We start from the raw sequence: 139537 nt of genomic DNA on the forward strand, positions 1-139537 counted from the left end.
CTTTTTTTGGTGTCTGTCATGCATCCGAGGAACAACTTGCTTTTTTCCCTGTTAATGAGCTGATCAGCCGCTAGTTGGTAATCATTCAAGCAATTTCTCAAGTGTTTGAGGCCTTTTAAACTTCCATTTGCAAATAGGATGATGTCATCCACAAAAAGAAGGTGTGATGGAGAGTATGTATTCCCAACAAATGCCATGGGGATGGTTTGGCCTGAAGTTTGTAGCCTCATTATGCTTATGCTGAGAGCATCCTCCACAATAGCAAAAAGAAAAGGAGATAGGGGGTCCTCTTGTTGAAGTCCTCTGCCAGTGCCAAAGAACCCACAAGGTCCACCATTTATCATAATAGAAATCTTTGCGCTGCTGAGAATGTTCTTGATCATGTCACGGAAATTTGGGCTGAATCCAAATCTCTCCAGTACCATAAAAAGGAAGTCCCAGCTGAGAGAATCAAATGCCTGAGAGATGTCCAATTTGATGATTGCATTTCCACCCCATCATTTTATGTGCATATCATTGATGAGTTCTGAGGCCATAGCAATTGTCGTGCTTCCTGTTCTCCCCTTCAAAAAACCATGTTGCTCACAACAAATGATGTTCATGGCAATAGATGTTAGCCGGTTAGCTAAAATTTTAGTAACAATCTTGAAAATGAAATTACTTAAACAAAGTGGCCTGTACTGACCAATTTCCTGAGCATTCTTGCATTTGGGAATCAGCACCATAAAATTTGAATTCATTCCTTGCGGGATGATGTGATCAGTGAAGAAAGAACTAATGGCTCGACAAACATCAGCACTCACTATGCTCCAAAATTTCTAGAAGAACATGCCCTGAAAGCCATCAGGTCCTGGGGAGCTTTGTGGATCCATTCCCATGACCGTGTCTGTTATTTCTCTCCAGCTAGGTATAGCTATGAGCATATGTCATTTTGCTGTTTAGAAACCGCATGTGGGATGAGGTTCAGTAGCTCCTGGTTCCGCAGTACAGGGATGGCTTCAAACTTGGCTTTGTAGGCTTGTACCATGTACTCCTTGATGAGACATTGATCATGCAGTATAGTTCCTTCATCTGTCTTGATCTCCTCAATAAAATATTTGGACTGCCAAATTCTTGCTTTAGCCTGGAAATAAGCAAAGTTTCTATCCCCTTCAAGCTCCTCTTTGATGCATGGTCTTTGTTTCCACATAGTTGCTTCAGTGTGCATGAGATTAGAGATGAGTTTTTCCGTTTCCAGTTCTTGTAAATGAAACTGGACATCAAAAGACTCCTGCTCTTGCTGTTTTTGGATGTCTTTGAGGGATTTATTTGCCTGAGCAATTTTATCTCTAATGCCCCAGTAGGTATTTTTGTGCCAGGCTTTTAGAGTACTTTTGAGTCTTTTGAGCTTACACATTACTAGACGAATGGGTCCATCACATATTAGCTCACTCCAGCTTAACTTTACCATGTTCATGAACTGATTGTGCTCTAGCCATATCTTCCTAAACCTGAACGGAACATTGTCAGGCCTAGTGTTTTTGTTACACGATCCCATAACTGGTGAGTGATCAGAGAACTTGCGTTGTAATATCTTGCATCTCCAGTTAGGATTCGTCAGCAGCCAGCTGTTATTAACGAGTGCTCTGTCTATCTTCGCCAAAATCCGCTTCTTCCCTATTTGCCTATTACACCAAGAGAAGCTATGCCCTAGAGTGGCCGTGTCCAAAAGAGAATTATTATTTATGAAATCCACGAACTCATTCATTGCTCTTTGGTTCGGGTACCTTCCACCTTTTTTCTCAGTTCTTGTGGTAATGGAGTTGAAGTCTCCAATTGCAATCCAGGAAGTGTTTAGTGCACCAAAAACCACAAGTTCTTCCTATAAGGCTCTTCTTTGTATGTAGAAACATTTGGCATGGACAAAAGAAATGAAGTGCTGATTCATATTCACAGTGATATGCTGGTCATTAATGGCAGCCACATTCACCGCCAAGCCGTTTTTCCAAAAACCCAGATATTGCCTGTTTTGCTAACCGAGTGGTTATGAGCAAAAATATTGTTGTAGCCCTTGCTAATCAGCCATGAAGGAGTAACAGTGGAGCTATAAGAGGCTCCGCCAAACTAATTAAGTCTGTCTTGTACTTATGTATGATTTCTTCTAAGTATAACTTAGGAGATGTTCTTCTCATTCCACGAACGTTCCAGAATAGGACATTTGTCATTGATTATGCTGAGTTATTTTTCCTCGCCCTTGTAGATAGAGGAGAGTACTCCTGCAACATCCATTGCGGCTTATGCTTTTTCTTTGCTACCATCTGCCATGGTTTTTCCCCGACCTCTTCATTTTCATCATCCACAAAATCAGCCCAGTTGACCGATCTCAGCAGAGAATTAGCCTCATTTATTAATTTGGCCCTGTTTCCATCTCCTGAGGAAGGAACATGTCCTGTCGATGTTGATGAATAGGAGTCTAATCCTCGACTATTCGAACCCTTGACTGCAATGGTCTTATCAGGAGGAGATGTAAAGTTAGCAGCTCTTTGATCCAAATTATCTCCCCATTTGACAACCTAGTCCTCTATAAAAAAAAGTTGCCTCAACAGTCTCTTCATGGATGAAGTTAGACACTATGTTGGGGGAAGGCCCATGTGCCAGAGGGGAAGCGAAACTCTCACCCACAGGAGGGGTATTCAATACTTGTAAACCGACAGCCTCTTCAAGGTTTGATCGAAAGTTGGGCACTATGTTAGTTGGGAGTAGCAAAGCCGGAATCCCCACAACTTTAGAAAAATCGGTGCTGCTGCCGCAGTAACCTTAGCCCCATTTTCTGCCAGAGATGCAATCCCTCTTGCCACAAAGAGCTCTTCTAGAGAGGCCTCGGTCTCAAACAATGTCGTATCAGCCACCTCGCCTACTTCTTGGGGGTTTAGCTCATGTTCCTCAACTGAATTCTCAATTCTACCAACCACCTGATCATTCGCTACCTTTGTATTCGCAACTTTTGAATACGTAGCCACACCCTCTGTAGGAGTATTCTCCTTCACGCCAGCTAAAGAGAGTTTCTCATAATCACCCTCTGGAGAACAATTCACTGTTGTGATATGCTCTGGAGAACAATTCACACCCTTTGCAGTAAATATCGCTGTTGTGATATGCTCTGTCACACCCTCAGACGCACCTGCTAAAGAAAAATTCTCTGCAGTGGAGAACGCCACTACTTTCCTCGTGGCAATCTTCGGAGATATCTCCGCTGGAATGTGTCCTGGACTTCATGAGCAGCCACATGTTGGTCATTATCTACAACAGTATGTATCTCGTCCACTTCAATCCCCTCAAACCTATTATGAGTCTGAACTTCTTTGGGCTTGTCAAAGTTTTTTGCCCTCCACAAGAACTCTCCTTGCTTACTGGTCTCTCCTGTGTTCTTTTTCTTTTTGTGTCTTCTGTCTTTTTTCTCCCATCGGTTCCAAGGGGGGAGTGGCATCCACTACAACTTCCTTATCCTTGTTTCCCTTATTTTTGTTATGCTGCATATAATTTCTAAGCCTCCTACATTCCGTTACCAGATGCCCTACAATTTTGCAATGTGTGCACATTTTTGGTAGTTTGCCCACCTCGACTGTTTACCAAAAGTTGGTATACTTCGTCCTGACATAGATTTGATCCGGAAGCAATTCGGAGAGGTCCACATCAACCAAAATGTTGGCATAGTATCCATACTCTCTGTTGAGGGTTTTCTCATCAATTTGTATAGGGTACCCCCGAGCAATGGACATCAGTGCCTCCGGCTCCCAATATTCCTGACCGAGGCCAGGCAATCTAATCTAAACCAAGCCATGAGATTGCTTTTGGCTGTCGGGATTGAAGTTTGTAGTCCATTGGCTTATTCTCATAGGCATTTTATCAAAGTCCCATGATCCTTTTGCCTAGACTCTCTTTAGATCTTCTGCATTCGAAAATTGGAGAAAAAGAAATCCTTTTCCAATGGGAGTAATAAGCGACACTTTTTGCAAATCAATTCTTCCCATCAAACAGTGTTTACAAAACAACAAACCCTTTTCGTAAGCTTTCTCAGGGATAGTGATTGTTGGGTATTCTCCCATCTTTTCGGGGGTTGGGAGTTCCTGGAATTCCACCGGTTGCCGGGGTTGGTGTTTTGCTGCATCCGCGTATGAAACTCTCCGAGTTTTAGCTTGAGCTGCGTCAGCTCCATTCTCGGTGTGGGTTGAAAGATTTTGTTGTGGCAGTGTATCTGTCAGCGTCTGAATGAGCTTCTCGAATTCGTAAAGGTCCATGGATGTAAACCTTTTTAGAACACGCACTGTGTATCAGTGTGGGATTTTACCTGAGAAGCTTTGGAACTGGGAAAATAGGGAGTGGAGAAGCAATTCCAAATCCAAGCTTTTAGAACTCACACTGTTACAATGAAGGATTTGACCCAAAAGCATTGGAGGAACATGATCTTTACGCTTCTCCGTTCTAAATATACGAATATCTTGAATAACTCGTTTCGGTGTAGATTTCAAATCCTTACTCACACAATTCGTGCATATAGTTTAAATAAGGGTTTCGAACCAATCTAAGTTCAAGGACAACATACAAATTTCTAATGCTCTAAGTTAGGAAACATAGTGAGTAAGATACGTAGTGTTTTGCTAGCTAAGTTGCTTTGTTAAATCTTAAATGACGCTAAACATGCGAAATACAAAATTATGGTAAAACTAAGATTTTTCCTAAGATATTCAAAGAGAAGAAGAAATGGAGGATCATGCTGCTCATGCAAGATCATATTATCCTATCTTAGTATCGGATTACCACCATCTCTAAGCTGTTTTGAGTTCATTATCAAACCCGAACCGGCTTGAGCATCGATCCCTAGCGAAATGAACTCATCTCTAAGTCCATTTCCCTAGCATAAGAAGTTGAACTGGAATTTTATCTCTGAAACTCCCTTTCAACTCCCGGAAACATAAAACACAATCCTACCATTTTGGGGTAATGTGTGTTCCATGTATCCTTAAGTCCAGGTAATGAATCCTACTCCTAAGAATTTTATATGAATCCTCACATGAGCTTCATTAACCCTCCACTTTTGAGGGTTTTAGCTCATGATCCTAGGATTGAATTAAACTACAAGAAGATATGTAAAATGAAAGAGAAAGAGAAAGAAACAAGAAGCTACAACCTGTTTACCTAAATGAAGAAGAGTTTATTAAAAACTAAAGAGAGTTCCCCATTAAAATGTTACAAGCTTTTCTCTCAAAACAACAAAAACTAAAAACCAAAAGTGAAGACAAGGAATGTAAAAGAAAATCCAAGTCAAGGAAGTAAATGCTAGCCTTTACATAAGAGAGCTTTTTCTTCTCTTCCCCCCACGTGAAACACTACCCCCTCATTTACTTTTCTCTTATCCAAGACTAACCCCCATTTGACACCTTTCATTTTCTAGATAATCATCACCTAAACCAACCAACTTCATTAAATTCATGCAAGGTGTCAAATTTGCACCAATTATTTTGTCTTGCATGATGACTCATCAAATCTTGCAGGCCCGTATGATGGGTCCATGTCCTGTGTCTAGTGGCAGTCCGGTCTTTTAGTATTTTTGCAACTTTCTGCCAATGCGTAGAGTTCGTCTCACTGATCGTCTGACTAGCTTACTTGTCGCATTCGGAGTCCTGGTTTGAGAGATATGAGCTTCGACAGTTTGATGCTTTTGTGCACGTAATCTCGTTTCTGGCTGGATTCTGTACTGTTTAAGTCTTTGGGCTTTAGTCTGGATTTGTTGGGCTTCACATGGGCTTGATCGGAAGGCTTATTTTTACTCCCTATTCTGTGCTTAAATGCTGGCTTTATCAGCATTTTTACATTAATTGCTCCAACCTGCAAAAAGCACGAAGATTCGATTATTTCATGATTATTAAACACAAAATTGACCAAAATGTTACGTCTTTAGGGGGTTTTATAATACAGTTTTGGGTGCTTATCACACCACTCCCAAACATCACTTTGCTTGTCCTCAAGCAAAGAAGAGACATTAAAACAGATAAGTGGCCAAAACTGTGCATTCTAAGCTAAGTCTCATTTCACAGAGTGTGATTGCATTGACCATATGCAACAAGGCCTTAAACCACTAGGAATTCCCTAGTGAACGAGTTATAGCCTCATGAGAGTTTTCCAGAGAAGATACTCACAAACTTTATTTATACTACAACGACTCAGTAACACAAACTTGTTTCCTAAATTAATCTCAGATATCTATACATCTCCTTAGCGGTGAACGAGGATTAATTCCTTTGAAACTCAAGTTAATAAGCATACAATAATTAAAACATCTACATATGAACAAGCATGCAGTGATTTTTATATTGAAATGCACAAGCAGGGCCGTTTCTGGATTCTTTGGAGAGCGTACCTAAATGGGTTCTCACATGTATGTGTCGAAACACAAATTCGCTCATAATTTTTCCACTCAGGTTTCGTTAACTCCAGTGTGTAGTGGGCACACGTTTCCTCACATACTCGATGACAGTCAGAGGAGCCGAGGTCGATCAATCACATCTACTACTTATTATCACACCATCCTACTCCTAATTGAGCTAGAAGTCTTTATTAGGTATTATGGGGCTTAGGTGATAGTGTAGAAGGAAATGAAAGTGGAAGATAAAAATGATAAGTATGAGAGAATAAGGTCTTCAAGATATTTACACTCGAGCAATCCTTATTTTCTTTTCCTGCTCCTACCTTGCTCTTAAGCCTATGTACTTATTTCATTTTTTTTTCAAGGCTTAAGAAACATGATTCTATTTATTTATTTTTTTCTAAAGCAGGTAACTAACTTTTATTTGGAACAAGTCTTCTCTTATTTTTCTACATTTCATCTTATTTCTCATACTCATCACTTAGGTAGGTTCTTTTATTTGGGGTTAATAGATGGGTAAGGAATTTTTGGTGAAAGTGAAAGGTTTGATGAAAGGTTCAGTGGAGTGACTAGCGGTAAAATTTGTAACAGGTAAGAATTTTTAGCTATGTCGATCCAAAGAAGGCCTAAATCCTCGCCTAGGGTTCGAATGGTGATCAAGTAAGTTGACGCGTGATTTTCTCTATTCGGAAAAACTACTCCTCTGTGTCATTACTCACAAATCACTCATATCGAGGCTTTTGGTTAGATTCTCATAGGATTGATAGTTTAAGTAGACTAACCGTGGTTTCCAGAAACTTATTGCTATGTACAATCAATGATACTCAGTGCATGAATACTTATGAAAAGATGTAAAAACTATTGCGTACGTATTATCTTAAGTTTCCTAAAAATGAATCCTAATTCGAATGCTAACGTGAGACTTCTAGACAATTTTCATCATTGAAAAGGAAACAAGACTTTGTCACTAATTACATTTACTAACAAGAAAATAGAAATTATATACAACTTACAGGTTGCCTAATTTTTGCCACAGGATTACATCACTCCCAAACAGAGTGATGCTTAGTATTCGAAATAAAAATAGATGAAGAAAGGAATTACCTGAGTCCATGAGCAAAATTAGGGTTGGATTGCTGGAACGGAAAGTTGTGGTAACATCATATATTACACAGAAATAAACAACGAAAAACAATAGCACACTATATACAACTATATACAATTAGATATATGTACAATTTCCTACTCAAGTTTACCATCCTGGATGTGGTGATGGTCTGGCGTCTTCTTTAGTGAAATGCATTTCCTTAGAATCGCGCTAAAAGATAATGTATTCCCCAATGGTGGCCCATTCTTGTTCACCGGATTCGTTCAAATGTTTCAACATCTTATCGTCGTTTGGATAACAACGAACATGTCTCAAGTATCGTGCATGACATTTCCATTGCCTAAACCTTAATGAATGAATTTTCTTGTTTGTTGGGCACATAGAATCTACCTTGACCCAGTCATGAAAAGTAGCTGAAAACTGTGGGAAGTGTCTTCATAATTCGGCACGCGGTTACAGGTAAAAGTATATACTGATCCGGAACAGTGCGAGCTCGTTTCATATTGGAGATAACACAGTTTAAGATATCAAAGAATGTATGACCTTGAGCTAGCGCATTGAAGACTACATAAGCAGTATCATTGGCGGTAGAAAAATGCCAATCTCCCATGATGTTCAAAAGGACAAACAACATCTTTAATTTAAGAGAATGGTGATGTCTGGCCATCTGCCAAGTTTAGTTCCTTCATCTTTAATTTCAAGACCGTCACCGTATGCTGCACGAAAAGTAGGCCATGAAAATGAACAAGTAGAGTTGTGATAAATGTATGGCCATGTTGCTGCCGGCTCGTGATATGGAAGATCCAAAGTCAGGGCCAGTGTTGGCTCCGAAAAGACATGGTTTGTGCTACCAACTTGGATTGTGAATCCGTCTAAGAAAAAGCCATGAGCAGCGTTGAATGCTGGTGTATCTTCCATATTAGCATAAAAGTATGCCGCCAAACTTGAAAAATAAGTTTGGTCAGGGGGAATAACAAGGGAAGACCACCTGATGTTAGTAATGCAATCACGGAAATGAAGTCCATAAGCATTGGGATCCATCATAGCCTGAAAGGATTGCTCAGGAATGAGTTTCGGAGGTGTCATGCTTGATGAAGATGCTACGTGTGATGAAGAAGCCATGTGTGATGGAGTAGTGCAATGGGTAAAGATGTGGCTGAAAAAATTGTCCAATAAAGTTTGACAAGATGGATGACAGAGTATGGAAGAAGATGAACTCCTCCTGTAATCAAATTCAAAATACATGTTAAAATTTGATTATTGGATATAACAACGTGAATTATGACAATTCTAGTAGGAGGACAGAAAGATAACAATAATATTAATTAAAGGAGCACACGACGAAAAACTTAATTAATAATAATAATTTTATTTCAAACCCCCCCCCCCCCTTTTTTTAGAATTAAAATATCATGGATCAAGATGATGATGAGGCTGTTGATAGGAATGAAGATTATGGACAACACTGGATGATGATGAGGCTGTTGATAGGAATGAAGATCATGGACAACACTGTTCAGTTCATCAATTTGTTGGCTAAGCTGGAGGTGAAGGGTCCCCCTGGTTGCCAGAGAGTGTAGTTTGATTTTCTATTAGGAGAGTGTGATTTTCCAAGGACTGAGAATGAGTTTCTAAGATTGTCGCCTGTTCAACATCGTGCATTGATTGTCGTTCTTGGAAATCTATAAGACTTTTGATGATGATTTCCTAACGTGCGTGTAATTTCCGCATGCCTTCATGAAGAAATTGAATACCTTCCATGGGATTAAAAATGTTCTACATGACATTTTCATCAAAGAAATGTGCAGAGTTTGAGTTTTGGCCATCCATTTCATCTGGCAAAGTATCTGGCGTCCAAGAACCATCGGCACAGTCTTTGTGAAGTATAGTAACAGCCGCTCTTTGAAGAGGTATTTCTGGAGAAACAACTGGATAACCCCAACGCATCATAATTTTTGTGACTAAAGTAGGCAAAGGTGCTAACCTTTTTGTTTTCCTGGTGATCACATTCCAGAGGTGTTGGATTATGCAAAAATCATCTCTTTGATTCTGCATAATCCAAAGTAGGTGGAGTTGAGGCTTGGTGACTTCAGATTGGTGTGACGTACCCACCACATTGTGTCCCAACCAGTGGAGCACAACTCGTTGATTTTGTTTCAAAGAGTGTTGAAGAACAACGTGATTTTTATTTCCGACTTCGCCATGAGATACGGTGGCCCGTAGTAACTTTTTAACATAATTAAATGTGGACTCTGAAAGATGGAACTCTGAGTTATTCATTGGAATTTGAAGTATGTCGGAGATAATTTCCCTAGTCAATTCAAATCGTTGTCCATAGGCATTGAAATAGAATTTTCCATTTTCAGGTTCGCTAAATTGGTAGAACATCAAGACCAAATCTCTGGAATAAGCTGCTTCTGCATGATATAGAAGAGGCATCCATCCTCGACGTACAATTTCTGTGTCATAAAAAAGAGAAAATCGGCCATCATAAAAAAAAATAAGGTAATTCTTCTCGGGCACTATCTTTCTTGGTTGATCCATTTGAAAATGTAATTGATGGAAGGATAGTGTAGAAACCATGAAATGAAAGTGGCTGAACGAAGAGATTTATAGCAAATATAGGATCTGGTACGAATTGAATCAGGATGCCTAGTGCATCTAGATCTAGACTTAATATGTGAAAACACAAGTGAAACATGTGATGTTGGTACCCCTAATTATGTACAACAACTATGGTTATCCATAGTATGTCATTTCATGTCAGATGTCCAAAAACAATTAATGGGGTATTAAAATGATAGAAAAATACGGAGGAAAGTTTCACAGGGCAGTTAGACCTACACGTAATTTCATAATTTCTGATCATACCTCAGTAATAGAATATGGATAGAATAATCGAGCTACGTGCGTGACAAGTGTTAGGTGTACCGTGTAGCATGCGCGATCTTCTCTGAAAACAATAAGTTGAGATTGATTTATTTTGGTGCGTTATTGATTTTGCTTATTTGTTATGGTTTTGATAATTATTTTATGTTTATGATAAGGTAAAAATACAACTAATATACACAATTTATTAAATATGAGGCTCCTCCATTTAATACTTAACCCATACAAATATTTAACACACCATAGTAATATACAAAGCAACAAAGGGAAAGAGATATGCAGGTTACATAGATCTAGATATTTTGGATGAAGTTATGCATGATCGACAGTAGAACAATGATAAATATTGTTATCACTAATACTGTGACAGCCCATTCGCGTTGCTCCTTTTCCAATCGCTCGATCAGATCCATTGTTTTGAATGAAAAGATAATATGTGAAGATTAAGCTTTGGAGAGTGAGAGAATGAGGTGAGTGAAGGGTGATGAGGAGTGTTGAAATTTATAGGCGAAAATCTGACTGTTTGTGGATATCTGACCGTTTGTGCCTTGTAATAATTACGATGGAGATAATATTTGGGTTTTGTGACCAGACACGTGATTTGGGTCAGGTTCTAAATTTTGGCCCAAGCCCAAATGAATTTCGAAAATTCCTCTTATGTCCCAAAATGTCCCAAAATTTCGAACGCGGAATTTCGATTCGTTTGAACTCCAAATTGAACGAATGAGGTGTCAAAACGATCGGCATTAAAAATGTCATCCAATGGAATATGAAGAAGGCGCCTTCAACCCTATATATATATATATAAAATAATAATAATAATAATAATAATAATAATATATATATATATATATATATATATATATATATATATATATATATATATTATTATTATTTTTTACATACAAATGTACAAGGGAAGATGTATGTGTCAATATACAAAAGAACGTGATAGCAACACCGGACTACAAGAAGAAAACCATTACAGTAAAATTGGGCAATTGTCATGTCGGCTCTAGGGCGAACCCAATCCAGCCAGACTGTGGCTTAACCTTTATGTTTTGGGGGCCTAGGGTTCAGGACGGTACCATCCCTGACCAATGTGCAATGGTTTAATAATAATATTACCCTTGGTACATATGGTATAGCCTCAAACCTCCCCGAACTGTCATCAAATAGAAAACTATTCGGGGTTGGCCTGGTGAAATCCATTGCCTGTGCGAACGTGGGACTATCCGATGTTGTTCATCACGACTCTCTTTGTGCACAACACTTAGTGCAAAGGTGAAAATAAAAGACACGAGTATATACATGTTGAGTCTTTTAACGTCAGATCCTCAAGACGAATCCCAACCTGTGGGAGCAACGGGGTGACGACGAAGTTTATCCTGTTGAGCTGGTGTCAGACAATAATATACCTTATACCGGCTCATATCGGATAGTAATTCAAGACCTGGACAGAAAGGTGTTTGACAATTCATACACCACTGTACCCCATCCTTCGCGCACGTCGCTTTCGAGCCAAAGAACTACGACCATTACCTATTCGAGTTGGGTGAGATTTACACCGAATGATGAGCTGGAGTTCACGAGGAAGAGAATAGAAAATGGAAGAGAAGGAAGGCTGGGAAATTTTTGGTACCCATTGTTTACCAGAAGGCACGTTTGCTCGATAATCAGAAAACATTTATACTCAGTTCTGAAATAGAGTTTTTATGGACTAAGGTTCCGGCGCTTGCAACCACACACTCTAGGAGATTTAAGAGAAGAAAATAGAAGAGGGCCTGGCTACCCTAATGGTGTACTTTCCCTGTTTTAAACACCTGGAAAGAAGTACACCAGTGAATCTTTAATCATTGTAGACTGGATCTTTAAGAAGAGTCTTTTCGACATCTGGAGAATACAACTCATGATAATGTTTAAGGCGTTGGCCATTTACTTGAAATTCACTGTCATCATTTAAATTTTTCAAAAAGATAACCCCATAAGGGGTTACAGCAAAGACAGTGGAAGGACCAGACCATCGAGTTTTTAATTTTCCTGGAAAAATGTGTAATCTTGAGTTGTACAACAAAACTTTTTGACCAATTTTGAATTCTTTTCTTAATATGTGCTTGTCATGCACTCTTTTCATGTTGACTTTATAGGATTTCGAGAGATCATAGGCATCACTCTGAATCTCCTCAAGCTCATTTAACTGTAATTTTCGCTTCTCGCCTGCCACATTGGTATTAAATTGATGCTTTTGATGGCCCATAGAGCACGATGCTGAAGTTCAACTGGAAGATGACAAGGTTTATCAAAAACGAGGCGGTAAGAGGACATGCCTATAGGTGTCTTAAAAGCTGTTCTATATACCCACAAGGCTTCAGATAATCTTAGAGACCAGTCTTTTCTAGATGGATTAACTGTCTTTTCTAAAATTAGAGACTTCTACTTGGCCACTGGTTTGAAGATGATACGGAGTTGCCACTTTGTATGTGATTCCATAATTTTTACTAATGATTCAAAAATTTTATTGCAGAAATGTTTTCCCCAATCACTAATTATAGCTTTGGGAACACCAAATCGAGAGAAAATATTTTATTGCCAATGCCTCAATCCATTTTAACACGTAGTCAACAGCTACCAGTATGTATAGGAAGCCATGACTATTTGGAAAGGGACCCATAAAGTCGATGCCCCATACATAAAAAAAATTCACAATTAAAATTGATAGGGTTATATACTAAAAGCATTACTTTTGTATTAACTCTAATTCTTTATATTTTGAATGAGAATCATATAGGCAAATGTTATGCATATTATATAAGTTATTAGTTATATGCATGTGTCTAATACTTTATGTTGTAGATGATATGGTGTGAACACACAGAAGATCATATCATTAGTACCTTATAAAGTATAAGTAATCGTTCACAACCTAAATGGATTTGGACAAACTATTGGTACGGTTGTAGTATAATCTGGTATTAGTTTATCTTGACTATAGGATTATACTAGTACACTTTGTGTGTATTGAACAGGACCAAGTGAAGGTTGTTTCTCTTTATACTGATTATATAAGAGAACAAACACCTCTGTTATTATGAATGCTTGTCCTCTTAATCCGGATATAATAACGGGCACTTATGTGCATTGTATATTACTTTAAATCATCAATGAGTGAGATTCATTTGTGAATCAACAAACTCGATGAATTGGGTAATGACATTGTATGTAAGGTGTGCTGTTGATTATAGAAGGAATCCGTGACCCGTAGGAAGTCGGGTTAATGATGTCCCCTTGAGGAGCTCAAAAAGATTGTCATGTAAACCCTGCAGGTGGATTTATTCCGACATGACAATGAGGTTGAGTGGTACTACTCAAGGACATAAGAAGTTGATCAATGTAATTGTCAGTAACTTGATTTAATCAACGGACATTCGATATCTTAAACACGGGGAGATCAACGAGCATATAATATGGAGCCCATAAACGCTGACACGTAATTTGGGATTAGGGCGGTAGTGCAACAATGGCCTTTAGTAGAATAAGCCATTTGTTGATGAACTTGGGTCGTGTGTTCTGGGCGAACATGGGAAGCCCAAGCCCGCCAGGAGGCCCAACCCTAATTTCTCCTCATGGTCCCTGTTGTAGCCAATAAATAGAATACTCTATCTCTCTGGCTGAAATTCACTATTCATTGGACTGGAAAATGAGGCAAGGAAAGATATATCCAAAATTGGATCTAGCTTTGTGAGAAAGAAAGGGATTGGAATATCGTTGTCCATACAACGTCCAATCTATTCTAAAGGAATACAACAGAAGATCAAGGGGTTGATTATTGATTCGGATTCATAGCTTGGATTCTCAGAGATTACATCAAAATCGATTCTCAAAGGTATGTTTCCAATCACAAATCGTGGACACCCATTAATTCCGCTGCGCGTGGTGTTTGCGGTTTGTAGAAATATTCATTCTGAAATAACGGTTCCTACAAAAATTGGGTTTTAGGGCATCATATTACGTTGAGTAATGCGTCCTAGTTGTTGGCAGCGGTTGCATACTTTGCAATACTCATGTGCATCTTTAAACAGCGTTGGCCAATAAAATCCACATTGTAGGGCCTTGGTTGCAGTTTTCTTACCACTGAAATGATCACCACAAGATTGTTCATGACAAAAGGATAACACATCATTATGTGCCCAGTCGGGAATGCATCGGCGTATCAGTTGGTCGGAACAATACTTGAAGAGATAAGGATCATCCCAGAAATAAAATTTCATAGTGGATAAGAACTTTTTCCGGTCCGATCGAGTCCAAGATGAAGGGACCTCCTCGGTAACTAGGTAGTTTACAATATCAGCATACCAAGGAGATGAAAAAACAGAGTATAAGTGTTCATCCAGAAATGAATCGCAGATTGGTTCGGCATCATTATCAACATCATTGACGATTCGTGATAAATGGTCTGCTACCACGTTCTCGCAACCTTTTTTATCTCTAATTTCTAAAGTAAACTCTTGCAAAAGAAAGATCTAGCGGATCAACCTCTGTTTGGCATCTTTCTTTGTTAATAGATAACGCAGCGCCGCATGGTTAGTGTAGACTATTGTGGAAGAACCAACTAGGTAAGGATGAAACTTATCCAGGGCATATACAACTGCGAGAAATTCTTTTTCAGTGGTGGTATAGTTACGTTGAGCGTCATTATGAGTTTTACTAGCATAGTAAATGACAATTGGCTTGTTATCTCGGCGTTGGCCTAGGACAGCTCCAATAGTATAGTCACTCGCGTCGCACATTAATTCAAAAGTTTTAGACCAGTCAGGTGGTTGAATTATCAGAGCCATAGTCAGGGCGGACTTTAAGGTCTCAAAAGCTTGTTTGCAATCGAAAGTGAAGTCAAATACGACATCTTTAAGTAGGAGATTTGTTAAAGGTTGTGCAACCTTTGAGAAATCTTGAATAAATCTCCTATAAAACCTTGCGTGTCCTAGAAATGCACGTATGTCGCGAACTGAATTTGGTATAGGAAGGGAAGTAATTTTTTCAATCTTTGCTTTATCGACTTCGATTCCATCCTTTGAAATAATATGACCTAGAACTATTCCTTTTGTAACCATAAAATGACATTTTTCCTAATTAAGAACGAGATTTTTCTCTTCATAACGTACTAACACCTTTTCAAGATTTGATAAACAGTTATCAAAAGAATTACCATATATTGAGAAATCGTCCATAAAGACTTCCATAAAATGTTCAACCATATCACTGAAAATGTGAAGCATACAGCGTTGGAATGTACCGGGTGCATTGCAAAGGCCAAACGACATTCCTTTATATGCAAATGTACCAAAAGGACAGGTGAACGTTGTTTTTTCTTGGTCAGCAGGATCTACGATGATTTGAAAATATCCTGAATAGCCATCAAGAAAACAGTAATATGCATGACCCGCTAACCGTTCAAGCATCTGGTCAATGAAGGGAAGTGGAAAATAATCCTTACGAGTGACTGCATTAAGTTTTCGATAGTCAATGCATATTCGCCACTTCACTGAAATGCGAGCGGAGATGCATTCATCTTTTCATTTCGCACAACCGTAATGCCGGACTTCTTGAAACAACGGTACGCGAGACTTACCCAAACACTATCTGAGATGAGGTAAATAATACCTGCATCAAGTAACCTTAAAATTTCTTCCCGTACCACATCCTTCATGGTGGGATTTAGACGACATTGCGGTTCACGTGATGTCTTGGCATTTTCTTCAAGATGTATGCGATGGGTGCACACATTAGGGTCAATGCCTTTAATATCATCGAGAGACCATCCAATAGCAAAACGGTGTTCTTGAATGACCTTAATTAAATGTGATTCCTGATCGGCAGTCAATTGTGATGATATGATAATTGGGTGACTACCATCTGGATCTAAATGTATGTATTTTAAGTCTGAAGGAATTGGCTTTAAGTTAGGGGTGGGAGGAGTGGGTATTAATGATTCTTGAGGAAAGTCGTCTTCTAGAGAGAAAACAGATTGATGTTCGTCCAAGTCACTTGATAGGACGGTAGTAGGGTCAATTAGTGGTATTGACTCTAAAAACTCTTGTACATCCTGTGAATAATCATCAACATCAAATTCAGAACCACCAAAAGAATGGAATTGGTGTACTTCATCTTCAGGAAAAGAGTTTGTAGAATATTCTTGTACAAGGGTGTCAACCAGGTTAATCTCACCATCAATGTCATTCTCTGGAATTTGTTTCATCAACTTGAACACATTAACCTCGACTGAAAGATTTCTGAAGGACATGGTCATGGACCCATCCCTACAGTTTATGAGCGCATTAGCAGTTGCTAGGAACGGACATCCTAATATGATAGGAATGGAGTCACAGGCAACTTCTGTATCCAAAATGACAAAATCTACATGATAGAAGAAATCTTGAACTTTTACAAGGACGTTTTCCACGATGCCTTTTGGATACTTAATGTATCGATCAGCTAATTATAGAGTCATTATGGTAGGTTTAAGCTCATGTAGACCTAGTTGTTTAAATAAGTAATAAGGAAGTAAGTTCACACTAGCTCTTAGGTCTAGTAATGCAGTAGCTGTATATTTGTCACCTAATGTGCATGGAACTGTTGGTCTACTGGGGTCCTTGTATTTTACTATACCATTGTATTCAGTAATGGACGGAAACTGTTCAGTAAGGAAGGCCTGTTGCGGCACATTTGTTCTTTTTTTTATGGTGCACATGTCTTTCAAAAAATTTGCAAGTTTTGGTAATTGCTTTAGGGCATCGAGAAAGGGTAAGTTTATTGTCAAATTCTTAAAGGTTTCTCTAATTTCATCAAAGTTTTCATCAGGTTTATTCTTTGCCAACCGAGCAGGAAATGGTGCCTTAGGGTGGAATTTGGCATAAGGATCCACTTTCTCGTTTCCTAATTTTTTAGATGGTGACATATATTGTTGAACTTAGTGTTTCCATCGTAGGTTCATTCTCTGAAACAGATTCATTGGAACCTCCGATATCTTTTGTTTGATCATCGGGCATACGGATTTGATTGTCAACAGTTTTTCCAGAACGAAGAGTAGTGATTGCATTAACCTCACCTTGAGTTGGAACACTTGTACCAGGTGTATTGGTGAGTTCAAAGGCAGTGTTTGCTGGCTTAGGGTTCGGAACTGCTTGGCCAGGAAACACGCCTTTCTGGCTCTTTTCTTGCGCTAATTGTTGAAGTGATTATTGGATAGACGTTAGGATTTGTGATTGTTGGTTCATGTAAGCGAAGAAAGTCTCGCTTGTCCTATCAGTAGCAAGAGGCATAGGTTGTGCAACAGGTACTAGTTCACGATTATTGCAGAGAAGTTGTTGATTATAGTCAGAATTTGGATTGGCTGGAACAAGGCTGCGGTTATTTTGATAATTAGCATTTGAATTACTTTGAAATTGATTTTGACTTTGTTGGTATTGCTTATTATTTCCTTGGCAGTATGGAATAAAATTGTTGATTGGTCGAACAGGTGGATTGGCGAAACCTGGAGGAGCCATTTGTTGGTTATTCGGGCGCCAAGCGAAATTTGAATGTTGTCTCCATGGTGCATTAGGAATGTTGAATGCACATGCCTCCTCTGGTGTTTGGGTAGGAGGAGCATGTAACAAGGGACAATAAGCATCGGGATGGTCTAGACTAAGACATAGAACACATGGGGAAGTGTTAACGTTCATGGCCTGTTGTGGAAGTTGATCGTTTACTTGAACTGCAAGAGCATCTACTTTTTTAGTGAGGGATTCTATCAGTTTTTTCAACTCGGGATCGGGTTTTACCTCAAAAATAGACGTAGCTTTTGTAACAGTATCCTTAGATGACCTAGAAGAATCAGTGTTACCCCAATGTGTACCTTTTTTCGCTTGTTTTTCAAGAAAAGTATATGCTTCAGTAGCTCTTTTATCCATGAAGCAACCACCGCTCATTATATCAAAAGTTTCTTTTGATGATCGAAAGTCCATTAAAGAATGAACGAACAAGGACAAAATTTTGTCTAGTCGGGTGATGAGGACATTCTAAAAGAAGATCGAGAAAGTTTACTTCTATGCTTCCGTAAAAGGATTCATGAGGATTTTGATGAAAAGAATTGAATTTTCTCAAGCATTTCAAAGATTTTTTTTTGAGTGTAAAATTGAAGCATGAAAGCTTGAACAAGTTTATTCCATGTGTCTATGGATTGTGGCTGTTGTCCTGCTAGCCAAATTGACGCTTTATCCGCTAAAGTGAATGGAAACAGCCGAAGCAAGAGTTGTTCCTTAGAGACAGCTGGATGGTGAAATGTTGTGGCCACTTGCTAAATCCTACGAAGATGATTGTATGGTTTTTCATGATCCAAACCATGATACACAGGTAACAAACTAAAAAGATTCGGCGGAATTCAAAAATCACCGACATTGTCCTCGAGTTTGATGCTGGAAGAAGGTCCTTCCTGTAATGCTGTATAGAAGTCCGAAAGGGGCTTCTCAGCTGGTGGATTTTCGTCAGCCATAATGAATGACGGAAATGGTGACAAGGAATCTTGTTGATTTGGATTAATAGATGAAGAACTTTGTGGAGGTGAGAACTTACGCAAATGCTTATCGTATTTTCTCCTACGATAAGTATGTTCAAATTCTTCAACAGAACCAGACCTTAATCTCATGCAAGCATAAAATTAGATCTAATTGACAGAAGGAACTTATTACCACTTGAATTTTATGATTATCTTCAAGCATTAGAGTTGAACAATGTAGGCCTAAGCTGCTGCTAACGTAGCAGTGAAACTAGGAATACGTGTGCATAAACCAACAGCCAGGTCACAACAAAGATATGGGGAGGATTTCCATGCAAGCACAGTTCTAATTAAGTAACCTCAATCTTTCAAGTTTTCTAAACACTGTTGGAATATGATTAAGATTTATGGAATTAAAATTTATGCAAGGTCTTAATTAATTTATTATTATTTTTATTATTATTATTTTTTATTAAAATTTATGCAAGGTCCTTTTTTTTTTTTTTTTTTTTTTTTTCATTAAAATTTATGCAAGTGAGAAAATACAATCATGCAAATATGACCTACTCATACATTACTAGATACAGTAGCATATGAAGATACTCTACTCATACGTATAGCAATACGAATAGGCAAGATTGTATCATCAATAAATACTTCGATACGTACAGGCAAATACACATCAGTAATACGTATATGTAGGCAAATTTGTAAATAGATATTACGTAGACATATATCTACACTAACAGGCAAATGGTAATCACTCATACGTATATAGATACATTAGCATGCGAAGATACTATACGTATGCATCTACGACTATGCAAAAACGTAAACTAAACATGCCAAGTATTATACATAATCTAAAATACGACTCTTGTATTGCATAATAATTCGATTTCGTCAATACTCATTGAGATTGCGAGTATCATATAGAGAGCAGCTTCACCCCATAGGGTTTAGAAACAACTTACCCAACTCAGATTTTAACCCTCGTTGGAATGTTCTCCTCTTTCATGACAAAATCGGCTTATTAAATAAGACAATTTTCTAAAATGATGATTTTGGAGGAGAAAACAATGGATTTTGACCTCGAAAATGACCTCCACTGAGCATGGCTGTGGTGGCAGCGTGCGCACCGTCGAGATCTTTCCGAATTGAGCTCACACGCGTGATTCAGATAACCGTAGCCAAAGTTATGGCCAAAATACCAAAACACACCCTAATTACTATGTATAACTCAAAAGTTAAATATGCCAACATGCAATTATATTCCATCCATATTTATATATATATGCTAAACATGCAACTTATATATATATATATATATGGGCTGGCTACCTTGACAGTTTAAAATGACAGCTTATCTTAACAGCTCACCACATTCATTAGATTCCAGCCCATCCAATGCCCAGATCTTGTTCCATTTAACAAAAAGAATGCCGAGGGTAACTTGGTCATTTTACTTTTTTTGTCAAAATTAAATCCAAAAACCACCCGACTCCTCATTCCTCTCTTCATCTCTCCCAACAAATCAACACTAAAACACAATTCTTCTCTGTGAATCTCTCCTAACAAAGGAAGTTCACAAATAAGATGAAATGAAGCAACCAAAATTGAATCAGAAACCCATTTCTAATTTCGAAGAAGCTCTCGACAATGGAAATCGGGTTTATTATATTACTCTTTGTTACATGGAAAAGGTGGATTTGGCATAATTGTTAATTTGAATGTCTGTAGCTCTATGTTATTGTGTGTGCCAAACGACCTGCACTAAGAACTTGAGGTAGATTACTTGGATTATCTAAAAAGGAAAAAAAAAAACAATGAAGCAATTTCTTGAAGACCAGAACCAATTAAATGGAGGTAGAAGCAAAATTTATTCATGACAAAAACACTGTGTCTGTGAAGTTGAAACTGAAACAAAAAACTTAACATATGTAGACAAACTTCTTAGTCTGTAATGCTGAAATATACATAGAACTTATTCTAACAAACAATTTACAGACTTATACAAAGAACTCAATACTCTAAACAAGATATGCATTCCAAGGAAACAATTTATGGACATTCTAATAGCATTCATGTTTCATATAAGGCCTTAACTCAGAGTCCAAGATACCCAAAATTCCATGATAGTTGGATACCCAAAATCTCATTCCTAATAAGCTTTGTATTGGAAGACATAAATTGGGTTGAGAAATGAGTTTGAGCAAAGAACAAGGATACGAATTTTATTGTTTTGTTTCATTGCATCTTCTTCGAAGTTCAAGCCGTGTATTGATTCATCTTCTTGAAGTTTCATTTTTTTGACTAGCTTCATCCGTCTTCTCTCTTCAAAGTCGCCTTTCCCTTCAAGTTTAATTTTAAGCCTTTGCTTCGTTTTCTTTAAAGTTTAATTTTAATAAGAGAAAAAATGAAGGATTGAGAGGGAAAATTTTCAATTCACTTGAGATGGAGAGAGAGAGAGACGGAGGAAGAAAACATATTTCAATTGCTATTTCTTATTAAATTGTAAAATGACCAGTCTACCCTCGCTTCTATTCTTTTGTTAACGTAAACCGGGATCTCATTCCATTGATTTTGTAAGATCTGGATGGTTAAGATGATATGTCAAGATAAGCTGTCAAATGGAGCTGTCAAGGAAGCCAACCCCATATATATATATATATATATATATATATAAAATATATTATATATATATATATATAACATTTTTGTATGTATATATACATTAATATGCAATTCATAACCACTTAGCCGCATATATATATTCACAGGCGTATTGACATGATTCATACATATTATTAACCTAATACGCAAGAGATAGTCCATTAATTATGACATAATAACTATATATATGAATCATGCTAAAATACGATAAATTTTTGGAACCTACAACGTCCTGCAATTCCGCCAAGAAATGAAACAGATCTTCCGCAGTCAGCCCAAATTTTCATAGCAATCTTATATTAGTGTGTTGATTATTTTCCAGGTCCTAACTTTTTGTTCCTGTAAGTGCAACCAAAAATACAAACTCGGATCAGTAGCGAAACGCGGGAAAATTAAAAAAAAAAAACGATGAAAATGAAAGAAAAAAACGATGGATAGGAATAAGAGTGGGGGGTTTCCCCTTGCAGCAATTTCAGTTTGTAGCACAAGTCCTTGGTTCTTTAGAATGGCAACGGCGCCATTTGATCTTTACGCTTCTCCGGTCTAAAGATACGAATATCTCGAATAACTTGTTTCGGTGTAGATTTCAAATCCTTACTCACACAATTCGTGCATATAGTTTAAATAAGGGTTTCGAACCAATCTAAGTTCAAGGACAACATACAAATTTCTAATGCTCTAAGTTAGGAAGCATAGTGAGTAAGATACGTAGTGTTTACTAGCTAAGTTGCTTTGTTAAATCTTAAATGACGCTAAACATGCGAAATACAAAATTATGATAAAACTAAGATTTTTCCTAAGATATTCAAAGAGAAGAAGAAATGGAGGATCATGCTGCTCATGCAAGATCATATTATTCTATCTTAGTATCGGATTACCACCATCTCTAGGCTGTTTTGGGTTCATTATCAAACCCGAACCGGCTTGAGCGTCGATCCCTAGTGAAATGAACTCATCTCTAAGTCCATTTCCCTAGCATAAGAAGTTGAACTGGAATTTCATCTCTGAAACTCCCTTTCAACTCCCGGAAACATAAAACACAATCCTACCATTTTGGGGTAATGTGTGTTCCATGTATCCTTAAGTCCAGGTAATTAATCCTACTCCTAAGAATTTTATATGAATCCTCACATGAGCTTCATTAACCCTCCACTTCGGAGGGTTTTAGCTCATGATCCTAGGATTGAATTAAACTATAAGAAGATATGTAAAATGAAAGAGAAAGAGAATGAAACAAGAAGCTATAACATGTTTACCTAAATGAAGAAGAGTTTATTAAAAACTAAAGAGAGTTCCCCATTAAAATGTTACAAGCTTTTCTCTCAAAACAATAAAAACTAAAAACAAAAAGTAAAGACAAGGAAATGTAAAAGAAAATCCAAGTCAAGGAAGTAAATGCTAGCCTTTACATAAGAGAGCTTTTTCTTCTCTTCCCCCCACGTGAAACACTACCCCCTCATTTACTTTTCTCTTATCCAAGACTAACCCCCATTTGACACCTTTCATTTTCTAGATAATCATCACCTAAACCAACCAACTTCATTAAATTCATGCAAGGTGTCAAATTTGCACCAATTATTTTGTCTTGCATGATGACTCATCAAATCTTGCAGGCCCGCATGGTGGGTCCATGTATTGTGTCCAGTGGCGGTCCGGTCTTTTGGCATTTTTGTAACTTTCTGTCAATGCATAGAGTTTGTCACACTGATCGTCTGAGCAACTCACTTGTCGCATTCGGAGTCCTGGTTCGAGAGATATGAGCTTCGGCAGTTTGATGCTTCTGTGCACATAATCTCATTTCTGGCTGGATTCTTTACTGTTTACGTCTTTGGGCTTTAGTCTAGATTTGTTGGGCTTCACATGGGCTTGATCGGAAGGCTTATTTTTACTCCCTATTCCGTGCTTAAATGCTGGCTTTATCAGCATTTTTACATTAATTGCTCCAACTTGCAAAAAACACGAAGATGCGATTATTTCATGATTATTAAACACAAAATTGACCGAAATGTTACGTCTCTAAAAGGTTTTATAATACAGTTTTGGGTGCTTATCAGAACACCAGCCTTCTAGAACTCTCACTGTTAAGCAATGGAGGAATTTACCTGAAAAGGAAGGTATTATGAAGATGAAGAGGATAAGTTTGTTTGGCAAAACATGTTTTTAACTTAAAGCGGCAAAAAGGAGGAGTACTGAAACATTGGAATAGCTTAAGTTATCTCGCACCCAATCGCCCCACTAATGGTCCCCATTTTTATTTTTATTTTTATAACATCTCCATCAATTCGATCTATAGTAGTCTGTATCTGGTTTTAGTCAAAGACAATCCCATTCTATACCATCTTTTTGTGTTTAATAATGGGATTAGCCTAAGTTTATGCCATTCGTGATTATAGGCAATGTCATTCGCTAGGTATCCCTTGTGTTTAGTAATGGGATTGCTATTCTCTTCATAGATGTTAGACTTATTAGTGATTGCTTGCATGCATACAGTGATTTAAACCTCTAGGTACATTTATGGGATATTGTTCATAAGCAGTCTTGTGGACCCTATGAAGAGTTTACTCTAAAACAATTTTCAGTAACATTAGCCACTGTCAATCCACGTTGTTGCTTGTCTTGGGTTCTTTCTATTTCTAGCTAGAGGTTGAAGAAGATTGGTAGACCAAGCTTTCAATTGAAACTCCATTTTCTGAGATAAATTCCATTTGATTGCAGTGAATGGCCTTCTTTTGGGAATCATTGCTACATCTAGGACTTGATTGTATGAAGCGTCAACTATATGTACGCAAGTGCCCAAACAGGTCTAACAATGACTCACTGTCTCTGAATTTATTCAATATCCAATATCACCTATTCTAGATTGTTATACTGTGAACTACTCCTCCGTAATTTATTAACATGAGAGGGAGCATGCTGCAATGCGTATATTTGAAGTATATCTTATCGTTAGGCACCTAATACTGATTAGAAAATCTTTATATCTATTTCGAAGGACCTGATAAACTAGCTGAGACAACCTCTTATTTCGTTAGTGATTATTGTTGCTATTTTTTGTCTTACAACAGTAAGATCCCATGCACATTACCCTTGAAATTAACATATTAGGTTTTGTATCTTGTGTTGTATAGTGAATTAGCTTAGTGATGGTTGAAATTTGATTATATGTACACTGTCGTATAATTTGTATGACCTAGAAGGCATGAGAAATTAGTAGCACTTGCACCACACAAGGAATTGATTTTTCTTATGCGAGTACGCACTGGGATTGACTTAAAGCAAAACGACATTACGTTTTAGGGACGACATGTTTTTGAACCACAATGGTTAATTTGTTTTGTGAGGTTTTCATGTGAAAATTTAGGCTGTGCCAACTTTTCTTTTGTCTTTCAGAGTTGAACATGGTTGAGCAATAATCTGAGTGTAATTCAGATTTAAAGGATTCATGCCTCAGTGGCAATACAACTCTTTAAAAATCCTCTAGTCTCTTTAACGGTCGATTTGTTTATATAGGTCTTAAGCATTTCAAGATAGCTTTTCTGCAAGTAAGAAGGAGCAAGTGAACATCAATTGTTCGGTACAATGATGAAGCTGAATTTGGAATTATTGTTGTGGTGTCAAATTTGGAATCTAAAAACGTGGTGATGGACCTGCAAAGAGGCTTTGCACCAAGAAGTACACTGCTGCATAGACAACTTGGTGATGAACCTGCAAAGAGGCTTTGCACCTAGAAGTGCACTAGTGCATAGACTGTTTAGCTGCCTTTAATTGCATGCGATTGCATAGATCAATATCCCAGACCCAAAGCTTCAACTGAATAAGTTGCTCTTTCGCTCAGATTGTACAGTATTTGAGATGCACTCTAAAAGTGTTAGGGCCACATCCCCTTTCCCAGCATCCATATTCTTGTTATTCCTTTTTTTCTTTTTCTTTTTCTTTTTCTTTTTAAATTTCTTTCTTATGTTCATATTTTTTTAAATTGATGTACAGAGTACAGACTACAGAGAATGTGCTTCATTGAGAAGTTCAAATAGTTAGTTGATTAAGTTTTGTACTTGAGCACTGAGCCCAATTCTATGTCAGTGTCATTTTGTGATGCTGATTTGAGTGATTTCAATCATTTTTTTTTTAAAATTAGTTTTTTGATGTCTCCACTAACAGACTAACTGTTTCAGCGTATTGGCTATATAAACAAACCATCAAACCATCATATGGCGTGGTTACTTGCTTTCACTAGTTTAAGAAACTGATGCAATGAGCAAAAAATCAGGCTTTATATTAGATTTCTCATTAACATTATATGGAACCTAATTGAAAAGAAAATTGAATAAAATGTTGGCTGCAGCTACGCTCACGCCCACTTTGACTGGAACTGGGCAGGCTTATGGGCTTTGCAACAACTGGGCCTGAAGAAAGGCCTTTGACTTATTGGGCCTATATAAACCAAGTTGCCCACTGTTGTTCTCTGGCAATTTTAGGAGGGAGAAAAAAAAAGATGTCGTACCTGCTGCCACACTTGCACTCGGGATGGGCAGTGGATCAAGCCATACTAGCTGAGGAGGAACGTCTCGTTGTCATACGTTTCGGCCACGATTGGGATGAAACTTGTATGCAGGTACATCATTTTCTCTCTCATACTACTTTTCATAATTCACTAAATTTCCTCAAAACTATTATAGAATATGGAACTTTTATCATAATGGAACAGAATGATTTTATTTCAGTTAGTTAGACAGTCTTGTGAATTTGAAATAGTTTTTCGATCTTAGTTAGTTGACTTTAGTTTCTAATTGATGTATACTTTAACAGAATGTTTTGTCAAGTGTTAGGAGAATAATACAAATGATTACTACTAGACAGCGGGTTTCCCTGGAGATCACATTGTCTCAATTTGTTATGAGAACCACAAAATGCCACGAGAGATCTATTGATATGTTTTTCTGTTTATGTTGAGAGGTCAGTAAGTACTGGAGAGTTGAGGACAATGGACTGAGATTTGTTGCATTGAAGAATAATTCAAATGATTACTATTTCCACATACCGATTGAAAGAAAAAAAGAATCCGTATGTAACATATATAAGTAACAACACATCAGTATTTGAGCATTGTAAACAGTGGGTTCCTTAGTACCTATATATCCTGTGAGTTCTTTGCATGACAAAGCCTTTTTGTTTTGTTTATGTATCAGATAATGTTATGATGGTATTTAGTTCTTTATCTGCTTAAGTTCCTGTCCTAGAACATATATAAATGAAGTAGTGAATGCACCTGCATTAGTAATTGTGTAATAGCATGTACACGATGGCTTCACATTTGTTGAAGTGATTGGTACCTCTTCTCTATATACGTGTTTCTCACAATCTGTATTAAATAGACTGTGTATATTACCTAAGCACCTTTGTTTCCAATTGAAGGTGTTATTGAAAGTTTTGGCTGTTTTTTGAAGATTTGCAAAATTGTACAAGGATCTTCAGAATCTTAGTTGCAGAATTCATCTAAGATTTTCAGTATTTTGGATGTCTTTTCCTTCTTTGTGGCCAAACACAATGTTTACTGCGTTTGAGTCTGTTTTTCACATAAATGGCAAATTAATAATAGTTGCTCGGCATAAACTTGGCTGAAATTTTTCTAAAGATATTTAGGATGGCTGTGTTATAAAATTTTCTGAATGTAGTTATATTCTGGATGTGTGTGTTTTCCCACGTGCCTTGAGTGCTAATTTGAAACATTAAAGTTGAACTTTTTGCTTGAATATATGAAATTGAACCTATTGCTTGCTAAACTGAATTGGGGTTTTCTATTATTTTAGATGGACGAGGTGTTGGCTTCTGTTGCGGAGACAATAAAGAACTTTGCTGTTATCTACCTTGTTGACATCACCGAGGTTCCTGACTTCAACACCATGTATGAGCTGTATGACCCTTCCACTGTCATGTTCTTTTTCCGTAACAAGCACATTATGATTGATCTTGGCACTGGAAACAACAACAAGATCAACTGGGCTCTCAAAGATAAGCAGGAGTTCATTGACATTGTCGAGACTGTTTATCGTGGAGCCAGGAAAGGTCGTGGTTTGGTGATTGCTCCAAAAGACTACTCCACCAAGTATCGTTATTAGGCCTTTCATCCTACTGGTTGTAATTCACTCGCCTGCTGGTTTAACCAAGGCCACAGTAATGTAACTAGAAATTGCAAAATGGTTATTGTGACATTTCAGACATGCATTATACTTCTACGGTGCAACTATTAGCTTCAATTCTAGAATGGGATTGTCTTTGACTGAATAATATTCTTCAATTGGATTTTTTTTTTTTTTTTTTTTTTTAGTAATCTTTATGGTGTTCAACAGATAGGTGTGCATAATTGTTAACTGAAGAAATAGGTGGTCTGGGCCCTAGTTTCCTTTGGCATTTGTAGTTTTACTATATGATGATGATGATGATGATGATTTTTAGATTGAATACAACAATATGAGGGAGGAGCATTCACTTGCAGTCGTTGCATGTCACCTGAAAAGCGAGGCATGGGGCCTAATTGATAATTGATAATTGTCATATACATGTCCGTCTTTCTTTCGATGGATCCATCACGATCTTGAACCGTGGGACCTAATTGTTCACGTATCTTAACTGCCTAACACTTTTCTTGTAAAGGATATCAAGGTATATATGTCGAGCAATTAAAGTGCCGTTTCCTTTGTATTTACTTTATTAGCTTCTCATTGTTTACTCATTTGATGCCCTTGTTGGTGTTTGATGAATATGAACCAGGTGCAAGTGTGCAACTAATAAATGGGCCAAACTATGGTTTAACGTTGTATGGTTTTCACACACCCCCTCCTCTTGATGTTGAGACAACTTGGTTAAAAACTAATAATGCGTCATTATCGTCTCATTCCCACAAGGCATGTTTTCAAACTTTTGCTACTGTGTTGGTTTCGTAGTTTGTCTTGAAACTTGTGTTCTATCATTTCTATTTTTGTTTCAGGAGTGGGTATATTTTCTGAACAAAGGGTCTGAAATAGATATCACTTACAATGTGAAATCCCCACTGTCAGTTCCGATATCTCTCGTGATTGCGCAAGGTACATTCAACATCATAAGCTGAAAAACTCTAGTGGTTCTGTTTTTTCTCTTTATCATTTGTAGTTCGTATCATATATATGTGAGAAAAGAAGAATCATTTAGCCATTCTTCTTCGGTAGTATTTTTTATTCTAGTTTATTTGCTCAAGATTTAAAAGATACTGCCAATGAGAATTCCTCTAGTGAACATAATTTGCTTGTGTAGCATCTTTTTCTATTGCCCAAGTTGAGGTCTACCAAATCCCTAACCTTCATACAAGAAGATAAATCACAAATATAGCACTTTATAAGGTTAAGTTTGGGTGGTTTCGACATTAGATGATGGATTATCATTCAGCCAAACGGGCAAAGAATAATTAAGCCAAAATAGTGAGAATACCTAATTGTGACTAAAAACTCTTAAAGTAGGAAGCATGAAATGCAATGCTTGAAATGAACCCGGTGTTTGGCAAAGTACTACTACACTACTGCCCAATGGGTGAAAATATTTACACAATCTCAATTATGGGGCTCGGACTATAAGTATCAGTTTGAAAAGACACTACCCTAGGGGTGAATGTTTTGGAGCATTTAAATTTTTCAATATTTAATCTGTTTGATTGGATAGAAACAAGCAATTCTTAGAAGTGGAGTGTGCCCTTGGGTACAATATCATTCCCAATACTGATATTCTAACTCTTTCCGAACAAAATGGTAGGAGTTGAAATGTGCTTTGTCAAATGCCTTCTTTTTCCCCCTTGTTTTTTTGGTCAGAGAGCCTTATTTTGTTTGGTTTAGTGATAAAAGCAGAGTCTTTTGGTAGGTGCATATCCCTAGTGCTTAGGCTGGGTTGTGCACGACTACACATCATCGTTGATAGGTTACTTCAAACATCTTCTTCCTAAATATCCTTTCCCATTAAAATATTTAAAATAAGACGAGATCAGAGTTGCCAGATGAATAACAGGTTATGGTTGATGTCTAATTACATCCTGAATTTAATTTAATTTTCTGAACAGTTTGCTCAGATGCTATAACCTTTGTACATAGCCATAGACGGTCGTATGATTACTCTGTTTGTGTTCAGAACTTCCATTGAAATTTACTGTCAAACGCAAATATTTGCTTAAATGTCAGGCATAGTATATTTATCCTAAGCTATTACATTGGTTGAGGACTTATTTTCTGTTTGACTGTCTTGCTTTTTCATAAAAAGTAAAATTCTATTTTAAGTGGCGAATACTCACTCAATTATTCGTGTAACTTAAATAAATAGGGTTCCATACCCGATTCTAGTGATCAATATTGTCCCAAAAACAGACAAATTATATCCTGTTCTTCGACAAGATAATCGTTGAAACTCTAACTTATCATTACGAAACCGCAACTGTCAGAGAATAAGACATTCATGACTTGAAGATTCATATATCTAGAAGTGAGCTGAACTTCAGAAAAGCACCATTTAGATGCTTTAACCTTTACTTCTCGTGTAAAGAAGTGTCATTTTAGGCTTTGAAGCATACATTCCTAGCAAGCAGAGTCAGAATTTTGTTTGCTGTTATTACTGTATCACTTGCTTTCTTTGCCCTAATCCCCTTTTTAGGCTGTTTCTGATTGTAGTACTGTAGTGAGAAGTATTAATGATCTATTACTAGTTTGGACATTCTGTAACTTTATGCCTAAGTAGGGAAGTATAGAGTATTTCAATATAATTAGTCTCTTTGCTTTCTTAAATTTGAATTCATTATCTGCAGGCAAAGAAAGTATTATTGAATGGATTCAAGACCCATCATATCCTAATCTTACATTATCATGGAGTATCATTCATGGTAAGGAATTTGGAAGTTTTTTTTTTATTGAGGCGCATGCCAATGCTGTGATAAAGAGAGAATAATTTGGCAGGAAGTGGTACGATCCAACAGAAAATTTCCAAGTCTTCTGACTACTATATTGCTGTGGGTAACTTAAATACCGAAGAGGTGGAGGTAAGTGCAAATTCTTGATTGCCTGAATAGTCTATGTGTTCATAGTGTTAGTTTATAAACATGCTAATTGTGTTTCTTGTGTGATCGGCTTCCTCTTGATTTTTCATGCAAACATATTTGGTTGGATTACCTTGTGCGTGCACTGATGCTAGTGTCTAATTTTAACAGGTGCAGTTGAATCTCAGAATACGAGCACTGCTGTATAATACAAGTGAGGCATATTGCAAATGTTCCCTGGCACACGGTGTATGTGATTTCAAGCTTTTTTTTTCTAGAAGAAAGTACTGCTGTTTTAACCTCTCATGGTCCAGAAAAGGTGAATCTTTTATGTATGTCATGTATCATGTCTTATTCTAAATTTCTTCACGAATAGTTCTGAACAAATTCATTGATTATACAGATGATAATAAGGTTTTTAAATTATATATTCCGTTGCTTCCGTTTCTCAGTTGGTCGGAATGTTAAGCCCAATAAAAAGGTCACTTCTGTTTTTCCTGATTATCCGATTTGTCTGGCCAACAATTTTATAACGTTTGGTGGAGAGTTTTCAGTTAGCGCCCTAACTGTAGCCTGGCTCGGTGCAATCCCTCATTCTCATTTAGAATCCCCTTTTCTATGTCTGATTCCTGACTTATTCAATCAATCGGACTTTCACCGGTCGACCTTGCCATCAAGTTGGGTCACTCGATCCTTGAGTGTTTCCTTAGCAACAGCCTAAAAACCTACTGGCTGTCTTTTCGCAATCTGACTTGACGCGACACTTAGCCGCCTTCTGGAGAGTTTGAAGAAAGGTCGGGTGCTGTTGACCAATGGTACCACCTGGCAGGATAGAAAAAGGGGTAGAGGGGAGTGACAAACCCATGGGGAAAGAAAACAATGCAAAGGCGAGTGCCAAATCCGAAAAACCAAGAAGTGGCCCACAAGGGGGTGAAGGAATGAACGCAAACTTACACCCAGAAGGGGAGTGGGAAATAGGACTAGCAGCAAGGGGTGGCTCAAACTTAAGGCAAAAGGCCCGATGGAATTTCATCCAGCAAACTACTGCAGTAATAACCTATTTTTCTTATGCGGCCGCTAACGCTATGCTTGACTTGAGCTTGTCACCATCTCCATTCCTGGTGCCATTCACATTGGTCGGCTGTGTTTTTTCCTTCTCCGTCTGTTTCTAGTTTTACCACTTTGTTTTCTTTTTGGAGATTGCCATCCTCCGTCATCACTAACTGAAGTCAGTATGCCCAAAAACATTGCATGATTTACAGCATGTCGGCTTCCAATTGTATTCGAAAGTTACCTGTACTCTTGTCTTTGATCTAACACAACTGTGACATTTTCCAGATACGAGCATGTTGAATCTATCTCTATGCAAACTCGTGCATAATTTGGTGAAGTCGACTCACTACAGCTTCCAAAAGCCCCACATCTGTTATAAAACTCACAAACTCTTGTAGGCTAAGCCCAGAATTCTATCCACTCATTTCTCCCCTCGTCCCACCACAGCTGCTGTTCTGTTCCGTCCCATCTTATTCTAAACCGCAAGATTTCAGAGCTACTATGCACAGAGTAAGTGATGTACATTCTTCCTCCTACATCTGAAACCTGAAATCCATAAAGGCTTTGAGACATCATATTAGGAATACCTATAAATATCTGTCTATTCCATAACCCTTCTCCAACGCCTTCTTGAATTCTCAAATATCACTATTTGTGCTACTCCTTCAGGATCAACACCCAACGAAAAGTTTCCAGTAGAAGGATCATTTTCTGATTTCCAAGACGTAAATCTATGAGTCTCATTGTTTCTAGGATTCAAACCAACTCTCATTCCAGGTAAATAAGTGTCACTTGGAGCTTCAAATTTTTTCCGTAAGGCCTTGTCAGGATTACGGACATCGTCGGTAAATAGAAGATTTCCTGAATCCACAAGAACAGCAGAAGAGTTGTTCGACGCAACTGAAATGTTCGTTGACCATACTAAGTTTCCAGTACCATCTGAAACTACTAAGTTTCCATCAGTTCCAATAATTACAATTCCAGATGAATTCCTTATCGGGTTTTCTCTGTTTGCCACCCAAACTACTGTTCGTATAGAGATTATGTTATACCATATTCCTACATAGCGATTTGTCGAGTTTCCAGGACTGAAAAACCCAAAGCAAAGTTTTCTGATTGTGAAAGTATGGTTTGTCCATCTCTAATGATTTCGACGAGGAGACCAAATAGCACATTTAATGGCATATTGCAGTGCTAGTTGAGATTACATCATCAACAACTGGAGTAGATCCGACGGTTGGGGTGATCTCGTCGTTTTCCATTTTATTTTATAACAAAGTAGAGAAGGGAGGAAGAAGATCCTTCCTCTGTTTTTTTTCTTCTAAACAAAAAGGTAAGATTGCTTTCATACTTAATTAGATTTTCTCTGTTCATACATGCCTTTCGTTATTTGCTGGAAGATAATTAATTAAAGCTGGTAAAGAGAAATAATATCATCGGAAAGGGATGTGTATGCGTTTTATTCATTTTTATGAATATTCTCTACTTTTTTTGCTGGTCTAATGTTAAATCAAATGGGGGACTTAGGTGAGGGTATGTCAATGCACAGTTAAATACCCATGGATTTTTAGCTCCAGCTTGATGCTTTTAAGGCATGGACACGTATAGGATATCATGCTCTTTGTCTGCCATGCATGCATGTACACCTTCATTAATGCTTAGTACTGGTTTTATTGTTGTTGGTTTTAATTTTATGTCTTCACCTGCTGCTAGCTACTGAGTTAGAGAGTATTATTATGGATTGGCTTGGAAAAATGCTAAAACTTCCCAAGTCTTTCCTGTTTTCTGGTAATGGCTGGGGTGTGTTACAACTTACAAGGGGCTTACTTGTGAGGCCATTTTGTGCACGCTAACGGTAGTTAGAGATCGAATGCTTAACAAGATTATCTCCACTTGCAAAACCTGAAACATGAGGGGACATGGGGAGTTATTATACTTGGTTATTGTACTGACTTTTTTTGTTTGGGTAGGGTGGAGACATAGGGAGTAATGATGATCAGGGTGTACGAACTACTACGACTTCTCTTCCACAGGTACATATTTCTTTTTGCAAGGGATAACTTATGGCTTATTCAATGCTCATTTGTAATGTACTAGACAATATCAAAGGGTTGTTATGCATGTATCGTAGACAGTTTAAGAATATATACTTGTGCTACAGTCTGCTCAAGGTAGCTGCACTGGACTGACTTGGCGCTCGATTTTGTCGTAGTTAGAGTTGGATTTGAGTTTTAGTGACCTAGGCAGTAAAGTTAGTGCTATGTGTCTGCTTTCTAATGAACCCTGTTTCCTGGGCTATGAAATTGTTGAGTACTCACTACTCGCTGCTTAGCCGACCCGACTAACAATTTAATCCCCGATCACAATCGGGCTCAAAAACTCCCCGAGTACTCGGCCGATTAGGCCCGATTTGTTTATTAGCCGAGTAATTGTGTTCACTATTTCAACTATTTCAATGTTAAATATTGAACTCGACATTTCGCCGATTTGACTAACCCTCAATTATGTAAAGTTCTACACTTTAGTCATATTTATTTTAGTTGATTGAGTGTTTTAATTGTTTATTGATTGATTGGGTTCTTAATTGGCTTCATTATGTTGGTATTTCAAAGTTAAATATATTTAATATTTATTTGTAAAGAAATATAGTTTATGAAAAATCGTCCGATTAATCTCGATTAATCCCCGAATTTTTTACTACAAATGCTTCAAACGAGTAGCGATTTAACCGCACCCGCTTCATTGCATTTCGATATATGAGTTGTGAGTTATATGTTTTTGAAGTGGATCTTCTAACCGAACTTCCCAAGACTTCTTATGCTTAATGAAATGCGAAGTTTTAAATAGTGAATTACTATATGTTGACTGATTTCGAACAATTTTCTATTTGTCGATTGAAACAAATGCTCGAAGCTCAGGTGAGTAACCACACTAATAATTCATTGCCATGTTTCCTACTTGTAAGCTTATTATAATGTATACAACATTCGTGTTTAAGTATGCATATTGCAGCAACACTGGGTTGATTTGAGGTCCATTTTGACATAGTTAGAATTAGAATTAGGTCTAGACTTTAGTGTTCTATTTTTTTTGCCCTAATTAATCATGTTTTGATTATGTACTGGTTACCTAAATTCTTACTTGTGGCTTCCTTTTTTTTGGGTAGGGTCATAGCATAGGGAGTCATGGGCGACAATGCAAGTTGATGAATTAGATGGCTCCACATGATTTAATTGCTAAAGGACATTGGGAGACTAACGATCCTGTTAAACCGGTACATGTACCTTCTGGAGATAATGCCTCTAAAGTTTAGGTAGAGGAAGTTGTGAAGTCAAAACGACGTCTTTAGAGAGAAAATTCTGAATTGCAAACAATGGGAGATGCTAAAAGAACCGTAATTGCATGGCCCACAAAGCATGTCATATTTACCATCACCACAGGAAGTAGGACGGGATTAGGATGTTTATTTTGTCTTATTGAAATTGAAAGAAACTTAATTTTGTGAAAACTTGAATCGCGTTAAGTTTTTTGTTATTTTTGTCTTTGTACATACACAATGGAATCGTATATTTTGGATATTAATGAATGAGGTTATTGTTGATTCTCGTGCATATTTTATAGATATTGTTATATTATGGATTTTAAAGTATATGTATGTGCGGTAGGTGGTTTAGTGACAATAATTTAGTAATAGCACAGAAAATGGAATTGGCGGGCTTTAAAATGGATAGCGCTCAAGCTAAAACGCTATAGAATTGATAGCACTAAGGAGAATATGCTAGAGACAAACGCAATAGAATAGCATAGCGCTTACATAATAAATGCCATTGATTATTAACAGCGCTAACAAAAACTGCAATTATATTAATAGCGTTTACCAAGAAACACTTTAGAATCAATTGCGTTTGTATAGAAAACGCTATTGATAAAAGCATAGCATCGTCATTAATAGTGTTTTTCGCATGCTATCTTGAGTGCTAATTTGAAACATGAAAGTTGAACTCGTTTGCTTGAATATATGAAATTGAAGCTATTGCTTGCTAAACTGAATTTGGGGTTTTCTATTATTTTAGATGGACGAGGTGTTGGCTTCTATTGCGGAGACATGTTGAAATCACCGACCGAGGTTCCTGACTTGAACACCATGTATGAGCTGTATGACCCTTCCACTGTTCATGTTCTCTTTCCGTAACAAGCACATTATGATTGATCTTGGCACTGGAAACAACAACAAGATCAATTGGGCTCTCAAAGATAAGCAGGAGTTCATTGACATTGTCGAGACTGTTTATCCTGGAGCCAGGAAAAGTTGTGGTTTGGTGATTGCTCCAAAAGACTACTCCACCAAGTATCGTTATTAAGCCTTTCATCCTACTGGTTGTAATTCACTCGCCTGCTGGTTTAACCAAGGCCACAGTAATGTAACTAGAAATTGCAAAATGGTTATTGTGACATTTCAGACGTGCATTATACTTCTACGGTGCAACTATTAGCTTCAATTCTAGAATGGGATTGTCTTTGATTGAATAATATTCTTCAATTGGAATTTATTATGTTTTTTTTTTTTGCTTCTGGTAATCTTTATGGTGTTCAACAGATAGGTGTGCATAATTGTTAACTGAAGAAATAGGTGGTCTGTGCCCTAGTTTCCTTTGGCATTTGTAGTTTTACTATGTGATGATTTTTAGATTGAATACAACAATATGAGGGAGGAGCATCACAACGACCTACACATTTGAACTTAGTTGTTTCACTTGCAGTCGTTGCATGTCACCTGAAAAGCGAGCGTGTGGGGGTGGGTTTTTTTTGGGTGGGGGAATGGGGACGCTTTGTGGATTGAAAGAAGCTTGGTGAACATCAGATTTCCTAATGCTTTAACTATTAGTTCCTATGCTCGATGATAGAACTTGACCATCTAATATTTGCATAGATTTGTTCTATCATTGCCAATCCGCAGTGCGCATATTAGATTGATATACCTGACAAGTAGCAGTTAGAGAAGAACACAATGAATCCCATGAATGAAACATATACTATTTATTTGTTATCAAAAGAATAAAAATACTTAACTAATAGAACTAACATATGGACCTCACAAAGAACAGCCCTAGTTTTTCTAATATAACTAAAGCGACTCTCATTGAAATAAGAGAAGCTCTTTTGCAGGGGCATCTTCAGAAGCAGCATTTCCGTACTTCTCCAGTATGGCATTCTTGGTTTTGAATTTCAGCTTCTTCTTTATGTAGTTACTGTTCTTGAACAACATTTCAGCTTGAGATGGAGCTGCCTGCAGGTGAACATCTATTCCTTTCTCAGATGCTTCCCATACATGAGTATGTATTTCCTTGAATTCCAATGGTTGCCCAGTTGTTCTATACTGATTATCACCCCCATAGAATTTCTCATTTGGATTGTCATCTGGAAGAGGATCCTCACGCATAGATCGGGATTTAGGGTCATAGTGAGCAGAACTTCCGTCAAGATTTAAAAGGTATTTCGCTGTGTCTTCCCGAATCCGTAAGTTCCTAACCGGTCCTGTGCTCCCACCGCCTGAGGAACGAACACGCTTCTCAATCTTTGCGAAGTCCAATTGTTTGCTCTCATCCATCTTGGCTTCATCTACCTCGAGTAAATCTTCATTGGTGTCCTCATCAGTAACGCTGCCCTCAGTGAATTGGTTTCCATTCTCAAGATTTTTCAGCTGTTGCTCTTTAAGATACGTTTCTCTAGCATCCATCTCTGCTTCAAATCTCTTCATTATCTCTCGAGCATAAGAAGTTGATTCATATCCGTTCCACCTATCGTACTTACCGTCATAATCTTGCTGATCAATTGTCTTTATAACAATTTCATCACTTGCAATGTACTTGTTTGTCCATCTCGCTCCCTTCTTTGTAGGCCTTTCTGTGCACGACTTTATATCATGTGTAATTGCACCACAGTTTTCACAAGCACCCTTCTATCAGCTCGAAAGCTGCGGCTTTTCTCCCCTTTAACACATTGATCCTTTGAGTAATCTGCCTTTGATTTCCAATTCTTTTGATGGTTTAAAGTAGGTGTCTTGGTGTTGTGATACCAAGGTGTAGTTGACATGTAGGAAGGAATATGAGGGTTTATCTCTTTCCCATCTTCATCAACTTCGGGTGCTGCTTGCAATTCTAAGTGCTTCCTATAATCCACCCTGGATTTAAATCGCATTGAAGCTGTCGAGAATAAATTGATTTTGGAGGTGCACTAAAACTATAGTTATATCGAGAATAAATTCACTTTGATTTGGTTTAGAATTTATTAGATTCACACTACACCACCGTGGGTAAAAGTAAAACCAAATCAAACTTGGTTACCAGCCTAAGTGGGCCGTGCCCCATGGACCTGAAGCCCAATGGAAGGTCCTTATTAAAAAAAAGATTCCCGATTCCCGCTCTAAATTTCGAAATTTCCCTCGTTTATTTCCAAATGGTATAGAAAGATTGGAGCAAAAGCAAATGGGAGAATTTCGTTTTTGAAAAAGCAACTGTTCGAACTTGGAAGGTTGAGGTAATCTTCAAAGTTCAAACCCCACTTGTTTCTTCTTCTCTTCATTTTCGTCCTTAAGTTATAACACATTGGTATATGCTTATATAATCTTGTTTGATGAAATGCCCATGAGAATTAGCAATACAAATAATTAAATATTTATAAAAATAACACTTTCTGTGTCTAATGATGCAGCAAGTTGGATTGGAGCTCCAAGATGCTCAGTGAGAAAAGCTTGAAAAGTTCGTGAATTTTCATTTCAAATGGCATCCTATTACGACATTGATGACATTATCATGGAGGACGAGGTGAGCAGCCAATTCCCTTCAGATCTACAATGTTGGTTTTCTTAAGTCCCCATTCTAACAGGTTTTCATGCCTTGCTACAGCTCATCTCCACTGTTTTTCAAATTGGCGCAAACGGGGTTGGAATGCTAGATCCTGGTGCAGAAAGAAATTGTGTATGTCTTGAGCGTAACACAGACCGGAGGAGTGGGTGGTTTGCTTGTTGTTTTCTAATGGCTTCATATTTGTACATAGGTCGAGCAAGGTGCAAAAGTAGAACTTCCTTTCTGGCTGGCCCACGAGTTACACTTGAGACAAGCAGTAGCAGTTACTGTGCCCCCATGTTTCAATCAAAAGTAAACTTTCCTATTCCCTGGTTGGAGGAACTATTGTATTGAAGTAGCACATTTATACTTGCAGAAGCATTGCACATGGCATACATACTGAATGACAAACTTAGTAACAGGCCCATCCTAGGAATCTCTTAAGGGCGTTGACGCATTTTGGTCAGGTGATCCTAGCCTTTTTCTATGTGGTCTTCTCTTAGTCCATTGTAAGAGATCATACTCCCAGGTAACTCAACAGTTGATGAATTATGCTAGGGAGGTCCCTGGTTAGGATCTACACAAGTGTGCTATGTACAGAGCATAGGCTTGAATATACTAATTTCCACTGCTTGGAATTTCTTCATACATAAGATTCTTGGCAGTATTCTCAATTTTATTAAGTTATATGTGATTTTAATCTTCTGAAACTGCCAGGACAAGGAAGGAAATACAAGCAGATGCAGCCTGTGTGGATCTGAAGAGTCGCTGCTCCTACTTCTATGAGTTGGGTTGCAAGGTTGCACCTCTGTGAGTATCTCTCCTGCTGGACCTGCTTTTTGTGTATATAATTAGTTTGTTACATTATTAACCTTTCTTTAGCAAATAATATATCCAGGTCATAATTGTCAAATAATGGATTGTAAGATCCGAAACAAAATTTTCAGAATATCTGTAAATCCCGCCATTGATTAAATTAAAGGTGGGTGAGCATGAAACTCAACAAAGAAAAAGGATAACAAATTTTAACATATTAGACAGCTTGAAACTCAAAAAGTTTTCATGGGTCCACTCCGCTAAGATTAAAAAATATTCATTGTGATTTGGGAATTAGGTTTACAATGCCAATTAGGATAGCAAAAAGAAAACTACCTCTTCTTAGCCGAAGATGGGAAAGGGATGACCAAACAGATAGAAGATACCGCGTAGAACCATTGCAGACTCAAGACGAAAGGGCTGATTCCAGGATAAGATTAGATGCTATTGTGTATTTCTTATCTACGGCCATTGAGATATACCTTTGTAATAACTCAAAAAGCCGAAAAACCTGAACAAGTCAAATGTCCATTCCCTTTGATGCTTTAGAATTGAACTGATTGCTTCATATAATTTCAACCCTAGTAAGTAGCTTCGTAATGTGGACACTTGATCTTTGTCTTTGATTTCTGCCTGTTTCTTTCACAAACCACGCAATTATTTTTTATATTTATATTTCTTGTGGTAAAGAACTAATCAATAAAACATCTATGCATTAGAATAGGTTTGCCCTATTCATAAGAGATTTTATGTTAAGAGGTATCCCCCCATGCATAAGGAGAGGTTTTGGCTAAGAGGTTCGAAATGCAGATCCTCTCAGACATGGTTACAACAATCTTGACCTTTAGTTGTATATTGCTTCGTGATCCAGCTTTCTGTCTGTGATCTGCATGCCTCAAGGAAAGTATTCTCATGAGTCATGACTAAGTTACTTAACATTTGCTTAGGTTTGCTTTAATGGCCAAGTCTGAGTGTCCAGTGAAGAATTGGAAGGGACATGGTAAACAATGTCTGAGATTAATGAGAAACTTACATCAACTCTCACCTGAGCTTGTTTTCTTTTGGTAGGATTGGCGATAGAACGATTGGGTCCTTCCTCCTGTATGCGTTCACAGGTCGGTACAAGGAGGTTCTGAGCAAGGCACATAGCGCAGCGTTTATCATGGCTCCCAAGTTTTTGACACTTCTCACAAAAGAAGAAACTCGATGTAAGATTCCGTTGAAAATTTAGTGGCCTTCCTATCCTCTTGTCATCCATCTAAAATGATTTGCATAATAATTACGAAACATTTCTCTTTTCAAGTGTATGAAGCTGCTCGATCTTCAATGACTGCATTCAAGAAATGGCGGGTAGGTGGGCCAAGGTTTGAGAGGGCATCAATTCTCAGAAAGAGGAAACCAACTGATTAAGTGCAAGAAATGGTTCCATTCCTTTGGAGTCCACTGAAAATGTCGAAGAAACTAGGACTGATCAAGTTAGTGCTTTCTTAATAAAAATGTGTAGTTTCTCTTTCACCATGGGAACAGTATAGCTTTCTCTTTCAAAGTAGAACAGGAGGATTGTAATAATTCCTCCTCCTGACTAGTTGTTTTTATTTATATTTTAATAATTATGTGTGCACTGTGGTGTATTTCGGTGGGGATTGAGTCCCAAATTTTTCTAGTTCTTGATACAGTATGAGTATTTTATTAAGACTATCATGTTTCAACACCTAAACGCTTGGTTATTAAATGGACAACAATGCATGAAGCAGGAATTATTGCCACATGGGAGAGTTGCAGTCTGACGAAAGAAAGCTATTATATTAACTTCTGAAGCATCCTGCTAAGGCTGGTTATGGAGGGCGTCTTTCCTGCTTGACCTGAAGTTCTGACCATAATTTGCTCTGGTTTTATAAAACTTCACTTTGGTTTCAAAGATTGCAGGCATATATTGTGAATAGATTGTAGCTTGGTGAACTGCAAATGATGGCTTAAGAATGTTTGACAACACAGAATACAGCCACTATCTTTCAGAACAGTTGAATTAAACTGATTTCGTAGCTTGCAACAGCATAGCCTGCAACCTGTGTGTTAGAACCTAGAACCTTGCAGTCTTTTAGTCGAAAATAGGTGTATAGAGGACCTTTCTTGAACATCTGCTGAAAACAGAGATCCCCTACCTTACAGAAACAAAATATTGCCTTTGAATAATTTGTTGCTTTGATACCATACAGGAGTAGAGAATATACAAGAGATTACATTGCAGCAAGAACCTCTGATGAAGGCTAAACTATACTTAAACATAATCAAAAGGAAAGTATGTATGTGACTGTTATTCTTCAACTACATCTTGAAATTCTTCCGCATTTTGTACCATCCTTTTTTGCAAGCACCAACAACTACCCATCCATATTTCACGAAACCTTTAAGGTCCTTGGTTCTATCCTTTAGCTGCTTCTGAATCCCCTCCATCTAGAATATAAAAAACAAAAAATGCAATGAATTGAGTTGGAATAATATCCATCTAACTCTCTTCCCCTTAATTTTTTTTCTCTCTTTTTATCCTTGCGGTTGTCTTTCAATCCAGCCTATTATTGTTTCCCTTTTCTCTCAAGTCTCAACCAACAGTTTCACAATTTCCTAAAATATACTTTTAAAATCATTGAAGCAGCCTTATAAAATTATCTAATCCGATATATTCGGGAGCATCCCCTGTTTTTTTTCGATGGTACCAGATTCTATTCTAATCCGATATATTCGGGAGCATCCCCTTTTTTTTTCGATGGTACCAGATTCTATTCTAATCCTACTTTATTAGATTCTAAAATCTAAACAATCCGTAATTTTTTAACCGTTGGTAACTTACTTAAAATAACTCAACAGTAAAAAAAAAAAACGTCATCACCACAACGGACAACCACGAGCTCAGTTAATAAAAATTTCCATGACCTCATTTTGTTCTTCTCCAACTTTTTCTTCTCTTTTAACAAAATTAGGGTTTTCAAAAAACTTTAACAACTCTGATCAATTTCAAAAACCCCCCAATCCGATCTCTGACCGTTGACTATTATTATGGGACGTAGTCAAAAGAAGAAAAAAGGAAGACCCATTTCTTCTTCACAAAAAGCAAAAGTGAATCATGAGAAAAACGATAAGAAAGAAGAAGAAGAAGGGATTGAAAATTTGTTGTCATTGATGTCATTTAAGAATGTAACTGGCGACGTGGCGAGTTCTAGTTCGTCGTTTGAGTTTAGTTCAAATAATTCAAATAGTGATGATATTTGGACAACGAGTTCGAGTTCAAACTCGTCAGATATGTTTTGGGAGCCAGATGTTGTGATTCAGACACGTGGCAAGGGTTTTGGAGGTGGGAACAATAATAATAATAATAATAAGAATAAGCAGAAAAGAGTTGTGGCCTCTGCTGGGAGTGTGGCAAATGTTATTGACAAAGGGTATGTGAGAGATAGTCCTGTTAATTGGCATGGAAGTAAGAAGTTTGGGGGGTATGAGAAAATGAAAGGGGTGAATAAGGAGGAAGCGGAGCAGTTTTTGTGCTCTATGCTTGGGGATGATTGTGAGATTAGCATGGCTGTTGTCAGAGATGTTTTATGTAAGTTCTTTTGTTTTTTTTTATAACAAATAATGAAAAAGTTTCAAACGAAAGAATGCCATATCATTCGCGAGCTTTGTTAGTTGGCCACTGATGGCCATTATAGACAAGATTAACTATATAGGAGTTCAGTGGAGCAACCCTTCGTTTTATATCTTTTTTAAGTGGCCTTTTAAATATCTGCTGTGGCACTTTGTTTTTATGGGTTGCATGGGAGATGTATTAAGATTAAGAATATGATTATAAGAGAATGTATGGTTTCCAAAATATGTAGACATGGTTTATTGTTGAGGATGGATTTCAAGAGTAGATAATGAATGCCTACCCATGTCAGCCAGATCCTGGAATAAAGCATGGATGTAGAATGTTATAATGCTAGGGAGACCCACAAAAGACTCTGGACCTTTGTTTGATTAATTGAAGTTAGTTCTTCATTCACTCATATTTCTCACTAGTATTTTGATTAGGTCTACTTGTGGCATGAAGATCTTTGTAGTACTTCTTAGTTAATGAGAAATTATGCAGTGGTTTACGTTCTTGTCTTATTGATTTATATTTATAAAGACTCGTATGGTTAGTAACCTAAAGATCTGTTCTTGCAGGTCAGTGTGGATATGATGTTGAAAAGGTATAGCATTTTCATTAGTAATGGACTGATGTGTCTGCTTGCATTAATCTATGAAGTGGAAAAACGTAGCTACTATTTCAACTTTCAACAGTAATAGAACACACATGAAACAATGAATTAAATCAATGATAATGATTTAGGGTGTGTCATTGCAGAAGGGGATTTTACCTGGGAAACACATTTTTCAGTAGAGAGTTTCACGAGATAATGATCATACAAGGGAGTTTTCCCCAACCTTTATAAACTATTTAATGGGAAAATTACATAGTGATGGCATGGGAACATCTATTGAAAAGTTCTTCATGAAATCTCTTGGAAGGTGGTTTACAACTAGGAAGCACGGATATTGACACATGACATGGATACGACACGACACGGATACGTGGACACGACATTTTTCAAAAATATAGGACACGGATACGTCATGGACACGTTTGAATAATATATATATAAATATTATATAATTGAGCATTTTTCATCAAATTCAAATTAAAATGGCAATTCTACTTCATAAAATGACCAATTCAAACACATTAAGCAGCAACTTACATGTGTAAGTGTATAACACTGCAAGCAACTTACATGTATAAGGTTTTAAAAGGAAGTTCCCTTTTTTTGCAGATTAAAATTAGTTAGTCGGTATCACTTAATCACTTCATCTTTCTTCTCTTGCATCTCTTCTTATCTTGGATTTTATTTCACTTGTTTTTTTTTTTTGAAGTTCCAAAATTTTTTTGTGAGATTATTATTTTGGCGTGTCCCCCGCGTGTCGGAAATTAAAAAAATTAATTATAAAATTGGATACTCCAAATCGCGTATCTGACACGTATTGGACGCGTATCGGGCGTATCCATGTCGGACACGTATCGGACACCGATACTTCACCCTTACAGACGTATCAGTGCTTCATAGGTTTACAATTCCTTTGTATGATTTAATGTCGTGAAGATCTAAATGTGGGTTTCCCAGGGAAAATTCCTTTTGCAATCAAACCACCTTTAGCAATTGATCTATTTAATTTTCATCTGAAACCTGCTTACCTGAAACAACTGTTTTTGCCGCTGTTAATGATCGTTTTCTCATAAGGATCATATTCTTGAGATATTTTTGACCCATTTTTAATGAGTTTCACTTGTAGTGGACTCACCATGCATCATGTTTTTTTGGTACAAAAGCCCTTGGGATTGCAGTTAGTGATAGATATTTTACCTATTTGACTAGGCAACATTATATGTAGAAAGTAGAAACATATTCTTTTGATCTTAAAACCGTAGACATTGCCTATCAAACAGTGCTGTGGTAGCGAGTCACTGGGAAATAATGTGGAATTCATAAATTTGTGGTTTGTTTTGGCCAAGTTCATGTTGAAACTGTTACCTTTTTGCTCCTGCATTTGAGCATTTGCTCCTGCATTTGAGCATTGTCTACCCCCCTCTCGTTTTTTGTTCGTTAAAGTAGAAATTGTCAATACAAAACAGTAAATAGAAAAACAACACACCTAATTAGGCCAAATTCACCAAATCTCCATCATCTTGTGAAGTGGGATCAGCTTTGTCTTTCTAAAGATGAGGGAGGTTTGTGGTGCAAGCACATCTTACTCATGAATCAAGCATTGATGGCAAAATGGTTGTGGAGATTTGGAGAGGAAGAAGGGCATTTATGGCGAAGGGTGGTGGTAGACAAATATGGTGAGAGGGCTACCAAATGGATTGTGAAGGAACGTACAAATTCTTATGGAAATACTCTTTCAAGGGGCATTGTGGATGGATAGAACAAATTCGTCAAAAGTATCACCTGTACACCGGGCACCGAAGAATCTATTTTATTTTGGGATGACATTTGGATAGGTGAAATATCATTGAAGGAGAAATTTAGTGATATCTTCATGTTGGCTACTAATAAAAAAAATATTGGTGTCGGATTACATGGAACGAGGGGGGCAAAGAGTTGAGTGGAATGTGGCTTTAAGAAGAGATCTAAATGAACTTGAATCCTATGCATCATTTTTTGTTAGCATTTATAAAAAAGAGGAGAAGTTTGGCGAGGTGGATAGAAGAAATTGGTTGTGGGACAACAAAGAGGAGTTCTCGATACGGTCGTTCTATCATGTGTTGGCTAAAGAGTATGATTTGCACAACCTAGAAGACGAAGAGATAATTCATAACGTTTGGGCGGAATCGATTCCATTTAAAATGGCTTTCTTTTGTTGGCTTGCTTTCTTGGGGAGAATTAAAACCATTGATGTCTTGAATAGAATAGGGACCTCCACAATGTTTGCCCACTTTGCAAAGTGAGTGAGGAGAGTGGATCATCTCCTTCTTACTAGTGCCTTTTCGAAGAATGTTTGAGACTTTTTTCCCATCATTCCTTAAACCTTGGAGGGCAACTTCTAATATCAAAGAAGCACTAAGTAGTAAGCTCATACTACCACCACTTTCTAACAAAGCATCATGGATTGCTGAACACCTCTTTAGAGCTATCGTTTGAAACTTGTGGAAGGAGAGGAACACAAGAATATTTGAGCAACTAGAAAAAACATCCACAAGATAGTGGAAGGGATCAAAGAGGAGTTACACGATTAGGCATATGCTAACCCATGTTTCAAAGGGGTGACCTACCAAGACTTTATTTGTAATTGGGATACCCTTGTAGTATAAAAGGGTTTGTAACCGGGCATAAGGGATCTTCTTGGGCATTGATTAGCTCCCTGCTACTTAGCCTAGTATTTGCAACACTATATCTTTATGCTTTTAATGAATTGAATTTTACCGATCCAAAAAAAGAAAAAGAAAAGCAATTGATCCGTGACAAAATTTTGAACGCGTAATCTCTAAATTATCTGGTTGACTTCTTTTCTTGTGTTTTTTGTTTGTTTTCTCTTGTTCCCTGGAACGTACTTACTGCTTAGAGATCATTCCAAATATTGGCTTTTTATCGCAATGTTTAGGTCATTGAAGGGATTTGACAATGGCTAAGGCCTTATTGTTGGTGACTTGGTGTTACACCTCCTCCTTGGACACTTTACTTGTCGAATAATGGCTGTTGCTTTTGAGTTGCTACCAAAAAAATATAATTGTCCTTGGAGTTGTGTTTAGTGTTTACACTTGTGTAGATGTGTGTATCCAATTCTATCTATCCCATAAAGAATGATTGTTTGGAGGTATTACATATTGTTAAATACTTAAATTAAATTCTACCGTAATCCTACTGAACTTGCATTTAACATAATTATCTTGGTGGGTTATTTTAAAACCCCTGTACTTTAAAACATTCTCATTGGTCTGTGACCTTTCGAAAAAGTGAGCATTAACGGATTCATATGATAAGGTACCCCTAATAAAAAGATGGGCATTAATACAGTAAATACGTTCCTCCTGGGCAAATACATACTTTGGTTTAGTGAAGATCCTTAAGAAATATTTTCAGAAAATTTTATGGATGTTGTCTATTTAAATAAGCATAGATATATAATGAATAGATGACAAACTGGGATGGTACCTAAAGATATAGTTTATGTGATTAGCTTGCTATTTTTAGTTTGGTCTAGGTGAGTGATATTGCAAGATGAGAAAAATGCTTACGCGAGTGCCTTTTTGTTTCTATTTAAAGTGGTATTTTTCGTATTAATAGTATTTAGCTTTTCACTTTTCCAGGCTTCAGATGTGTTGCTTGACTTATCTGCATCATCCCCTAACCAGTTAAATGATGGACACTATGGTGATTATAGCCAAATTTCTGAGGATTCAAGAAACTTCAGTGAAAGTGATGACAGTGGAGAGGACAACTTAGCCAAATACCAAGTAATGTGTTGCACTTTTGAATCTGAACATAACATCCACCATACTATGTTGTTTGTTAGTTAGTTTTAAAACTTGGGAGAAGTGAACAATTGAAATGTTCTAGAATGAAGTAGACATAAACCTGTTTTCTCATGTATCCCATCTGTCTCATTTTGCCCTTTCGTTTTGAGTTGCCTGTGGAAAGCACAAACAATGCCCCACTTCTTGTATACTCCAAGCTTCCTTGTTATTATTTTATTTCCCGTTTTACCTAAGTGCTGTTAACTTGTCATTTTATTGCTTCATCTTGGAGATTATATCTGAGGTTTTAATTTTTTTTTCCCTGCAAACCCAAGTCCTAAAAAATAGAAATATAGGACAGGTAACAGGTACTCTTGATAGATTATTGCTTTTTAGTACAAACTACAAAGTAATGCAGTGATGGATTATAAGTAAACTTGTCTCACTTAATTAAGGTAAAGAAAAGTGTTAGCATGGGAACCAATTAAAGTTTGACTCAACATTAGTTAAATTCTGAGACCTACGACTTGGCAACTAGCAAAGAACAACACTCTCTTTGTTGTTACTCAATACACATTACACTAGTGGTCATGGGACATCTGGATTTTTCATATCAATCTGACTTCCTAGAGTTAGTGGAATGCAAATATATATCCAAATTCACAGAGTTGTTTTGAAGTATATTTTAAAATAATTGTTTGTTCCAATAACGAATGTCCGTTTGAAGTTATTGCGTAACTAGGATGTTTTGGTAGAAATTAGAACATTGTTTTACAGATTGATAACAATAAGTTTTGTAAACAGAGCAGATGGTATGTTTTTTGCACTTTTATTCCTGATATATGAATAAATATATTTCAGATGTCAGATTCAACTTTTAATCTTTCTGAAGAAGAAGTTCAGCAAATTCTACAGTCGTCAGGCTATGATCGAAGGTAGCTTAATATAAATATGCTTGTTTTTTGCTTGCTTTATAACGAGGTATGGAAGTATGAAAGTGTTATCATACATCTAGCACCAATCTTTTTTCTTTATAACCAATGTTTCTACCATTATTGAAATTTCACTTATTTTGTTTCGGTAATGCTTTTTGAGCCTCAAATAGTTGAGTCTGCCATATTGTCCAACTTATTGGATGTCATTCTGATAACTATGTCCTTATATTCTGAACGAATATCCTTGGCAGGCATGCTATATCCAAAGTCAAAAGAAAATGTAGGTCGTGTTTGGTGCCTCATACTAACTAAGTGGAGTACCATGTTTTTAGGAGTTATTATTTTTATTAAAGTAAGGGAAAGTTTATAATTCCAATCAACATGGAACTAGGTTGGGTGGCTGATTTGAATACATTAGAAAAGAACTTACAAATTGGATATCTATTGGCATGGAGTTGGCTGCGAGGCTGCTCCACGTGCCCTTACTATCATATGGACAGAGACCCTGGCCTCCCACTTGTTAAATATAATCTACTCTTTGTAGAAGAGTTATAATCATTGATGATTTAGCAAAAGAAACTGTTCAAATGTATTATATATGGTTCTTTTTTTAAAAAAATAACATTCTCAATATCCATTCACTATATCGTTTGGTGATAGTACCCACAATTTTCATAGTTCATGCTTGGCACACTCTTTTGAAATTATTGGCATGCAGTTAGTGTGTTATTTATCTCATATTTTACATCATAATTGCTGTTCGTATAGTTACTAGATATACAGATGACGTGTTAACTTAATTAATTAATTTATTATTTTTTTGGGTATTTGTAATTAGTTCTTTTGGGTGAAGCAGATCATGTGAGGAAGTAGAGTATAAAAACATTTTTGGTTTGTCACTTTCTCTTAGACTCTGATTTGTGGTTAACAAACAAAATTCTTATAGGCTCGATAATCTTACTCAGGTCTTTAAACTCTTCTGACAATGTTTGTTCTGAAATTGCTTGCTAGTGAACATCTTTCTTAAGTAGAATCTACCTTAAGGCGCCGTATGGCAACCATTCTAAGTACATTAATTATGTTTTCAAACTTAGTTTTAATATAATGAATATTGATATAAATCTTTTTGAAATAAATGATACCAAACAGTGAGATACTAGATGAGTTTTAAATTTTTTGATTATGATACAATTGCAAAGAGAAACTGCCAAAAACAAAAAAAGAAATAAAATAAGGTAGCTCCTTTCAAGAGGGAAGCTTCACAATTTCTGTTTCCCATTCTTTAAGCTAGTTTTTTTTTTAATGGATTATCTCATTTTGTGAATGAGATAATGGTTTCTAAATATTTTTACCAAACGAGTATTTTTGTATGCAAAATGAATTATGAAGATTATTAATCATGTAATGGATTCTTATAATGGTTGCCAAACGGCCCCTAGGTATCTATGTATTTTTTTTCTTACTATTACCGAAGCCAAAGAAGATTGTGATATTCTCGCAAATGGCATGGATGTTTCATATTACTCAATTTGCTATATGAAACTGCTAGTAGATTAAGTTTAGTTAATTACTTAATTAATGGAGGAAATCTTTTAGAAATAAACGTTGTATTGTCTAACTGGTTTTTGTTCGTTTAATGAAGTGGATGTGTTTCATGTGTATTTGCATAAGCAATATGTGTGTTGGTGCAGGTAAGGTGTCCAGCTAGTTTCTCTTCTTATGCTAGTAAATGCATGTATGTTTTCAAGGAGTTCAAAAGAAATGTGGTTAATTTATGTTATATATTTTTGGTTCAGGGGTTATTTAGAGGTTCTTGTTGGACCTAAAAAACACTGTAAGAGTCAGTCAACATCTACAGAAACAAGCCTCCCTCAAACAGTCTTGGAGTCTTTGTTTAGTATTCCCAAGCGTTCTGAGCATGAACCTGACGGTATGAACTGGAAGAATGTAGTAAAGAAAATGGAGTCTTTTGGTCCAAGGGCAAAACTTTGTGCTGAACCTCTGCAGAACACTGAATATGGTAAATTTCACATACTATGCATTTTGATCTGAGTCTCATATTCTTGTTTCTAGTTTGGTTCAAGGTAGGAATCCTACTTTGGACTTGATCCTTGATTTAACTTTTCATTTTGCTTGATGTTGACTATGATCATGCTTGGGCTTTGTAGTAACATTTTCGATAGAAATTAAAATGCTTATTAATGTTCTTGCTTACTAAACTTACGGTGACTCGGTTGTGAAGAACCTTTTGGTAATCTTTCACCTATTTTGGAGTACCACAAGTGCTTATCTTGGATTTCTTGGAAGATAAAATATAAGGCTCCACCTTATTAACCAGTATTAGGTATCTTGGCACATAATGACTTTTTGCTGTGCTGTTTTTAGTTAAGACTGCTGTGGTTAGTTGGACTTGATATTCGTGTCATTTTCTGCATGCATCTCTTCAAATAGTTGATGTAGATGTCATGTACTGCATGCATCTAAAAATCTGTTGAATAAAGTACCTTTTGGTATGAATTAGTTGGGATCGCATGCTGCAATTTTAAGTTTTCCGATTCATTAAAGCATGTGGATTACAGTTTTAAACTTATGAAACCTGGTCTTGCTGAATGTATATATCTATGTTAGTCCTCTTTGATATTGGATTCATACTCCAGGACAAGCTTATAGTTCTTTTGTTCTCTCTTTCTCCTTCTGATTTGTAGTTAAAGGAGAAGATTATCACGTTTTGAGAAAGGCTGCAACTCAGAACTATGATGCGATGAAATCCTATTATCAAAAGGCAAGCTGATTTGGCTTTAATGTAGTTCTTCAAGTTTAAGATAACTTCGACTGCTTACTAACCAGGAAATATAAAGTCTTTCAGGCTGCAACTGCATATTCAAATGGACAACGGAGCTATGCATCCTATCTTTCAGAACAGGTATTCCTTACAAAGCACAAATTGCTCAGAGCAGTGAAAAATTATTTTCATCAATATGTGTTGATAACAACCTACATAAAATAGAAATAGTGCTTGTGTTTTGAGCACTTCACCTATTATATTTGGTCCGGGCACCTTTATCCCTACTGGCTGTGTTTAGTATTTATTGGAGCCATTAATTTGGGGACCCGTTTGATGGTCTGGATGATCTTACTGTGAGGCTGAATTATATGCTTAGATACGTTATAATTGTCCATCGGTGTTTTTGTGCGCATTCCTAGTCCATTTAATTATTTAATGTAATTGGAGGTCTGTTATTACTTATTAGTATATATGTGTCAGTTTGTGTGTCAGCCTTCTGTGATAAGTGTCCACATAAGCCTTTCCTGGCTAATTAAGGAAGCTAATTTTTCTCTGACATGGGTGGGAGCATTCAATTTGTTGTTTTGACTATGTTATGTTTGGTTAGGGGAAAGTTCACAACAAAGTTGCCTGTGTAGCTGATGAAAAGGCTAGCCAGGAGATATTTGAAGTCAGGTTGGTCAGCTTAAAAGAAAGTAACTTAAAATGTTTTAATTCAACCTATTACAATGCAAGACATGATAAACTGAGCAGGCACTGGCATTTTGCAGAAACAAGGAAATCCAGAATACTGTGACAATTGATTTGCATGGGCAGCATGTAAAACAAGCGATTAGGCTTTTGAAAGTCCACCTCCTGTTGTTCACAACATATGTACCATGTAAGCATTTATTACACATTTGTGCTTCTTTTTGCTGTTAATCATGTGCATTATGAAGTAACATCTATTACCTCTTCTGACCCGTTTTCTCCCCCCCAGCTGTTCAAATTCTCAGGGTTATCACTGGATGCGGGACTCATGGAGTTGGAAAGGGCAAACTGAAACAATCGGTGTGATCTTCTTTAAACACCTTTGCATATATTATTGTTATTTTATTTTGCTTCAGAAGAATCAGGTAGTGAAATTTTTAGTATTCTATTGGTTGTGCATATCACATTTTTTATTGCTCATGTCGGTGAGTGATCTGAACAAATTTTGGGACAGTTACCATGTCTTCCATACTTGGTTCAATTAAGGCTGTTTATGATGTTGCAGGTCATCAGCCTTGTAGAGAAGGGTGGGATTAAATGGACTGAAGAGAATAAGGGAATAGTGTTGATCAATCTGGATGGACAGAAAAGTTTCATCTTTGAGGAGTCTGAGGATGAGTCTGAGTAAGTGCCATTTTTCAGGGGTCTGAAAAGCACTAAAGCTTGGATTGTTGTTGACCGCTCTGTAGTTTTATTTTAGGATCTGACTCGGGTTTTCTGCACTTTGTTTAACTCTTCAAATCTCCATTATCTAAAGCTGGAAAGATTCTGGAGTGTAGATATAGGAAACATAAGCTAGTCCTCTGTCCAAATCCCATCAAAGTTAGTCCTTGCTAAACATAGGCTTGTAATTTGTATTGTTCCAAAAAAGAATAGATGACAGCAATACAACATGTACCAGTAACATGTGTATTTATTTTTAATGTACGATGATTCCTGTTCGTTTTAGTCTGGTTACTTTGAGATCTTCAGCTTGTGTGTAAAGCATGATTACTGTTTGCAGAAGATATTTTGGTGGTATTGAAATCTGTATATTCGTGCCACTTTATATGTAATCTCATTTGTGACTAAAGCCGATTTTGATGATAAACTTTGATACAAAAAGGTAGGGTTATAGAGTCCATTTCTGAAGGCAGGAAAGTTTCAGCTGCCAGTGCGTAAGAAAATGCACATTAATGATACTGTGATATGTTTACTTACGGAGCACCATTATCAATCAATTTACTGGTTAGGGATGTGATCAAATATGTGAGATTGTTTCATGTAAGTTTGTTGACGAGGTTGGTAGAAATTCATTATTTTGTTACTATTACTATTTCGTAAAGTTATACAGGAAATCAGTTGGAGAACCAATTAAGCGCAGCCCCGAAGATGTTATTATGTAAAATGTTTGTCAGATTGAGAAGGGACAAAAGTACTGAACTGTTTGATGCAGGGCCAAGTTTTTGTATTCCATGTATGAGTCAAGAGCTTAGAGCTGCAGGAAGGACCTTGATACTCTTAGATCAGGTGTATTGCCATTTTGGTCTGTATCTCGCTGGTAGATCAGCTGCAGAAACAATTTCTCCAGACGTTCGATTTGGAAGCATATTGCGCCATCTCTCTCTACACTATATGATAGCAGGGTTTTGAGGAACCCACTCTCTACTATCGAGTTGGCAAATTGAAATCTCTCTATTTGCTCAATTTATAAACACCTCTCTCATAAAAATTAGAAACCCCTCTTTTTATTAATAATTTAGAAGAGCTCTCTTAAGATAACTTAAATTATATAATTATTCTCCATTTTTTTCTAGAACAAGCCCTCTTTTATTAATAATTTCAAAAAAAAACTCCCTAATGTCATTTAAATAACATAATTATTTTTTATATTAAATTAGATGTGCCTCCCCTATATAATTACAATTATAATTTATAAAAATCATGCTAATTATCAATCTCAAATGACGGGTTTCAAAACTTAAGGAAAAAAAAATCTTGATACCTAGCACAGTTTGCATACTTGTGTGATTAAGTAAGCAAACAAAATTGCGAATTAGAAAAGCAAGCAAAAGTGCAAAACTCGTAATAATAATAGAAGATGTTGTGACTTGTGACTAGGGGTGGGCAATAGGCCGAGTCGGGCTAGTCCGACCCTAAACATTTAAAGCCCTTCAGATATTAAGGTCGGGTCAGGCCCTAAAGTTCAAGCATAGAGTTGGATCGGGCCGAGTCACAAGTCTAAATCTCAAGCCCTGACCCTACCCTAAGCTCTTTTAAAGGCTTTAGGGTCGGGCCTATATATTTTATTCTTTTTACAAATGTTATTTTTTAGACAAAAGTTGTTTTTTGGTTTTTGTGTTACAAATGCTTGTTATGTATTTCGCTTTAATGGTGTGGAAGGAAACCTTTAGTTCTAGACTTGACTTGGATGTGAATAAAAATATAATTTATAAGAAGTAAGTGAGAAAAGAAATTGAGAATAATAAGTTCTAGACTTTGATTTAATGATCAAATGAATAAAGTCTTATTTTTTATTAGGCTAATGCTCATTGTTTTTTATGGCTGCTAGGTTGACAAATTTTTGTTATATAAAATAATTAGAAGTACCCTTGGGTGTAAGTGATAAATTACAAATGACAATATTATTTTAATTGAAAATATTTAACAAAGAGTTGGACAATTATGGTATGTGTATTTATAATAAAAGTGTGAAACTATAATTAGGGCTTAGTTAGGGGCGAGCCCATGTTTCAGAATCTTAGTTCTAGCCCTGCCCTAAACTCTGTGAAGGCTTAGGGTTGGGTCGGGTTAGGGTCGGTAGGCCAAATTCCCACCCCTTGTGACGTGGTGGCTTACTTTTTAAAGGTCGAAAATACCCCAAACACTTTAGAAAGATTGTGTTTGGCAAAATCTTTTCGTTGTTGTCCATTGGCCCAAAAATGTTTGAGAGTTTTGCGAAAGAATAAATTCCTAATAAGAAAAGAAAAGAAAAGAAAAGAAAGAAAAAATTTATATGACAACGGTGGATCTAGGGTTTTCTTTTTCTTCAAAGTTCAAACCAACCAACTTGGAATTTTTTCCTTTTTCTCTCCTCTCTTTTTAATGCTCTTTCTTAAACCATATCCAAAATCTCTTTTCTCAAATCTTCCAAAATAATCTAGTGGTCTTTCATGTGAGAGGTTTGACTACTTCTTTCTGATATTTTTTTCAAAAGAAAAACAAATAATAAAATCATGATAGATTCAAGAAAACCAACAAAAAAAAAATGATCTCTAGAGAGAATAAAGTGGTTTTTTTCCATATATTCTTCTGGTTTTTGTTTGGGTGATGATTATTTTTATATCAGTTGGAAGTAGAAAATAAAGAAGATAAATAAAGCCAAAAATATAGACAGTAGTAGTACATACTGACGAGTGTGAAGTATCAAAAAACAGCTTTACTTAAAATCTGCCTGCCTTGTTTGGTTTCTCTTTTAATCTAAAAGTAATGATAAGTCCAGTGACACCAGCGACACAAAACCCCCAAATGGTTCTCTGGTCAGTTGTCATTTTCTTTATCCTGTTTTTATATTTTTGGTGATTTTGATTGAGTTTTGTTTTGTTTTATTTTCGATAGCCCAAGGGCAGGAGAGAATTTTTATTGGAGCCATTAATTTGGGGACCCGTTTGATGGTCTGGATGATCTTACTGTGAGGCTGAATTATATGCTTAGATACGTTATAATTGTCCATCGGTGTTTTTGTGCGCATTCCTAGTCCATTTAATTATTTAATGTAATTGGAGGTCTGTTATTACTTATTAGTATATATGTGTCAGTTTGTGTGTCAGCCTTCTGTGATAAGTGTCCACATAAGCCTTTCCTGGCTAATTAAGGAAGCTAATTTTTCTCTGACATGGGTGGGAGCATTCAATTTGTTGTTTTGACTATGTTATGTTTGGTTAGGGGAAAGTTCACAACAAAGTTGCCTGTGTAGCTGATGAAAAGGCTAGCCAGGAGATATTTGAAGTCAGGTTGGTCAGCTTAAAAGAAAGTAACTTAAAATGTTTTAATTCAACCTATTACAGTGCAAGACATGATAAACTGAGCAGGCACTGGCATTTTGCAGAAACAAGGAAATCCAGAATACTGTGACAATTGATTTGCATGGGCAGCATGTAAAACAAGCGATTAGGCTTTTGAAAGTCCACCTCCTGTTGTTCACAACATATGTACCATGTAAGCATTTATTACATATTTGTGCTTCTTTTTGCTGTTAATCATGTGCATTATGAAGCAACATCTATTACCTCTTCTGACCCGTTTTCTCCCCCCCAGCTGTTCAAATTCTCAGGGTTATCACTGGATGCGGGACTCATGGAGTTGGAAAGGGCAAACTGAAACAATCGGTGTGATCTTCTTTAAACACCTTTGCATATATTATTGTTATTTTATTTTGCTTCAGAAGAATCAGGTAGTGAAATTTTTAGTATTCTATTGGTTGTGCATATCACATTTTTTATTGCTCATGTCGGTGAGTGATCTGAACAAATTTTGGGACAGTTACCATGTCTTCCATACTTGGTTCAATTAAGGCTGTTTATGATGTTGCAGGTCATCAGCCTTGTAGAGAAGGGTGGGATTAAATGGACTGAAGAGAATAAGGGAATAGTGTTGATCAATCTGGATGGACAGAAAAGTTTCATCTTTGAGGAGTCTGAGGATGAGTCTGAGTAAGTGCCATTTTTCAGGGGTCTGAAAAGCACTAAAGCTTGGATTGTTGTTGACCGCTCTGTAGTTTTATTTTAGGATCTGACTCGGGTTTTTCTGCACTTTGTTTAACTCTTCAAATCTCCATTATCTAAAGCTGGAAAGATTCTGGAGTGTAGATATAGGAAACATAAGCTAGTCCTCTGTCCAAATCCCATCAAAGTTAGTCCTTGCTAAACATAGGCTTGTAATTTGTATTGTTCCAAAAAAGAATAGATGACAGCAATACAACATGTACCAGTAACATGTGTATTTATTTTTAATGTACGATGATTCCTGTTCGTTTTAGTCTGGTTACTTTGAGATCTTCAGCTTGTGTGTAAAGCATGATTACTGTTTGCAGAAGATATTTTGGTGGTATTGAAATCTGTATATTCGTGCCACTTTATATGTAATCTCATTTGTGACTAAAGCCGATTTTGATGATAAACTTTGATACAAAAAGGTAGGGTTATAGAGTCCATTTCTGAAGGCAGGAAAGTTTCGGCTGCCAGTGCGTAAGAAAATGCACATTAATGATACTGTGATATGTTTACTTACGGAGCACCATTATCAATCAATTTACTGGTTAGGGATGTGATCAAATATGTGAGATTGTTTCATGTAAGTTTGTTGACGAGGTTGGTAGAAATTCATTATTTTGTTACTATTACTATTTCGTAAAGTTATACAGGAAATCAGTTGGAGAACCAATTAAGCGCAACCCCGAAGATGTTATTATGTAAAATGTTTGTCAGATTGAGAAGGGACAAAAGTACTGAACTGTTTGATGCAGGGCCGAGTTTTTGTATTCCATGTATGAGTCAAGAGCTTAGAGCTGCAGGAAGGACCTTGATACTCTTAGATCAGGTGTATTGCCTTTTTGGTCTGTATCTCGGTGGTAGATCAGCTGCAGAAACAATTTCTCCAGACGTTCGATTTGGAAGCATATTGCGCCATCTCTCTCTACACTATATGATAGCAGGGTTTTGAGGGCAACCCATTTGTTCACTTTTATAAACACCTTCCTCAAAAAATTAGAAATCCCTCCCTTTTATTTGCTTTAGCTCTCTTAAGATAACTTAAATTATATAATTATTCTCCATTTTTTTCTAGAACAAGCCCTCTTTTATTAATAATTTCAAAAAAAAACTCCCTAATGTCACTTAAATAACATTATTATTTTTTATGTTAAATTAGATGTGCCTCCCCTATATAATTACAATTATAATTTATAAAAATCATGCTAATTATCAATCTCAAATGACAGGTTTCAAGACTTAAGGAAAAAAAAAATCTTGATGCCTAGCGCAGTTTGCATACTTGTGTGATTAAGTAAGCAAACAAAATTGTGAATTAGAAAAGCAAGCAAAAGTGCAAAACTCGTAATAATAATAGAAGATGTTGTGACTTGTGACTAGGGGTGGGCAATAGGCGAAGCTAACTTAATTCCAAAACATTTAAAGCCTTTCAGATATTAAGGTCGGGTATGCCCGACCCTAAAAAGTCAGCATAGAGTTGGATTGGGCCGAGTCACAAGTCTAAATCTCAAGCCTTGACCCTATCCTAAGCTTTCTTTAAAGGCTTTAGGGTCGGGCCTATATATTTTATTCTTTTTACAAATGTTATTTTTTAGACAAAAGTTGTTTTTTGGTTTTTGTGTTACAAATGCTTGTTATGTATTTCGCTTTAATGGTATGGAAGGAAACCTTTAGTTCTAGACTTGACTTGGATGTGAATAAAAATATAATTTATAAGAAGTAAGTGAGAAAAGAAATTGAGAATAATAAGTTCTAGACTTTGATTTAATGATCAAATGAATAAAGTCTTATTTTTTATTAGGCTAATGCTCATTGTTTTTTATGGTGCTGTTAGGTTGACAAATTTTTGTTATATAAAATAATTAGAAGTCTGGCCAGGTGTAAGTGATAAATTACAAATGACAATATTATTTTAATTGAAAATATTTAACAAAGAGTTGGACAATTATGGTATGTGTATTTATAATAAAAGTGTGAAACTATAATTAGGGCTTAGTTAGGGGCGAGCCTATGTTTCAAAATCTTAGTTCTAGCCCTGTCCTAGAAGACATTAGGGCGGGACCCCCCGCCCTAAACTCTGTGAAGGCTTAGGGTTGGGTCGGGTTAGGGTCGGTAGGCCAAATTCCCACCCCTTGTGACGTGGTGGCTTACTTTTTAAAGGTCGAAAATACCCCAAACACTTTAGAAAGATTGTGTTTGGCAAAATCTTTTCGTTGTTGTCCATTGGCCCAAAAATGTTTGAGAGTTTTGCGAAAGAATAAACAACAGGAAAAGCACTTCCTAATAAGAAAAGAAAAGAAAAGAAAAAAAGAAAAATTTATATGACAACGGTGGAGTCATCATCGTCAAGTGGGTGCTGCATGGACACCGATTATTATTCAAACAAGAACAAAACCGAACGAGGTGACGTGGAATTATGGGAAACATTTAGCAAAAGTTTCAACCAAGTTCAATCAGTACTGGACCAAAATCGAGTCTTAATCCAACAAGTCAACGAGAATCACCAGTCTAAATTACCAGATAATTTGACCAAAAATGTCTCCTTAATTAGAGAAATTAACGGTAATATTTCTACCGTTGTTTCTCTTTATTCTAAACTTTCCGCTAATTTCACTCATGTTTTCCATCAACGTGCTGCTGCTCCTGCTGCTACTGGAATGAGGAAGAAGAATATAGAACAAAGCCCAGAAGCTTAATTGAGTTTTTTTTTTTAAGTTTTAAATTGTTATGAATTACTAGTGTTGGAATAAAATTGGGGATGCCTGGGACCACCACCTTCTGCGAGGTACTTATTATGTTATGAATTTTTCTTGTTTTTGTTAATAAATTTGTGTTTTGGAGAACAGTCGAATTAGAACTACTTTTAATGCTCAAGTATGTATCCTATTTTAGATTCACTACTATTTTAGAGTCTATGTGGTTGCCTTATATTTATATATGTTGATTGCAATCAAGATCATATTGGGAATCTGTTGTATCGCGTAGGTTGTAGGGTCTGAGTAGAAAAATGTTGATTCTCCTACAAGTATCTGTTTAAGATTAGAGCGTGTATTAGATGATTGCTTCCCGACAAAATCATCAGTTAAATTACCCAATAGTCTCACCATGAACGTTAGAAAAATTAAAGGAAATATTCTACAGTTTGTTCTTTTAATTTGAATCTCTGGGCAAATTTTACTGATGCCTTTTAGTAATTAATGTTGTGGTGGTGGAATGATCAAGAACAAGGATCAGTCCAAACAGCCACATAGATTGAACTTGTATCATAGTGGAAAGGAAAAAGCAAAATAAGAACAACAAAGAAGATGAGTTATGGGAGGAAGGAATCTTCCTGTGAATATAAAGTTAGAGTGGCTTAGCTTGCCCCCTTTTGGGGTTATAAGGCCTGATATTAGAGTGCGTGTCCATTTGCTCCCCCCCCTCTCTTCGAGTCGAAAACAAAGTGCAACATCGATTCTCCTGAATCAACAAACATACCCTCCTCCCCCAGAGTTTCTTAAACACGATGATATAAGGATTATAAGCATGAAAAACTTAAGGGGTTACTGTTTCAGTAGTTTTAATTCACAAGTGGTTAGGGGGATTGCTTCTTGTTGTGTTGGTTAAATTATGATCTAAGTTTTCTTATAGTTTCCACATGAGTCTAGAGTTGATCTTTGTGATGGTGAGGGTGAATGGGTGATGCTGCTTTGTTATGTTTGTGTTCCTAAGGAGATGATGGATGTGGGACTACAGTCTTCTTGTTGTACCCACAAATGGATCTAGGTATATATGATTAGGATTACTTGTTATTTGTCTTTCTGTTTCTTCGGTAAGAATCAAGAAATGCAAGTTTGGGAAAGGATGGTGACTATTCTTGTTGTGGAGCCTGATAAATGCTAAATCTGCATATAATGAGATGAGAATGTGTAGTTTTTGTGGAGTCAATGTAGTTGCAATTATATGAGTTGAAATTGATAAACCTGGTTGTACATTGGCACTGGATGTTGATTGCAATCCAAGAATGATATAACATGGCTGAAGAGAGGTTATGACTAATGATGGATCATGTTGGCGAGTTTTTGTATCACGCGTGTTGCAGTTTTTGAGTGGACAGATCTAAATTATTTTCCAAGTCCCTCCAATTTGGAAGACAGAGGAAACAGGAGAAAGAAGAAGAAGAAGAGGATGGGGCTAGTTAGATAGATTGGACTTTACACGTGAGAGTCACAGAGCTTTGTGAAAGTAATCAAATATCCAGCTCATAGCTCTCTTTGACAAGAAAGTTACTTAGGTGATGCTTTTTTGGATATCGCAAACTAAGACGATCCCAGGCACTTGCTAACCTCTTTTTAGTTTACCATGTCCATTGTCAAACTAGAGTCTTTATCTTGGAGACTTCATTTCGAGTCCGTACATTCTTCCTGGTCTTTCTTACCTTTGGAGGGAAAATCTAGATAGAGGTGCTGTTGTGAAGACTTTCGCTCTTCCAAACCTCTTTATTTTAACTTTCTATCATGACCTAGACAAGTTATGGGATTTTTTTCGGCATTGCAATGGGATTCCTGATGTTAAGTATCTTTTAAGCTGGTTTGATTGTTGAAACTTGTAAGTGGCATTTTCCCTCTATTTGATTTCGATCTCAATGGGCTTGCCACACATTGAACATTGAATGCTAAGTCATGTCTATTCAGGGTTCACACGTTTGACTTGCAAAAGTCAGGAGAGTTATTAAAGATCTCACTGTCTACGCTTGAATAAGACTGCAGATCATTATGCTTAATAGTGATTGTTGAATCTATTTCCTGTTGGTTCCACTTTGGAGTGTGATATAACCTGTTTTCTCTTGTTATTGAAGGCCGGTTGCCTTCAGCGGCCATTTCGGGTGTGATCTGCAGGGAGATGTGTTGAGTTCTGGACAAGAGTTCACGTGATCACCTTCAGATCAAGAATGACTTGGCCGTTTGATTCTTTTGGTCTTCAAACATTGAGAGAAATATGTTGCTTGTCGAATATTGATAATTAGTGATGTCATACCATCTGGAAAGGTTTCAGTATGCCATTCCTAGAATGTCTGGTGAAGCACTCAAAATGTTGCCTGGTCCGGCAACCACTATTCTGAGCACTGAAAGCCAATGGTTAAGTTTCTTAAGGTTAAGCCTGATCCTGACATGTAGGGGAAAGCTCATATGTAAACCTCCAAGAAATGTGTATTTGTTCAGAAATTGAGCATACTAGACTAAATCAATCAAGGTGCCTCAGCAGAAAATATTTAAGCCTAAAAACTCATCATCACATCAGATGTACAGCTTCAATTGCCTGGAATAAGGTCATATTTAAATTTTAGAGTTGTTCATCAGGACAGTAACTCCAGTTTAGTACCTGTGTTATTTGATTTTGTTAAGTAACTTTTTGAAAGTACGTCCCTTGTGTTCTCGACTTCCCGTTCTCTTTTTGTGAAAGCTAAATTAACTTTAATTTTGTTGTGATCTTTTTAAGTACGTATTTCAGAATTTCAGCTAGTTGAATTTCTTTTTAAATTACACTAGCGACAACCAATAATGCACTCAAAAGCTAATTTCGTTAGTACAGACAGAATCATACAAGCAACATATAGGTGGTATGGCTAGTTGGCTACCCAACAAGGGAACTTAGATAGAGCTCCATGTTGACAAAAAGAGACTTAAGACAACTGAAAGGGCGAAATTTTTAATCAGCTACAGCCTACAGGTTAAGCAAGGAACCAACCCCTCCTCACTACACTTACTACACCTTATCACTTTACCCCCGACTTTTTCCTCCAGTACCTTGCAGCTTCCAATACATTGAAGACAAGGCACAAACCCAGTGCCTCTACATTTTTCACAAACAAAGCCAACTCTTGTTGTGGGCAACTCTTCAAGTGGCTTTGTCAAACAACTCTCTATATGCACTTTCAACACCTCTTCTGCTGCTCCTATTTTCCTTCTTTTAACAGACACCCTTGGAGACATTGGATCATGGTGTTCATTCCTACTACCCAGGCTGGAACTATCACATCGAGCCTCACCCCCTTTGTCGTCCTCCTTCTCCTTCTCCGCCTCATCCACATCATCATCGCTGTCTTCATTGTCCTCAGCCTGTTTCATTACCAAATATGTAGCTAATAGAAGATTTAGTTGCACCAGAAAAAGGGAATGACGCTCTATCAAAGATGATTGAACAAAATGATGACGAACAAGATTTGAATATGGACTAGAACGGGTATAAGAAGGAGAGTAATCAGAATTAGAATCAGAATCAGAACCACAAAATTGTATAGGAAGAGGAGGGGGGTTAAGGTTATTGGATACCATGTGGAGCTTAGGAAATGGTTGAAATTGACTAGATATTTGGTGTGGGGAATATGTAACGCAGAATGGGTGGTTTAATACTTCAATAGAAAATTTGAAAGGGAAATGGAGGGTAAATTTGGAGGGAAACGTTTTGAGTGAAATTTTCAAAGGAAATTTTAGAAAGGTCACTTCGATGGTTTGACCACATTTTGAGGGAAATGTATGTGTGTGTGGTGGAGACCAATTTGGACGGAAATCAGTTCTGCATAGCACGCTGCTCTTGTTGGGAGCTGGGACAAACAGAGTCCAAATTACAACTTGATGGGCGCTACCGATGCATATGCCCATTGGCCAAAATCATGGTCATCCAAGAATGTTTTCTTTTTGAATGTTATGAGGTCGCCACTTCTCGCTAATTTGCTATTCCCTAAATTGTTTATGATGGCAAATGTTATGTGGAGTCTAGATAGATGATGTCACTTCTTGTAAGGGCATCTCTAATGGGAGTGTAAAATTACACTTCTATCTAGACTCCACATAAGTGTCATTAGGATTTTACACCTCTAATTGTATGTTATTGTATAACTTATAAATATCCACACTCTATACTTTTCAATAGAGAAGTGTAAAAAAAATTAGATTTTAAACTCGGACGTCACTTTAAGTGATGTCCCTCTTTAATTTAAATTGGGACGTCAAGTGACGTCGAGTTAAAAAATTATGTTAGAATTAGAAAGGGACGTTACTTAAAGTGACGTTCAATTTATTTTTTGTTCGGACGTTGGTTAAAGTGTCGCCCGAGCTATTTATCAACTGATAGTTAGATGGAAAATTTCCCACCTCCTCTATCAACTAATACTCTATTATCTACGGACTATGGTATATCTCTATTGGAAAGAGTTTTTTGATATTTGGAGTGTAAACTTTACACTCTATACAGTTTATACCCTCCATTGGAGATGCCCTAATGGTGTTCAGCCATAACCACCTATAGAAAAATTCAACATATGTTGCATTACTGATTACACACGGCCGGCATCAGATTTTACTTTGTTTGTTGTTCCTCTTATCACATACCTCTTGTATGCATATCCTGGCATAGTGGCATATAAGCACATTTTCTCGATGTGGTAATCTCCATCCCAGTTCAGCGTCATGAATGCATCAAGATTGGCAACTTGCCCCTAGAGAACTCGATCTATGAATGATAGCGACATGGATTACAGGCCTAGATTCTGTAAAGTTTCCAACTTTAAATTCCATTCAATTTGTAACATTAGCTGGTTCAGTCTGTCTAAAGATCTATTATGATAGATTATTGACAGTAACTCTCTGGAAGTGTTCCGGTATGACCAATTTCAAGCTAGTTCTCACTTTGTGCAGACTTAAATTACATTAGAATAGAACAATCAATATAATACTGAAAGACAAAATTAATTTCATTTCCGCAAAAAGAAATATATATACAACAAGCTAATCATATTGTTGTAGGAATATGAGGAAGAAGTGGAAGAAGAGTATGTAGGAAAAACGGCGTCGTATGCGGATGTTGGCATGTGGAAACAAGGACTGTTGAACTAAACTGATATTGGTGGGGGAAATGGTATATAGAGTGGGTGGTTTTGTAGAAGAGATGAAGGGAAATATTGGAGGGAAAAGGTTTGTGGGAAATTTTGAAAGTGCGACAATTGAAGTGTCGCGCGGTAATATACACTTCATACCCAAGACAAAATCTAGTGGAATTTTGAGGGTCAGCATTTCACCTGTCAAAGTTCTGCAACTTTGAGATCGAGGTGTGACTTGTGAGTGAAGAGTTACCATTGTAGGCGGAAGTCCTCGTATTGCACCCTCTTTGTTAGGCTGCTTACTCACAAGGAGCCCATTCTCCATGCCCCACGGATAAACTGCGCACACTATCCGCGAAGGGCTCACCCCCTCCGCGGTCTTTCACTACTTTTGGGTTCAATGCCCCATGTGTGATTTGTATCTCTCGTCCGTGAAGGGCTCACCCCCTCCGCGGCTCCGTAGCTCCCATAATCTATTTGGGACAACTCATCTTGCCACAGGCTCAACTCTAAGATTATATCAGCGAAGGGCTCATCCCCTCCGCTGTCCCTCTCTACACCTAGGTTCCATGCCCTAGGTGTGATTTGGGTCTCTCACCCGCGAAGGGCTCATCCCACTCCGCGGGCTTTACAGCCACCGAAAGCCCGTTAGAGCAACTCCCTTTGCCCCAGGCTCCCCTCTAGCAATGTATCAGTGAAAGGCTCATCCCCATCACCATCTCTCTCTCTGTTTGGGACTCCTGCTATTACTACTGATGGTCTCTTCTCAAAAGTGTCGTTGTATTATATATTTACATACAGCTACATATCCTTGCTCTGGATTTTCACTACATTCAAGAGTGGAATTTCTTGAGCATTCTAACATTCCATGGTTTCTCTATCACTTTTCCCTCCTTTGTTTGCAACTTGTAGGAGCCCGCTCCTCCCACATCTACCACGGTGTATGGTCCCTCCCAGTTTGGACCCAGCTTCTCGTCATTCTCCTTCTTTGTGCTAGGAGTCACTCAACGGAGTACCTGCTCACCCATTTGGAATTTCCGGCTTAACCCTCTTATTGTACTATCTTTGCAATCTCCTGTGGTACTCCTCCATCTTGATACGGGCGGTGTCCCTTCTTTCTTCTGCTAGATTCAGATCCGCTGCTAGTATTCTCCAATTTGAACCCTCCTCCACAGCCTTTGTCCATGTTGTCTCTTGGGTGGACGTCCGAGGAGTGGTTCGATAGTCCCAAAGTACATGTTTCAACTCGTCTACCCATGCCCCCTTCTTCAGGTTGTTCATAATCGTTTTGTTGGATAACTCCGCTTGTCCGTTGCCCTCAGGATTGTAGGGGGCCGAGAACCCCTGTTTCACCTTATAAGCTTGCAGGAAGCCGGTCACCTTCGCTCCGGTGAACTAGGTCCCATTGTCTGCTATGATGGCATATGGCAGTCCAAATCTGCATATAATATTCTCCCACAAGAACTTGATTACTTGTGTCTCCTTCACTTGCTGCAAGGGCACAGCCTCAATCCATTTTGTGAAATAATCAGTGGCTGCGAGCATGAACCTCCATTTGCCGCTGGCCATAGGTAGCGGCCCCACTATATCCATCGCCCACATAGCAAACGACCATGGGCTTGAAACATTGTGTAGGGGTTCTACGGGGGCAAAGATCAACTGGGCAAACCTCTGACATTTATCGCATCTCTTCGCAAACTCTATTGCATCCCTTTTCATATGGGGCTAGAAATACCCTTGTGTCAACAAATGATGTGTTGTAGTTCTTCCAATTGAATGGCTCCTACAATCTCCCTCGTGTAATTTGGCCAACACCTCATTCGATAACCGCGGACCCAGACATTTTAGAAGTGGTCCATTAAAGTTCTTCCGTATTCTCTCCTTCCAACAAGGCGTATCTCTTTTATCTCCAAAACCAAATCCAAGTCTGTTCCAACCTTCTTCTTTCCTTTTTGTCTGTCACTTCCTCTCTTGACAAAAAGCCTTTAATTGGTTCCATCCAACTCCCACTCTCTTCCGCGACCTGACAAACCTCTACCGCAGATCCTCGATTCCGCTTTCGGTCTCTAACCTTCCCACTAATATCGTCCTTGCTTCTGACCCAGGAATCGCTGCTGCTATGTACGCCAGGGCATCAACATGTCTATTCTCACCGCGGCCTAAGTGGACGAACCGAGCTTCGTGAACTTTGCAGCTCTTTGGTGTAGCACTTCTAAATATCTCGCCATTTGGGTGCATTTGGATCCGCGAATCCTCCATTCGCTTGACATACCACCAAATTTGAATCGGAGAATACTATCAGTTCCTTCACTCCCACATCCTCGACCATTCTCAACCCCGCTATCACAGCTTCATATTCTGCCTCATTACTGGACATCGTGAATCCTAACTTCATGGTTTGCTCTATTCTGTCGTTGTCGGGTGTAACCAATACGACCCCTATGTCGCTGCTTGCATCTGATAGCCGATCCATCTGCAAACACCCTCCACCCATTCCTTTTATCCCATGGGTCCAGGAAGTCAGGTTCCCCCTCCCTCTCTTGCTCCATAACCATCTCTTCTCCCCAAGTAGGGTCCTCTGCGGGAACTCCGCCAGAAACTCAGCTATTGCCTGTGCCTTCTCCACGGTCCTTACCTGATATTGTATCTCATAGGAACTTAGCATCACTACCCATTTTAACATTCTGCTCAATTTTTCTGCCCTCAATGCTTGCTTCAAAGGCAAATTCGTCACTACCACTATCACATGCGCCTCGAAGTAAGGTTTCAGCTTCAAGGTTGAAAAAAATCAATGCCAAGGCATATACCTCTCGATCCTGCTATACCACGTCTCTGCATCTAGCAATGTTTTGCTCTTAAAATATACCGGCCTCTCCACTTTGTCTACTATTCGGACTAATACGGAGCTAACTATATAATCCGTGGCCCGCCCCCAAATACAAATACAGTTTTTCCCCTTATTCAGGCCGAGACAACAGAGGCACTTTGCCCAAATACCTTTTCAATTCTTAAAACGCCTCCTCACATTTTGCGTCCACACGAAATTCGGTGTAATCCTTAACAACCTATACAATGGTCTACATTTATCGGATGATTTGGAGATGAACCTATTCAGCGCCGCAACCCTTCCTGCCAGCTGCTGTACTTCCTTAACATTCTGTGGAGACGACATCTCCACCAACACCCTTATCTGTTCAGGGTTCGCCTCTATTCCCCTATGAGTAACGATATAACCCAGAAACTTTCCCGTGGTCACTCCGAATGTGCACTTCTCAAGGTTCAACTTCAAGTTGTATTTTCGAAGTATCCCGAAGGTCTCCCTCAAACCCTCTATATGCTCCTCTTCCGACACACTCTTTTCTACCATGTCATCTATATAAATCTCGATCCCCTTCCTAATCTTGCTTTCAAACATTTTCACCCACCCAAATCTCCCAAATGTTTCCCCGGCAAAATTCATCCTCATATAGCCCATACATCGCGAATCTTCTTTGATTGGCCATACATCGACCTGATGCCCATCCATGAACGAAAATATCTTGAAACCCGCCGTCCTGTCCACCAACTCATCTACTCGCGGCATGGGATAACTGTCCTTTGGACACTCGAGGTTTATATCAATAAAATCAACGCACATCCGAACCTTGCATTCTTCTTTGGTACCGCGACTATGTTAGACAACCAGTCTGTGAACTCCACTTCTCGGATGATTCCCGCCCCCTTCAACCTCGCAATTTCTTTGCGGATTCCCTCGGCATATTTAGGTCTAATGTCACATATCCTTTGCCTCATAGGTTTATCATCTTCCCTCATATGCAAATGGTGACAAGCGAACTCAGGGTCTAACCCAGTAACATTCTTAATCGCCCAAGCGAAAACATCTTTATTCTCCGACAAGAACTGTACCAACTTATCCTTCCATTCTTCTGGCAAACTGGATCCTATCGACGTGAACTTCTCTTCTTCCCCCTTTCCAATATTTACCACTTCCACCTCATCGAGAGTCTTCGGCCCCGCCGAGGATTCCGACTTCTCCTCTACCGAGGAACACTGTAATTGCTATGCCTGCCTTTTTCTAGACTTGGCAGTCTCCCCTTCCGGTCCGCTGATCAACCTCTTCATTGTTCCCCAATGGCTATTCTTGATAGTTACCTAATCACCATATACCTCATACATACCAGTAGGTCTGGGAAATAGTATCACCTGGTAGTATGTCGATGGGACCGCTTTCATCTCATGAATCCACCGCCTCCATAAAATTGCGTTGTACTACAAATGAAGCTGAATCGACCACCATGAATCGAGTGAAAATCGTCACCGGACCCATTATCACGGGCAATAAGAGCTCCCCCATGGGCTCGGTCATATTTCCATTGAATCCATACAAATTGGTTCGTGACGGTCTCAGCTGTTTGGGGTCGACCCACATTTTTTCCAAAGCACCTATGAATAGCAAATCCACTGCACTACCACAATCAATCAATACCCTTTTCACCATATAATTTCCCATTGCTACGATAATGACCAGGGTATCCTCATGTGGCGAATCCACTGCACGGAGGTCTGCGCTACTAAATATGATTATGTCTTTTTTTGTCGCCGACACACATTTTTCCGCGGTGTACTTGTTCTCTCATTGATTTGCTGGATACTCGCGGTCCGCCTTATCTTGTCTTTGTGAGCGTTGTGGCTTAGAACATCCCCGCTGTAGATCACATTAATGGTTCCCAATATCCTTTCCTGAGGCGGTACGCACTCCTCATTTTGGGCGCCTCCCACAAACTCCCTTAACATCCTTTTCTCCACCATCCTCTGAATCAACCATTTCAATGCATAGCAGTCATTAGTATCATGATTCCATACCTGATGATACACGCAGAAATGTTTTTCTGGTAGCTCTATTGGTGTGCTTCATGGTCCCTCATACCCCGGAAGGTTATTAATTTGGGGCAAGATCTCGCTCACTGGTTTATTCAACGGTGTTTGTTTCGTCTCGCGGTATGGTTTCCTTTCCCTGTGTTTCCTTTGGGCGCCTTCCCAGCTCCCTTCTACCCGACCGCGATATCCCCTACTCTCTTTTTCAGATGTCTCAGTCCTTTGGTGTTCCCTTTCCCTCTCCAAAGACAACACTGCCTTCCCAGGTCTCCTAGACTCCTTGTGTATGGTATATTCATATCTTATGTATTTTTCCACCCGTGGATATAGCTCGTGTAAGTTCGCGATCTCATTATTTGCCACGGACTGGTGCACTCCTGTTCCCAGATGCAATTCCCTCTCGAATGCTATTACCGCCGTCCTCTCATCCAGATTTTCAACTTTCAGCATCTCCGCCTTGAACCGACACAGAAATTCCCTAATAAACTCCGCGGATCTCTGTCGCACATTGAATAAAGCCGCAATATCTACCACCCGCCTCTTCTGATGTATGAAATGATCTATGAATGCTTGCTCCAACTCTTGAAATTCTTTATGCTCCCCGCTGGCAATTTGTAATACCAGTCCGACGCTCTCCTTTCAGACTAGCCGAGAACATCATACATCGCAGGCCGTCATACCTTGCCTCCTGCCACAAAGACATATGTTTTCGGAAATGATGGATGTGGTCCGTTGGATCTTCCTTGCCATCGTATCTCTTGAACTTAGGCTGAGTGAACCGCTTTGGGACCTCCGAAGTCCAAATGTCATCTTCCAGTGGGTTGCAGTTCAACCCAACACCACCTGCTTGGCCGCTCCTCCGTAGCCCTTTGCTTACTGCCTGTTCGCCTCCCCGTTATTGTCTATCATTTCTTGGACTTGCTCCATTATCAAGCCTGCTACTGGGTTTTCAACAAGATTTGGCTGAGCCTCCTCGTCTTCAGATCCCTCATTCTCTTCTTCCCCAGTCTCTTCCTCCACCCTTTCGTTCTCTCTTCTCAGCTCGTTGTTCTCTTCTCTTAGTCTCTCAATCTCTTCCCGCATCAGTCGTGTTTCCTCTGCCTCTTGCTCCTCTCTTCGGTCTCCCTCTTCATCAATCACACCCTCCGGGGCCAGATCCAGCGCTGGATTCTGCACCGCCACCCTCCTAGGTCTGCATACTTTTCTCTTTGGTGCCATTATTTACTCGATTTTGTCTTCCCCACAGACGGCGCCAAATGTATGAACCTGATCTCGCTCAATTTCTTTAGCTTCCTCTTTTTCTTTTCTCTTTTCTCTTCCCTCTTAGACTTCTCACTCTCCTCCCTTTTCTCTCACAATGCGGCCTCCCATTTTTCATCTCTTTTCTTCTTCTTATATCTCTTTCCTCCCCATCTGGGTCCTCCACCTATCTCTTCATCTCGTGGTCACTCATCCCGCCGTACATATGCCACGTCGCAGTCTAGGGTTCCACGGTCAGGATCCCATGCGCCCCGAATTCCTTGGATATGTTGCTCCCCTTTCTGAGTCCAACTGTCTTGACCCACTTCTCTTTACCCGGTCACTACAATCGTTGTTATGGCACTATCTGCTGAAAAAGACAGTAGTACTACTATTTGATAGAAAAATGATAATGAATCATCATTTAAAGAACAAACGTCAATTTTAGAGGTGGCGTATGAAAACACTAATACACAGTCATCTTTACTAGCATCATAACCAAATCCATAAACAGAAATACCAAAAAGGAAAGCCTGAATTTTCACAAACTTGTGTTCTCTTGTAATTGGATTCAACAAACATACTTTAGAGCATCTCTAGATGGTAGTATTACTTTCAAATTTGTCTTCACAATTTAGAATTTCACGAAAAACCATGGTGGAGGCAAATCTAGAGTTATCACCTGTCTAGCCGCATCCGTGGATGCAAATTTGTGATTTTGGATGCGGATGCGACAATGGTAATGTTAATTTGGGGGGTTTTTTTTTAATTTGGGAATGTCGGTGGGGGTTTTTTGTTTTTGTTTGTTTGTTTTTTTTTTTTTTTTTTTTTTTTTTTTTTTTTTTTTAACTTGAGGCGATAGTGGTAATGTCGCATGGTAGACCCTACTCTAAATTTGCAACTTATATTTGCCTCCACTTAGAGTTAGTCAAAATTTGAGAATATTTTCTTCAAATATCGGACTCAAACATGCAGGTGGTACTACCACCACCTAAAGATGCTCTTATTTATGTTCTTGATACAAACTACTCCATTACAACAACACACTACTTCCCATACCAAATTTTGTTCATCACCAAATATGTTTTCGATGATAGCCATATTTTCAAATGAATCACCATCCACACAATTTATCATATTTTTTTGCCTTAATTCCATCGAATTCAATGTTATTAGCTAAGATTTTAAAATCTTCTTTCTCAATAGCTCTATTAAGGTGCATTTTGATAAAACTAGAATCCAAAGTGAGTTTCAACTTTCAACCATGTTTTGGAGACACACCTGAATCTTATGAGGGTTTTTGCAGAGTCTCGAGAGAATATCCATTATCACATCTTGGGTTAGAGAATATGTCATTATTGGTTTTCTTCTTGGGGTTTAAAGTTTTACAACTTTCCACAAATCCACAGTGTATATATATCGAGTATGCACCCCTACAGTCAAATAGGCATATTCACATGCTTCACCAGTTTACAAAACTATCGAAATGCTTTTCCCACGAGATCAAAAGCATACAAAGATGGGGTCGTCAATCCGTGAAGGTTATATTCTGTAGAGAAAAAGACATTTTTCTCTCTATGTTGTTAAGGGCGTGCCCGCGCTCTATGTATGCCTGGACAAGGCGCGCGGCGCGCTCATGCCTTTGGCAACTTCCAGTACTTTAGGCGCCCCCGCTCCACCGTTTTTCAGTACAAATTCAACTGTTTTCAGAAGTTTTCAGAAACAGTATAAATATAAGTTTTTTTCTGTAAAAACTTAACCTAAACCAAAACCAAGAAAGAGAGATATTAGAAAAGAGCAATTCTTAGTGAGTTGAGTGTTCATTCTTTGTGAGTGAATTGAGAGATCTTGTAATCTGTTAACTCTGAACATCAAGTAAAACTTGGAACTCGCAGTGTGGACATAGGCAAATTGCCGAACCATGATATATATATATATTTGTCTAATAGTTTGTTCTCCTTGACATTAATTAGTTTTTTAGCCCGTTCAACGAACGGGGATCGTTTTCAGGAACTATTATGTGCTAATTTTTTTTAACTATATAATATTGTAGTGTTTAAAATTTTGATGTCAACACTAATACTATAACCTAGTATTATTAAAAGAATTTTTTTTTTCAGGAACTACTATGTGCTAAAAAATTTAAACAAATATAATTAATTTGATTTATGACAAAAAATTATGGAAAAACAGATAGTTTTATTATGAAAATTATTAGTAACTATGTAGAGCTATGACATATGAATATTATATTTATCACTCATCTAAATTTTTTTGTTAAAATAAGCAAGTAAACTACCTTCACAGGTAAGGATTGTGTCACAGCCCGAATTTCTAAACAATTACAAAGTGAATATTTGAAATATAAATATCTCAAACATCGCTATGTTCAATTGTCTAAAAACCCAGGCTATGACGGGGTGGATAAAACACATGTCAAAACCGAAAACCCACATCATAAAAGAATCAACTTAACAACAATAATCTCCAAAATGTCTCAACCATCACCTTATTAAAAGACTATCTTCCATCCCAATAAAACATCAAACAAACTCTAAGAATAAAAGTCTTCAATATCGCATTCTCATGTCATATGAATATGAAACTACGTTATTACATACTTCCAATAAGAATCGGATCTAATAAAAAAAACTAACGGATTGCTCCGGGAAGAATCCAAATCACACGCCGTGGTTCCACTGCCTTCCACCTATGTTCCCAAGAACACACCCACGTTGCCAAAACAAAGCAAACATGGGTCAACAAAATGGAATTTGTTGGTATGAGTAGACTAACAACATAAATTCATTTCCAAACTTTAATTATCCAACCAACACTTTATATGTACCCGTATCTTAATCATTCTTAGCTTGGAAGACAGGTAGTTCCGTCATTTCAATTTGCATAGTTTCTTCCCAAGCAAGACTTCCATTATAATAACTCATTTTAATAACTAAGTAATTGAATTAAAACTTATCGATATCCACTTCTGTATAAGGGTAGGACCGCGTCCCTGCACAAAATATTATGAAGTCCTGCCCTCCTACAAATGGAAGTTAGAAGTTTCTAAATAAACATATGTAGATATCATATCAGTATTCAAATGTAAGTCCAAGCACACCCGTACAATCAAATAAATTTCTCTTATTAATTAATCGATTACTTTTCTTATACACCCACCCTTTAGTACCTACTCCACGATTTGCACTTTATACATTTGCCAAATCATACATTCATGTGTGCCTCTCTCCCACCGAATACCACAATATCATAGCCATCTCTGGGCTTTCATACACATATTTCACAACCTCTTTGGGAATAAAACTCAGGTCATTCATGGCACATTCAATGAATACCTTAGGTCATTCCCGCCACATTCAAAGAATACCTATCATATCACTAACGGGCTATTCATGGCACATTCAATGAATACCCTGGGTCATTCCCGCCACATTCAAGGAATACCTAACCTTACATTCCCATACACTCAAGGAATACAACTAACCCACAAGGCGAATACCTTAGTTCCTCTCTAGGGCAGTCCAAACAATCTGGTCATTCATGGCACATTCAATGAATACTCGGGTCATTCATGGCACATTCAATGAATACCCATTTATAACACTAACGGGCCATTTATGGAACATTCAATAAATGTCCACCTAGCATATGACATCATCAGTCACAAAAACTCATTTCCAAAACTTGAGGCGTGGAGAGTTCTAAAAGGGTGCGGTAAATTTGTTTACGCATTATTGAATTTTATTGCATATATTATTTCAGAGAACGGATGAGTATTTGGTTTCATGTATTATTGTTTACGCGTTATTAATTAGATTGATGTCTAAGTGTCATAGCGTTGTATCTCATAAAAGACTGAAATATCACATAGTAGTTAATACACGTACACACGTATATATATAAATGTCTTAGCCTAAAGCCAAACATACTAATAACCCTAAACCTATCCTAATATACCAAATCATAATCCGAGTTAAAAGTCAAACTTGGTCAACTAGTCAAAGTTAACCTGCCAAGGGTCAACCGCAGTCAACCAGTCCTAAAGTCAATCTAATCAAAACCCAAAGACTAAGGTCCAAAGTCTAAAACTTAAGCCCATAAGTGAAATCTGAAATTAAAACACTTAAGCCCACATATTGAGTTCGGCCCAAGCCTAACAAAGAGAAATGAACAGGATCACCTCTGTCCCTTCTTCTTCCTCTACTGTGCACCTCCACCACCGATCCACCACCACAAACCACCAACCTAACTCCACTATAAACCCCATGGTTTCACTCCTCACAAAAAACCCAATCTTTCTATACAATAAACTTTCAATTCCCTCGCCCTTCAAAATTGCGATATTGACACCATTAATGGCTGTTCAAAGCTTCACAACGCTCATACAACAATTCCACCACTACCAATCATTCCCCGACAACCCACAAAACCCATATAGATCATCTCATTACCCCAAAACACTTCCAACCACCAACCAAATCCTAAAGACCAGCAGTAACAATAAAACCAAACCCTAGTACTAGAAATTCTATGTGAGTCAAATTAAACAATGAATTGGGTATTTACTAATACACATACTCATCATCATCACAGCATAACAATCAGGAAAATAAGATTTTCGTCAGAATTTTATATAACTGCAGTACTTCAAAATTTCTATGAAAGCCGGCCACCATTAACAGAGTTACAATATATCAAATAAGGAAATCACTATAACAGACATGATTAGTAGTCAACAAAAATTTAAAAAGGACATGTTCAAACTACTCACTGTTTGTAAATCGAACAGCTAGATTTCCGAAAGCGAAAAAAAACCCCAAAAGAACGAAGTCGACTGTCGTGTGAAAATGACAATCTTCCTAGTTCGAAACCTTTTCTTTTTATTCTCAAACAACAACCACTCACTGATGCTACTCTCCCTTCCGTCTCTTATTTTTTTTGTGTATAACTCTCTCTGTTTCCCCAAAAACTCTACATGAGAATCTCCTTTTTATTTTTAAAAACCCCCACCAAAAAACAAGAATGAAAGTTATTTATTTACCTACGGGGCTTTTATTCTTAACTAATAGTTATCATATTTTGTTTTACCTATTATTATTATTATTATTATTATTATTATACTATGAAAAATAAAAGAAATAGACGGGGTGTTATAGATTGCCTGTGCTATGAGTTTCTCTTCCTCGATAATGATCTAAGATATGCAGAGATTTCTCTTACTCAATAGTGGCTAAGTCAAGAAAGTATGATCAATGATCTTTTACTAATCTTAGTGTCTTTTTCATCTCTAATCTCATCCGTAGTTCAAGAAAAAGTTTGACCTACCCGCTAATAATTAGTATAATTAGATAATTCTCTCCTTAATTTCACAAAGAATTGAGTGGTTTTTGTATCCACTTTTTAATAGATGCGTTTATATTATTATTATTTTATTATTTTAAATGTGGTTCTTATACAAATGTGTACTTAACTCATAAGCCCATTTGATAATATGTAATACGCACTAAATTGATGCATACAGTCCAATTTTATCGCTTTAGGCCCATAGTGCACTTCTTAGGGCTATAGTGCATCTTAGACATAGCCCATAATAAAGTCTGTTAACCAATTTAATTGTGGTTGGGTTATTTTTTTTAACGAAAATGTTTCCTTGATCAGAGTATTATTTATTAATTACTTTTTGTTGATGTATAAACTTGCACTTGTTATGACTTTTGACACATCAGTAGATTTAAATAGTAGGTTAAAATATTAAATAAGTGGACGATGTAACATTACTGGTTTGAAAATAAGACACATTGTAAACACTTTTTAGTTTTTATGAGCTTTCAAATGGGCTATGTTATTTTGGTTTGGCCTTTGGTTATTTTCATTTTTCGTTTATTCGGTTTATTTAGTTTTTTTTCATTTGTCATTGGAAGACCACGTGAACTGAGATTTAATTGTTCAAACACAAAAAAAGAGAAAGTTATGACTTCTGAAGTTTGTTTCGGTGAAAGTGTATAAGTTATTCCCTCATTGTTCCTTGCACATTCAGCCACAAACCCATTTCCCCTAAACTCATAGTCTCGCTCTCTGCTTTTGTTTCATATTCATTTTTTTTTTACTTATCTACTACCATAGACGCCATGGATGGGTAAGTTGTTTTAGTCAAATATTGTTTTAGTCCAATTGTTTAAGATACTTAAGAGATAAAATAGGGTGAGTTGTACATGTGCATGTGTTGGGGACTTGGGTGTTCTCTTTCTCCTAATTTATGTTTTGGTTGAATTGAATATTTTATATTTGATTTGACAGGTTATTTAGTTGTAAATAAACCTGCATTAAGAGTAATATTTCAGAGTATGGATTGGGAAGACAACTGTGTGGTTTTGCAAACATAGAAATGGATAGCAAAGTCCAATGCTTGCTGAAGCACATATGGTAGTTATGGATATTGTTAAGAAATACTAACTGCTGTTTTGTTAGTTTTAGAAAGTTGGTGTTAGTTTTTATGTTTTTGGAGGGCACTATATTATGTTTTGAAATGTAATATGTCTTGATACTTTGCAAATTTGAAAAAAGCTTATACCATGGCATATGCTTATATTATTGGATATAACTTGGCTACTGGTAAAGTATATGGAAAATGGTTTGCTCATGATCTTTGAAGACGAAACAGATAAAGGAACACTATTCTTGATCTTTAGGCATTCCATTAGGCCCACATATATTTCTAAATATGGGTTTTTTTAGTTATTGGGAGATGATGTTCGAAATCGTCAAGTACCCGCCGTTTGACCCACTTAACTACTCGTTATAAGAGTTCATTTTTCATTGCTTCCACCACTAAATTTGGGTTAATATCCATCTGTTTTTAGGTTCATTCGTTTCAGGCATGAACTTCAATGAAATCAGAAAACTTTTTTTGTAATGCTACAGTTCGAATAACACATTAACTATGAACTTCAATGAAATCAGAAACCTTTCCTTTTGCTTAACTATGGTTTATGGAAGTAATAATAGTCAGGATAGACTAATTTTGTGGGAGGAGTTAAAGACAATCAACATAGGAACTCATGGCCCATGGTGTGTAATGGGGGACTTCAACAATGTTTTGTTCAAGGCAGCATGAGAGAATAGGAGATGCAGAGTCGTTCATCCGAGAGAAACGCAGCCCTTTGCAACATGCCTAAATGTAGCTGGACTTTTTGATCATGCAAAGAATGGGATGCTTTTATACTGGAACGATGGGGCGACCACATGAGGAAATGGTCAAAAATCGACAGGTGTCTTGTAAACGCAGCTTGGTCCTCGTTAAGATTGGCGACAAAGGTGGAATGTTTACCTCAAGGAACATCCGATCACTGCCCTATGGTAATATCTTTCCTCAACTCTATCCGAAGCCACCCACCTTTTAGATTCTACAACTTCTGGATGCTCCATCAAGAGTTTGAGAGTTCGCTAAAAGTGTGCTGGGAAATAATAGACCATGGAAATCCTGATTACATGTTAACAAGAAAGCTAAAGAGCTTGAAGGCAGTTCTGAAAGGTGGGTAAAGAAGTAATCTGCAGTTGACACACATAGGACGGTGGAAGAGACAAGGAAGGCTGAAGGTAGTTCAAGAGAACTTACATAAAAATCCGGCTTGATTGTGCTCGAGTGCCCAAGAGTATGAAATAAGAGAAAAACTACGCTTTTGATCGGACTTGAGGAAGTATGTATGTTTCACAAAACCCACATTGAGTGGTTATGCTTTGGTGATAAATGTAGTGGATGCTTCTTCAATGCTCTAAAGGAGAGGATGACCAAAAACTTTTGGGATATTACTTACGATCTTGCAAGGGGTAAAAAGAGGAGGAAAAGAAACAGGTAAGCGGAGGCGTTTGTGGAATATTACTTTGAGCTTCTTGGGGTTACCTCCTGCTACATGTGATGTCGGATATCTTAACAAATCGAATATGGAAGAGGTCTCTCTTGATATGAGGCAGTTCTTGGCATCACCTATTACGATATTGAGATCAAAGAAGCCTTGTTTGATTTGGAGGATAACAAAGCACCGAGGGCGGATGGGTTTAATGCTTATTTCTTCAAGGAAAGGGCAAAAATTGTTGGAGAAGACTTCAAAAGAGCTATCAAACACATTTTTTCTCCATAAAAGGATGACAGGAGGTATAAAATCCACTTTCCTCTGTCTTATTACTAAAGTGAAAAATGCATCGAGTGTTGCCTCTTTTAGACCCATTGCATGTTGTAATACCATATACAAGTGTGTGTCTAAAGTGCTAACCAATAGAATGAAGACTTGTATCTCCTCATTGGTTTCTTGCTCCCAATCTGCATTTATTCCGGGAAGAACTATCCAAGATAATCTTCCTCGATAGCTCATGAGCTACTAAGGGGCTATCTTTTGAGAAAGCAAGGCCAAAAGAGGTGTGCTATCAAGCTGGACATAAAAAAAGCCTATGATTCTGTGGTCGCGGCATGCTCTTGAGGCCATCTTACAAAAGTTTCAGTTCCCCCCTGTTTTCATTGAATGGCTGCGTATGTGCTCTACGATCTCCTTGGTACTTGTTATGGTAAATGGGACGGGAAGGGTATTTTGAAGGTAAGAGAGATTTTGCGGCGGGGGACCCAATTTCGCCTTACCTCTTTGTGCTTGTCATGGAGGTCTTAAGTGCTTCTCTAAATCTAGGGCTCGGTCGAAAAGAATAAAAAGCCCATTCCAAGTGCAAGAAGTCGCCATTTCCCATCTCCGCTTTTCGCGGACGACGTTCTTCTTTTCTGCAAAAGGTAACATGGAGTCTGCCATGGCTATCAAAGATATCCCGAACACGTTCTCTCTCAAGCAAATGGGATTACATCTTAGCAATGAAAAGACTACAATTCTCACTGGAAGTATGTCCGTGGAAGAAGGACTAGAGCTAGCTGCAAACCACATCTCTAGTAACTCCACTGTTACTTACCTAGGGCTACCTCTTACGACCTCGAGACTAGGTATACGGGAATGCTTGCCCCTCATAGAGAAGATCACATTTCAGTTCAAACCGGAAGAACAAAGATCTTAACAGAAAGGGCAGAGTTCGGTTGGTTAAGTCCGTCCCTTTCATCTTTCCCCGTCGATTTGGGCCCCAAACTTTCGTCCTTCGAAGACATTACTTGATAGAGTGGCAAAGATGAGTAATAGATTTATTTAGGCGGGATCAAATATGGCCAAAAAGATGCATCATGCTAGTCACGGACGATCGGACTTGATAAAGATCAAGGAGGACTTTGAATATTGGACCCAATGATTTGGAATAAAGGCGCCTACGTGGTTTGGTTTTCAAAATTGCAAAAAGAAACATGAGTGTTTGTGGGTTAGATGGTCATGGGATAATCATATAAAACAGAAAAAAATTTTTGGACGATGAAGACCCTCGAGACTGCTCTTGGGTTTGGAGAGGTGTGATGGAGCATCGGAAATTGCTTGGAGGTTCGTGAAGGTAATCTTGATAGCAAAAGGAGAGGAGACTAGCTTCGGCACTCACCCATGGTGCTCGGGGCCTCTTATCAAAATGAACAGCGAGACACCTCCTTGGCCATGTAGTACCTGACGATGCAAAGGTCGCAGAAGTGATCACTGATAGGGGTTGGGCGAGAACTATAGCTGATCTTCCAGATTGCGAAGTTAAGAAATGGATAATGGAAACTGAGATAAATTCTCACACTGAAAAAGACCAGATTACATGGACTCCAACCAAGTCTGCAGGGGGCATTTACGATTTCCTCAGCATATGCAGCACTCAAAAATGTCCGAAACAAGGTAAAATGGTACAAGATTGTATGGGGGAAGTTTTCAGTACCAAAACACTCATTTACTATCTGGCTTCTGTTCTCGGGGGCTTTACCTACGCAGAATCGACTGATGAAAAAGAAGGTGATTGGAACGTCAAAGTGCTGTCTCTGTGACAGACATGAGGAAAGCTCGGGCCATCTCTTCTTTGATTGCGAGTATTCACAGCTGGTATGGAGAAACTTCAAAAGAGCTATGGGGCTGCCGGAAATGGTTAAATCTTCTCACAATGAATGGTACTACTTAATGCGGATTTGTCGTTACCTCCACGAGAACAAATGAGATCATACGGGCTATGATTTGCTTGCGGCCGATTCGAGGCAATCTGACGAGAGGAACCGGAGACTAAAGAAACAGAGGTTTAGATCGGTGATGATGTGAGTTTGAAGGTATTGAATAACATGAAAATCTATTTGGGAAAGTCGATGAAAACAAAAGGAAGAAGATGAGGCAACAAAGAGGATTTTGAGATCGCTAGGAATTGGAGTAAACTACACGCGAGAGGAGGAGACATGGGTAAAATGGAACGAGCGGAGGGGACGAGATACCAACACTGAATGCAGATGGATCGGTCTGAGGCGGGAAGTGCTAGCTATGGGGGCGGCCGGTCTTTGAGATTGTAATGGTGATGTCTTCGATGGCTTTTGGTGGTAGTTCGGCAAGATATCTGTGATTTATCGGGGAGCTTCTTGAGTCTTTGAAAGGGTTGGAAGGAACTCTGCGGACTTAAATATTCAAATGACTACAAGTGCAATCGGTTCTATGAGAACCATTCAGATTTTGAGCTCCAAAGAAGAGCCTCCTTGGTAATGCTAGAAACTTGTTTTTGCGCAGCTAAAAAAGTGGTCTCAAAGTTTGTACATGTCAATTTTAAGCATGTATTTAGGGAGGGAAATCAAGTTCGCCGACTATCTAGCAAAAAGTAAGTAGAAATTGTGTAAAAATGAAACTATGTACTTTATTCCTCCTATGGATCAAAAACTTGATGAACCGGATCAAGGGGGATAAAGAAGGGAAAATGTACTTGCGAGGTTGCCATTAAATAAAAGGTCGGGGTATCCTTAACCCCTAGTTAGTTCAAAAAAAAAAAAAAAAAAAAAAACTATGAATATGACATAAATGCAAGTCTATATCTATACATTCTTCTTTCAAAACTTCAGACTACATTATTCTTTCAAAACAACATTATTTTGCTACAAATAAATGAAATTAATGCATATATAAAGTTTAAAATAAGAGTTCAACAGGAAAAAAAAAAAAAAAAACTATTTGACCAACATAATAATTTTTTTGTATTCAAGTACTAATCCCCAAGCTTTTCTTTTATTTATTATGAAACTCTCCATGTCCTTCATTCTTTTAATTTTTTATTCGAGACAATTTATCTTATCTTTGTTGTGTTTATCATCAACCAAACAATCTAACATAATATTTCTGAAGATGTCGAGTTGATTTTGTTTCTCTTCAACCTCTTTTATTTTCACATAATCAGAATAGTGCTTCCATCAATTTCTTTAACTACGACGTCTTCATTATTGAATAATAAGTGTTTCGGTACCTTTAATGTTACAGTGCTTTTAAATCGTCCATTGTTTAATTATGTGTTGTAGACCGGATGTTGTTGAACGTTAAGTCTTGCTTCTATAATTTCCTTTAGCATTTTTTTTACATAAGTTGTAATTTTCATAAGCCATTATCTGCAATATACATAATAAAATTTATAATTTCTTGATCCAATACTCTTTAAAATAACAAAAAAAACAAAACTTAATCTAGTATTTTCAATATGAAATGAAGTGAAAAAATAATTGTAAATAATGGAGAAGATGAAGAAAATAAGCTACCTGGTTTTTCGGTTTTACTATGTGATTGGAAGTTCACTTTTCTCAGACTACATTCTTATTTCAAAACAACATTATTTTTCTACAAATGAAATAAATAAATGAAATTAATGCATATATATATAGTTTAAAATAAGCGTTTAACAAAAAAAAAAAAAAAAAAAAATACTATGTGACAAACATAATAAAATATTGGTATTCAAGTACTAATCCTCATGGTTTTCTTTTCTTTATTATAGAACTCTCCATGTCCTTCATTCCTTTAATTTTTTCTTCGAGATAATATATCTTATCTTTGTTGTGTTTATCATCAACCAAAGCACAATATTTTTGAGGATGTCGAGTTGATTCTGTTTCTCTTCAACTTCTTTTCTTTTCTTCATAAGTTCTTTGAAATTGAAGTCTTCAATTTCCATATCACATTCATCCTTTATAAAATGTATTGCGTGAAAAGCTGTTGAATCCTCTACTTTTGCAACATAATATGTGGTGCTTCCATCAATTTCTTTAACTACAACGTTTTCATTGTTAAAGAATAAGTCTTTTGGTACCTTTAATGTTATAGTGCTTTTGAATCGTCCGCTCTCTAATTTTGTTTGTAGACCGGATCTTGTTAAATGTTAAGTCCCGCTTCTAGAATTTCCTTTAACATTTTTTTTACATAAGCTATAATTTTCATACGCCATTATCTACAATATATATAATAAAATGAAGTCAGTAAATAATTGTAAATAATGAAGAAGAGGAAGAAAATAGGCTACCTGGTTTTTCGATATGTGTAGTGCAATTGTTTTTTTAGGTTAATAGATTATGTTTTACTAAGTGATTGGAAGTTCACTTTTCATAGGATTTTAGTTTTGTATATATCTTAAATTTGGATAATTTGGAACAGTGAGCTTCTCCTTGTTTACAACCTCCACTCTATTAGGAGCCACAATTATGACACGTGTTGGGTAATTTGAAATTTGGATTTAAAGTTTTATGGTGTGGGCACGTGCAAAATGTGTGAGGGGTAGTTGTGGCATTTTGAAAGGGCATGACACTAGACACACCACAACAGATAGTCAAACTTGATAAATGACGGTCAACTAACGATAGTAGTACCTAAAGCTAAGAAACGAAAAACTTTGGATCCAATGCAAATACCCATATTATTAGGAGGACCTAAAGCTAAATCACCCTATCTTAAATTAGATTTTTTTTTTCAATTAGGTAGAAGTTATTGGGTTTAGAAACCTCTACGTTTATTATTGGGTCTAGGCCCAAAAAATTTTATAACATATGTTTTAAGTGGGTATTGTATTTCAAATTCTATTCAAATTTGACTTGCTACCTCTTTTTCCCATGCAGCTTCATTTCACACTAAATTGCCCCAAAAACTTTCTCTCATCAGAAAATAGGATTGATTCATCCTAAGCTAAAACATGTTTTGGATTTGTATAAGCAACGTTTCTCTACTATCTCTCTCATCGAACTCTCTCACTATCAAAAACCCACTTCGTATTCTATTAAGCTTCAAATATGCCGACTGTTATGCAGAAAATCAAATATGAAGATAAGGTATGCCATTACTTTAAGTTTCGTATAAAACCCTTAACTCAATACAAAAACCTTAATTTGATTGGCACCTGTTTAAGGTTTTGGTTTAATTTATTGTTGTTTTGTCTAATAAAATTATATCTTAAACACACAAAATATGTAATCATGTAAAATTTATAAAAATATCTCAAAGTATTACACTCTTCCTTTAGTCTTAAGAGCTTGTGCTAGCACTGGTATGGTTTATCGAGGCATGTCAGTGCATGGGTTGTGTGTTAAATGGGGATTTGAGAAGAACTTGTTTGTTGCTTCAGCATTGGTTTTTGTTTATGTTACTACAGGGAGGATTTACGAAGCGAAAATAGTGTTTGATGGGATGGCTAAAAGAGACATGGTGTTTTTGGCGGCGATGTTTGCTGGATATGCCCAACATGTGGAGCCATTGCTGAGTTTAGAAGTATATAGGAACATGGTTTGTGAAGGGGTGGAATTAAATGGTGTTGTTATGGTGAACTTCTTGTTGGTATGTAGTCAATAGAGATGGTTGAGGCATGGGAAGAGTGTTCATGGATGGTGTGTTAGGAGATCTTTGGTATCAGAATTGTTCTGTCTGGGATTTACTTAAGGTTTGCTAATTCGAATTTGAAACCCAATTCAAATTCTAATAGATTTCCCTATTTATATTTCGTGTAAATAAGTTGCCATCTCATCTCTGATTATCTTTGCCTTCTATTTCTTTCTTTCAGCAGCATGAAGATGAGAAACAACATTAGTATGAGAGTAAGCATATTGATCATATTTTTTATTTATTTATTTATTTATTTATTTATTTTATTGTGTGTATAGTTATTGCATTATTTGCAATACCTCAAGATAATAATAATATGCTAGATGATAGATAAAAAAAAATGGCATAATCGATAAACATAAATTTAGTGAATCTAACACTATGCTAATCCTCATCTAATAGAAAATTCAGCTCGAAAACAACTACAAAAATAAATTTGATAGATCTAACACTACGCTAATCCTCATTCAATTCTGATAAATTATTTGGAATGCTTAGGTAGTCCATATCCCAATTTGGTTCTCCTATAACCAATGCTTCATTTATTGCCTTCAAATAGGCATTTTCTTTTCTCAAGTGTTCAATATATTGATGAAGTTTTTTTTCTCCAGTATTTGCTTCATGTAGCTCTTCACGTTTAGTAACTACTTCTTTGTGGTTGACGTCTAAAACCTCAAATTTGTATATCTATTGTAGAAAGCAAATAGCATTTCCTACAGCTGCATTTTCTAAGTCCACTTTCTTAGCTTGATACGTCCCCAGAAATGATTGGCTTGTAGGATAATTAGGATTTTTGAAGATTTCTCTCATTATCGGCAAATTTATTATGACATCTACAACGTATTGGTTTTTTCAATCTTTGATATGTAAAATGGATCTCCATGAATTTTTTCCTTAATAAGAATTTCCCTCAACACCGTCTTTAGTAAAATATTGTGTTTGGTTTCATACTCCATGAGCTACATTTTAAAAATCACAATAGTTAATGATTTGGAATGTGATAGTAACTACAACAAAATGTTCTCTAATTTGAATGGGAACAGCTACAAATTGTCAACTAATTAGTGAAGAAGTGTTTTGGTTTAATGAAGAAGGTAACATTAATAACCATAGTCAGTTGTCAATAATTTAAGTTTATTTAACACTAGCAATGCCAATTTGAGACCTTCAAAGCTTAATGGTATTAATGAATTCAATGGTATTAATGGATTGGGAAAATATCTAAGGAAAAATACCACTCCATATAATCCTCAACACCTCGTGATGCTAATTTACCATTTCCAGGCCTACTTTTACTCTACCAACGTTTTGTTAGTTGATGGCAATCATTTCGAGGAAGAAACAGCGAGAACACATACATTCTCTGCTTGTGTCAAGTTCGAAAGCACTAGGTGAAAACCGGCGGAAATAGAAAATAAAACTCATAGTTAGAATGGAGAAAAAGGTTGTAATATAGCATGCTCTTTGTTAAGCAGGATGACCAATGGCATCCCTCCCAATGCGTTCAGTTATACCATCTTGATTCAGGGGCTATGTAGAGGCAGAAATTTGGAGGACGTTGTTGACTTTTGTGTTGAGATGTTGGAGGCTGGTCATTTCCCCAATGTCTCTACATTTACCACTTTGATTGATGATTTTTGCAAGGACAAAGGGGTCCAAAAGCAGAGAGCATTGTTAGGAGGTTGAGAGAGAAAGGGTTTTTTGTCAATGACAAATCTGTTAGAGAGCAGTCATTTAAGATATAATGCTTAGCTTTTCGAGAACTTGCAAAGCAAACAACTATGTAAGATACAACGTTCTGACATATCCATGCAAACGGCTAAATGCATATGAGAATTCAACTAAGAAAAAAATAATTTCTTCATATTTAAAACAAAGTAACTAATATTCAGAATAATAAGTTTTCAATCGGATTGCAGTTCTACTCGATTGAGTCTTTTTCTAGGTGAGAGTCTGGGCAATATCATTAGCTGTTGCGATCATTGGAGTCTTTTATAATGTTGACTATTTCTGCATATTTTGTACCAGCCTTCTTCAAATCGATGTTCTATTTCTCCAAATCAATTAATTGTTGCTGAACACCAATGTGGTGAACCTGAAGAGATTGTAGTAGTACACTTAGATAATGATTTGTCTCTTCAAGATTGTTTATCTGGATTGTTGCTTCTTCAACTTGACTATGTCTCATTAATAATTCTTTGAAATTGAAGTCTTTGATTTCGAATTCATTGATATGATGCAAATAACCAAGTGCTTCTTCAGCTACTGCATTTTCTGATTTCAATTGTGTTACTTTGGGAGTTCTGTGAAAGTTTCAGTCATTTCTTCGTTTGTGCGTAAAACTTGTACTTGTATAGTCACATTTGAAGTATATGTGTCTCCATCTAAAATGGTGTTGTATATAGGTTCTTCATAAATACCGAGTGATAGTAGTACGGTATTTAGTATTGTTCTTCTTGAAGCTTGAATAACTCTGGCGTAATCCATTTCTCTATAATAAATAATTTTATCAAGATTAGGAATACGTCTTAGTTTAGAATGTTTATAGTAGAATCAACGTTAGCTAAGTGTGCAAGGAGGCAATTTTTTTAAATGATTAGGGATTTGATGTTGTTGTTTGAAAATTAAGTGGTTGAGGTGAGTGCTGAAAAGAGACAGAAGATTTTATAAATTAAATGTCAATGGGGGAGCCATTGACACATATAATAAGCTTTTCTCATGGTTGCTAATAAAAGACATCATAAAAGAAATGACTAAAGTAAAGTAATAGCTCTATGAAAAATCATATGTCTACGCCTCAATCTGGGAGAGTCCTTTGAATTTGAATTTCCAAAATCAAGAGTCCTATAATTGGCTTTCAGTGGTACAAAGCTTTCTACAATTGTTCATATCATCCACTTGGCGAGAAGCTAATTTTTCAGCTGATCAAGCTGCCAAGAAAGCTACTACCCTAGACCATTTGGAACTGTACACATATGAAGGGAGGTCACCCTGGCTATATAAATGGGAGCCCCCCTTTTAACCTACTACAGGTTCACCTAATAAGTTTATACTCTAAGGGGCGGTGCACATGAATACATGATTGGTATGTATGTAGGAGGCCTACCTAGTAAGGTTGCATACAATGATGTAACATGCCCCTTAATTTACATGTCCCTAGCTTTTCTTACTGTTCTTTGCTCTTTTTCCTTTAAATCTTAGTAACTCCTTTACATATATTTATATACACATATATTATCTGTTTATATTATTGGCATTATAGAACTTTCATTCTTTGTAGATAGAAGAACTACGTGCTGAAAGCCAACAATATGAATCAGCTGAAACAATTGGGCGCTCTAAAAGAGCTTCACTGCCCTCGTCACACACCAGCAGATATGTGGTACTGCACTCTAGTTCTCTAATGCTCTTTTACGCACTGAAAGTGCTCCAGTCTGCATACTCAGAGCCAATCTTTGTTCAATTACTATTGCCTTTGTGAAGGCTACCATTACTCTGTAATCTTTCTTTTGGGAGTTGCCTTTTTTAGCATCTTGTTAATGGGGTAATCTTTTCCGATTGGGGTCTAAGTGAACTGTCTACTGTTCAAGAAAGAAAAATGAATCAATGTTGATTGCAGGTGGCAACAGGGCAAGTAGCAAGAACTGGGATGGTTGTTAGCCAACAATCTGAATCAACTGGAACAATCGGGCGCTCTAAAGGAGCTTCACTGTCCTCATCACACACTAGCAGATATGTCGTATTGTAGTGACTTAGTTTGTACGCTAGAATGAAGAGGCAATATCTAGATGCACTTTGCATTGTTTTTGTCACACCCCGAATTTCGACAGAATTCGGAAAAACATTATTTGTTCCCGACTCTTCGATCTCCGAGGTGTGACGCACTCTCTACTTCCAAAAACCCATAAACAGTTTAAATATGTGGATAATTAAAAACCAATAAAAATTTTAACTTAAACAAAAGTCCTCTTCATTACAAAAATTAACAAATGAAAATGCAAATAACCTTATCTCAACTGAAAATCTATATCACCTCAAAGGAAAACAAAGCCTATCTTGAAATGTGACGTTAACGCAAACCACAAGCAAAATCTTCAACACTAAACTCATCAAGACTTATCAAATATGTTCATTTAATGAACACACCCGATAAGTAAACATGCAAATCGGGTCGAAGATTATAAAAAATCTTTGGTGTGAGTAGCTCTAAAATACAACATATAATTATACATATATATACACAATCCATACGGCAGTTAGTTCCTCCATCGAGGCACCTTAACTTTCAACGACTAATACAACATCCTTAAGTTCAATAACTAAGGTAGGTAGTTCCTCCACTGAGGCGCCTTAACTTCCCACTAACCACACAACAAACTATACTCATAATAAATAAGGCCTGTAGTTCCTCCATCGAGGCGCCTTAGGTTCTAACTAAACAAATAACCAACCATGCAAATTATATCCGTACCGCATTTCATGCTCAATTACAGAGTGGGTCGTCTCTGCCCAAGTAATTAGTTTGACCCACACTTCTGTAAAACCATATATAATCATCTATCTAAAGATACATCATTAACCAACACATTACCATAATTATATCAATTAAGGCTTTCTTTGTGTGTCCCTAAAATCACGTCGTATCTATGTCTTACCTAGTTTCCCTTACCACAATCACTTCCCAACCCGAACATGTACATCCACATGCCTCCCCTTACATAATGAACCACTCGGCGTAACTACCCCCGAAAATGTCGCACACCGTAACCCTCACACGGAAGCCATTATGTAAGTAATGCCACTATTCGGGCATAAAATATTGCGGCGTCTCGCTCTATTTTGCTAACGGAATAATTAAGCCACTATTCGCTATGCGAGAAGGGCCATTCAGATTCACCTCAAACGCCGAAGGGCCAATTACATTACTTAAGCCGAAGGCCATTCAGATTCTTGAACGCCCGGAAGGGCCAATCACATTACTTACGCCCGAAGGCCATTCCATTCAGATTCACCGAACCGGAAAGGGCCAAATCACATGAGTTGTGGTAGCTAGGTTCTAGGATTTTCGTTCGTAATTTATTCAAGTGTCATCCATCTATGACTCATAAACATTCCACTATATACATGTCCCTATCTTATTGCACTAAGCCACAATATTTAGAAATATCTTAATTATATTTCATAACCACTTTCATTCTTTCACGTGCCAATATATTATTGCACTAAGCCACAATCCCGTGGGCAAATATTCACCAATACTATACTACCTCATAGTAGCATCTCACATATATAATAATGAAGTGTTTATACATTTATTTATCCAAAACTATTGCATTTAATATATATATCCCAACATATTATATAATGTCACAATATCAACGTCAAATCTTAATTAGATAATGACCACCAAATTTATACAAGCTTCCACAGCATTTTAGCATTTGATTTGTCCATACAATTTACAACATAAAATGTAGCACAATTGAACAGTCCACAGTCCACAATCAAAGCCCAATATATATATATATATGTTTTACACACTACTCACGTCAAATCTTAATTAGATAATGACAAACAACGTTATATAATGTTCGACAATATTTTATTATTACAATAGTCCATAAAATCAAATATGTGAAAAACTGGAAAAAGTCAACATTCCACAGTCAACGGTCAACGGTTAAAGTCAACGGTCAAAGTCAACGGTCAATGGTTAATGGTCAAAGTCAAACGGCACCAAACCTTTAGAACCCAAAAGTCTAAAACCAACTTATTTATGCCACCGACCCGATTGGGGACATAAGGACCACCCCACATAAAATTAGAAACCTCCGCCCAAAGAAACTAATTGGAAACGCCCCAAACAAAATAAAATAGAACTGGGTCCAAACTTAACAAAAACCGGTGCGCCCAACAACTAGAACTAAAGCCCAACAATTTAAAACATAACCGGGCCCAATCAAAACAAAACAAACCAGCCCAACCAAACAACCCAAACCCAAGAGAAACCGGCCCCCAGCCCAAGCCCAGCCGGTCATCTTCTTCTTCCTCAAAGCCTCCACTGGACCACCAAAAATCACCACCACAACCTCCACACACCACCCTACACAAACCCAATCGATTTTAATCCCCATAATAAACCAAACAACATTAATAAAACAAAACCCCAAATCATTCAATCCCTATACTTCATCAAAACTAGATCTACAATATTTCGATCTCCATTAATGGTTCCTCAAGCTTTAATAGCTGCCCCCTCACTCTACTACACTCCCCCACTTCAACTAATCATCAATTCACCACACAAACCACCGAAAAACAGTTCAACACATTTTACTGGAGTGTTTGGGCGAACCGCCATTAACAACTTCCAAGGTTCAGCAACCCCCATCCTTCAGTACACGACCCAATCACAGTTTAATCAACACACTTCACCCATCCACCCCGACAGTTTCACCATCGATTTCAATCTCGACAGTTTAACCATCGATCACTCACCCTCCACCAAATCGCGAAGACGCCATTGATGAACCGTTGCTTCAAAGAAATATCAATAACCAACCTCGAATCCACAAAGTAAAAACTAAAGACAAGGGTTCAAATAAAAAAGGTCCGGACAGGTGACGCCATTAATGGCCTATCAGCTTCGATAGTTAAATGTCGAGTTTCCGAGTCTCAATAGAGTTTAATCTAATAATACGACGGCGAAAAATAACCGTTGAAAATGGGCGGAAACATTTGATGGACAAAATGTCTCGTATACCCGTAAAACTAAAATATATGTTCGATGAAAAAAAAACAACATAACGACTCACCAGATATTAGAGCTCCTACTGAATTCCTCCGAAGTCCGAATTCCGCTCCGCTCCAACGCAAAACAAAACAGCCTCCATTTTTTTTTTTATTATTATTTTATTCTCTAAGAACCCTATTCTCCAGAGTGATTATATACTTGGGTCGGAAACCCAAGCCCAACACAGACTCGGGCCCATAAATCAGGCCCACATGTCCCAAATCCAATCCAACAGATTTTTAAATAAATAAATAAATTAATAAATAATTACGTATTTTAAATACGGGCGTTACAGTTTTCTTCTAAGGTAATATGCTTTTGAAATTGTTTTTCATGTTGTCAAAACGTAAAAGGAGAGGAAAAACTATAGAGGGCAATAAAAAAATATATTAAAAAATATTCAGATATATTAAAATTTTAAAATAAGTTACATATCCTATCCCAAATAAAAAAGTTATATAGAAGTTACATAAACAAAAGTTGAAGAAACAAAAGAGGAATATGTTACTTTATAAATTTTGTAAATAAGAGGAATATGTCGTACCTGTATGATTGCTTGACTTGAATTATAGAATAGCCTACAATATTCAAAAAAAGAATTTAGAAACTGTCAAAATATTTTGATTAATCGTAGGATTTATATTTATAGTACTTGTTTTTTCTAATAATACCTATGTTAATTTGAGGAGAGAAGCTTTGTAGATTAGTGGAGTATTGTTTTTGTTTGTGATTTATAGTTGTTTTTCTGGAAACATCTGTAGGTATTGAGATAGTTATAGTAGTAATAGAGTTCTAAGACTTCTAAGACTGTCAAGTATTGTGTTAGTTTTAGACTTTTAATTGTATAAGACTTCTAATTGTCTAAGAACTGAGTTAGCTTTAGACTTTTAATTGGGTTGCTATTATTTGGGTTGCTAGATTGCCTAATTTAAGACAGCGAACCAAGCTTACTCCTTGGTCAAGCTTTTCTGGGTAAGAAAAACAAAAAGAATATGGCGACAAAAGTGTAGTGGAGATGAACCAACCCACAGGTGCATTCTTGAGTTCTCGAGTTCAATGTAAATTGAAAATCTAAACCACATTAGAATTCCCAAAACAAATGGTAAAACAAACAGAACACCCAAAACAAATGATTAAAACCAAAGACCTTAGGTAAAGTTTTAGACACTCAATAACTACTTATGTTTGAACCAATAATCATAGTGCAAAGACAATCAAATGAAATTAAAACCGATCAATCAATACCAAATTGCTCATGAAATTGTCGAATTCCTTAATTTAGAGAGAAGAGGAGGGAGGGTTACCTGATTATAGGAAAAACTTCTCCGAGAACTGATATGAAGAGATGATTTTCAACTGTTTGTGCAGGAGAAGAGATAGAGAGAGTGGCGATTAGGAAGGGAGACTTGTAGGTGTCAAAAAGGTTTTGGGGAGAGGAAAGGATGGGTTGGGGTAAGAGAAAACCCAAATGATTGCCTTAACTCCCTCCATGAACCACTTAGCCCACCTTTGGATGGAAATATGGAATCCCAGCTGTTGAGCGCCAAACCAACCCTGTCTTGTTATATTGATTTTGATCATACATAAATGAAAATAAAGGTGAATGAAATAGACGGAAAAGCTACGTGATTTAATATAATTTTCCTAAAAAAATACTTAGGACAGCTTTCAAAGCATTTAATGCATTATTTTTAGCAAAGTATTTGAGTAAGATAAGAGGAATAAGACAGCTTTCAAAAGCTAGAGATGGACAAATGTGAAATGTCTTAGAAAATGATGTGTGGGGACGGTCGATGCTACGAATGCCCTGGTTCTTCTTACAGAGTAGGCAGTTTTTGACTTAGTTGTGAGGGAATGGTCTGCTGGTGGGATGAATAAGGGCTTCATAATGGTTTGCTGCTCTAGGCGGTGAGATTGTTTAGGGTTACTGAACAAAAGGAACCTCGACTTTACAAAGTCTAGAAGAAATTATAACCGAATGACCCAACTGAGAAGGGCAACGTATCCTCTGCAATTACACATTTCAAACTAATGAAAATTTTCAGCCACGAATAAGATGAACAAATTTATTACGATTAGATAGCTAGGTTATTGGTTAGAGTAGCTGATAAAATAAACAAACATTAAAAAATCAAGTGCACTCTCAAGTCGAAACACATCGGATCCCAAAAGGGTTGAATATGGGTTCAACATTGGAAATGAGTCCATATTGCGAGCCTACCTTTTCATGGTATGTAAGTCTTACCATATCTATTAAGGTTTTAGCAATGGGTGTTTGGTTTAAATGTTGTTCTTGTTGACTGCTACAATGGATATATAAACAATTAAGCATCATTTCATGCTTTATAAACATTTACTTATATCCTGAGAAGCTTTATGGAAAAGGATTATCTAACGGCGATAACTTGGTATACTAAGGTAACCAAAAGTATATTTTTCAAGAGTACTTTCTACTTGAGGTGTTTTTTCACTGGTCATTTTTTTTAATTTTTCGTTATAAATCGCTAAGTGCAGATTATGAAATAGGAACAATGTTCCTGTATCCAATATGATAGAATACACAAACTTTTAAATAGGAACACACACAAAATTTGGAGTGTGTTATCCAAAGTAGAAAAGGGGAAAATCTAATACATTCTTCCCATACTTTAATTCATGATCAGCCAATGTCACTATGGGGTTATCCGCATTCTCTTGAGGCATTTGAGATTTGTGTTGGTTTGATGACTTTGCCAGCCTCCTTCCTGCTCTCTTTGGGTGGTGCTAATGTACAACGTACAATTTGTACTTAACCAAATTGTTATGATAAAAGATAAGGCTATTGTGTTTTGCTCTCTTTTCACCCTTTAATAAAATAAAATAGTGCAAAGATCTTATTAAGATCACATCAAAATGTCTAAGTGAGAATGTAATTTCTTGAAAAATCAACACACTTGAAAAAAAGAGAAAAGTGGAGGTTATACTCATGGAGAGAGTTTAGGGCCATAGACTGCAGCCTATAATGTTGAGTGACACGGTGAGCTGCAAGCCGAAGATACGGTGTAGGAAAATGTTGAAACTTGAACTACTGCTTATCATGGTTTTGCATAAAGCGGAAACTAACATCAACTCTGCGAAAGCCATGTAGTTGACATCCTTGCAACGTTTTCTCTATAGCTTGTAGCTCCTAAAAAATAACAGAATTCCTTCCATAACCACCACGAAAAGGCAAGACAACTTCAGCTAGATGGTCCATTGCAGCACTACCATATTTAACGCCAGTAGACCTATTTAGATTAAAGTTAACACTCTTTTACAGCTTGTACCCTAGACCTAAAGTGAAACAATCAATCTGATCCGTAGGAGATCTGCTGCCATGCCATTATGGCAGTCACTATGTCAGAGCTTGGCATCTCCAATTTCTTAAATCCAATTCATACATTCTTTCCTATAAAACATATTAAATATTTGTATTAGGCAAGAAATTAATATATATTTATTTAACTTGTTTTTATTTTAATCTTGTATGTGATTTATCTTGAATGTAAAATAGCTAAATTAGGACATACCTTGAGTTGATATCTTCATATTGAATTGAAAACTTCTTTATACACGATGTTCTTTGTGCATCCTTCAGGTTCATTTCGGTCTTTTTTTATTAGGAATGTCAATCCTTTTCTTGAGGTGGTTCGCGAGACATCAACATATAACTGGCCATGTGGGAAAATTGGTTTGGGTAAATAAACACCAACCTTATCAAAAGTCTGACCTTGACTTTTGTTTATAGTCATAGCGATACAAGCTTTGATAGGAAATTGTTTCCTCCTGAAGGCGATAGGCCATTTTGTGTCACTTGGAGACATAATCATTCGGGAATAAAAATTGGTTCTCCTATCTTTGTTTCAGTAATAATTGTTGCTTCTATGACTTTTGGAGCAATATTTGTCACTGTGAGTCTAGTACCATTACACAGTCCTTCACTTTGATTCATGTTTCACATCAGCATAATAGGGACTCCATGCTTAAGCTTCAGATTGTGGTTGGGTACTCCGGAAAATTCCAAGTTGTTTAAAAATTATGTTGGATACAGAACATCTTGTTCTGCGCACTTTCCTGGGATTGGACATAGAGAGTCTGCACTTACGTAGCTTTTTAAATCTCTAGAAATTTTTGAAACAACTGCAGAATTTATTTTGTCTACTATGTCATTCTTCGGTGCTAGAATGCTCCTCTCTTTCAAATACTTAACTTCTGTATTATTCACCAAATCTGGATAAATGGTGCTGATGATATCTTCAACTGAGTTGTCACTTTCTGGAATGAGTAAGTCATTAGGTATTTTGATCTAAGTCGGCTTTATTTCTTCGTTCATTGCCTTTGCAGGTAGGTTCCCACCTCCTAGATCTAGAACCCATTTGATTAATTCATCTACAGAACTAACAATGCCATAGTCCATCACATCACTATTAAGTCTCATGTTTTCACTCAAGTGAAAAACTTGGCAGTTTTTCCAAAGTTTTGATTTGTTAATGGAAGCTTTAACAACATCAATTCTTTTACCTCTTGGTATGACTGACAAAATCTGTCTGAAATCTTCACCCATGAGAAATGTCTTTCTACCAAAATCTCTAGTATCTGGTTTCAATAAGTCTTTCAAAGTACGGTCAACAGCCTCCAAAGCCGTGCCTATGAGTCATTGGAGCTTCGTCCCACACAATAAGGTCAGCTTTTGAAATAAGCTTGTGTAGTTTTGAACCATGAGAAATGTAGGTATCATAATTTTAAACCTTGAATGCGTTGTTCGTCACCTGGTAAAAGAAGTGATGCTATTCCCAAAGAAGCAACTGCAAGAACAATTTTACTTTTAGAATAGAGTTTTGAAATGATAGTCTTGTAGAGATATGTTTTCCCAGTTCCCCCACTTCCATAGACAAAAAAAACACCTCCAGATTGCGTCTCAACTACATCAGTTACACAGTTCTAAACATTTTTCTATTCATTGTTGAGACCGTTATAGAGTTTGATATGTTCGTTGTGCAACTCTAAGCAGTTGTAATCCAATTCTTTAGCAATCAATTTGTTACCATAGAATGCTTGTGAAGAAATATTAAATTTAGGAAAACCTTCAATATTTGTAAGTGTTTCCCCCCTACGAACCATGATATTCTCAATCTCACAAAGAGTATCATTCTTTATCTGGTCATCACTTAGTTGGAGACTTTGGTTGTGGTTGGTTTTTTTGTAACGAAACAAAATATCTTCACCAAGGCTTTTATGATGATTTTCAAAAAATATTTCTGGAGATGTAACCTCACACAACAAGATTAAAGTGACAAAAAGTTCTCTTAAAGAAGCTAGATTTGCCCATTTACTGTCTTGCTTCATAGCATCATTCCATTCACTGTCGTCCTTTAGCAAACCGTATGCCTGTAATCCAAAAATGAAGGATTACATAATATAAAATGAAAATCTTGATAATCACATTTTAATTATCCTCAACATTACATATTATCATTATGTTTAGTGATACAATGTCAATGATGAGATCTTGGCCACTAAAGCAAATAAATTAACAGGACTTGAAGTAGACTCTTCAGGAATGGCACATCTCAGGCAGCAGAAAGCAAGTAATATTTCACATGAAAACTGGGTGCTTTCTCAAAAAGTATTTGGGGGTACCTTTGGTGCATGATAGAGTTAAGAGTGCTCATCTCACTGACCTGGTTGACAAAATAAGGAAAAGAGCTACAGGGTGAGAAGGTAATGTACTTTTTTTTTCAAGGGAGAGTTGTGCTTACTAAATCTGTTTTGTCCAAAGATGATGCTTGCTCAAGATTTTTGAAGACTAAGTATTTTATGAGAACAGGAGATATCATTAAGTACGACATAATATATATTCTGATGTCAAATAACATATAACTTTAATAATAATGTTAGACTTTTATTGGAATATAATAATGGTCTAGAGGGATACTGCTTAATATGTTACTATATCACAAAAAAGCTGTTAGTAGTAGATGGACAATTGAAGTAGTTGAAAGATTACCTGACACGCTGCTTTAAAAGTTGGATGTGGGGTTCCATTAATTGTACGAATATCTTCATAACTCCTAGGTCCTTTAACAACATTAAGCAATATTCTTAAGTAGAACCTTTCACCTAATGTAGGATGTGTGTAGTAAACTCGTCCAACTGATTTTCCTTGTTTTCGTAGAGTCCACTTATTATATTATTTTTTTCCAAACAAATTTAGTTGGGAAATCAACATACGTAAGTGTCCTGGCTAATTCATACTCTTCATTTGCCTTGAACCATTCTGTAAACTTTGTTTTGGACGCTTTTTCACGACACACTACTACCTTTGGATGATCTTTCTCACTGTAGTATACTATATTATGACCTTCAAGATGGAATGGCAACCGCTCGACACTCGGATTTCTGTATTGTATATCAAAATTTAGAATCCTCCAAACTCCTTCAGAAGAAGAAAGAAATCGATAGTTTAAGAAGTTTGATATTTCATCAACATCCCTGACAATTTGTTCCTTACTGTTATTGTCAGTCACTACATTCTCAACAATCATTGCAGATGCTCTATCCTTTCCCTTGTTAATATACTTGAATAAGTACTTGATTAACTTTGCTTTGTTCCAATGTTCAACATTTATGTGAGCTTGAAACTTCACAATCAAGTCCACATTGTGTGGAATAACCCATTTGTTATCAAGAGTTATTCTGTCTTTGTGTGCAGTTCGACCATTGTCTCTCCTCATATAGACTGTGAAGTCATTTTCGTCAATCGTTGTCTCGGTACAAAATGGTTTCGGATAGTGCCTAGAGCATTTTTTATTCCCATCATCAATTTTAACCATGCAAAGAGAATTTGGTTTAGACTCGCCACATGGACCATGAATCATGAATACCACAACTGTGCATTATACGTAACTTTGTCAGCCAAGGATTAGGCAATTCGGCAGATATAACTCTGTTGACTTGCGAAGGGGTGGAAGGCTTTGCCGAGTTTTCTAAAAACAACAATATATGAGCATAGGGCAAGCCTGTCTTTTGGAACTCTATTGTGTAGAGAGCTGCAATTAATTGGAAGTTAGTATCAGATTTTCATACTTTAATAATATAATATTTACTAAAACTTAACAGTATATATAAAGACTTTCTAACAAATTGTTTACATATGTTATGTAAAGAAGTTGCAAACTAACAGAAGCAATGGAAATCAACTAAGAAGTGGACCACTTCACCACTTTTTGATTGACTGTTCAAACTGAGTTTAGAAAGGGATAAAATGGAAGGAAACTATTACTGATGAAAATTAGGCTTGTTTTTTATGATAAAAGTAGTAGAGACATAATCATATAATTCCGTATATGTTAGCATATGTTTTTTCAGGTGAGTGAAATGAATGAGAAGGTGATTGGATTTAAACCTCTATAAGTGGCTGTGACTCAACACAAAGAAGAGAGGAAGGCAAGGCTGTAGGTGGTGTATTTTACAAAGACTATATGTGTTTTGAATTTTAAACAAAATTTCTAAGCTAGTCTGATCATGGGTTCCCATTAGGTAGCGCTGAGAAACTAGCTTTGGTTTTAGACTGTCAGTCTAGTGTAGGTACCGCATGTTTGATTTGGTGTCTGATACAGGAATCCTCATCTAATTTTTATTATGGGATGTATACACCACCCTCAAGCGCATACACACGTAGTCACAATAAATATAGGTTTCCTCCCCCTCCCCCTAATCAGTGTTTGATGGATATAGAATTTTGTGTTTCCCTGTCTTCATTTTATGTTATTTTAGTCTTTCGCTAATCGTTGTAGGAGTTGGTTTTTGTTTTGATCCGTAGGAATTTATTCTTGATATTATGCTAAACAGATGCGATTTTCCTTTTCAAACTTAGATTCGTCTGTAGTCAATTTTTTTTTCTTCCCTCTCCAGGAACAATTTACTCGTGATTCGAAAGCACCTTTTAATGTGGCACCAAGATTATCGGTATGCTTGGTTTTCACCACAGTGGACCAAGGCTACCCCCTCCATAGCTGTATTTTGGCCCGGTGGTCCCGGCTTTTTGCCTCCACCGGTTTATGGCTTCCCAACAACAACCTGTTACACTGGATTCGACACGGATTGCCCCTAACTATATAGCTCCATACCCTCATCAAACCGACCAAAGACACCGGACTGACAGGGATGGGTTTTCAAGGAGAAGTACTAACAATAGTACTAACAATGTTAGGGGGGTTTTTTATGTGTTAATAATAGGTTATTTTAATTCTAATTCAAACCTATAAAGCAGGTAAAGGTTTCTTCCAAGAACTCAATGACAACAGAAGCGACAGGAGCAGTAAAGGTTCATGAAAATTTTGGAAATGAAAAAGGAACATAACTTTGCTGCTGTTGTATTTGTGGATGCCTTGAGCTGATCCAAGACAAAGATTTGATAGTGTTACATGACATGACACCACCGATAATCTGGAGTTTGAGCAACTCGAAGACCTCATCATTGTAGAAAAGGATGTTGTGTAAGAGCTGGATTAAATGTTAATTACTAATTTGATTTCGTTCATTTGAGAATGTTTTATTTTACATTGTACAAAGTCTGATTTTGTGAATGTGAAATCGTTGCAGATCCTAAATACATGATTCAAACTAAAATTTTAGCACTTGGTTTAGAATGAAGTTGGGATATTCACTATTAGGTTCCCCTGGTTCAAAATGACTAAAGAGAGACTTTTGCAAATATTGCTCTTTGTTGGGAACTCTAAATGGGTGACATTGTGATGCGTAAGAGCACTATTGAGGTAAGGATCATGGTTAATCTTTCCTGGTCTGAAAAAGTCCCTGAAATTGGATAGGCAAGAACTAATCTCTTGTAAGGGTTTTTGAGTATTGTTTGTGGCTTTTCTAGTATAACATCATATCTGTGCTGCAATAAAAATTTATTTGTTTGTTATTCATTCAATTCATGTTTGTTCACGTGTTATTAATCTTATAAGTACTTATGTTTCTTCATTCATTCAATTCATGTGGTTGTTCACTTGTTCTAACTCTTGTAAGCACTTATGTTTCTTAATGTTTGTAGCTTTCCCCCTAAATCCAACAACTAACCCAGATGCTGAATTCAGTTATGGTGTTGGACATATTGATCCTGTAAAGGTTGTACGTCTTGGCTTAGTCTATGATGCTATTGAAGGCGACTACCTAAAATTTCTATTCAACATAGGGTATACTATGGAGCCGACAAAACTCGTATCATTCATGTATATTTCAAGAGCTCAAAGCTAGGTATGTGCCTGTCTATATTACAGCGTGTTATCATAGACTACTTTCTTGTTTGGATCATTTAGGCATATATTTTTTTTTTCTATATTCAGCATCTATTTATAGATTAATTATATATTTGAAGGGGAGATATTTTTTTCTTAGCAATATGATAATCATAAAGTCTACAAATTAAGTAAAAAGTTAAAAATTACGAAAGAATAAGTTATAAACACAACTAAATTAGTAAATTACTTACCTGCCCAAGATTTTCCGAACCTTTTACGTTTTTGCAAATCCGTCATAAGTTCATGCAACTTGATCTCAAAAACTCTAGCGACAATTTCAGGGAAATCGACGTGTGTATATCTAGGATCAATCTTGTCAATACATTTTTTAACTTCAGGCCATTTAGGATTGCAAGTAAAAGTTATGAATAGATCAGGAGATCCAGCCCACCGACAAATCACAATAGCGTCTTGATAGTTTTGCAGCATATAACGTGGACCTCCGGTGAAAGAAAATGGTAGAACTATTCGCCTTCCAACAAAACCTAGTTTTGAATCTCCAAAAAGTACTGCATCAACTAATCCTTGATAAAGCTCAGCACGAATAGTCTGCTGGTTATTTCTAACCCAATCAACTCTAATCTGTTCTACAGCACAGTAAGAATCAACAATAAGTTGTTGTTTCAAGCGTCCACTAAGAACAATTATTTTTCCTTCTTTTAGTCTCATTTGCAATCTGAAAGTGTAGAACTCCATCATGCTTATGTTTGTCCTTTTCCCAACTTTGATATTATTCCGATAAGGGATATCAATCTTATATCCGTCTTCAGCATGAGGAAACAAAAGAGGATATTGCATGGGCATGAAACTTGGGTGCAATTCATTTATTCTTTTCAGGCCATATCCTTTTTTGTCCACCACAATATCATGGTAATTACTAAATTCACTCTCTTCCTTAACAATAAGTGCAACAACTTCAGATGATGTCGGCATGTTATAAAGTCTCCCATCTTTTTGTCTTGTACTAATAAGTTTTATACTTAAATCACCAACTTCAGACTCTTTAAACATGTCCCTTGCCATTCTATAAGTCTCAGTAAGTTTGTTTGTATTGTTCAACATATCTATCAATCCCTTCACAATATCTGGATCCAACTCTTCTTCAGACCCATTTGTCAAAAAATTCTTACTAAGAGAGTTCATTATGTTCACAACTTCATTATCAGTATCATATATGTAAATTGGGAAAACTTAGGGCATAAACCTTCAGGTGGAAGCAAGGTACCAATTTTGTGGTGGTTTTGCCCTTTTATCTTGTAGACGTATGGACCATGACCATTGTTTATTGATTCTTGAACATCACCTCCTGTGGATGTAAAAGCAAACATGTTGTTATATACTTTGATATTTTTCATAAACTTTTTGAATCTGGAGCCAGAATTACAGTTCATAAGCTCATTTAAAAAATAATCAGGTGTATCTTTCAAAAAAGGTAGTTGAACTTTCCCTCCACCGCAACATATAGAGAACTTTAGATTTTTAGGATTTTTCGTTCGGTCATTCCTTTCTTCATACCAAACAATGGCATCACAGTAAGGACATACCGATGTTGGTTCTCCAAAATCCAACGGTTGGAAACAATGCCCTGAATTAAAATGAATATTAAAAACTATAACTAATAATATTAAAAATAAAATAATATTAAAAACTATAACTAATAATATAACTAATATAATACTTACTTTCATGAAAAAATTCACTTGGTTTCTCATTGGAAACTTCAACTTCCATATGGTCATTTGTATCGTTTTCATCTTCTACTTCTGAATCAATCCCACTGATTTGAGAATCGTAGTCATCGTCACTTTCTCCAACACTATCCGGTTGATATAAGTGAATTTTTCAGGAATAATGGTTGTCATCACTTGTTTCACCATCACAATTAACATAACCATGAGCTTTACTTAATATACGTCTTCTTTTATATTTACTATTTTTAGATTTTTCATTATTTGACTATGGTCCATCCACTATATAAGAATAAAACATATTAATTACAACTCAAAGGCAAGTAATAATGAACAATGAAGAATGTTTTACCAGGTTCATTAGGAAACGACTGGGAACTGTGTTTATCTTTTTTGTATTTGACTCGGTGATTCCTAAACCAATTCTTTATATTATCTTTTGAAATTTGACCATGTACTAACAATTCCGTTGTCAAGAGTTTGATTTCTTCCTTAGTATAATATGAACTTTTTTGATTAAATGCACTTTCAAGTATCTGAAGCTGCATCGCTATTGCGGACCAACGTTTCTCATATGAAACTTCAACTTCAATATTGTTATCCATTGTATAAGAATAAAACATATTAAGTAAACAAATATAACTCAAGTAACAATGAACAATAAAGAAGGTCTTAACATCTATTGACAAAACTATAATGGAAGACCTTCCACTTGTCCATTCTTTCTAGATCTCTCCCGTTTGTTATAAAACCACTTATTCACATTTGTTTCTGTAACCTCACTATGTTCTTTCAACTGATTTGTGATATCTTGGATTTGCAGTTGAGTAGGTTGATTGAAATGATTGAAGGTCTGCTCCAATATTTGAATCTGCATCGTTGTAGGACTCCAACGTTTTTTGGTCGTCATCTAACAAATTAAGGCATTGAAAAATTAAATTAGGGAAATTGTCAAGCAAGGTAAGACAGTGAGGAAATAATTATGTTTTATAACATATATATACACACACACGAAGTGTTTTTGTCTTAGAAGTCTAATACAATGGGAACTCTATTATCTTGTTTTTGTCTTAAAAAATTGTTTTGTTTGCCCGAATGTGATGCTTTGGGGCATATCTAACTGATAATGATCTTTGCGTGCTTAAGCTATTCTGTTTTTCACACTTTGCTTGCCCATCTATTCTTTTGGAACCTATGTTATCCATCTCCCTTGAATCTTTGTGTAGAATGTGTTGGGATATCTTGAGGTTCTTTTAGCTTCATGGACCTGGGAGTATTCTCTTTGAGGGGTAGTCATGTGTGGTACTGTGGTCCTTGCTCCGTTTCTCTGTTATGCTAGTGTGGAAGTTTTGAACGCAAGTGTTGACTTTTTGAGTGCGTTTATGCTGACTGTATAGTTGGGTGAAATTGGAAGAGTGGGATTAGAGGCACAGTTTATCTTTAGGTGGAATAGTGGTTTCATTGTTCTTGGCTATGTTATGTTAAGTCGATACTGCTTTTGGGAGTGGGTGGTCGTGGCTGTGTTTTCAATTCCTAATTATGTATACCTGTTTTTTCCCCTATTTAGGTTTAGTCGTGTAGAGGGTGTGATTGCGACTTCTGGTTGTCTTTACTAATATCAATATATTGTCTCTTTTGAAGTTGTTATTGTCGTTTCCCCGACTTTCCTATCTATTGGTTTATGAATATTTTTTTTTTTCTTTGATGTTATGAAGTTTCATTATCTTTGGCAGGATTTTCTTGAGAGCAGAAGTGAAGCTTGTAGAGACTTTTTTGGGCGTTTGAAAGAATCATTGGCAATTTAGGGAAGCAGATTACCAGTTGATGCCAGGTATTTACATTGATGCTGTTATTTGCATTAAATATTTGAACGACTAGAAAAGAAATGGCAAATTTGGTCCAGTGTGTGTTTTTTTTATTAAGATCTTGCTTCTTATATAGAAGTGGGCACTGTAGAAACTATTCAAGAAATATAAAGAAAACTGTTTGAGTGACCTAGTAACTCTGAAATGTCTTGGAGTTGGTTCTTCTTTTCATTCTCTGAAATATGGTATAAATGGCAAGTATTATTTGGAATCAAGCCAGATGGAAAGAAGAAGTTCATTAGTCAACTTCAAAAGGATTAAAAAATTATAGCCGTGGTCGGCGATGGAATCAATGATGCAGTTGCCTTGGCAGCATAAGACATTGGAGTTGCCATGGGTGGAAGTGAAAAGGATCAAAAGGTAAGCTATGTGGTGTGTTTGGTAGGATAACTTGGCAAGATGGAATACACAATGGCAGTATGCATGTTGCAGTTACACAGATTAACATTTGATGTTTGTGTTTCATATAAATAAAAGGTCTATTAGAGGTATAATTTAGTGCTAAGCATTCTACTAAAATTTCAATTTAGATAAACATTCACGGGTAAGCAGCCACCACTACTTCTTGAACTTTTTTTTTTCCTTTTCTGATTTCTTTTCAGTTATATTTTTCGTATGTCAGGGGTTCCTCTTGTCTACTTCAAATACATATGAATGTTTGCACATACACATGATGAGGTCTAAGAAGGGCATGAGCTAGAAAGTCAGAAATTGCAAACTATTTTCAAGCTTAATTAGATGGTTTGTTGAAACAACAGTCCGATCCTTGCTCATTGTAAGATGAAGAAGCACTAGTACTTGTTGACCCAAAAGAAGTTAAAGCAAGAAGTTGGGGCTCAGGGTGTGTAAGTTGCACAACTTGAAGGATCAAAACAAAAGGGGAAAAAAAAAACTTTGATATGATAAACGCGGACATCCAAAATCAGCCTTGCAATGGTAGATCCAAATCTAGAGGAGTCGAGTTCTTCTACCATTATTGGCGGACACTGATCTCTATAGTAAAAGATTATTAAAGAATTGTTAAAGTTTATTTTGATTATGAAAGAAGATCTGTTAAGGTTTATTTTGAAAATAATGAGAGCAGTCCAATATTAAATTTGGTGGTACTCTTACTTCGCATTTTTTTCTCCTTTTTTTTCTCTTGATTTCTAGAGAGTACTTTTGTAGTAATACCTCTTTTCCTCATCCAACTCTTCATATTTGTTTATATAGGACTCAGGGATGTGAGGTTTGTAGATCACGTTGTTGCTTTGCATATGTGGATACTAATTTAAGTTGCTGGGAGTCTATAAATTTAGCATATAATTACTAAATTGATTATATATTTCCAGAATCCCTTAAAACTGGGATGAAGGCTAAAAGTAAAGCAGGCAGAGAGTTAGGAGACAAATATCGATCTTATTCACTGAAAGCTGATCATGATCTAGAAATTGTCTTCTTCAATGGAACTGGGAATTATAAAACAGTTTGTTTAAGATATATGTTATATAAACATATACATAAAATTCATTCATTTATTAGAAAATTTAAGAAGTCATTACAATATAAAAATAACTCTGCAGGTCCACTCTTGGCTGCCTAAGCAGCAAGTGTTTTTGAGCAAACATGTTACATGCTCTAAGGGTATGTCTAAAATAAACGAAGTTCATTACAAAAAGATTTATAACAAAATATATTTGTAAGCAGACGTATTAGCCTTGTTCTTTCTTGAGCAAGCATCTTAAAAGCTTCCTTCATTGCCTGCCAACCATAGCTAGAGTATCATGATAACCATCACTTTTTAAAGCATCATCAAACTTAATCTTTACCAAACCAAGTGGTGGGCAAATGGTGATGAATATGTTATTGTTTTGTTGCCCCTGCTAAGAAGCTCCAATGAAATCAATTACGCTCCCTGCAAATGACATATGAAGCATTTATGGATATCTTAAGGAAGATGCCCCTTAAGACTATGATGTGTATCTTCTTAGTGTTTGATGGATTTCAAGAATCGTCAAGTAATGAAATCATTAAGGCAAAATGACATAGTAAATAAGATTGTGTCAAATTCCAACAACAACATATGTCACTAAATGCAAGAACTCTATTAATAATCGCAAAATAGTAGCAGACACATCTTTTATGGAATTTAAATAGTATATCATCGACCTTTTATATAAATAAAAAATATTATAAACACACAACAGTGGTTGTTCTCTACTTTCTCTAACCACTCCCTAATATTGGTCGTGATTTCCACCTCATGGAAAAAATAAGCAATATGGAGCCATAAAAATATATTGTAGATGCAAACATTGAAGCAATATAGGCAATATACGTAACTTAAGGTCCCTATAATAGTTTAGTCCATCATGGGGTTGATTAACTGGACAAATTTTATAGGATGAAGGCTCCTATGGTTTTGCTTCTTTGAACTACTTTCATGACTAATGTCAATTCAAATTCACAATCATCCAGAAAATTGTTCCCCATTGTCAGGGGCGACTAAGAAACTATATTGGTCACAAAGGACCTTGTAGTGTTAGTAGCGAGGTAGTATTGAATTTCCTCAATGTCTTATGGTATAAGACATTGGGTGAGCATGCCAGCCTGATGCCAGTGGATGCCATATTTTCAAGTACACATCAAATGAGAAAGATTTTAATAACTATATAAATGTGATGAGATTGGAATAAAGAAAATCTATTATCTGTTGCATCAAGATTCACATTGAATGTCATTATAGGTAGCCACATCCTTGGATTCATATGTATTGACTCTTAGTTATAGTCATTCAAATCTATAATTATCAAATGCTAAACAATCCTTTTAGCCAAACAAAATGAATACATACTATTAAAGAATAAACCATGGAAAAACAATGTATAGACGCTTACGAAACACCAACATACAATAGAGAATACCATATCTCAAAAGGAGTTCGGTTTTTGTGTTTAGGTATGGATTGCTTCAATTCAATTTAGCATTGCGTTGTGATAATGCAATATTCTTGGGGACTAATAGATAAAAGTGAGCGAGTAGTACAAAGACACATCATATAGCAAACTATATTTATTTTGTCCAATTACTTAATCCGATGGATTATAAGTCATGGCAAGATAAACGAAAAATTACTATAGTGATGGAGCAATGCAAAATTTGTTGCCCAAATTGTAAGGCTGCATGCAAGAGAGCTGATAAGCATCCAAAAGTGTATTATGAAACCCCGTTGAGACATATAAATTTGGTTAACTATGTGTTTAATAATCATGAAATAAATATGTTTTCATACTTTTGCACATGGAAATATGGTTTAAACCTACAATAAAAGCATTCTTTCAAATCCATACAAGCATCAAACTTCCGAAGCTCCTACCTCTTGAACCATAACTCAATGCGACAAGTGAAATGCTCATAATCGTATGATGAACTCTACGCATAGGCGGGAAGTTGTAAAATTGCCCAAAAACCGGACCGCCACTGGACTGCAAGATTGGATGAGTCATCAATCATGGAGCATGTCAAGACAAAAATGACAAATTATTGGTGCAAAGTTGACACCTTGCATGTAATTAATTAGATTAGGTGTTAATAGTGAAAAAAAAGGCAAGGTGTCACTTTGTTTTAATGTGGTGGATAAAAATGAAGTAAATATGGTTTGATGTTTCACATGGGAGGAAATGAGATGTCTTTCAAATGAAGAACAAAACAAAACAAGGGAGGGGACACTCCATTTACTCCCTTGACTTCTTTTCCTTACCTTGTATTATTTTAGTTCCTTAGTCATTCTTATTATTTAGTTTTTAGTTTTAGGAAAAAAAGCTTGTAATAGTTTTAATGGAGGAAACCTTGGTTTTCTTCTAGAAAATAAATAAAAAGCAAGTGAGTTTAGTTAGTTTTTCTTCTTCCTCTTTCTCTCTCTTTTTTGTTCTTCTAGTTTGTAATCCTTTATCCCAAGGATCATGAGCTAACTTCCCTTTTTGGGGAGTTAATCCAACTCATGTGAGGGAAAATAATTATTGTTGGTTTGGTAGGTTGTTAGGAAGAACAACTAGACCTACATCCTATCCCAAAATGATAGTTGGTGTAGTGTCTAGTTAAGAATCAAGGAATGAGCTTAGAGATAAGTCATTGCTTGATTCCAATTGCTAACATGTATGAGTTTAGAAATTAGCCATACATATTAGGGATCAAGTTTTCTTCTATTAGGGCTTGTCTATGAGTCTAAGAAGAATCAATTGAATCTTTTCAAATCAACAACTAAATGTTATTTTCACATGAGGAGGATTAGCTCTCCACCTTTTATTTAGTAAATTGTATTTTGTCTTAGTTGCATATTTCGAATCTTAATGTTTTTATTTAATGCTTGTGTAGGAAAGAAACCTAGTTTTAATATAAACTTACTCACTAGTCCCCTAAGAGTAACAACCAACTTGTAGTTGTCCTAACTTTTAGGTTAGTTCGATCCTTACTTCAACTTTACGAACGCGAAGATCGTGAGTAAGGAACTTTGAGTTCGCTTTTGCATCAAATTAGAGAGTCAAATCTCTAACGTAGTAAAAAAAAAAGCTAATATCAAGAGCTACATAGAAAAATAATATATAAAATGGGAAATGCTCCACTCAATACCCCACATTACAAATCAACTATTTATATAAGAGCTAGATTTTGACTATAACAATTTTAACATTCATATCACCTCATAGAAAGGGCAATAACAACCTACATGAGTAGCTTTTCATATTTCTGTTGATGATGTTTGATATCTAAGAGGTTACCATATTATCATTAGAATCTAAGAGGTAATGGCAATCAAGATCGGGGAGTGACTATGTTTTCTGAATAAACAAAGGAGAAAACAACAAATAGCGGGAGACTCAAATAACCAAGAACATGATGATGCTTCTGGCCTAATGGCATATTATGGAAGTTGGAATTCAAAGGATTGTGAGTTGGTCGTATTTAATAATAGTGCATGTGAGCATTCTGGCTTACACCAACCCATATGACAGTGCTAATTAACTAATTATTCTGTGAATTATGAATAAGATGTAAAGCCAATTGCATGAGTTCAAAAGAAGTTTCACCTAGACAGTAAACGATAGATGAGATTTTATAAATGGAATAGCTAGAGCACCTTTTTGTCTACCTTTTAGTAGAGAAAACAAAATGAATTCAATTTTGGAGTTCCTATAAAACTGCCTAACTGCCACAGACAGCAGTTGTGTGCATGTGTACTAAACATTGCAGTAAAATACAAAACACCAAGATAAACATTGAAATGGCAAACTTTGTATCAGTATGCATTTCAAAATACAAAGCACCAAGATAAACTTCTTCAAATTGTATACGGTCAAGCAAAATATAGTATTAGAATTTCATAATATCTAGGTAAGAGACCAACTGCTACAACAGGAAGCTACTTTTGTGTTATCAAAGCCTACTTGTCCATGAATTCGCTCAATTGCTTTGCACATAAGCTCCCTAGTATTCAATGTCCCAGTTTTATCAAATGCAATAGTAGAGCATCTAATACATGGCCACCATTCAACAATATTCCCTGAAAAGACAAACTAAGAATTGTCATGGGCGACTTGCGGATGATCTTGAAAATTAGAAGACGAAGTATAATCGTCCTCTCACTTATCCTAGTTCTAGTTCGAGTGTTTGATTTCATATTAAGGGACCTATAAAGTATTATGAATGAACCTTAAAAGAAAGAAGCATTCAAAATCAAAAGAATGATTATTTAAATAGGTTTATATAACAATTAATGCCCGCAAGTTTGTAAGTCTACATACATGTCCCCTTGCTCATTGCGTTCAGCAAAATCAAGATTCCACTTTGTGACTCTTTGCATGGCTACACATCCACTAATGGCAAATGATTTGAGGAGGTTCAAACTTCAAAGTAGACGCGGACTGCACATAGGCTCAAAGCAGCCTTTAGGGATCAGGTGTTCTAGATTTCTCATTGAAGGCATCACTATTGATATTGTCCCCCGATAGCTGGGAAGTTTTTCCCCATTCCTGACCTCAAATGGGTTGAACCTTGGTTTAGCAAATTGTCCTACCATCCTTCCTACCTGTTTCAATGGCGAAAGAAGAAACCTTTATTGTAGACTAAATTCAAGAGGTTATTTCTACATTGTGGCTTGTTCAGGTGTTAATACTTATTTGCATGTGTTGATGTATGGAGATTTAGATAAAAGACTATGATGCAATTTAATGACAAAGGTGCTTGCACATATATACACCTGTCTTGCAAATAATAACATCTCTACCAAGGGTGTATCTCAGTGACATACTACACAAACTCCATCATTGTTTAAACATATCTAAATTACACCGATAAATGATTAGAAGAATGTCTAAATCACTGAGCTCAGTAATGGAGATTGTGTATATAGTCTAATCATTGACATGAATATTTTACGAATCTTAGCTTGAATTCGTGTTGTGCGTATTGGGTTTGGTGTTGAAGAGAAGTTTGGGTTTATTCTTATTAGAGTTTTGTAAGTGAACCAATGTGAAGTGAAGGCACACTCGCCATTTTTTTTTTTTGCTTTGAAAACAAAATGTGAAAATGGGTGATGTGGTTATGAGGTTTTGAGAGAAAGGAGAAGAAAGGGTTTCGGATGGGTAGGATGGAGAGAGATTTGAGGAGAGAAGAATGGTTTTTTTTAGTGTCTTTTGGGTTTCTTTTTCTCGCCTTATTTTCCATGAGTAATTTTTTACTCTCCTGATTTCGCGTGAGTAAAGGTTGGACTCAAGAATCATACAATTTGTACAGGATGCAAGTAAAACTGTTTCTTTTCACACCAAGAGCTGAGCAGCAGGAAGAACATATACTCGATATATACTCGATAGTTTCATCATATTCCCCATGCAGGGTGGTTGTGATCAACAATTCATTTATATTGTAAAAAGTTATGTACACTGGAAAATCTTGACCATCCCTGACTATCATGTTTTACTGTTCTTTGACGTCCCTCCACACACACACAAACACTCCCTAACCTACCCCACCCACCTCTCACAAAAAAAAAAAAAAAAAGTAAATACATAGATGACTATATAATCTGCAGATATATTGTCTTGATGTTCATCATGAATCCAAGTAAAATACTTTTCAATGGAACAGCAATCTCAGTTCAATTTACTGATCTATATATTTTCATCCTAAACTAAACACATTCTTATCAATCAGTCGGCAACAACCCAAAAATAAAGAGACAACCAGTCGGCAACAAATAACCAAAAATCAAGTACTAAAATTAAAGAAAATAAAGAAATCAGTAGCAAAAAAACAATCATCGTCAAGATACTACAACAAATCCCGATAGAAAGAAATTGAAACAATAGCATACAATGCAGTAACAAAAAAACAATGTATAATTGATTCAAGGAATGCATAAGTGATTTGGGGAAATACCAATTTGATCAATAGCAGTAGCAACATTGAGCATCTCGATCAGAGATACAGAGAGAGAGAGTGCGAGTGAGAGTGTGATCAACAATGAATAGAGTGTTTTGTTTGCTAAATTGAGAGGTGGAGAAAGAAGGTTATGGGATAAAGAAGGTATGTGAATTACGGTCAATCTATTTGATCGGTCCGGTCCTTTTTATGTCATTCTTTTGGTGTTTTAAAACGAAACAAAGGTTTAGTGGGTTTTGTAAACTTTTTAAGTTGTTCAGCCAATTTTTTCTCCACTTTTTTCTTAATCCATCCTAATTTCTCGTGAGTAAAGAGGGTACTTAAAATTTGCTTAGGTGGACAGCCTCAGAGAGCTTGAAAAGAGACTACTATTATATATACTAGCTTGTAGGCCCGTGCATACGCACCGGCTCTTTTGAAAACATTTAGATTTTTTTTAGAAAATTGGGATTATCATTTTAGTCGCTAACCCATTTTAATTTTCTAACAAATTGTTTTAAATTAAGTTTTAATTAAGTTTTAAAAACCCATTTTTTCAATTGGGAGAGAGATCCTGTTTTAATAGGAGAATAATTCCCATTTTAATTAGATATGTTAGATTTTCTCTTTTCAATAGGGAAGGTATTCCCATTTTAATAGGAGAATGATTCCCGCTTTAATTAGAAGTGCCAGAATTTGTTTTAATAAGAGAGGAATTCCGGTTATAATATGAGAGAAATTCATGTTTTAATAGGAAATGACGTGGAATTTTAATAGAGCTCGAAAAATACCTCTTGTGGGAGCTTTAATATTAAGATATAGATATAAAAATTGTTTTACTTTATATGTTTGCTATTTGATATTGAGAAGTGTTGGGATATTATTTGGAGGGTGTTGAAATCTTGTCTAGTGAGAAGAATCGATCATTGTGTAGGATTGATCTATTTATTGTAGATAATGTTATTTCCGCATTGTACCATTTACAACATATTCCATATAATAGAAAAGTATTACAACCATAAGCAAAAATAGCATAGCTACTAAGAAAATATAAAATTAAAGAGCCGAAAAATATAACTAGACGCGCACCCTTGGAAAGTCATCTTTGCGACTTTGATATGCATGTTCTTCCACTTCAGCTCCAGTTTGTGTATACTCAAATGTTATAACCTACTCTCTCTCTCTCTCTCTCTCTCTCTCTCTCTCTCTCTCTCTATGGTTTTCTTTTTCTTTTTCCTTCCTCTTTCTCATCTGGTTCGTCCATCTCTTCCCATCTCCTCTTCTCTCTTCTCCACCTGTCCTTACCTATATATGGCAGTTCTCGGCAGTTAGGTTACCGTGGATCTGATCCGCTGCATCATGTATCATCTTCACTACGCAGCATACGACCCACTTGCCACATAACCTCCCTCTCCATCTGGTTCGTCCATCTCATGCTCCCCTCCTTTCCACCTATCCTTACCTATATATGGCAGTTCTCGGCAGTTAGGTTACCACGGATCTAATCCACTACATCATGTATCCTCTTCACTTCTCAGCATACCTCCCCCTGCCGCATGTAACATCCTACATCATGAATACGTCCACTATAGATGCCCTCTCTCAGTCCTGTTGATAGTCCACAGACAGACAATGGGGTCGAGACCTAACGTCTATCATCCGAGGTCTATTTATATTATTTACCATTATTTCCTCTGCTAGGTAGCACGTGCTCCATCTGTATCGCCACTTGGGAACGGCGCATGCGACTCTGCCTCTGACTTTGCGAATATCAAGACCCCACGTGTCCCCTTTTCTCTGGTTTCTAGCTTTGCAATTACCTCTTTACCCCTATCCCTTCAAATCCCGCTCAAACTCCTCATTCCCCTCAAACCCCAAACCCTTAACTCCCTTTTCTCTTTATCCTTCAACTCAACTTTTCTTTTCCTCCGCATCTTACTCTCCAATCTTGTGGATCTAGCTTGCATCACTTGAGTTTTCTCTTTTGGTCACTCCATTTTCTTGGCTACTGCGTATCTCAAATTTGTTTTTCACCATCAATCTTCCTTTCGTTTATTGCTATATTCCTGTTTCGGTACTGTTACGCGCTCTTTCCTTCTTTCATAGCTTATATTCTTCCCCATTGTTTCAAGTTATCAATACTATCGTTAATTTTAGCATGTCGAGATCGAAATCGGTGGATACCTCCGCCACCAGATCCGATAGATCTGAGACTTCCACTTCCAAGTCTAGTCATCCCACCGCAGATCGATCAGGATCCCCGACCTTAGATTCTGCCAGTCCGGCCGCTGTCCCCTCTACTTTAGGGAGGAAGGCTTCTCTTCCACCCTCCATCATATTACCGCAGACCTAATTTAGTTGTAGTCAAAGCTGCTTATGGCATCCCAGATGATGTAGTATTAGAACACGTGTCTGGCATCACTTATTTTCCCCACTTGGTACCACCGCGGCCCGGTTGTCTTATTGCGACCGTTAGCCAAATAGCAGCCGGTTTGCGTTTCCCTCTGACCCTACTTGATGTCGAGGTATGCAATCATTTCAATATCCCACCCTATCAAGGCATAGGTAACCTCTGGCGTGTTATGTACGCCACTAACCATTACAATAAAACCCACACTCCTAAAATCCAACTTCAAGACATAATCAACCATTTTTATGTGAAAAAAGCACCAAATTTGGCAGTGTAGGATATCTGTCTTTGTGTACTCGTCCGCGGAAAAAGTCCTTTGTCCTCCGCCTTACGACTTCTGACAAGGTGTGGCACTACTATCCCATGTATGTGTCTGGAAGTTTCCTTTCTGCGGATCTTCCTTCAGAAGTTTCTCTAAGGCACCTCAATTTCCTTAAGAGTAGTAAGTAAAACCCTTTAATCCGCCGTACTTTTGTATAACTTTGTTTTTTTAATCTGCCTTGTTCTCTGTGAATCAGGTTGGACACCAGATTCACGATCTCAACTATACACCGGCATCTTCTCTACAATCTTTCAAGAGCTCCGTGATCTAGGAAACGCCCAGTGCGAAGTTCTCGGCATTGACCTTGAAAAAGGCAACCCTCTCTTGCTTGACCCCTCTTTACAAAATGTTGGTAAGTACCACGATCCCCTCTATAGGTTGCCGCCCCCAAAGAACGAAAACCAAAATCCTCTCCACCTCCCCAACGAAAACGTAAAGCCCACAAGTCATTTGGATACACAACCAAGATCTCCCACTCCCGAGCCGCCGCTCCATCCAACGCCCCTACCCCCAATACCGCCCCCTCCTCATATTAGCGTTAAAAACGATTTTGCACATCCCTCTTCTGTTCCATCCTCCACCATGGCCTCCAACAAATCCTCTAAACTTAAACTCTGGGAAAGCGACTCAGATGGTGATGAACCTGTTGAAATCAACCAAAGAGCCCCGATCCACAGGGTCCCTCCCAACCTCAAACTGAATCGACGCGGCCATCGACTCAGACACCGTCATCATGGGAAAGACCCCCATACGTCTGGTTCCCTCTCATCTGGTGTCGTTGACATATGGCACCCACAATTCAAGGCCAGAGATCGCGAAAACATTCCGCGATTTTGCACATCCGGTGATGCATCTTTGTTTTTCAGCTCTCACCTTCCACGAGACCAAGCTTACGGCGATTCTAGCTCGTTCGCATCTCACCGAGCAGCCATATATACCGGATGGGAAAAGGTGTGTTAGTGTCCCTTTCCCCTTCTTTTTCCTTGTAACTCTTTCTAACAAATATTTGTCCTCAGATGAGCCTGGACATCGGCTATGTGGTGCGAGGACTGACCAATACCTTGGAGGCTCTGGATGTCATGAAGAAGGAGATTGATGGTCCTGATGGTTGGAAAGCCAAATATACCAAGCTAGAAAAGGACCGGGATGATCTTCGAATCAATGTAGTGAAGGCCCCAAGAGCTTTGCAGCAAGCTGAGGACAAGCACCACGACTATGTTGCGGGGGTCACGTCTAAACTGGATAGCCAAAAGGAGTTGGAGAAGATTGCTATTCAAGTTCGATGGATAAAGGGCGTAAAGGAGGCGGTAACGGTCGAAGCTGGCAGAGAAGAAGATAGCCTGCCAACTTAGTCAACAACTAGAAGAGCTCATTTTGCCCCCCCATCTGCGCCAGTCCCTTGGATCCCCATCCTTAATTGCTCCTGAGGCCGCGATACCAATGTCCCCCCAGGCTACTCCCAGCGCGGTCACCTTTCCGATTGAAGTGGACGATGACATCACCACCGCGGTGGAGGCTACCGAGGAATCTTCCCAGAAGGATGTAGCTGAAGACCAAGAATGATGCACCGAAATTTGTATTTTTATTCATCCGACGTTCACTCATTATGACATTTTGAAATTTTGGGTTTGTATGTTTATACTTTAGTCTGTTTTTATGGGTATGCCCAGCAGGTTTTTAAGCAAATTACATTTGCCTCTCATATGTTGCTCAACTTTCTATCTTTCCTAATGTGATGCATATCCTCATTCGAATTACCTCAGTTTTTTATTAAACATTTGAATCTCCCCCGCAACTCATTTCCCCAAGTTGATTTGGACATGTAGTCCGAAGGGCTCCCCTCCTCGTAGTCTTTTTGGCCCCCTTGTGGGGGCAATTCAGATTGCCCCCATTTTTATTCGGACATGGTGTCCCGAAGCTCATCACTTGTCTTTGGACGGTTAAGCCTTGTGGGTCAATTTGCCTCAATTTGATTCGGACATAGAGTCCATAAAGGGCTTCCCATTGATTTGGATGGCTGTGAAGCCTCTTGAGAAGCGGCTCATTTTGCCCCCAGTTTGATTTGGACCTCGGTCCATGAAGGGCTCATCCCCGTTGTCTTTGATCACCAGGTGAAGCTGATGGGGGCAACTCATTTTGCCCCGGTTTGATTTGGGCGTTTTAGTCCACGGGAATGGCTCATCCCCCGCATTGTCTTTGATCGGTTAGAAGCTGATGGGGGCATCTCATTTTGCCCCCAGTTTGATTTTGACCTTAGTCCGCAAAGGGCTCATCCCCCCCGCTGTCTTTGATCAGCTGTGAAGCCTGATGGGGGCATCTCATTTTGCCCCCAGTTTGATTTGGACCTTAGTCCACGAAGGGCTCATCCCCCCACTGTTTTTGATCAGCTGTGAAGCCTAATGGGGCATCTCATTTGCCCCCAGTTTAATTTGGACCTTAGTCCATAAAAGGGCCCCCCCACATTTGATTTGTGAAGCTGATGGGGGCATCTCATTTTGCCCCCAATTTGATTTGGACCTTAGTCCACAAAGGGCTCATCCCCCCCGCTGTCTTTAATTAGCTGTGAAGCCTGATGGGGGCATCTCATTTGCCCCAAATTTGATTTGGACCTTAGTCTGCGAAGGGCTCATCTCCCTCGCTGTCCTTGATCAACCATTATTCATGCCATGTTTGGAAGAAATGCATTCTTTATTTCAATGACTTAGAATTCGAAACGCAATACATATTATTATCACTCTACATACATAAAGACTTTTCTTATCCCACTGGAAAGTCAAACGCTGCTTCTTTCAAGGAATTTCTTCAGCATTCTGATATTCCATGGTTTCTCAATCTCTGCCCCTGCCGGCGTCTTAATCTTGTATGTTCCAAAAGTTTCCTTCTCTGTCACGACATACGGTCCTTCCCAATTGGTCCCAGTTTGTCGTCGTTCTCCTTCTTGGTAGCTAGTGTAACTTTTCACAGCACCAAATCCCCAACCATGAATGCTCACAGCTTTACTCGTTTATCATACTGTCTCTGTAGTTTTCGATAATACTCTTCCAATCGCATGCGAACTATATCTCTTTTTTCCTTAATGACATTCAACTCGATGGCTAATATTTTCTCATTTAGTCCCATTTCCACAGCCCTGGTTCTTGTCGTTTCTTCCCATCTCCTCTTCTCTCTTCTCCACCTGTCCTTACCTATATATGGCAGTTCTCGGCAGTTAGGTTACTGCGGATCTGATCCGTTGCATCATGTATCCTCTTCACTACGCAGCATACGGTCCACTTGCCACATAACCTCCCTCTCCATCTGGTTCGTCCATCTCTTCCCATTTCATGCTCCCCTCCTTTCCACCTGTCCTTATCTATATATGGCAGTTCTCGGCAATTAGGTTACTGCGGATCTGATCCGCTACATCATGTATCCTCTTCACTTCTCAGCATACCTCCCCCTTGCCACATGTAACATCCTACATCATGAATACGTCCACTACAGTTTGTATTGCGTAGTAATCCCCGGATAAGTAGTAGAGTTCAATCGAACAAAGCTAGCGACATGACTCCATATCATATTGCTACCAGCAAAGGCAGCAAGACTATCTAAAATTTTGTGATTGCTAAGTTCCGTAGCTGTTTCTTGGTTCGGGTCATACGAAAATACACATTTTCCATATTGCATAATAATTTCACCATTCTTTGAAACATACAAAAGCCTCGGAGGACTAAAAGCCGATTTCATAACAGTATCTTTCGTAGAAAACATTTTTGCCCACGAGTTTGTATCACCATAAGTCTTCATTACCCAAACTTCAAAACCACAATTTTGGCAAAGCGCACACAGTTTCCCTCCAAGCAGTCCTACAGTCAAGAAAGCCTCTTTACCCGCTTCATCAGGTCTAGAAAACTGTCGAAATGCTTTTCCCTCAACATCAAAAGCATGAACAATAACTTCTTGTGGTGATTGACCTTTAACGCTGACTCTAGAAATTGTAAAGGGTAGGTCCGAAATCGTTGTGAATGAAGCATCATTTAGAGAACAAATGTCGACTTTAGAACTGTAGGACAAAGACACCAATACATAGTCGTCTTCACTAGCAACATAACCAAAACCCAAAACACAATTATTACAACAGAAACCCCCTTTGCAAGTTCTACAAACTTGTATTCTCTTGTACTTGGATTCAACAAACAGACTCTGCTACGGTCACATATACAAACTAGTCCATTATAACAACCCACTATAAAAGGCAGTTGATCAAGTACAGGGTATTCTAAGAAATTCAAATTTTCAAGTGAATCATCCTCAAGGCAAGATATCTGCATCTTTATACCGGTTTCATGACATCTGTACTTTGGAGACAGTAATCCTGTTTTTCAACTGCTTTACTGAGGTGCATTTTGATGAAACTAGAATCGTAAGTTAGTTTCAACCATGTCTTGGAAATGCGTCTGCATCAAACAAGGGTTTTCACAGGGAGTCTTGTGAGAATATCCACAATCAGTTCCAAGGGAAGATAGTCTGTCATCTTCTTCTTTAATGTAGTTTAGGGTTTAGGGTTTAGGATTTTGCAAAAGGGAAGGGGGAGTGTTTCGTGCCAAACATTAAACAAAACACTTGAAACATGCGAAATTTTACAAATCAAGCAATGTATGTATTACCATTTTGCAAGTATTTGACAATTTGCAATTTCTCATGGATATCTTAAACATATCTTCAAAGTATATGCCGTGAACCAGCCGTCCCCTAGTTTTGAAAGTTCAAATTTGACCAAAAGCACTTACCAATTGCACAAACCAAGCAACACAAAACTCTAAACAAGAAAGTTGGAAGTTAAAAGTAACGGAGTTGCAAACTACCAAATTTTATCCAAGTATCCAGGTACATTGAGATAGATATATTACAAACAAGTAAACCTCACTCAACAAGTAAATTGAGATAGATTCATAGATTAACATATGTTAAACAACGCAAAAATAAAAGAAATAAAGAACGCTGACCAGATAAATTGTTTCAATCAGCAACAGATTGGGCAAAGAACCAGCCCATTCTCATTACACTGACTACACCTCATAACAACTCTCCTCCCTTTCATTCCTTCAAACACCTTACAACTTCCATTACATTGAAAACAAGGTAAAAAACCAACACCACCACAACCATCACAAACAACCCCAATTTTCGCTTTTGGTAAACCTTCAAGTAAATCACTCAAACAACCTTCTTCATGTATTCTCAACACTTCCTCTGCTCCACCTATATACCTTCCTTTAACAAACACCTTTGGTAGAATAACCATTGTCCCATTTTCTTTCCCTTTCATTAACTCCTTCAATTCTTCTCTATACCCATAATGCATTGAAACGTCTCTCTCATTCACCACTACCCCCATTCCTTCAGTCGCTGCTCTAACGGCATTACACGCCTCAAATGTCTTCCTTACACCTCTCAACGTCGTCGTGTAGATTACCACTTTGTTCTCTCCACCAGGTGGGCATTTTTTCTCGAAGTCATCAAGCGAGTATTTCACATAAGAAAGTCTTGGGGCAGTAAAACTAAACGGCTTTAGAACACTGGTTGCAAGTCGAATAGGCCTATTCGGGTCGCAATTCTCTTTACTATAACCAATGAAGTGCTTTGGAGACTTTGCGATACGAGAATCGAGCTCGGCCACAGTGTGAAGGAGAGATAAAGAGGTTTTGGAAAATGGGGATGGGCTAAATCGAGAGCTTTCGCAGTCTAAATCAGCCATGAGTTCCCATGAGTTGATAACTTCCGGGTCAGAACGGAGGGATTTGGGTTCAGGAAGAGGGCTTGGGAAGAGAGAAACTAGGCCAAATCTAGGTGGAGTTGGTGGGTCAATGGTTAAGAGACCATAGGTGGAAGAAGTGAGTGAAACGATGTGGTGACCGAGTCTTGAACCTCCGCCCAGTTGCGAGAAATCGTCGTCGTGGTCAAGAAGAGTTGATGATACACAGCCCATTTTGTTGTTGAGACTTGAGAGATAGTGAAGTGAAGCAAAGGTGAAGAGGTGAGTTGATAAAGAGGGGTGACCTTTTTTTTGGTTTGAAAATTTTCAAATTTGGATTCAGGCGTTCTAGGCGGAATATTTAAATGTTGGAGCTACAGAGGCTTGGAATACAAGTGTTTAATGAGCACAAATTTCGAATACTTGATGTTGATGCCGTGCAACAAGGCCAAACCTACTTTTACGTGCACTGTTTAATTAACCAAACGTCCAAAGAGTCAAAGACACCGAAGGGAACGTGAATAAGGTAAACTTAAGAGTAGAGCAACACCAATTTTGCTGGAAATCAACAAATCAAGTGGGCTTTGTATACTACGTCTAAGTAGTGCGCAAGAATAATTCGTAAGCAATGATTGGAATAGTTTCAGCTGAACTAGGTAGGAAGGATATGGGAATGGTCGGAAATTGTATTTAATAGAACAGAAAATATCACCCTATATCCTCACTAACCAGTAGAGACAGTGATACATATATCTCAGCTCCAATGTCATACATACTGATCAGTACCATTTGGGAACCTCGTGCGCTTTGAGAGCTGGATGGAAGAAGCCACACAGCACTATTTCAAACTTTTTGGAACCCAATCCACTCTTTGATGAATCGGGTGTTAACAGTTAGATACTGGGCTTTGCAACAAAAATTTTAATTTTATAGCGTGATCAGATACATTCCTTATGGACCTGTGCACTGACAGTAGGTAATTTGGTACTAAACCAAACCTCGCTCTTGCATGAACTCCCCAGCAATCAAGAATCCTCGAGCATGTATTTAAATAATTTAATTGAACAAAGACAGTGTAAGGGTCCAAAATCCAATATACGTTACTAAGTTCTTTGACAGGGGGGGGGCAGTTCTCCAAAGTTCTCATAATGTCCCTACTGCTAAGATAAACTTTACCTAACACGGTATCAGCAGCATAAAAACAAGGAAAAGAGAGGTCTGTTTATCATTTATAAAAGATGAAACATTCTGATGAAGAATGCAATTACAGAGGAAGTTCGCCACTGTCTGCAATCACAACTTTGGCTTTGGGTGTTCCATTTTGCTTCCCTTCAGCTTCAACCTTATAAACAACATCCATACCTGAAAGAACTTTGCCAAATACAACATGTTTGCCATCCAACCTGAAGCAGTGAGAAATTCAGAGCAACAAATTGATTAGGAACCTATAGGTTCAATAAATTTATATGGAATATGGAAGTGGGAGATTACCAGTTAGTAGTCACAGTTGTAATGAAGAACTGTGAACCATTGGTGTCTCGACCAGCATTAGCCATTGAAAGAAGTCCTGATCATGGCAGAAGAAACAACATAATTTTGATTGAACAAGTCTTAGAAAAAACACAACAAAAAATGGCAAAATAAAACAAAACAACTCATAGATGGGACAAGCAGAAATTTACATAGCACTGGGGTTAATATCTTACCAGGTCCAGTATGCTTTATTTTAAAGTTCTCATCAGCAAATTTCTCGCCATATATCGACTCACCACCCCTACCGTCTCCAAGTGTAAAATCACCTCCCTGAAGCATGAAACTAGGAATGATCCTATGAAATGTGCTCCCCTTGTAGTGGAGTGGCTTACCACTTTGCCCAATACCTTTCTCTCCTGCAAATTAAGGAAGTTGACAAATAATCATCACAACAAAGCTTAAGAGAGATGATTTAAACTGCAAAGCTGGAGAAGTGGGGGACCAAGAAAGAGTACCAGTACAGAGTGCACGGAAATTTTCTGCACAAGGTAAAAGAACATTTTAAAAATCATTCATATGTATGTTAAGTAGAAACAAAACCGACGGTGCTAACTTTCAATAAATGTAGAATACATGATATTAAATGGTGTACCTGCAGTTTTGGGTACAGTTTTCCCAAACAGACCCATGACAATACGACCTGCAAGAAAATAATATAAGACAAAGCAGAGTTGCAAAGCAATAGGTCACTCTCTATAACAAGAAGACAATATTTCACCTCAAGATAAGTAGCATGTGTCATTCCTTTAAGTGCAACAAATATAACAAATTGTCGATGAAGATTTGAATAAGGGCAAACCAGACCATTAAAAAGAGAGGGAAAAAGCTCTAAGAAAGTAAGTCAGAGATTTGGGGGAGAAAGCTGCAAATGTATGATTTTAACCTATCCTCTCTTGCAAACTTCGACATGCTGTTTACAACAATGATTGGTACAAGGAGAGGTAGAGGACATGCTTAATCCATGGATGTCTACTTGGCATCCCTGTACCAGGCTTCCTAGGAGAATTCAATAGCACAATCATTTGCACGACTCTCTAACACTAACGCTCCCAAACAATTTGTTAGTAGCACAAGCGACTGGTGACTTGTTTGTCTGATTGATAGCTAGTATCATTGCACCTTTTTACCGTGATGGAATGTGAAACTGATATAGTTTCCTCACAGTGCAACAATTGACAAGTAATGCGAGCTGGAATTCATTTGTGTAATGCATAAAGAAATCACTTTTCATCTATCAAAACAAATGTTTGCAAATAAAGAACACATTCATAAGGTAAACTTACTCACTACTTGTCCGTAATTCTATGCATATATTCTTTGGATAAATAATGTGTCTTACTCATAATAACTGAGAATGCTATGTAATACAATATTAACCACGAATCTCTGTTAAGTTGATGTCGTTTCTTTACTGTTACATCATATTATTATATCAATATTCATAAAAAAAACAATACTGCACACTACCGACTCTAAAATAAATCTCAAGCAAGTTATTGGCTTATTGCTCATACAAGTAAACATAACCTGATAACAATTGCATTGCCTCATTGAAAGGTTAAGATAATCAGAATGGTAAAAAAATTGCCCCAACAAAATGTGTGTACACTTATGCAATACAATCATTACTGAAGAATTCAACACCATGTAAAAATATATAACATTTCTAGACAATAGCACAGAGAATGAATATACCAGCAGGTTTTCCATCAATTTCTACATCAAAGTAAACTTTCTGAGTCACTTCCTTCAAATCCCCACCCGATTTCTTCGCCTACAAAACAAACAAACCAATTCACTTTTCAAATCATTTACAATCCCTAGACCTACAATGATCTACAAATTATATATATATGTGACGAGAGAGAGAAAGCGAGCTCGAAAAGGTAAAATAGACTCACCTGATCGAGCTCTCTTTCACTCTCGTTATCTACATCACTCATCCGATTCTGTTAAAATACATAAAAAAAAACCATCCGATCTTGATCCCTAGGGGCTTGATTACTAATTTTAAGTCCCTACAATTAATTAATTAATTAATGATCAATAAACAAAAAAAAAACATGTACCTGAATTAAAACAAGTGACCCGAACAAAAATAAAATCCACAAGGCCAAGACTGATAACATCTTTCTTGTCGCCATTATCACTCACTCTAATTTTTCCCAATTGCAAAATTATACACACCAGAAAATGTATAAATATAGATAGGGTCTGTTTACACCCGACCCGAATTGTTTTCGGCCCACGGACTTTTATCTTGCTGACTGGGCGTCTACTTTTGACTTTGACTAACCGTTTTAGAGTTGACTAATACCTAACGTTCCAACCATAAAGTGTTTGCATGTGCACGTACTCTTCTTACACCTACCTCGCTAACTGAGCATCTTCGTTTGGTTTGCATGTTCCTTATATTATAACTTTGTCTCTTCTTGATTTCTAGTACACTTGTTCACTGAATGGAAGAAGAACAAGTGACAGTTCACACTTCATTTATTTCTTCTTCTGAACCATCTACATCGTCTTTATTACTTGTTGAACAAGAAAATGAACAACACCAGCAGAGGAGCTTTTCTTATTTATCGGATGTAACAACTCCGTTTGTTATGACATCATCTGGAGTGAATCACAATGCTTGCTCTTGCATTGTCGTGCTTCTTACCTTTTGGTTCTTTGGTTTGTATACTTCTTATTAACTGTTCTGTAGTTTGAAACTTTTAACTTTTTGAACCAAGTTTTATTTTTTTTTGTTTCAGCAGCATCAACGACTATGATTCTGGGATTATATGGGGCTTCTAATTTAGAGTTGGGACCGAATTGTTCGCGTATCATAACTGCTAACACTTTTCTTGTAAAGGATATCAAGGTATGTATGTCGAGCAATTAATGCGCCGTTTCCTTTGTATTTACTTTATTAGCTAGCTTCTCATTGTTTACTCATTTGACGATGCCCTTGTTGGTGTTTGATGAATATGAACCAGGTGCAACTGATAAATGGGCCAAACTATGGTTTAACGTTGTATGGCTTTTCACAAACCCCCTCCTCTTGATGTTGAGACAACTTGGTTAAAAACTCATAATGTGTCATTATTGTCTCATTCCCACAAGGCATGTTTTCAAACTTTTGCTACTGTGTTGGTTTCATAGATTGTCTTGAAATTTAAGGTGTTCTACCATTTCGATTTTTGTTTCAGGAGTGGGTCTATTTTCTGAACAAAGGGTCTGAAATAGATATCACTTACAATGTGAAATCCCCACTGTCAGTTCCTATATCTCTCGTGATTGCGCAAGGTACATTCAACATCATAAGCTGAAAAACTCTAGTGGTTCTGTCTTTTCTCTTTATCATTTGTAGTTCGTATCATATATATGTGAGAAAAGAAGAATCATTTAGCTATTCTTCTTCGGCATGTAGTACTTTTTTTCTAGTTTATTTGCTCAAAATTTAAAAGATACCGCAATGAGAATGCCTCTAGTGAACAGAATTTACTTGTGTAGCATGTTTTTCTATTGCCCAAGTTGAGGTCTGCCAAATCCCTAACCTTCATACAAGAAGATAAATCACAAATATGGCACTTTATAAGGTTAATTAAGTTTGGGTGGTTTCAACATTAGATGACGGATTATCATTCAGCCAAACGGGCAAAGAATAATTAAGCCAAAATAGTGAGAATACCTAATTGTGACTAAAAACTCTTAAAGTAGGAAGCATGAAATTAACCCGGTGTTTGGCAAAGTACTACTACCCAATGGGTGAAAATATTTACACAATATCAATTTGAAAAGACACTACCCTAGCGGTGAATGTATTTGGAGCTTCTAAACTTTTCAATATTTAATCTGTTTGATTGGATAGAAACAAGCAATTCTTAGGAGTGGAGCGTGCCCTTGGGTACACTATCATTCCCAATACTGATATTCTAACTCTTTCCGGAACAAAATGGTAGGAGTTGAAATGTGCTTTGTCTAATGCCTTCTTTTTCCCCTTTTCTTTTTGGTCGGAGAGTCTTATTTTGTTTGGCTTAGTGATAAAAGCATAGTCTTTTGGTAGGTGCATGTCCCTAGTGCTTAGGCTGGGTTGTGCACGACCACACATCATCGTTGATAGGTTATGTATGAACCTAGAAGTTCCTCTCACTCCCAATGCGTGAACCTCTCTCTTTTCTTCCTCTCCAAATGTCTGCCTCTCCTTTTTCTCCTCCCTTCTTTTTCTTTATATCTCTTTTTTCCTCCTCTTTTGGGCCACACACTTGTCCCTTCATCCGACGATTCTACCTTCGTCGTACCTCAGCCACGTCCGCCCTTAGGGTTCCGCGGCAACGTTCCCCTGCTCCCACTCTTATCTGGTTACCCTGCCCTCGTTCTCTTTTAGACTTGGTCCACGGCTCTAATATGGGCCACTACAAATGCCCCTTCCGATGTGGCGGCCATATAATGGCGCGGGTCGAACGCCTCCCCTTCTCTTTCCGCTTCCACTATTCCATGTTTTTCTTGGGCGTGTGATGTGAGAGGCACTCATCCAGCGCATTCTTTTCCGGCGGCCTCTTGGTCCCGTCGCGGCTCACGATGTCATCATTTGGTGGTACCCGACCGATGCTTCCGTTTCCCCGCCCGGCTGAAGTTACGCTTTTACCCTTGGCCTATTTAAACCCCCCTTTCCGCTTCATCTTCCCTCACTTTCTTTCCTCTGGATTTTGCTCTTCTCTCTCCGGCCTCCATTTTTGCCATTCTTCAAGTCTTCATCGCCGGTGCAAGTTCTTTTCAGTGGTGGTTCCTCGGCATCTTCCCTCTCTCCTTTTCTTCACCGATAGATGCGTTTCCCTTAGCCTTCCGTTCTTTTTGTTGTCTTTGTTCTCCCATTATTGTTGTAAAAAATTTTTGATTCCTGGACTCCGTTCATCTTCTTTCCGATGTCGGGCCGCGGATCTATTGACTCTATCTCTTCTCGTTCAACGAGCACTCATTCGCCCACTCCTCCTGCTCCATCTGCCGGGCCCTCCACCTCCGGTCGTCCTTCTACCCTACCGCCGCCTCCCCCTAGATCTCGTAGACCTAACTTAGATGCCCTCCGGCGAACTACGGTGTTCCGGACGTCATCTTTGGAGCCGCGTGTCTTCCGTTACCCATTATCCACATCTAGTTCCCGCCGACCGGACTCGGCGGTCATTACCGTAGGTCAAATAGTTGCCGGTCTGCGGCTTCCCCCTACACTCTTGGATGTGGAAGTGCGTAATCACTTTAACATTCCCCCCAAGGCGGTATAGGGAACCGGAGGATAATGTATGCGCGAATTCCTACAACCGATCTCATAATCCTCAAATTACCCGGCCCGGCGTATACTCTCACTACTATCTCAAAACCGGCACCAAGGGCGTAAGCATAGGATACCGGTCCTTACTGCGTTAGATCCTAAAAGGCGATCTTTTCTCCTCAAGCTTACTACCTCCGGCAAGGTTTGGCACCACTACCGGCTCTATGTTTGGGCAACTTCTTCTCATCGGACATCCCATCTTCCCCGACTCTTAATCATCTCGCCTTCCGTCGTCGTGGTGAGTTCCGTGGTTCTTTCCTGTTATTCTCAATGTTTCCCCGGTTTTATTAACTTGCCTCTGTCTTTGTCTACGGGTTGGCGGCGGATTCCAAATCACATATTCTACGGCGGCGTCTCTTGCCCGATCTTTGACCAAATCCAGCGGTCTAGGCTGCGCTCAAACCGACTTGCTAGGTATTCACCCCACCATCTGCGACTCCCCTACTCCCCATTCCCGCTCTCAACAACTTCCAGCGGCTTTATCCGGACCATTTTTCCGCCCTCCTCCTCCTAAGGAACGAAAGCCCAGCGCCTCCCCTCCTTCAAGAAGCGTTCGTACCCGAGTTCTCACCAACCCCCGCCTCAGTCTTCCTCTCCTTCTTCCGGCTCCCGTCCCCTCGGATACCCATCTTTCCGCTACCTCCTTCCGCTCTATCTCCCGATTGGGGCGACCGATTACACCTCTCCCACTTCCCTACCGAGAACATGGATGTCCACAAGCGAAACTTTTGATAGTGACTCACGGGGAGGGGCGAGGTCATAGAGGTTCCCTCCAGCGAGGTCGCGGTGACCAGCGAGCGGCCGCCCCTAAAGAGGCCCAGCGGACCTCTGCTTTCTGCGAGCTGAACTCCCCGCGGCCCCGACCCGCCGGGGGATGTTGCCTCCATCCCATCCGTCCGAAACTCTGCAGCCCCTCCTCCCTCCTCCTCCCGCGGATAAAGCCCGCCTCTGCCCTGCCTCCTCGGATACCCGACCTCCACCATCTTTGTTGCGAAGAATTCCGACCCGTATTCAAGGTCGCGCCAACCGTCGGGTAAACCTTGACTCATACCGGATAGCGCCCGCGGTGGCCTCCTCCTTATTCTACGACTCTCATTTGCCCGAGACGCCGGCTTATCTTGGCGGAGGCGTTTGACTTCGCCAGGTACCTCACTTGTACCGCAGGGTGGGAAAGGGTGAGTCACATTATTCACCCTCCCGTTTTTTTTCTCTTTTTTTTTTTTTTTTTTTTTTAGCCCTTGCATCCCGGTCGGTTTGGACATATCCTTTATGATCCCGGTCTCCTCGGTAACCGGAACAAAGCCGGCTGCCTTGGAAAAGGAGTTGGGCCGGACCCGGGGGCTTAAGGGCAACCAATGCCGTGCTTCATTCGATTTGGAGGCCGCTGACCTAGCCAAACTTCAAGCTCAAGGCGAACTCTGGTTGCGGGCGTATCCACCAACGATTACATGGACCAAGTCAACGACCGTCGAGTCGGCGGCGGGAATCCCTTCTTCATCATCATCATCAGCTCAGCGTGGATTCTCATCTCCAGCGGCATCAAGAGACCACGGAAGCTCTCAAGCAAGAAGCACCAAGAGGCCCTCACCGCGGAGTCTCAAAAGAGCTTGGGCGACATGAATATTCTTGCGGATCGTTTCAAGCTTCGGCCCGACAAGAGGGTGGCCAAGAAACTCCAAAGCCATGGGCGGCTTACTCCAAAGGCCGTCTTCTCCCGAAACTCTTGGTACTCCCTTGGTGGCTCCACCGAGGCTCCCCAGGGATTCTTTCTTGGCTTTCGGGGCGGCGGCTTTACCAGCGAGCCTTCGAAGATCGGCTCCGCCCGATATGTCATAGAAATTTTGTATTTGTAATCTTGCATTTTTGTTCCCCTAACTTTCTTTGTGGGTCATACTCACTCTTTTCCGTTTGCTATCTTATTGTACTATTGCCTTGGGCTTTGCATGTTATTTTCTTGTCTCTTTATCAATTCTTTGCTACTTATCGATTCGATTCTCCACCCTTTTCTTCCTCTACCACTCTGCATCCTTTCCACGTTCTCTTCTTTCCTTGAACGACCATCGGGCTCACCAATCCGCTGCCACTTTCTCTCGCGGCCGCGATGTAAACAACTGGGGCTACTCTCTTTACCCTTTTGTCTCTTGCATCTCTACGATCCAGCGGAGGGCTCATCCCACTCCACGGACCTTTTTAGGATTTCAGGCTTCTTTGGGGCTCTCACATTGCCCCATGTATCCCTTGCATCTCTCGATCCAGCGGAGGGATCCTCCCACCCGAGGTCTCTCCCTTTTGGGCGCTCACGGCGCCCCATGCATTTCTCCGCGACTCTAATCCGGGGGGGCTCATCCCACTCCTCGGACTCTTTAGGACTCCAGATGCTGGGGCTCTCTCATTGCCCCATGTGTCACTTTCGCATCTCGATCCGAAGGGCTCCTCCCCACTCGAGATCTCTCCCCACACATTTCTCACAACTTCGATCCGGGGAGGGCTCATCCCGGCTCCACGGACCCTCTTGGACTCCAAATCTTTGGGGCTCTCTCATTGCCCCATGTGTCACTTCGCAATCCTCGATCCAGCGAAGGGCTCCTCCCCCCAGCGAGATCTCTCCCTTGCATTTCTCCACAACTTCGATCCGGGGAGGGCTCATCCCCGGCTCCGCGGACCCTCTTGGACTCCGGATCTTTGGGGCTCTCTCATTGCCCCATGTGTCACTCCATCTCGATCAGCGGAGGGCTCCTCCCACTCCAGAGATCTCTCCCTTGCATTTCTCCGCGACTTCGATCCGGGGAGGGCTCGACCCACTCCACGGACTCTTTAGGACTTCAGCTGCCGGGAATCTCTCATTGCCCCATGTGTCCCTCGCATCTCTGATCCGCGGAGGGCTCCTCCCATCCAGCGAGATCTCTCCCTTGCATTTCTCCCAACTCTGATCCGGGTAGGGCTCATCCCGCTCCACGGACCCTCTTGGACTCCAGATGCTGGGGCTCTCTCATTGCCCCATGTGTCACTCGCATCTTTGATCCGCGGAGGGCTCCTCCCACTCCGCGAGATCTCTCCCTTGCATTTCTCACAACTCTGATCCGGGGAGGGCTCGACCCACTCCACGGACTCTTTAGGACTTCAGCTGCCGGGGATCTCTCATTGCCCCATGTGTCCCTCGCATCTCTGATCCGCGGAGGGCTCCTCCCACTCCGCGAGATCTCTCCCTTGCATTTCTCCCAACTCTGATCCGGGGAGGGCTCATCCCGCTCCACGGACCCTCTTGGACTCCAGATGCTGGGGCTCTCTCATTGCCCCATGTGTCACTCGCATCTCCCGATCCATGAAGGGCTCCTCCCACCAGCGAGATCTCTCCTGCATTTCTCCTCCAACTTCGATCCGGGGAGGGCTCATCCCACTCCACGGGACTCTTTAAGACTTCGGCTGCCGGGGATCTCTCATTTGCCCCATGTGTCCCTCGCATCTCTGATCCGCGGAGGGCTCCTCCCACTCCGCGAGATCTCTCTCTTGCATTTCTCACAACTCTGATCCGGGGAGGGCTCATCCCGGCTCCACGGACCCTTTTAGGACCTCGGCTGTTGGAGGTTCTCTCATTGCCCCACGTATCTAGTTTACATTTTGCTTTTAACGGTAAGCATAACAAAGCGTCTTTCCATTCACAAAAGTCTTTGTGGTCTTATACATTTACATCTGACTTTAGTCCCTTTGTCGGGACTTCATTACCTTACATGGCACTACATTACATTCGGTTATAGAATTTTTTTGCATCCTTATATTCCATGGTTTCTCAATCCGCTTGCCCTCGGCTGATGCGTAGCTTGTATGTATGTGCGCCTCCCACTTCCACCACGGTATATGGCCCCTCCCAATTTGGGCCAAGCTTCCCGATCCTTTTCCTCTTTTGTCTTGGCGTCCACTCTGCGTAATACCAACTCTCCCTACCGGAAGCGGCGGGGGCTGACCCTCTTGTTGTCTTGTCTGCAAACCTCTGTGATACTCCTCTAGCGGATCGCGAGCCGTGTCCCTTGTCGTCCGCCCGGTTCAAGTCTCCCGCCAATATCGCCCGGTTTGTCCCTCTCCACGCTCACGGTCCTCCCGGTGGCTGCGACCATTCTAAAGGGTATGACCGCCTCGGCGCCGTATGCTAAGGCAAAGCGGGGTCTCCTTTTAAGTCTTCCCGCGGGGTGGTCCGGGTATGCCCGGAGCACATGGTTCAACTTCGTCGACCCCCACGCCCTTTTTTGTCTTCTAGCTTCCTTTTCAGTTGTTCATTATTGTTTTGTTGGAAGATTCCGGCTTGTCCATTGCCCTCCGAGTTGTAGGGGCGAGAACCCTTGCTTCACCTTTTATACCCGCTTTAGGAGCGGCCACCTTGGCTCCGTGAATCGTGTTCCGTTATGCTGCGATGATGGCATCACGGCAATCCAAACCGACATATGATATTCTCCCATAGAAACTTAATTACTTGTGCTTCCTTGACCTGCTTGTAAAGGGACGCCTCTATCCATTTAAGTAAAGTAGTGCGTGGCGCCCGGCATGTTCCTCCTCTTGCCCGTCCCATGGGCGGCGGCCCCTATATCCATAGCCCACATAGCAAATGGCCCGCAGTTGGAGACATTGTGTAGGGGTTCAAGGAGCCGAATATGAGCTGTGAAAACTTCCGACACTTATCGCGTTTCTTGGCGAACTCCACCGTCTCTCTCTTCATGTGGGGCCAAAATAACCACAATGTTAAAAGCCCGGTCTTGTTGTTTCTTCCCCGCGGAATGACTTCCACAATCTCCTTCATGCAATTCCGCCAACACTTCTAAAACCAATCGAGGTCCGGGCACCTCGACAAAGGTCCATTGAAGTTTTTCTTGTATAACTTCGCCCCCGCCACCGACACATATCTCTGCGATATGCGTTTCCCGATCTTCTCTTTTCTCTTTTGTCCGTCACCTCCCTTCCTTCGGGAATTCGATGGGATTTATCCGGCATCCTTCGTTTTCCCCGATCGGCATACCTCTTCCGGGCTCCCTCCGTGCTAGGCCTCTCCGGCCGTCTCACGCTTATAATCCTTTCCTCGGACCGGGCATGGCTGCCGATATGTGCGCTTAGAACATCCGGCGTGCCTATTCTCGCCACGACCCGATGTACAAAGCTGGACTTTCTCGAACTTCGATGGATCTCTTGTGTAACACTTCCGGATACTTCGCCATCCTTGGGCATCGGGCGTGAACCCCCATTAGCGACATACTACCAGATTCGAGTCTGAGTACACAATTAGCTCTTTCACCCCAAATCCCGGCCATTCTCATCCCCGCTATCATCGCCTCATACTCTGCTTCATTCTTTGGTTGCCGCGAAGCCTAACTTCATAGTCGGTTCTATTACATTTGTTTTGAGGGTGACCAACCGACCCTATTCCATTGCAAGTATCGGTGGGTGACCCATCCACAAACACCCTCCATCCGTTTCTTTTGTCCCAGGATCTAGAAATTCGGTCTCCACCTCTTTCTCACGGTTCCATCACCATCTCCTCTCCCCCCCGTGGGATCTCGGCCGGGGAACTTCGGCCGGGAACTCCGCCCGCACATGCCTTCTCTGCGGTCCTTACGTCTTCAGATCTCATAAAGCACTAAGCATCACCGCCACTTCAACATTCTTCGACCTTTACGTCGCTTAGCGCTTTGTTTGAGGCAAGTTTGTGACCACTACAACCGAATGGGACTCGAAGTAGGGTTTCAGTTTCAGCGACGAGAAAACCAACGCCAAGGCATACCTCTCCACCCTGCTATACCGCGTCTCTGCGTCCAGTAATGTCTTGCTCTGGAAGTACACCGGCTTCTCCACCACCTATCTGAGGACGGACCAACACCGAACTTCAGCTGCGTGCTTCGGTGGCACCCAAGTACAAGTCTGACTTCTCCCCTCTTTGGCCGAGACAGTAAAGGAGCCTTGCCCAAATACCCCTTCAACTCTTGGAATGCCTCCTCGCACTCTGCTGTCCATAAGAAATCCGGAGTCTTCCTCAACAGCCGATACAGCGGCCTGCACTTGTCAGAGGACTTGGCAATGAACCTATTCAACGCCGCCACCCTTCCTGCTAGCCGCTGTACTTCCTTAACATTCTGCGGGGAAGGCATTTCTATCAGCGATCTTATCTGCTCCGGGTTGGCCTCTATTCCCCGGTGAGTCACGATGTACCCCAGGAACTTTCCGTGGTCACTCGAAGGTGCACTTCTCGGGATTCAACTTCAAATTATACCTCCGCAGTATCCCAAACGTTTCCCGCAAGCCCTCCAAATGCTCCTCCTCGGACATGCTCTTTTCCACCATATCGTCTATGTATACTTCAATTCCCCTCCGAATCTTGCTTTCAAACATTTTCTCCCCCAACCTTTGGAAAGTGGCTCCCGCATTCTTCAGCCCAAATGGCATCCTTGTATAACGATGCGTTCCGCCTTCTACCACAAATCTTTGTTTTCTCGATCCGGCCCATACATGCGCCCTTGATTGTATCCCATAGATCGTCCATGAATGAGAATATTTTGTACCCATTTGTTCTATCAACCAGTTCATCTACCCGCGGCATGGGGTAGCTATCCTTCGGACACTCTTTGTTTACATCCGTGAAATCAACGCACATCCGGACCTTGCCATTCTTTTTTGGTACCGCGACTACATTGGACAACCACTCAGTGAACTCAGTTTCCCGTATTATGCCCGCTCCCTTCAGTCGTGTCACTTCCTCGCGTATGCCCTCCGCATACTTGGGTCTGATGCTCCGCATCCTCTGCCTCACCGGCTTAGCATCTTCCTTCATGTGCAACCGGTGGCATGCAAATTCTGGATCCAACCCAGTTACGTCCTCCACCGTCCAAGCAAACACATCCCTTTGTTTCCGACAAAGAACCGTACCGGTCTCTTCCAACACTCGACAGGCCGGATCCTATCGAGATAAATCTCTTTCCTCCCCCGTCCCCTATGTTAACCACTTCAATTTAAGTCCTAACGTCTTTGGGCCCTCCGGTTCCCTCTTTACTTTCAGCGGGGGCACCACGTAATTGCTATGCCCGCCTTTTCACGGGGTGGGGACTTTCTTCCTCTTCCGTCCGTGGACCAACCGCTTCAGCGTGCTCCCTATGGCTGTTTTGGCCGCGTTACTTGGTCTCCAGCGGACCTCGTGTATGCCCGTCGAGGGTTGGGAACCGTATCACCACGGTAGTAAGTAGGCCAGGGGCGGCCTTCATCTCATGGATCCACCGCCCTCCCAAAATGGCGTTATCGCGTGAGGTGGAATCTACCACCATGAATCGGGCGAACAACGCCACCGATCCCGTAGTTCTGCCGCAACAAGACTTCCCCGAGGCTCGGTCATGCTACCATTGAACCCGCACAAATTAGATGCTTGGTCTCAAACCGCCGGGTTCATTCCCATTTCTTCGAGCTCCTTTGAACAACGGGTCCACCGCGCTACCACAATCAACCAATACTCTCTTCACCATATAATTGCCCATCGCTATCTTGTGATAACCAACGATCCTCATGGGGAGTCTCCCATCCGCAAGTCCGCTTCTTCAAAAGCGATCGATCCTTGTCCTCGGTTAACCCTATCCCGTATGGCGGTACCCCATTCCTATCGGTGATCTGGCGGATGCTTGCCGCCCCCTCCTCACCTATCCTCCCTGTGTGCATTATGACTCAACACCTCCCCCACTAAAATAACATGTATAGTCCCGAATATCTCATCCTGCGGCCCACGATTCTCATTCCGCACCTCCCTCCACGAACTCCCTCATCTCGCCCCTTTCCACCAATCTCACGTACCATCCACTTCGGCCATATAACGGTCATCCGTCTCATGATTCCGCATCGGTGATATGCCGCGAGAACGGTCTATCCGGAAGCTCTATTGGGTTGTTCCAGCGGTCCTTCGTACCCTCAAAAATGTTTGATCAACGGCAATATTTCGGCTCAATGGTCTATTCAAATGGCGTTACCTCCATTTCCTGTATGGCTTCCTTTCTCTATTCTCTCGGCGAATCCCTTCCCTTTGCTCTCTCCACCGCTTGGGGCTTTACAGCGGTTCCTGCTTTCTTCCCCTATCAGCGGCACCCTCCGCTTCGGCGGGCTCCTGTCTTTCTCTGGACAACCGCGACTTTCCACGACCTTTTCGATTCCCCGGCAAGGTGTCCTCATATCGATGTATTTCTCCACCCGGATAGAGCTCATGCAAAGTCGCGATCTCATTCTTCGCGACCGATTGATGCACTCCGTTCACGGTCGCAAACCTCGCTTTCGAATCACGATAACAGCGATTCTTTTCGTCCGTTCTCGACCTTCAGAGTCTCCGACCTTGAACCGACATAAATACTCCCTCACCTTTCTCTCCACGACCTTTGTCTCATTGAACAACGCCTGCGATGTCAACCGCTCGTTTCTTACGGTGGATGAAATGGTCTATAAACGCTTGTTCCAACTCTTGAAAATTCCTTATGCTCCCTCCCGGCAATCGATAGTACCAATCGGGCGCCCCTCCTTCAAACCGGGGAACATCATGCACCGCAGCCCATCATACCTCGACTCTTGCCATAGCGGCATTTGTTGCTGAAGTGGAGGATGTGATCTGGCCGGGTCACCTTTCCCGTCATTCCTCGAATCTAGGTTGGTTAAAACGGCGGAACCTCCGGGACCCAATCCCTTCCGCCCGATGGGTTGCGGTTTAGCCCGACCACCACCGACTTCGCCCGCTCCGCCCGACTCTTCACCTTATTTGGTTCACTTCTCTATCTCGTCTATCATCTCTTTGCACCCTTTCGATTGTCAAAACTACCAGCTGGGTTTTCAACGAGGTTTGGGTCTTCTCCTTCCTCTTCCGAGCCGTCCTTGACTCTCCTTTGTACCTTCCTCCTCTCTTTCCCTTTCTCTCCTTAACCGCCCGTTCTCCTCTCTCAACCGTCCGATCTCTTCCCTCATAAGCCGCAGCTCCTCGGTCTCCGTCTCTTCTCTTCTATCCCTTTCCTCGTCAATCTCCGTTTCCGGCGTTGTTTCCTGTCCCGCTACTTTCTTTGTCTTGCCTACTCGTTTCTTGGGTGCCATATCTTCTTTGCTTTTCTTTCTGTTCCCCACAGACGGCGCCAAATGTATGAACCTAGAAGTTCCTCTCACTCCCAATGCGTGAACCTCTCTCTTTTCTTCCTCTCCAAATGTCTGCCTCTCCTTTTTTCCTCCCTTCTTTTTCTTTATATCTCTTTTTTTCCTCCTCTTTTGGGCCACACACTTGTCCCTTCATCCGACGATTCTACCCGTCGCTGCCCTCAAACCACGTCCGCCCTTAGGGTTCCGCGGCAACGTTCCCCTGCTCCCACTCTTATCTGGTTACCCTGCCCTCGTTCTCTTTTAGACTTGGTCCACGGCTCTAATATGGGCCACTACAGGTTACTTCAAACATCTTCTCCTAAATATTCTTTCCCATTAAAATATTTAAAATAAGATGAGATCAGAGTTGCCAGATGAATAACAGGTTATTGCTGATGTCTAATTACATCCTGAAATTAATTTAATTTTCTTAACAGTTTGCTCGGATACTATAACCTTTGTACATAGCCATAGACGGTTGTATAATTACTCTGTTTGTGTTCAGAACTTCCACTGTCAAACGCAAATATTTGCATAAATGTCAAGGCATAGTATATTTATCCTAAGCTAAGACATTGGTTGAGGATTCTTGCTTTTTCATAAAAAGTATAATTCTATTTTAAATAGCGAATACTCTCTCAATTATTCGTGTAACTGAAATGAATAGGGTTCCATACCCGATTCTAGTGACCAATATTGTCCCAAAAACAAACAAATTATATCCTGTTCTTCGACAAGATAATCGTTGAAACGCTGACTTATCATTACGAATTCGCAACTGTCAGGGAATAAGACATTCATGACTTGAAGATTCATATATCTAGAAGTGAGCTGAACTACAGAAAAGCACCATTTAGATGCTTTAACCTTTACTTCTCATGTAAAGAAGTGTCATTTTAGGCTTTGAAGCATACATTCCTAGCAAGCAGAGTCAAAATTTTGTTTGCTGTTATTACTGTATCACTTGCTTTCTTTGCCCTAATCCCCTTTTTAGGCTGTTTCTGATTGTAGTACTGTAGTGAGAAGTATTAATGATCTATTACTAGTTTGGACATTCTGTAACTTTATGCCTAAGTAGGGAAGTATAGAGTATTTCAATATAATTAGTCTCTTTGCTTTCTTAAATTTGAATTCATTATCTGCAGGCAAAGAAAGTATTATTGAATGGATTCAAAACCCATCATATCCTAATCTTACATTATCATGGAGTATCATTCATGGTAAGGAATTTGAATTTTTTTTTTTTATTGAGGCGCATGCCAATGCTGTGATAAAGAGAGAATAATTTGGCAGGAAGTGGTACGATCCAACAGAAAATTTCCAAATCTTCTGACTACTATATTGCTGTGGGTAACTTAAATACCGAAGAGGTGGAGGTAAGTGCAAATTCTTGATTGCCTGAATAGCCTATGTGTTCGTAGTGTTAGTTTATAAACATGCTAATTGTGTTTCTTGTGTGATCGGCTTCCTCTTGATTTTTCATGCAAACATATTTGGTTGGATTACCTTGAGCGTGCACTGATGCTAGTGTGTAATGTTAACAGGTGCAGTTGAATCTGAGAATACGAGCACTGCTGTATAATACAAGTGAGGCATATTGCAAATGTTCCCTGGCACACGGTGTATGTGATTTCAAGCTTTTTTTTCTGGAAGAAAGTACTGCTGTTTTAACCTCTCCTGGTTCTGAAAAGGTGAATCTTTTATGGATGTCAGATTGTCATGTATCATGTCTTATTCTAAATTTCTCCATGAATAGTTCTGAACAAATTCATTGATTATACAGGTGATAATAAGGTTTTTAAATTATATATTCCGTTGCTTCTGTTTCTCAGTTGGTCGGAATGTTAAGCCCAATACAAAGGTCACTTTTGTTTTTCCCGATTATCCGATTTGTCTGGCCAACAATGTTATAACGTTTGGTGGAGAGTTTTTTCTTCATCTCCTACTTGGCCAAAGTGGGGATATAAAGACTCAAACCAATCACATTGATTAAATTAAGGGGGAAAAGTATGGATGAGAAACTGATGCTTCTTTTTTAAGTGTATATTGTTCCTCCTGACGGCCATTCATGTTGGTTGGGATCCTTAAACTGCCTGCCTTATGGCGAAGAGACCCTTCTGGATTATTCACACACTGTTGGATGTAATATCTTTTCGCTCTCCAAAATAGGAAGGGTAGCTTTTTCCTTTTTATTCTAATGACCTGTATATCTAATAAATGCTTCTTTCTCACATATTAACTTGTGCTTTATTTGGTGCCTTTCAGAGTAGAATTAGTGATGATTGGTACGTCAAACTGTCATATGAGCCGAGGTGGCTTTCTTATGTTGCTGGCTCAGGTCTTCTATATCTTCCTTCATTTTCAGTGTTTCCAATATCAGACTTTTCTATATCACCCTCACGTACGTTTACTCTATCGTGTTTAGGTACAATTACAATACTTATTTTGTTGGCATCAAAACTCTGTACCAAATACCAACCGACCAATCAAGACAGAGCTGGATCTCAAGCAGGCGAAGCAGGTTCTGAGAGAACACCGTTGCTTGCGCACAAAGACGACGATGTCTCAAGTTGGGGCTCCTCTTATGAGTCTGTCCCACATGATGATCAGGAGGATGTTCAAGCCTTACTTGCTGTTGAGTCCCCGGAAACAAAATCACTCAAGGACGGGGACAACAACCATCCTCGCCGTCTTTGTGTAATATGCTTTGATGCTCAAAGGGACTGCTTTTTCCTTCCATGTGGACATTGTGCGGCATGTTTTACCTGTGGAACAAGGTGAGTATGACATAGTCTTTTGCATTTCAACATCTTTCCCTATTCCTCTCTCTGTATTAAACGGGAGGAAACAGTAAGTATATAAGATCTGCTACATCTAATTCAAATAATTTCATTTCGCAGGATTGTAGATGAGGCTGGGACTTGTCCAATCTGTCGTAGGAAAACAAAGAAAGTCAAGAAGATATTTACCGTTTGAGCTGGGTATTTCCTCGGTAGATTAGTTAGTTGTATACTGGTCCATGGACTAACTCATGTCTTTGCTCCTGGAAGCTAGCTCTACTTAATGTATGTGCCACTTCAAAGACATGCAGTTGACGAACATCTATAATGAATGTTTTGACAGACCTCTATAATGATGGGAGAACTATTCTGAAGCGATCCTTCAAACTCAACCATTTGAACTTCTACCTTAATTTGTTATACGTTTTGACATCATATGACATTATTGTCATCATTCTGATTCCCTATTTCTCTAAAAAAATTGTGTACTTTTCTGTTAGCAAAGCAAGAATAATGAGTCTAGATGGTCGAAATCTGGAAGAAATCTACATGTATTGCCTGCTAAAGTCCCAACTGACAAGTGTTTTTCTTCTAAATGAAAAAATTATAAATTAAAAGTTTCAGGTCTAGGCATTTTAAAAAAGTAATGTCATACTCTGACGAAATGCTTCTTGTTCACAGAAGACGAAAAAGGAATATGGAATCAAAATATGGTTATTTTGTGTAACAGACGTTTGAGACAAGTGGATGTTCGTAATTCACATTTTATGTGTTGGGGCTATCAGTCTATGTAATTAATTAGTTCCTGAAAATTCATGCACTCGTACTGCTCAGAAAATGTGAAACACATCAACCAGTTACATTCTAAGATGCCACATTTTAGCCGTTTCAGATATCTCACTG

The 139537-nt window shown here is 38.4% G+C and overlaps 9 protein-coding genes, 1 long non-coding RNA gene and 1 pseudogene across 12 annotated transcripts; 6 read left to right on the forward strand and 5 right to left on the reverse strand.

The window, feature by feature from the left end:
• Nucleotides 1–913: 913 nt before the first annotated feature.
• Nucleotides 914–1747, reverse strand: LOC147489649 (uncharacterized). Its single transcript, XM_086574695.1, has one exon. The coding sequence runs from the start codon at nucleotides 1745–1747 to the stop codon at nucleotides 914–916; it is 834 nt and encodes a 277-aa protein (XP_086430821.1).
• A 24280-nt stretch (nucleotides 1748–26027) lies between these two features.
• Nucleotides 26028–27918, forward strand: LOC147489650 (thioredoxin-like protein YLS8). The gene is made up of 2 exons (XM_086571289.1): nucleotides 26028–26215; nucleotides 27411–27918. Exons 1-2 carry the CDS (start codon nucleotides 26096–26098, stop codon nucleotides 27717–27719), a joined length of 429 nt encoding a protein of 142 aa, XP_086427415.1. The 5' UTR covers nucleotides 26028–26095; the 3' UTR covers nucleotides 27720–27918.
• A 10-nt stretch (nucleotides 27919–27928) lies between these two features.
• Nucleotides 27929–36247, forward strand: LOC147489651 (E3 ubiquitin-protein ligase APD2-like). Of its 3 annotated transcripts, none has more exons than XM_086571287.1 (8): nucleotides 27929–28014; nucleotides 28057–28263; nucleotides 28372–28685; nucleotides 30419–30493; nucleotides 30567–30649; nucleotides 30818–30965; nucleotides 33670–33732; nucleotides 34866–35300. In XM_086571287.1, the coding sequence occupies exons 3-7, from the start codon at nucleotides 28508–28510 to the stop codon at nucleotides 33687–33689; spliced, it is 504 nt and encodes a 167-aa protein (XP_086427413.1). In that variant the 5' UTR covers nucleotides 27929–28014; nucleotides 28057–28263; nucleotides 28372–28507; the 3' UTR covers nucleotides 33690–33732; nucleotides 34866–35300. The 3 variants fall into 3 exon arrangements, 1 of the variants encoding a protein (XP_086427413.1); XR_015201295.1 differs by lacking the exon at nucleotides 27929–28014 and adding an exon at nucleotides 35773–36247 and having other exon boundaries at nucleotides 28029–28263; nucleotides 34866–34973; XR_015201296.1 differs by lacking the exons at nucleotides 27929–28014; nucleotides 28057–28263; nucleotides 28372–28685; ... (1 more) ...; nucleotides 30567–30649; nucleotides 30818–30965 and adding exons at nucleotides 30990–32209; nucleotides 32369–33032.
• A 506-nt stretch (nucleotides 36248–36753) lies between these two features.
• Nucleotides 36754–38007, reverse strand: LOC147489652 (pre-mRNA-splicing factor SLU7-B pseudogene; annotated as a pseudogene).
• A 53-nt stretch (nucleotides 38008–38060) lies between these two features.
• Nucleotides 38061–41077, forward strand: LOC147489653 (DNA replication complex GINS protein PSF3-like). The gene is made up of 7 exons (XM_086571290.1): nucleotides 38061–38236; nucleotides 38411–38523; nucleotides 38605–38676; nucleotides 38756–38856; nucleotides 39262–39354; nucleotides 40429–40568; nucleotides 40664–41077. Exons 2-7 carry the CDS (start codon nucleotides 38479–38481, stop codon nucleotides 40768–40770), a joined length of 558 nt encoding a protein of 185 aa, XP_086427416.1. The 5' UTR covers nucleotides 38061–38236; nucleotides 38411–38478; the 3' UTR covers nucleotides 40771–41077.
• A 1049-nt stretch (nucleotides 41078–42126) lies between these two features.
• On the forward strand, nucleotides 42127–56658 carry LOC147489654 (SMR domain-containing protein At5g58720-like). Its single transcript, XM_086574696.1, has 15 exons — nucleotides 42127–42955; nucleotides 43558–43583; nucleotides 47237–47383; nucleotides 48245–48318; nucleotides 50115–50338; nucleotides 51024–51100; nucleotides 51185–51241; nucleotides 51711–51778; nucleotides 51874–51983; nucleotides 52083–52153; nucleotides 52359–52478; nucleotides 55778–55845; nucleotides 55941–56050; nucleotides 56150–56220; nucleotides 56426–56658. The coding sequence occupies exons 1-15, from the start codon at nucleotides 42415–42417 to the stop codon at nucleotides 56546–56548; spliced, it is 1887 nt and encodes a 628-aa protein (XP_086430822.1). The 5' UTR covers nucleotides 42127–42414; the 3' UTR covers nucleotides 56549–56658.
• Nucleotides 56659–58813: 2155 nt separating this feature from the next.
• LOC147489655 (uncharacterized) lies at nucleotides 58814–62001 on the forward strand. Its single transcript, XR_015202205.1, has 2 exons — nucleotides 58814–59386; nucleotides 61439–62001. It is a non-coding gene; the product is annotated as an uncharacterized LOC147489655 (long non-coding RNA).
• Nucleotides 62002–95474: 33473 nt separating this feature from the next.
• LOC147489656 (uncharacterized) lies at nucleotides 95475–101616 on the reverse strand. The gene is made up of 6 exons (XM_086574697.1): nucleotides 100665–101616; nucleotides 97400–98057; nucleotides 97176–97239; nucleotides 96214–96556; nucleotides 95917–96090; nucleotides 95475–95815 (listed from the first exon to the last, which is right to left on the reverse strand). The coding sequence occupies exons 1-6, from the start codon at nucleotides 101614–101616 to the stop codon at nucleotides 95475–95477; spliced, it is 2532 nt and encodes an 843-aa protein (XP_086430823.1).
• Nucleotides 101617–118964: 17348 nt separating this feature from the next.
• LOC147489657 (Glutaredoxin family protein) lies at nucleotides 118965–120260 on the reverse strand. Its single transcript, XM_086569921.1, has one exon. The coding sequence runs from the start codon at nucleotides 120119–120121 to the stop codon at nucleotides 119156–119158; it is 966 nt and encodes a 321-aa protein (XP_086426047.1). The 5' UTR covers nucleotides 120122–120260; the 3' UTR covers nucleotides 118965–119155.
• A 703-nt stretch (nucleotides 120261–120963) lies between these two features.
• Nucleotides 120964–123646, reverse strand: LOC147489658 (peptidyl-prolyl cis-trans isomerase CYP19-4-like). The gene is made up of 7 exons (XM_086569922.1): nucleotides 123490–123646; nucleotides 123116–123194; nucleotides 122013–122060; nucleotides 121876–121899; nucleotides 121594–121776; nucleotides 121379–121454; nucleotides 120964–121290 (listed from the first exon to the last, which is right to left on the reverse strand). Exons 1-7 carry the CDS (start codon nucleotides 123562–123564, stop codon nucleotides 121152–121154), a joined length of 624 nt encoding a protein of 207 aa, XP_086426048.1. The 5' UTR covers nucleotides 123565–123646; the 3' UTR covers nucleotides 120964–121151.
• Nucleotides 123647–123847: 201 nt separating this feature from the next.
• Nucleotides 123848–139097, forward strand: LOC147489659 (E3 ubiquitin-protein ligase APD2-like). The gene is given in 11 exon segments (XM_086571251.1): nucleotides 123848–124096; nucleotides 124177–124286; nucleotides 124402–124446; nucleotides 124448–124528; nucleotides 124615–124711; nucleotides 137000–137074; nucleotides 137148–137230; nucleotides 137399–137545; nucleotides 138120–138192; nucleotides 138280–138631; nucleotides 138755–139097. Coding segments are annotated over 11 exon segments (1356 nt in total). The 5' UTR covers nucleotides 123848–123879; the 3' UTR covers nucleotides 138831–139097.
• The last annotated feature ends 440 nt before the right edge of the window (nucleotides 139098–139537 follow it).

This window comes from Coptis chinensis, chromosome 7 (genome assembly GCF_015680905.1).
Source record: "Coptis chinensis isolate HL-2020 chromosome 7, ASM1568090v1, whole genome shotgun sequence".
Taxonomy (NCBI): domain Eukaryota; kingdom Viridiplantae; phylum Streptophyta; class Magnoliopsida; order Ranunculales; family Ranunculaceae; genus Coptis; species Coptis chinensis.

What these genes read in the sequence shown, in the direction of transcription:
- LOC147489649 (XM_086574695.1), bottom strand. Translation starts at nt 1,747, where the DNA reads ATGAATGAGTTCGTGGATTTCATAAATAATAATTCTCTTTTGGACACG.
- LOC147489650 (XM_086571289.1), top strand. Translation starts at nt 26,096, where the DNA reads ATGTCGTACCTGCTGCCACACTTGCACTCGGGATGGGCAGTGGATCAA. An exon ending in GGGATGAAACTTGTATGCAG is followed by an intron (nt 26,216 to 27,410) that starts GTACATCATTTT and finishes CTATTATTTTAG; the next exon opens with ATGGACGAGGTGTTGGCTTC.
- LOC147489651 (XM_086571287.1), top strand. Translation starts at nt 28,508, where the DNA reads ATGTTTTCAAACTTTTGCTACTGTGTTGGTTTCGTAGTTTGTCTTGAA. An exon ending in ATCTCTCGTGATTGCGCAAG is followed by an intron (nt 28,686 to 30,418) that starts GTACATTCAACA and finishes CATTATCTGCAG; the next exon opens with GCAAAGAAAGTATTATTGAA. An exon ending in ATCATGGAGTATCATTCATG is followed by an intron (nt 30,494 to 30,566) that starts GTAAGGAATTTG and finishes ATAATTTGGCAG; the next exon opens with GAAGTGGTACGATCCAACAG.
- LOC147489653 (XM_086571290.1), top strand. Translation starts at nt 38,479, where the DNA reads ATGGCATCCTATTACGACATTGATGACATTATCATGGAGGACGAG. An exon ending in ACATTATCATGGAGGACGAG is followed by an intron (nt 38,524 to 38,604) that starts GTGAGCAGCCAA and finishes GCCTTGCTACAG; the next exon opens with CTCATCTCCACTGTTTTTCA. An exon ending in CTGGTGCAGAAAGAAATTGT is followed by an intron (nt 38,677 to 38,755) that starts GTATGTCTTGAG and finishes ATTTGTACATAG; the next exon opens with GTCGAGCAAGGTGCAAAAGT.
- LOC147489654 (XM_086574696.1), top strand. Translation starts at nt 42,415, where the DNA reads ATGGGACGTAGTCAAAAGAAGAAAAAAGGAAGACCCATTTCTTCTTCA. An exon ending in TGTTGTCAGAGATGTTTTAT is followed by an intron (nt 42,956 to 43,557) that starts GTAAGTTCTTTT and finishes CTGTTCTTGCAG; the next exon opens with GTCAGTGTGGATATGATGTT. An exon ending in GTTCACAACATATGTACCAT is followed by an intron (nt 56,051 to 56,149) that starts GTAAGCATTTAT and finishes TCTCCCCCCCAG; the next exon opens with CTGTTCAAATTCTCAGGGTT.
- LOC147489656 (XM_086574697.1), bottom strand. Translation starts at nt 101,616, where the DNA reads ATGAACTCTCTTAGTAAGAATTTTTTGACAAATGGGTCTGAAGAAGAG. An exon ending in GAATTAGCCAGGACACTTAC is followed by an intron (nt 97,240 to 97,399) that starts GTATGTTGATTT and finishes TAAAGGACCTAG; the next exon opens with GAGTTATGAAGATATTCGTA. An exon ending in TGACGAACAACGCATTCAAG is followed by an intron (nt 95,816 to 95,916) that starts GTTTAAAATTAT and finishes AATGACTCATAG; the next exon opens with GCACGGCTTTGGAGGCTGTT.
- LOC147489657 (XM_086569921.1), bottom strand. Translation starts at nt 120,121, where the DNA reads ATGGGCTGTGTATCATCAACTCTTCTTGACCACGACGACGATTTCTCG.
- LOC147489658 (XM_086569922.1), bottom strand. Translation starts at nt 123,564, where the DNA reads ATGGCGACAAGAAAGATGTTATCAGTCTTGGCCTTGTGGATTTTATTT. An exon ending in AATAAAGCATACTGGACCTG is followed by an intron (nt 121,455 to 121,593) that starts GTAAGATATTAA and finishes TGCCATGATCAG; the next exon opens with GACTTCTTTCAATGGCTAAT. An exon ending in ACAACTGTGACTACTAACTG is followed by an intron (nt 121,291 to 121,378) that starts GTAATCTCCCAC and finishes TCACTGCTTCAG; the next exon opens with GTTGGATGGCAAACATGTTG.